This window comes from Lissotriton helveticus, chromosome 4_1 (genome assembly GCF_964261635.1).
Source record: "Lissotriton helveticus chromosome 4_1, aLisHel1.1, whole genome shotgun sequence".
NCBI classification, from domain to species: Eukaryota; Metazoa; Chordata; class Amphibia; order Caudata; family Salamandridae; genus Lissotriton; species Lissotriton helveticus.
In genome coordinates this window covers 341,480,470-341,624,648 of record NC_136063.1, presented here as the reverse complement: position 1 = coordinate 341,624,648, position 144,179 = coordinate 341,480,470, and positions in this window count along the sequence as shown.

Sequence of the window (144,179 nt, the reverse complement as noted above, 5' to 3'; positions counted from 1 at the left end):
ACACCAGTGTGTCCGCTACTATATGATCTAGGTAGAAGGCCTTTGGCAGAGGTGGCTAAACTGCACCCTCTACTATATTGGCGCAGGCTCTGGACTACTCCAGAACGTAGCCACTATGCCATGGGTTTTCTGGACATAATTCGGGCTGACGCATTCCACGAAATAAGATGGTTGAGAGGAATTAGAGATGCCCTAGTAACTATAGGCATGAGACCACTATGAGAAGAACCTGACAGAGCTAGCTTCCCCCCCAAAAAAATCCTGAAAGAAAAATACTGGGAGATGACTATACAAAAAATTCTGAGTAAAAGTGTGTCTTCCACCCTAACAGGAATCTTTTTGGATGTTAAAATGTCACCGAACTTCCAAGCCTTCTAGGATATAATAGCAAAACCCCATGATAGAAACTGTATTTCCAGTTCAGGGTGGGCACATTGCCCATCAAAGCTTTCACTGCTAGATGGTCAAAGTCCAATGTCAACTTGTGTTCTCTATGTCAGACTAGAGTGGAGTCAGTAGCACATTTGTTATTTGTCTACCCAGCATATGACGCTCCTTGTCGAGTATGGCTTGCTCCAATCTGTAAATTACTTGGAACTAGAAGGAGCAAAGAAGCAGAAAGGATTTTACACACAAATGCTTCTAATCTAATCTCTACAGCTGCAGCGAAATTTCTAGGCTGGGCTTGGTCGATAAGGTCACAGCTTCCTCTTACATAATATTTTGTCTGTGTCCTTTATTCTTGCCTTTTTGTAAATGTATTGGCCCCTCAATGCTTGCTCCATAAGCTAGGACTAATAAGTTTTAATCCCCCCCTTAGATGCCTGTTATAACGCTGACTAAAATGTTTTAAAATGTCCCTCCTACTGAGAACCTTAACAGTGTCTGTTTTCCAATGGTCGTTTTATGTAAATTGTAATTTATTGTCTGATGGTTTTTAAAGATAACGGCTTGAAGCTATTTTGTATTTTAATACAGTTTTACAATCATGCTTTATTCATTTGTTGGCTGGCACTGAAATATTTGACAACTAATGTGTTTTTGTACTTGGCTTTTATGACAAAATGTCAAATAAAGCATGTTTGACTGACTGACTAATTACATGTAAACCTACAAATGCTGTATAAAATAAAATAATAAATACATTTACAATTTTTTTTTTAAACTAGAAAATATTTACAAACAAATATTTAGTTAAAACATATCTGTATTTATTATATTTCCTACCCTATAACACCACACCAATAACAAAACACTTCAACATTTGTATTTACATTTATTTACATAATTAACATAATTAATAATGAATATTTTTTTTAATAAAAATAAATATTAAGCATTAATTGACCACACTCTTTAACACTATAATATCCACAACACACACTTAAATTAAACTATAAAATAATAAAACACAATTAAAACTTATTTTAAAAATGAAAACTATTACTTTTAACAACTAATAATTAAATATTTACAATTTATTTAATACCCACCCTTTACACCTTTAAAAGTAAAAACAACACACCAAAAAAACAATTATCAAAAATAAATATAAAATAATTAACATTAACCCCTTGTATGTGTAGGATGGCCAGGGGCCGTTCGACTTCACCGTGGGCATGTGCGGAGTACGGCCAGTCCACTCATTAATTCCCCGCCGCCCACTCATTAATTCCCCAGCACTGCGGCGGAATTTGCGCCACAGTCAAGGGGTTAATTAACAACTATATATAATTAATTAAACACAAATTACTTCCCGGTCTTTACTCCTACAAACACCACAACACAAACCTAAAATTAATTATAAAATTGCCAAAATTAATAACCAATTAATTAATTAACAACCAATTATTGATTCATAAATTAAAAACAAATTTCTTCGAACCCTTTACACCTATGAAAACACCATAACACACACCTAAAATTAATTACACAATTACCAAAATTAATTACCAATTAGTTAATTAAAATTAATTAACAACCAATTATTAATTAATTAATTAACAATAATTTACTTTACACATTTAACACTATAACATCCCTATTAAACAAATATTAATACATACAAATTAATCAATACATTTAATATAATTACATTTCTTCCTACCCTATACCCCTATAAACCCGCTACGGAAATAAAAGAACAAAAGTCACATGTATATATATGTATATATTAATACATCACATACATATAAATTAGTTCCTAAAATACATAACAAAAATAAAAAACGATATTTTAAACAACTATATTTTTAAAAAAGGTATTAAACACTACAATATTTTTAAAATCGATATTACTTACCTTAAGTTGATATTCTTGACCACAGTATTCTTGAAATCGATATTTTGCCCGCAAGCTCCGCTCCGCTGACCTCGCCACAGTCCCCCGCATCCGAATAGTGACCTCAGGTGGCAAGTCATTCTCCCACCTCGCCGCCAAGACCTGGAACACCCTCCCCACCTACCTACGGCAGACCCAAGACCTGCTGACCTTCAGAAGACTCCTCAAGACCTGACTTTTCGAGCAGTAGCAGCAATCCCCACCCCCAGTGCCTTAAGACCCTCACAGGTAAGTAGTGCGCTTTACAAATGCCATGATTGATTGATTGATTTGAGACCCATTATATTAACAACTTGATATTTGTGCAACTCGATATTTTGTACTCGATATTCTGTCTCTGCACCTATAAACCTGGTACTGTGTTTGGGCTGCAGGTCCTCCGGAAGCTCCAGCACTTTTTTGCTGAAACCATCAAAATTATATAGAAAGAACACAGGAAGGGTAGGTGTAACAGAGAACTCATCTGCATTAATCGACATTCTGATAGCTCTTCCTGAGCTGGAAAAGAGAGGGGAACTGACACATACCCCTGAATAGGCAGTGTCCTGACTGGGCCCATCTCACTGAACCCAGAGTGATTCCAATGACTTCCTTTCTTTCGTTCTGAAGTCTCAGGGCCATAAAATACTTCTTTCAACCCAGCAAGATCACCTAAACTCTGCCATCTGTGAGCACTACCCTGACAATTGGTGCCAAACCCCTACCGAGTGCTCCCCATCACCACTAGAGAGGCTGTAACACATGCTCTCGCAACAAGCTGACTGGATTACGACAACTCACTCTATGTAGACACCAGCACCGAGCACATGCAAAGACTCCAGATGATTCAGAACACAGACGCCAGACAGATCCTCAACCTACCCAAGAGATCCCCCATCACACAGTACTGAAATGACTGCCACTGGCTACTGGTCAGGAACAGATACCATTTCAAGCTCCTTACTCACACCTACAAAACCCTCAAATACCAAGCATCCGCGTACTTGAAGCATCAGCTGTACGTTTACCCTCTCCACAGGAACCTCCGCTCCACAAACCTCATTCTCACACAGAACCCTTGAATACACCACTGCCACTTCTTTCTCACCGCCAAAGCTTGTAACATCCTCCCCATCCACCTCTTCACTTCGCCCTCCCTGACTGACTTCAGAAAGGGGCTAAGGTTACAAGCTGTGCTTTAGAATTTATGATTGATTTATTGAATCCAGTCCTGGGCCCTTGAACCTTGAAATCTGCTCTACAGAACCATCAAAATCAATGCAGTGACAACTTTGCGCTGATCAGAATCAATGAGTTGCCCTTCAATGCTGAAACCGGATTTGATCAACAAGATTGCTATGATGGACTGCACTGCTCGATGATGATGGACAGCATGGATTGACGATGACGCGGTGAATGCATCATAAAGGGGTTTGGCAGAGAAAGTCTCAATCACCTGCTTAGATTGGAACTGATACATCAAGTGTTCGACGTGAACGCTTGCTCCATCCAATGTACTTTTTGAGCGGGATCTGCATGAGTCCTGTAGCCGGCTTGCCCTTCATTGTATTTGAACAGAACTTTGGATTTCTACCGGTCCAGCGTGATTTCAAGTAACCCCTAAGCACTATTTGAATCTAAGCACTACATTTTTAGTTATTCTTTACAAATTCATAACTCAAGTCTAAGTTTTGGATTTTGGTCATTTTGGAATTTTTTACTCATACTAATATCTATTTTTCTAACTCTGTGAGGAGTATTTTTGTGCTGATTGTATTGTGTTACTGTGTGTGTGTATATGTTGCACACATTCTTTGCACCTTGCCTCTTTAGCTTAGCCTGACTGATCTGTGCCAAGCTATCAGAGGATGAGCACAGGTTATCTTTTAGTGTGTATCTAGCTTACAGTGACTAAAGTGGTAGTTCCTGCTTAGACAGGGTGCATATATTCTGACAACCACATACCCAAATTCTAACAACGTAGTTATGTACTTAAAACCCATGAAAGCATCATGAGGACCAATTCCCATAGTGCACCTATCCGCTCATTACCACTGGCCCAGATAATGGGCTGGACTTCCCCCAGCCCTGGAGTTACCAATACTAGTTACCAGAATCTCCAGGGATGTGGAAAAAAACAGCTTTTTGTGAGGTGGACCCTAAGGGTCACTAAGAAATGTGGAATGACCACAGTAATCATAATTTCCAGGTATGGTTTGCATAGTAAATGCACATATTTTACCAGACTTTCACACAGAAATTTCTGCAGTTTTTAGCCCTCAAAGTCTCCATGTAAAAGTAAAATAATGTATCATTCTGATGGGGCTGGTAACTGCTTATTGAAAATATGAGCCCACTCGTAATGAGGACTTTGGTCCTTAAGCAGATTACTTGACTTGTTCAGCCTGACTTCAGCAACAATAGGAGGACCAATCTGTCCAATATATTGTTATTTGACCACACAGACCTCATACATACACCAGCTGGAATACATCCATGATCATGTACAAAACCATAAATTTTGATAAAGAAACTGTGCCTGAAATGTGCCAAAGGTTACCATTGAGTATATTTTTGTAACCAAATTACAAATTGAGGGGGATATTTACAAGAAATGCCGGAACGCAGTTTTACATTTAATTAAGTAATGCCACGCTCTGACATTTTCAAAACACAGGGATGGCCGATATATACAAACATACGGCACACCCCTGCATTTACCCTAGCACTGCCACTAAAAAAGACCATGTGGCTAGGGTGCCTATGCTGCAGGGGCAATTTTTTTTGTGTAGGAAGGGACCCGTTCCTGCACATAAACAATTAATAATGGCGATTTGCTTTCTATGTCTTCTGCACAATGCAGCACACATGGAAAGAGAAAAAAACAAGAAGAAATTGATAATTTCTCCTTGTATCACCACCCTAAGACCGGGTATTACCCGGCCTTAGTTTTTGGTGCTGCCCCAGCCTTGTACAACTTGGGCAGCATCAAAAAGCAATGGATGTTGCCATGGAATACCCACAGCAACACCCATTGCCCACCCCTCTGCAGCAGCTGATTGCTGTGGAAAGAAGCATATTTACAAGGTGGCATCAAGCCACGTTAAGTGGCTTAGCTCCACATTGTAAATATGGGGAATGTTGCAATGCTACTGGAGCATCAAACTAAGTGACAGTGGCGTTATGGGCTTAGAACTATGATCCTGAGTCTCTAGTTGGCAGAGGTTTGTACCCTGTTCAAGTAGGGACCACAATCCTAGACAGGGTAAGTCAGATACACAACCTAAATTAACCACTGCTCACCCTCTGGTAGCTTGGCAGAGAGCAGCCAGGCTTAACGTAAGATGTGTAAAGTATTTGTGTAACCCTTAAATTACAGTCATTAATTCAAAACACCACAAAAAGACTCAACACCAGTTTAGAAATGTAAAGAACATTTCAATGGGGAAAACAAGGCCATAACAACAAAACCCCATTAAGTAGAACCAGAGATATATATTTTTAAAGAACAAACTGCAATACAGGGCTTAAAAGCAAATAGTGCTTGGAGTTAAGTGAGGTCCCCCCCAGACGGGTGAATCCAAAGGTTACTGCGTTGGAAGGCAGGCTGGTTACATGACCAACGCAGGTCCCTCTGAAAAAGTACCTTGCTGGAGCAAGTGTCAAGTACTCAATGTGTCGGTTCTGATCCACGCAGTCGGGTAGATGTTTCATTGTCAAACCTCGCAGCCAGTTTCTACATCATTGTCGAACCCCTAATGATGCAGGCACTGCATCATTGTCAAGCCTGTCAGTTGGGTCCCGTATTGTCATTGAACCCCTTACAATGGAGTTGCTGCATCTTTGTCAAGCCTTGCAGTCAGGTCCTGTGCTGTTGTTGAGCCACACAGCGATGTCCTTAAAGTGGAGCTGCATTGGTGTTGAAGGGCACTGTGTCAGTTCTGATCATGCTCAGTTGTCACTGCATCAATTCCCAATAGAATGTCAGCTACAGAACCCCCTTTGAAGGCCCAGGACTGAATTGGATCCTCTTGGTAGGGCAGGACTCACAGTTGGCAGAGTCCTGCAGTTGAAGTAGTTTTACAGGAAGTATTTGATGACCTTGGAGATCTTAGGTTCAAGGATGTAGAGAGGAGGTACAGTCCTTCTCACTCCCAGGCAAGGTGTAGCAGGACAACACAGTAAAGCAGGTAATACATTGCAAGTCTCTCTTACGGCACAGCAATCAGCAGGCAGCAAGCCAGCACAGCGAATCAGTTAGCAGAATGGCAGCCCCTTCTACAGCACTGCAACTCTTATTCCTGGCAGGATTTCCTTAGTTCCAGCAGTGTACTGAGTTGGTGGTGTCCGATGTCCAGTACTTGTACCCAGTTGTGCCTTTGAAGTGGGAGTGACGTCAAAAAAGCCTTCAAAGAACACAAGGTCTTTGCCTATTGCTACCCTGGCTCCAGACTCACTACAGGGGGTATTTACCTCTTTGTGTGGGGCAGGCACAGGCCTATGCAGGTACAAATGTCAGCTCCTCCATCCCAGTCTAGCTAAGGGAGGCCCATTAGTCTGGTGAAAGGCCATCAGTAAGTGAGTGTCACTCCTCATTTCCCTTTGTATATGGATGTCTAGATGGAATGCACAAAGTCCAGCTGTCACCGACTCAGGAGGGGCATTCAGAGACAGGAAGAGGCACAGAATGATTAATGTAATAAAATTTCAACTTTCTAAAAGAGACATTTTTAGACTTACAATTTAAAATCTAACTTCACCACAAATTCAGAATTTCAAATTGTGAGTACAGAGACATCAAACGCTAAAGTTCTATCTGTTCCCAATCGGAAATGACACTTATAAAATGTAACAAGGACATCCTAATTTTAACCTTTGTCAGGAAAAGGCCTTTTTAGTAGTAAAAACAAATTCACTACCAGGACATGTAAAACTCAAAAGCACATGCCATACCTTTCAAATACCTTCCACTCTGCTCATAGCGTTGCCTAGGGCCTACCTTAGTGGTTTGTATATGTAATAAAAGGCAAGGTTAACTTGTCATGTCAAAATGCAGTCTAAAACAGTACCTAGGGGGTCTGCAGTGGCAGGTTTGAGACATGTTTAAAAGGCTACTGAAGTGGGTGACACAAGCAGTGTTGCAGTCCCACTAGTAGCATTTAATTTACAGGCCCTATACATGTTCAGTGCACTCTACTAGGGTCTTGTAAGTAAATTATATAGGCCAATAGTGGATAAGCCAATGTTACAATGTTTAGAGTACAGAGCACATGTACCTTAACAGTGTTTATCAATGGTAAAGTGCCCAGTAAACAGACAATAGTTTCAACCCAGAATAAGGTATGAAGAATCATCTGTTGGCTCCCAGCCACGGCCCGTGGAGGGAGTTCCAAGGGGCAGAAAGGCGGGGTGGGGGAGGGGAGGGTGGGAGGTCGCTAAACACCGGAATATGAATAATGTGAGGTAAGTAAACAATTTAATAGATAAAATGAATTTTGCAGTATGCCCTGCATCTCAAAATGCGACGCAGGGCGCGCTACGAGATTCGTTTTATTTATTAAATTGTTTACTTACCTCACATTATCCATATTCCAGTGTTTAGCACCCCCCCACCCTGCCCCTACCCCGCCCCGCCTTTCTGCCCCACGGTACTTTCTCCACGGGCTGCGGCTGGTGGCTCCTCTCTCTTCAATATCTCATCAATATTATCTACAAACCCTGTTGAGGGCAGAAGTTTGGGGCGCAAGTTCATTGCCACAATGTCCTGCTGAAGCTCCAGAGATCCTGGAAGTAACCATCCAAATGTTCTGAAGAAATTCCTCTTAGTCACTTCTAAAGTTCTTGGTACCTCAGAGGCTGCACTTAAGGGCTAACAAACACTCCAGAAGATGCCATCAATTATTTGCTACTTGACAAATGGTCATTCCAAGAGATAGGTCTATTGTAGCTGTTTATGTCCATGTATCCACACAAGAGGTCATACAACTAACCATTCAAGCCCACTTAATAGCCTTGTGAGCGCAGGTCCAATCCTTAAGGTCTCCACACAGGTTATAGATAAATATACAGCTCTCTTCTGTTCTTCCACATGTCCCAAGAGTGTTCTAATGAGTTGGGGGCGAGATCCTACTTTTGTTCAATTCACTAGCCAATATGTAGGGTGTCTCCTGGAGACTCGCTGAACTATTAGCAAAATGTTCCCAAGGGCAAACCTTCCCACATTTGTAGCACATATATTTCCATCACTGCCACAGTGCACCATTCTTAGTAAAGTCCATTGTGGCATAGGGAGCTTGTGGCACACCTATGGGTGAGGCTAAGGTAAAGATCAGTTTACCCCACACAAGTACTCCAAACTGGTTGTGGGCCAGGTCCCTCCTCCAGAGAGACTGAAGCCTAGAGGATAAAGGGTATTTTGGGATCCCAAACTGATCTGGTGGGACGTTTCATGGGATCAAGTATCTCTCCTGATCTAAAATCATTGGTCATCGTCCTGTTCTAGATCAGCCCTCACCCGACCCGGCTCCTGCTCACCCTCCATGACACTTGACTTGGAGATCTTTCCATCGGCAGCTGAGACCTAAACCTTTTGACTGATGCCCGGTAGAGCTACCTCGCGAACTAAAGGGGAGATGGGCTATGGATTTCCCACCTTGACCATCCCCTACCCAGCCAGTCTTTGGGCAAACTTTCCTGTGTCTCTCTACTGGACTTTTCTCCCTTCTCCTCTTCACAATACCGCCAACCCCCCTCCTCTCTACTCTTCTCTTCTTTCCTGCTATTGACTTTTGCCCTCACCCGTCCTTGCTCATAGTTCCCACCCTGTCTATCCACTGGACTTTCTTCTGTGCACATACACCGCAGGCTGGACAGTAGTGTCCCAGTGCATAAAGTTCAGGAAATCAGCAGCATCAGTTTATAAAAATGTGGGATGAACACTAAAAAAGAGGCACTTTCTCAGAGTCAAAAAGTGTGATTGAAGAATGCTTACATCTCATTTGTCTGTCCTCCATCAACAAAGATATTCCAGTTTCAGGTGAATTGTCTAGGTCAACCTTGGGTGGAGCTATTTGCTTCCAAAGAAGATCCTTTTCTTCTATTTTTTTGCTGAAGATACCCATCAGGTAGGGTGATGGATGTTCTATGATTACACAGGCCAGCATGTATTCTTTTTTGCATTCTTCCTATTCCTGTCCTTCAGAAGGTACTCAGGAAGAGGGTGAAGGCTCCGATTCGCCTTGGGGCTAGTTTTTAGCCGTGAAGACTGTGGTTTTGCTGCTAAATTGCCCATGTAATATTACTCTAGTTCTCATTCTAGGATTTCTAAATCCTTTGCTCTGGTCAGCAATCACACATCCTGCATTGGCTCACTCCCTTGATGGCAGCCTAGAGATGTAAATGTAAATGTCAAGGTATTTGTAGAGCGCACTGTCACCAAGCGGTTTCCTGGCGCTATTACTCATACCGCTGTGGAACCCTTCCTGGCTTTCCCTGTGAAGTGTCCACTCCTGGGCACCCCCAGGGTGAAGCCAGGCATCCTAGCGCTGTTGGGGCCGGTGTGGAGGTTAAGCAAGCTATTGCCCAGAATTGCAGCGTAGGGCCCATGATTAGAATAGGCACCAAGGCGAGAATTGTCAGGTCCGAGGAAATTGAGCCCAAGACCCACCGAGGCAGGAATTGAACCATGGTCTCGGGCCAGAATTCTGCATCAGGGTCTGCCGCTCTAACCATTGAGCTGCACTCCACCACATTAAGCTATTCCTGGAGCTATTACTTTTCTACCTGTGCTTCCTATGCCACTTACTGGTTGCATTTCTTGAGTTGTGTCAACCAACAATTTATCTTGTGAACCGGCTTACGTACTAATAGATTGGTACACAAAATGAGAAATTGGATGGGTTGCAGAATGGCTTGCCTATTTAACCTTCATTAAGCAGGTCACACATTTTCACTTCATCTAATTATATACCTTTGGAGAGGAGGTGGTTTGCAGTGGAAAACATTCAACTATCCGCACAAGTATTTCAACGTTGATTTTTCATAAAGCATCCCAAATGTATTAAAGGAAATGCGGATGTTCAAAAAACGCTTTTCTATTTTGAAAAATATTAGTGAGAATTGACAATATTACCATGTAACTACTCCATTTTCAAAGCCAATAACTATTCCACCACCCTAGTTCTTAATATAGCATATTAAGGGGAAGAGCATAATATTGTGAATGAACAATTGATCTACATCAATATAGAGTCAAAACAGTGTCCACTATGTTGATTTCCATCATATAGTCAAGGTAAGCATATGTAGGAAAGGAAATTATTGTTACTCTTTGCCTTGACAATATGATCAGATTTGTTTCGTGGAATAACGCTTTCATTGGTGATAGGTAAAACATGTATCCTGACTTCAAGTGTCACATGCATGTAATACAGTGCATCCATAGGCATTGGCATTATTCTGATCTACCTTATCCTATGCTGCCGGAGTTCAAAATTATAGTAATCCTGGTAGTAGCGGCTATCTTAAAAAAGTAGTCTAAGGGGTTGTGTTGGTACAGAGTGTACTTCTGTCAATAAGTTTCAGTTATGACAGGTAGAAATGTGAGCAAACCTGTAGGTTCTATTTTGTTAACTGGAAAAACCACCGCCTGATAAAATATTTTGTGTGCATGCAACAGGCACAACCCTATATGTCCATGGGAACTATGATATTCATACCCGGCAACACAATTGTCCTGTGGAACTCACTGAAGTACTTACCTATTGTAGAGCTCTAAGGTGATGGGATCAATCATGTGCGTGTTTTACTAACTTGAATCCATCATTAATTATACTAAATAATGATTAACAAATCAATAGGGTGAAAATGAATGACGCATTGTTTGTGAGAGGGAGAGAGGGAAAACATAAACAAACACTGTACCAAAACACAACACAAGGTTGAAAATTAATTAAACAAATATCATAGAGAGACCATTTCATAATTGTATACATATGCCCGACATAAATTGAATATTAAAAACAATCAAGGGAGCGGGTGTCAACGTTGTGACCCAGTGATACTTGGCAGCTCTTATCAGGACCTAGTTATCTGTCTAATACACTGAGGAGTAAAAAGAGAGACAAGGGGGTTCAGTCAAGATTAGCCTTCATAGTCAGGTCCAGTCCTGTTACCGACATCAGGCTAGGGATTCACAAGTTCCAGTGTACCAATATAATTTCACCGTTCAAGATATCAAGTCCTTCTACAATAATTAATAATAAAAGTGGATCATTTGTAGATAATGACTCAATCACTGAGTGCACTGTTGAACACGTGTAACCCACAATTGGACCATGAATACCAGTTAGTGAAGCTCTACACGTGTGAGAGAGGCCAATCCTTCATTATGTATGAGTTGCCGCACTGTATTTGACTGTGGCATGGAAGTCTACCAGTGTCACTAAATCTCACAACAGTAGAGCTCAGAGCATGCTCTCAATTTAAGATGTAGGGAATAATTATACCACTAACTTTGTGTATTTGGTCAAAACTGAGTGCAGACAAAGTTATGCAATGAATATATAGTGATAATGATCCCTCGCACATGACAGCAAGCTGTCAAAGTTTTTTATTTTTTATTAAAAGACTTGGAAGTGAATTTGAAATATACCTTTTTAGGTCTCATCTAGCCGGTGCTTGTGTTGTCTCTTTGAGACATGCTGTATTCAGGCATGGATGTTAAGCTTCACCCATTTTCCCACCCATGTTTACCATTGGCTTCTCTTCCTGTCCTTTGTAAATGGTGGTTTGTGATTCGTGAATAGGCTTAGTATTCCCTCCATAGTACCTCCCTGTCTGATGTTGTTACCTCCCATGAGGACAGCCCCTTTTACATGTGTCCTTACGCTGAAGCTTTCATTAGCAGTTAGGGAGTACTATTTGCTTAATGCCTTATTTTTACCTGTCTAAGAGCAGTTCACACACGGGAGCCTCTGTGTTTTCACTCCTCTGAGCATTTGTGTAAACAGGGCCATGATTCTTGTCTCGTTGCATTTGCTATTCATGCAAAACCGTAATCAAATGTCAGACGTGGTTTCCCCCAGCTTTCCCCAGCAGCACTGTGTTTATCTCAGAGTGCATCTTTTATAGCTGTCTATGTTGCGTGCTCCCTCCTTCTGGCTGTGTTTCCTTGTTCAGTCTGTGTTGACCCCCCATCCAGCACTATAAGAGGCCAGGTGCCTTTGTGCTAATGAAAGTCTATGGCTTTTGCTGAAGTTTTTATATAGCACCACATCTTCCCTGTGCCCTACTGCTGTTTCTCTGAGCACGAGTGATCTCGGACAGGGGTGACTAATTGCTGCTTTGATAGCTGCTTGCGCCCCACCCCCTCAGTACAAAACGCCCCATTAGCTCCTCATTTCTGCTTCCCTCTCAGGAAAAACATAACAAAACAAATCTGACTCGGCACAGTGAATTTTACAAAGTGTGGCAGGCTGGCTCGGAAGGGCTGGCAGGGCTGGGTCTGGGTCACTCTCTGGCCTAAGATCGGATGGCACTGACCTAATTCACTGGCTGAGAACACGTATAGTGCATGCAGCATGGCAGCGCCCAAAGACTGATGCATGCAGAGCATCTCGGTGCCCTCTTCTCTTACCACACAGAGTGCACGTCCGTCCCTTCCTCTGGTAGAGGGATAACAGTCTGAGTCAGGCAGAGAACAAATATACAGGTTTGCAGTAGAACTAGGAACAGTGAGGGGCCCCATTGCAGGCCGTTTTGCAGTTGTTCTTTGTAGCGCTCAAATGCCAGCTGGTCATGTCCCGGAGCCTCATTTAAAAGAGTGAGGCTCCATAGCTCTTTTAGAAAGTGTAGATGTTTAGAAGACAGTCACCGCCGTCACCGAACGTGTAATACATTCGCTCCAGTGTGATCACCAGTGGTCGTCAGTGCCAAAGAAATTAAGTGGCATGCCTCAACAGAGGCTCTCAATGGAGGTTTTCTTTTCCTAGCGCTATGAAGCCCTCAGCATCTTTAGGGCTCCTCGTTTTATTGGTTTTGTTCTGCAAAACGGGGGTAACGAACAAAGGGATTTGCAAGAGATTAACAGACATACATATGCGCTGAATTTTGAAACTTTTTTCTGGTTTGTGTAAATGGTTTCAACCAGAAGTTGCCAGATTACATTACCGTGCTATGCAGTGCGTTCTTGGCCATGTAGCATTCCTTTGCATCGAATAATTATTGAGGGCTTTTCTGCATGCATCCAAAAAACATGTAACTTGTATTTACTTAATTTTCAGTAGAGTTTTCGTTGAAAGCTGGGTGTTCGAAATCTTTGAAATCTTTTCAGATGTGAGCTGTGTTTGTGATTTTTAATGAAATGTGCATGTTTACTTATTCACGGATATTTTAACCATGGGCGTAGTTCGCAGAGTTGCACTATGCGCAGTGCATAGAAAACTCTGTCGCACTATGCTGAGCTCCGCGAGCGGCGGTGTACAGTAGAGAAATGGCGTTCACGGAGATTGCACAGTGCCAGATGCTTGTCCGCACTGTGCAATCATTACGAACAGCACCATGCACCGCGCAAGCTTACCTTTTCTGCCGTTCGCGTAGATTTTTAGTCGAGCAGCAGCTTTCTCAACGCGAACGGGCAGTTTCTCAATGCGAGCGGTCGCGAGCATACGCGACCACTCACAATGAAAAACCGGACCCTTCCGTGTTAAGAAATCTCACAGGGAGGTTTATTTTCCACGCTTGCGCTCCTCAACTTGATGTTGGCAATAGCGAACAATGAAAAATCTCACTGGGAGGTGGCTTTTCCTTGCGTGCGCTCGCCAAATTGACATTGTTGAATGCAAGCGAGCAAAAAAACTACGCTCCCCTGCCTGAAGTGGAGTTTTTCGTAACTCCGCGAGCTCCGCGTAATCCGTAGTGCGGGAAACACTGCAGACTCCGCGAGTGGAGCGGAGTACACTGCCCAGGGTTAGGCTATTTCATGTTGCATTTCTTTTGGATTGGTACATAGGTGCCCAGCTGCTCTTACTTTTGTCTGTCAGTTCCAGGATGGTTCGACCACAGGGTATGGCAGGGTTTTCATCATCATCATCAAGAAGCTTTATTCGAAATGTAAAAACAATTCATAAAAGCATGAGCAATGCAATCACAGAAACAGAGAATAATACATTTCAATTTGAGAATTATAAAAACAAATCATAAAAACAATAACAGTACATAAGTATACACAAATACATCAGTACATTTCATTTCATAAAAAGTAGCGTGTGTTAAAATAAGATTAAATCAATAGGATAAATCAGCTAATCAATGAAGAGCGAGAGAGTAGATCAGATTAATTGAACGTGGAGATATAACGACCACTCGATACAAGACCAGTTGTGCCCATCCAGTGCTTGTTCTGTTCTTTTTGGCAGTGCAACAAGACATATAATGTTCTAGGGTAAAATTCACTTAGACTCCAGGTAGATATAGTCCCATCTCCTATTTGTGGCTGCCAAGATTGAAGATATGGGATGACATGTTTATTCTTAAATTTTTCAAGTACCAAATCGCCCGCGATCTGTTTTGGGAGAGGTCCTAGCCAACCCACCCTTCTAACGCTTAGTATGATGCCATCAATATTGGGTGGGAGAGGTCTATTTTTGGTTAGCCAGAACACTAGCTTGTTTCTTAGGTCCTGATGGCTTTCGTGTTTCCCCTTTGGGAATTCTGGTACACCTGAGTGGACGCACACAATAGGAGCGGCCTCTGGTGGCAAATGAAGATGATTGGTTTTGTGTGACATATTGTCATAATTAACCGCTAATCCCTTTTGAAATGACATTTCTTTGTTTGGCCCAACTCTAGGGTAGGAACTTCGTAAAGTTGTGGCGGCCTTCGAGAGTTTTGAGTTTTTACTATGCGGGGTTACTGATTGATTACGGGTGGTCTTACTTAGTATGGTGGTATTGGGCATTTCTGTGGGGGCTGGACGCTGTGGTTGAGAGGGTCCTGGCATAGTTTTTAGAAATTGCGAATTAGCCTTAATTGCTTCCTCGACCCCCGTGAGCCTATCCCCTAGTTAGTCATTTTATCAATCAACGGGGAAGTTATTGACCTCATCATATTTTCAAGCGAGGCCAGTAAGGAGGCCTGGGTAGATACTTTCGATGTTGCAGTGCTGGGAATGTTGGTCAGTGGGGAATTTGAATGTAGTTTTTGTTGCTTGGCCCGCCTCCCCGTTTGTTTGACCCCATCTCTCTTCCTTTTAACAGAGGACACCTGGGTGGCAACTGCGGATTGTGAGTTTACTATTGGTCGTGTTGCGAGGGGAGTACCCAGTAGGATTTGGGTAAGTTGAAGTGAACAACTCAAACTGGCACTAGTCGTTTCTATAGGGAAAATAGGAGCACTAGTTTGGAGGTCTCCTGATTCCACAGGAGCGTACGTGGATTTACAAATTTTATTTAGTTCTTCCAGTAATGATATAGCTGGGGCTGCATCGACAGCCTGTGGAGGAGAACACATACTGGAGGTGCTATCCATGGCTGGGGATAATAAATTACTTCCCACCCTATTCCCCTATAAACCCAGAACCAACTACTGAAAATAAATAAGTAAAATTAACATAATTAGCAATTAATCAATTAAATAAAAATAATTGCCAATTAAAATTTAATTAATTACCCATAAATGTTTAATTAACAATTAATTCTAAAAAAACAATACATTTTTTAACATATTTAATTAATTTTAATTAAATTACTTCCCACCCAATTCCCTTATAAACCCACAACCCGCTACGAAAAATAGATTAGTAAAATTAACATAATTAGCAAATATTCAATTAATTAAAATTAATTGCCAATTAAAATTTAATTATTTACCAAATATAAATTAATTAATAATTAATTAAAATATAATACCAATAAATACATTTACATATTTAATTAATTGTAATTAAATTACTTCCCACCCTACTCCCCTATAAACCCACAACCCGCTACAGAATTTAATTACGCAATACATAGAAAAACAAATTTCCATTTTTTAAAATTAATTATAACATAAATACACAATTTTCACACATATAATAACATAAAAAACATTATAAATAATAAGATACTATTACAAATTAGATATTTTTTATTACCTATAATATATACTTCGATATTTTAACAATCTATATTTTTAACATTCGATATTAAATTACTTACCTTAAAAACGATATTTTTGATGTCTATATTCTGTCCAGTCGATATTTTGTCCAGTCTGTATTTTGAACTCGATATTATGTCCAGTCGATATTTTGGAGTCGATATTATGTCTGTTTACCGTTTTATTTAACTCTCTTAATCTCCCATTCTGTTGATGTTCCCTTTCAAATGTTCTTGAGAAGTTTCAAAGAACTCCAAATCTAACTACTCTAATAATGCACTTGAATAGCTCTGCATTCCCTAGCATACAGTCATGGTATTTGTTTATATTTTTTAATACAAATCCCTACTATGCATATTTCGGTTTCAATTAATTCAAGTCAAAACCTTCAGGATTCTCTACCTAAAACCAGCTAGATGTAGTGTGAGCAATGTGAAACAATTCTGATATACAATAAAAAAACAATTCATAGTCCATTCAGTGTGGTAACCAACACCGTAGATCTGGTGTGATTTTTAAACATTAGATAGTGGGTTGGGGTTACATATTTTCTTTTGCTGTGAATATTCCAAGGGATAAAGTCTTAGTCATACTTCAAAAGATGAGCACTTGAAATACTTCTGATGTGTAGCCATAGGCATGACCAGGTTAGACAAAGATTAAAAGGGCTCTTTGTACTGTTGCCAATACATTAAACGTCCAAGTAATGTACTAGCTGCTTTGAATAAACATTAACTTCACTGAAGCTTAGAGCTCCATTACTAATATTACATCTCAAACTTTCTGGATACCTCGTGCAAAAAGAGCTTTCTGACATTAGCAAAACAGAATCACTCCGACTCCTGACAGCTGGTCAATACCATTGACATAATCTCCAACCAAAGCAAAATCCCTTCTAATCAATGTTGATACTTTTATATTTGTGTTCACTCAGGTTGAAAACAGAGTAGAAATCCATAGCACTTCATACATTTGACGAATTAAAACTCTGATCACTACTGGAAGCAGCAACTTATTTCAGAATTGTATGTACAGTTACTGTATCATTCACTTATATACTTCTATTTATATTAAAACTGGAAGTAAAAATCCTAAGAATGTAGGTGGAAACTGTAATTTCATAGGGCCTTATTTTTTAGACCCTCCTTGGTGTGCAATGTGGCGTGCAAATGAATTACAGTGTACTGCAAAGATGCTGTTAATTTATTTAATTACCTAGTGTTTGACTTTTTAAGGATTCGCCAAACCCTTTACGGCCCACAGATACAAGTAAATCTACCTGCAATAGTTAAAAGATCTTTTCTTCATTTCCCTTAACCATAAAGTTAATTTTTATCCACTTAGGCTTGTCGCTTTTTTTAAGGCTTTGTAAGTCAATAAATGAACGTGTTGCTCTGTTATAATCTGAATTTGTTTTTTTGGAGAAGCACAAACAGAATGACATTGTTACGGGAAGACCTACTTTTTTTAGCATCTTGCTTCAGTCTTGTAAATACAATAGTATTTGAGGATTTTTCAGTTTGCTTTCACATCTCCATAGAAAGAATATATTTATGTCCTAATTGATCGGACGGCAACTGGCTAAGCGCTAACAGAAGGAATACATAAATGTAAGGTCTATAGAGGCATATGTACAAAGAGTTAACACCGCTTTAGCTGCACTTTTCTAACGGTGTTGCTGCGAGATTATTATCGCCTTCTGTAAGCTCTGTAAGACGCAGTTTTGTGGTGGTCATGCATTGCTGCAGTCGTGTCACAACCATGACACAACTCTAGCAATGCTTGGGGCCAACCTATCCCTGTGGCACTGCGTCACCCTTACGCCTGCCATCATGCAGGCGTAATATACTGAGGCAGTGCTGAGGGGTGCCCGGGTGTCGGCGCAGTTGGATATCCATCGTTTGCGGTTGCGCGCTGCGGTGTCATCGTCTGTTAGCCTTGGCGTAGTGGTGGTGCGGAGGGGGTTGACGAGGCGTACTTCGATGGCCTTGATCTTGCTGCAAGGGAGGCACTGATCTCGTTGAATACAGTGGGCATGGTGAAGACGTGATGTATACAATGATGTTAGGTCCAGGAGAGTCCGGTGGTGTGGCTGTATTTGAAGGTCCCGCTGGCGGAGCAGACATGCTCAACCGTATGTCCCGCTATGTGGCTTGCTGCAGTGACTAGCTGCTCGAGTCTGATGTTAGGGAGCTACACCAGGAGGGGGTGGTGTTCTGAGACTGGGGTTGTCCTAGTGTGCAATGAGGTCTACAATGGCTTTGTATGATGTTACAATGCAATCTTTTAGATCGCGGTACATCACAACGCATCTCTTACAACGCAAGTCGTTACCAAGACTTGCGCTGTAGGGTGCTGGACTTAGCAATAGTAAGAATTACTAATCCAACTCCAGCCTATGTCCAGTAGGGAAGGTGTTGGAATAGCAAATCTACTATTCCTTAGTCTAGAGCACCCTCCAGCGCAGGTCATGGTAACGACTTGCATTGTAAAAGATGCGTGGTAATGGCAGCGCAGTGTTTTGACCGCGTTGTCATGGATGTTCCCACTACAACAGTATCGGAGAATGGGTGTCCATGGCCCAGGGGGCCTGCAGATGAGGGTGCTGCAGAGGATGGTGTTGGGGTTGGTCCGGATCTGGAAGTTGGGGTCTTCCATGGTCACCGTTGTGTCATTAGAGTGTGTGGTCAGACAGAGTGTGCTTCTGTAGGTGATGGCAATGCCTCCTCCTGGACGGTCGGGCTGGTCCTTGCGGGTGATTTAGTAGCTGTCACTGATGGTGATGTCCTGTCCAGGGCAGATGTTGGTTCTGGCAGGCGATGTGACATCCAAGGTTGATAACAAGGAGGGTGCTGGTGCCATAGGGGTAGAGTGTCTGAGAGGAAGGGTCCTTGGTGCTGAGCGTGGTCCAGGGGCAGGTGGACGCAGACAGGCTTGCAAATCCAACAACACAGGTGCCTTTACATTGCATTCCATTACAACGCATTGTGAGGTCAGTAATGGGGTACTTTTAATTTTTAGGGTGGGTATGGGTTTCGGGTGTCGGAGATTAAATGTGGGGTGGATTATGGGGTAAAAATTGAGATTTGGGGTGTGCTTTGGGGTCAATCATGAAAATTAGGGTGTGAATTTAGGGTAAATATGAACATGGGGTGTGCATTTGGGTCAAATATGATTTGTAGGGTGTGTTTTGGGGCTCAAATAGGAATTTTAGGGTTCAGGGTTTGCTTTGGGGTGCAAGGGTTAGTTTTAGGGTTGCACTCACTGAAGTGGGAATAGTAATGTTTACATCTCAGCAATCCAACACTTTCTCTCCTGTTGCAATATGGCTAGTATTAGTATGCATTGTAATGGAATGCAATGTAATGGTATGCATCATAACTTCATATATACCTTTGGCACACCAGTGGTACACCCGCTGCGCATGGCCGCCATTGAGAAGTGATGCAGGGGAGACTGGACAGCTGGGAGGTGGGAAACGCCGGAAGGAACACTGGATGGGGCCTGGACACGGGGGAGGGGGTGTTGTAAATATTTAAATGAGAGAAATCTTACCTCGAGGCGGGTCCCGTGTCTTGGTTCCTCCTGCTCTTCTGAGTCTGCTTCCAGGAATAGGAAGGAGGCAGCCAGGCTCCCTCCCCTAAGCCACTCACAATGCTGCAATGCTGTGTTGGGATTGGTCATTGACACCCGGATGAGGCGTTCAGCCAGGGGCTGGAGGAGTGGGGTATGTAACGTTTACAACGAAATTTTTACAACGCACTACCATTACAACGCAGGCATTACCACGCATACCATTACAACGCATTGCGCTGGGGGGGGGCGCTCTAGGATAGGGAATAAGTTTAATTTTCTATCCAACACCTTCCTTAGTGTCCACGGGGACTGGAGTTGGAATAGAAAATTATACTTACCACTATCCAGTACCTCTAAGCGCTATGCGTTGTAATGGTATGCGTGGTAAAAACCGCGTTGTAAAGGTATGCGTGGTAAAAGTATGCGTTGTAACGTCATACATCCGAGGAGTGGGCATGTTCTACATGCAGGCTGTAATGCAGTCTGCATTGCAAACAGGACAGTATGCATAACTGCTATGGGCGGCCTGAATGTGAAGAAAGTGGTCCTTAGGGGCCACCCGGGTTACTTACAACACCTGCTATGCCTTTCCAAGAATGAAGAGTCGGTCAGACAGTAGAGAATGCAAACTTACATCTTTTATTAGTAATGCACTGCAGAGGAGTCCATCATGACCTGCACCCTAAGATGTCTGCCAAGTAACTGGTCCTTGTTGGACTAGGTCCTTTTGGCAGGTTCATCCCTAAACTTTTTGCCTTTCTCATTGCCTTATTTCCGACATGGTGTTGGTGGTTGTAGGCCTCTGGGCACTTTAGCACTGCTGTCCAGTGTAAAGTGCGTGCGCTTTCTGTGTGCATTTGGTAAGGTTGGCCTGCCTCCCATAGGAATGCATTGGGTATTCCCTGATCAGTGTGTCAGTGGTAATTACTGATATGGGAGGAACATCGTGGTTGAGTTTAGTATATATGGAATTGTAATAATAAATGCTGCACAATGGTGGGTGCAGATTTCTTATGACTATTTGAGAAATGCACCTTTTAGAAGTTGGCATTTCTGTGTGCTATGTGTCTGCCTGCCTGATGTGAATTGCATGTCTGGCTTATGAGTGACAGGGGCTGGGAGGTGTATGTGTGGCTCCAGGAGGGGCAGGGTGAGTCAGCACTAGACTGAATAGGACATCTACCTTTGGAGTAGTGGGAAGAGTAATCCCCTGACCCTGAATAGGAGTGTGCCTGCCCTGTACAATGCTGGCTCTGCCCCCTTTGGTGTGTCTGATCACCTAACCCCCATCTGACAAAGGGGAAGAGGAGCTTGGAAAACGAAGTGCACCAAATCCCCCCTGAAAGAGTAGCATCTGGTTCCCCCAAACCCTGCACTGCAGACAAAGGAAGGCCTGGTATAAATATAGGGGCCATGAAGTTGTTCAGTTCTGTGCTGGGGGTTGCTGCTGCTGGGGCCCAGGAGGAACCCCCGCAGGGGCCTACCTCCCTGCTGGAGGGCCCTGTGTGCTGGCCTTCCTGGGCCCAGATAGGCCCCATGGACCGAAAGGCTGTCTGCTGCATCTAGCGCCTGAAAGTGCTTTTATTTTTAATTTGCCTAACAGGAGAGGAGAGTGTGGGCTGAGCAGTGCTGAGCTGCTGTCTGTGTCTTGGGAATCCCTATCGTAGGATTCCCCCGGGTTGCCGTGGAGCGGGTGCCCACCCTGTAGTCTTTTCGTGCGAGCGGGAGCCTTCCCCACTTTATGAGTATTTTTGGGGCGGGTGCCCACCCCGCTTGTGTGCTGGTTGTGGCTGGTGCCCACCCCACCATTGTCTTTGTCTAAAACGGGAGCCTACTCCGTATTGCCAGTGAGAGCCACTGCGGCCCGAGTCAAGCCGAAAGCCAAGCGGGACGCCTGTATGTTGGCGGGGCCTCACGTATGGAAGCAGAGGAGGCGCAAAGGAACGAGTTAGCGCCTGCCCGAGCAGGGCCCCCGTGTGCCGGTGGGAGCCCTGCATGCCTGCTAAGTCCTGAAGTTAGGGTCTCCCTGAGCGGGTCCCCCATGAGCTGTGGGAGCCCCACATGCCACCAAGAGAGGAGAGAGCCCTGCACATTGTAGACCGGAGGTGTCTACAAACAGAGCCCGGTGGCTTTCCTTCAGGCGAAGAGAGAAAACGAGAGGTGTCCCCGAGGAGTGGGGGCTCCCCTGTTGCCTGCCACCTGGACCGGAGGAGTCCTGCCCTGAAGCCCGGTGAGTGGGGCCGATCAGGAAGCAGCATTTGGCTAAGTTAGATGTCCCCGGGGGATGCTGCATGTGAGCATCGTGGTGCCTGAGCGGTCCCACTGTTGCGGGCCTCTCCAACCATGGGGGCATGTTTTTGGAGCCACATCGAGGTCCATAGGGCACCCTGTTGTCGGGTCCCTTTAGAGATATGATCACAGCTGGGCCGACGTATTAGGCAGCTGCAATATTATGGGCATTTTGATGTGGAGTTCCAGAGGGGGGATCCAGGTGGTGCCCGAAGCGATTGGCAATCCCAGCTGCCCTGCGAGAGTGCAGGCAGCTGCAACGTGGGGCACATTTGCTTAAAGGGCACAGTGAGTGCCAGTGTCCCCGGTACTTTCACAGCTGCACGGCAATTAGTGGCAACTGCAACGTTTAGGCCATCATTTCTTTGGGGACTTTTGTGATTGAGACACGAGTGAGATACACTCTTCTGCCCCAGTGCAGTTGTGCACTTCTGATGTTGCTGCATTGGCAGCCGCCCTGACATTTTTGGACATAGGGCATTTGAGCCCTCTGAGAAGGCAGTTGGTCAGGGGAACTGTTAGGTCGATAGGGCGCGAGCCCTAATGTGATTTATGGGGTGCGCAAGAAATGTGATTCATATACTGTGAGTTATGCACCCTGATTTATGCCTCTAATGTGGTTTATGTTTATGAGGTTATTTGCATACTGTGGTTTATGCTTGCGAGGTTATTCTTCACTGTAATTTATGCATAATGTGAATTATGATTAGGAGGTTATGGTCTAATATGTTTAGGCTCATGAGGTTGGTGCATAATGTATTTTGCGCCTTATGTGATACTATGCATAATATGATTTATGTTGCAGGATAATGCTGAGTACAGTGTTTGCTAGTAATTACTGGTTGTGCTCTACGTTTATTCTTTGGTTCTACATTTACTATCATTACTTTGTGATGGCTCTGACAGTGGCCCAATTGGCCCTCACATGTGTATATAATTCCCTGTAAATACTGCGTAGTTCAAGGTGGCACAGTGTATATTGTGTGGCTACTATCCTAACGTGTTTATGATAATACAAAGTCTACTTTTATATATAACCTTGTGTGGAGTTCCTTTTGTGATGTGCCTAGTGTATTGCTGCTATGTGTGTGTGGCGCAAACGCTTTACACATTGCCTCTGGGATAAGCCTGACTGCTCGTGCCAAGCTACCAAGGGGGTGAGCAAGGGTTATCTTCAGCGTGTAACTCCCTTGCCCTGACTAGAGTGCTGGTTTCCGCCTGGCTTAGGCGCAAGCCCTAGCCTACCAGAAATCCCATTTCTAACAGCCCCCCAACAGTCTAGAGTGGATATTCATTCCTCCAGATAAGCCTCCAACCACGCCCACCATGGAAAACTTCCAGCCTGGGCCGAACATGAACAAAGAATCACAGTAGGATGAGCTAACACCTGCCAGATGGGTACATACTATCAGGAATCCAAGGCCACAGTGCTGGGTCTCAGCTTCTCCTAAAGTGAGAGCAGAAACTACACATTCAGATAGGTATGCAAGGGCAGAATAGCCAATTCATTAGCAAGTCGAGAAACAGCCTTGAACAGAAGAGAAAATAATAACGAAATACAGTATTCTGCTGAGGCAAGCAATATGAGCAGTGAGGCCTAACTCAAGCACAGTCTAAGCATCCTGTTAGGGATTATGAAATGTAAAATGGATTCACACTCACTACCTGAGGCCTGAACGTTACAGGAATAACTCAGTGGGTTGCATAACGTGAATACAAACAGCATCTATTAGGCCACGCACTGCTAACCTAATATAGCATAAAACAAGTGCATTGCAGGAATGGGAATTTCAAACCTAACAAGCGGGCCGACCAAACAGTCACTGCGCACTTGAGTGGGCATGCCACTCCACCCCTGCCCTTTTCCGTTACTGGAGCAGCCCTACCCACCCTCCCGCCCACAAAGGAAACATGGAACGATTACATCAGGAAGTTCTCATCATGTGATGATTTTTCCTCTTCTTGCACTGCTTGAAAGCAGTGGGGCGACACTCTTCTGACATAGCGGATGAGCCGACACTGGGGGTGAGCCATCTACAGGTGCTAGGCCTGGGCAACTTGACCCCCGGGCCTCCTCCGCTACGTGTCCCACCTTCTCCTTACCGGTACATTGACACCATGACGCAATCAGCTGCACTCTCTCTTAATCAGTGACACAGCCAGCAGGAGCCTCAGCCAGGTGGGATTTCACAAGCCTGGGTACTGCAGTTGAAGTCAAGTCCGCTGGTGAACCTCCCAATGTAGTTGATGCAGCAGGGCCCCCTTCTGTGTGAAGTTGCAGCCCTCCTGCCACACAAGTTTGATGCAGTTCAGGAGCCACACTCTCAACAGCGTCCGGCCAGCGCAACATCATCCGGCCTGTGATGCAGAGAGGTGCCGCCCACCATTGGTAATCCCCAATGTGCACCCTGGTGTAGTGGTGGATCATAGTATGCGATGCAGACCTCCCTACGTTGGTGCACAGAAGCGCCTCTACCATTCACAGCTCCAAGGGGTTCAAGGCGGTCTTCTCACACAGGTCAGCAACGTGTCACAATGCAACCTGCCAGACTTCACCACCAGATACGGGCGATTGCCGCGCCTCAATGTCTACCGCCACGGGTCATCAACTCCACAGCTCCTCTGCATCCCACTCCATGCTCCAGATGCAGTCCAGCGAGGCATCCAGGCTCCAGACACAGGTACAGGCAGCATCCAGGTTCCAGGCGCTGGTCCTGCGAGGCATCCAGGCTCTCATCCTGGTCGTCCTGAATGTTGGGTGGCTTGAGGGGGTTGATGTGTGCTGCACTTGGCCCTGGCTGCTCCATTCTGCGTTTCATTGTTTTTTTTGCCTATTTTCTATTGGAAGACGACTGATAGGCAATGTTTTCCAATAGAGGCAAAAAATGTTGGGCTGACTAACGTGCGTTGTTTTGCTGCTTATGGCCTTTTGTTGGTTTTCACTCGCAAAGGCCGGAATTCCTATCGCAATCACGCTAATGTAGGCAGCAGTTTTTGCCGGTGATCCCTGAAGCTATCGCCATGTACCGATGCCTTGTACATAGGTCGCTAACATGGCGACAGCTTTCATCGGTACACGGTCCTTGTACATATGGACCATAGTCTTTTGGCTCCTTTTAAGCATGCATGTACCAAATGAAATGTTTACTGTACTAAATACACTACAGGTCATGTATTATTATAATGCATACATTGTGCCCAATTGAACAAAATGTGTCATCAGGGCCAAAGAAATGCAAAACTGAGGACCACATGTTCTGAAATCAGTGTTTGTGATTAACAAATAGAGAAATATTGCTGTTCGCTATTTGGTAATCGCAAACACTAATGAACTATAATGTGTTCAACACTATTTGAGATTCCCAGTAGGTCACAACTAGATCTAACTCATGAATAATAATGAGGTAGGTCCCAGTTTCCGGCCCATTGAGAGTCACAAAAATCACAGTATTTGTGCCTTGCTGGGAGTCACCAGACCACCATGTCTGTAATTGCTTTTAAATAAAGCAACCTTTTTTTTTTAAAGCAGCCCATTTTTTTTAAAAGGAAAAAAGAAAGAAAAGTTTTCTTTTCATTGTTTTTAAGAGAAGGCTGTGGCCTATGGTGGTGTTGGTGGTAAAATGCAACTATTTTGCGACCGCATTGGATTGTAAAACATTTGCACATACCAATGCGAATCGGTATTAGGAAGGGACACCCTTTTCAAATACCGATTACCAATCCCAAATTGCGATTCAGTGACAGGTTATTGTAATTTGGGTTTGGTACATACAAGAATCTGCCATTTTGCGACAACAAAAAGATTTGTACATTTGGCCCTGAGAGCCCTACATAATTTATTCAGAAATACAAATTTCCTCATGGACTACCTTCTGCCAAATTTGGAAATTATCACTAGCCTAGCGATCATCTCTGTAAAATGAAAGTATCCACCATCAATGAAAAAAGGTTTGGTGGACAAACACTGTAGGTTGTTACTCAGAAATAAACTCCTAAAGAGGGTGTTTGTTTCAGAAAAACAAAAAACTAATGACCTCCCACAACCTGAGAGTTTTCTCTGCTGGTGTATGGGCTCATTATTATTTTTTTCTGTTGCTCACAAACAGGTTTGTCCTGGTGTTGACGGGCAGGATAACAAGACTTTACATAGTCCACCCCAAATAGTCCTTCCTCCCACAGCCCCTCTCCATGAGTTGTGAAAGGAAGATTTCTGTTGGACAGCTTAAGGTCCACCCTTCGCTAAGTAAGAATGTCGGATTGAGGGTTTACCACGAAGGTCACTCCATCATGCTTGTGTGTACCCTGTTCACCAACTTGTAAATTGCACTCTAAATCTATGCAGAGTATAAGGGAAGGTTTAAACTTTAAATTATGGTGCAAAACCTAACCCCAAAAACACCTCCATGAACATGTGAAAACTCAACCCTTACATTTATACGCAAACAGATATAGCATAATTGCTTTACAATGCTGACATTCGGTCCTGAACAGAAGCAAAAGGCATGACGAATTATTCAAGTTTGCTCTTTAGTTTATTCTATGTAAAGCAAAAGCAGTGAAACAGAAATACAGCTAATATAAAAAATTGTACAACACAATTAAAAAATTCCCCAAGCTACATATTCACGACTATTCTAGAAAATGGATTGAAACCAAATTAATTGTCAATATAAATTAATATTCAATCTGATTTTTACATGTATAGGCCATACGTATCTGAGATGATGAAAACAACACTTAGCCATCCTATTAATTCTGTAGCTATACAAACAGAGAGCGAGACAAACACACACACACACACACACAAAATACATAGGGAAGTACACTGGAGAGTGCAAAAAGTATTGCCATTCTACATATGGAAACTCTTTACAAAGCCAGGATACTCAGCATGCACACATACAATGATTGAACCCATTATGTCATGCAAGTGAGGACATGATCCAATCTAATCACCAGGAATCACTGGTCTGGATCATAACCATTAAGAACAATAGCCCCTTTGACTAACACAAAAAGTTAAACACAATGCATTCAAATGGGAAATCAAAGTCATGTAAATTCAGAAAAGTTATGTCAGAGAAAATAACTAGGCCCCTCATGGTTTCACTAAAGGTGTCTGTGGTGAAGAAGAGAAATAAATTAATTTGAGATCTTGCTAATGAACTCCTGGAGCTCAATTGTTTGGCATCTTCCAGGGGTACCACTGCCCATGGGACTCTTTATGTTTTGATTAGAATATAAATGATTACATTTATATTTTACCAATTGCGCAGAGTTCAGGGTAATTGCTCTTCCGCTGTTTGCTCATGTGGCTGCTGGAGCTGGTCCCTCTCTCCTCATGACCTGGGTGTGCCAAGCATAGTAAGATAGATGTGTGGGAACTCGGGATAGGAGGGGCCCATCCCCAACAGCTACCAGGTTGAACAGTTTTTAGACAATTCAAACAGAGAAAGAAAATATTTTAGATTTTATGCATTTACTGTTTTGTGTATTTTATGCCAAAGCAGAGTTAGAAATTGACCTTAAGGAAAGGTACTGAGATAGTAAGGTTAAGAGGGGTTCGTAAGGGCTTGGAAGAAGTGTGGATGCTATTCACAGATATGACCTTTCAACCCCAGGCAGACATCCTAATGTATCAGAGAGGGTCAGAAATGTGAAATGGATCTTAACTTTGCAACGGCACTCTGGGAGTCCCTCCATACAGTGACTGGAACTGCCAGAATGCAAGTCTCTGACTGAAAGTGTGTTTTCAAGAACCTCCAATTTTTGGAGGGTGGAATACCTAGTTATATATCTTTAACCCGGGTGGGGATAATGTGCATATCACCTTCTTCAGAAATGACATGGTCAGGTGTCCTCCACTCTTCTCTATGAGGTTCATCTATATACAGGGGCATATTAGCAATGAAGCGGCGGAGAGGGGCGTTAACCATCTTGGCTTAATGCCTCTTTTCGCCACTTCGGAAAAGTGAGGCTGCACCATATTATCAAGGATATGGTGCAGCCTCCCGTTTCCCCCTGCAATGGTGCTATGATTTACAACTTAGCGCCAACGCAGGCACCCTTGCACCAGAGTGCAAGGGTGTCTGCGAGCAGGGAGGCTTGTTTATGTTTGTTTAAGGTTTGTTTAAGGTGTCCCTTCCTGCACATAAAAAAACCTAAAATGCCAATTTGTATCTTACTTGTCTGCTGCTTCACGCAGCACACATGTAAGTTACAAAATGGCATTTTTTAAAAAGGTTTGTTTATGGGACACCTTCCTGTACATAAACAAACCATGGCATTTTGCGTTTTCCATGTGTGCTGCACAAGGCAGCACACATGGAAAAAACAAAAAAGAGGAGAAATAAAGCATTTATCCTCTGTTCACCACTCTGTTCGCATCAAATTCAATGGGTGTTGAGGTGGAACGCCCACCACAACACCCACTGCTCGCCCGGGCACTATTATCAAGGCAGCGTTAAGCCACTTAATGTGGCTTTAAGCCACGTTAAGTTGTATAACGCTGCCTTGACAATAGGGAGGTGACCCTATTGCCACGCTTATAGGGCTGCAGATTAATGTGGCCAGTGTTGATGCTCCAATTTAAATAATTAAGAGTGTTGATAGATAGGATCAGCACTATCTGAGTCTTCATAAGACTTGAGTGCAAGCCAATCAAATTATTTTGTATCAGATAGAGCTCTAAGTTAAACTTTTTAGGTTAATTCAAAATTATATCATTAATGCAAGCAAAAAGTGGTTAATCAATAGCCATCAATGACTTAACAGTAAATCAAAATCAAGTAATGTAATAGGATAAAATTTAGGAAACTCCAAAGAATGCAATCAGCCAGAACTAAAAGTATGGTTTAGGAAGAAGACCTATATAGAATGTGCAAAGAAAAGCCACAAAGGACTGAGGGCATGAATCTGAGGTGGTTTAGAAGGCCTTGTAACAGCATCTGCTCCATCCCAATCGGATCTGTAACGTGTCTTTCCGACTGAATCGGAAAGGTTTCCGACCAACCGATTATGATGCAAGTTAGGCATTAGCAATATCCTAATTCAATTCCAACGGCATTCGGAATGACGGAGCCGTACGGAGTGGGCTCGTACGTCTCTACAGGCCACGTTTCCGAACGACCGATTACGGTGCTGGATTCGAACAGCCTTTCCAAATTGTGCCGTCCAACTTGCATGGGCAGTTGGAATCTGACTTTGGGGGTCTGTAGTGGGCCCCTCTGCACCCAGAGCCTTCCCACTGGGGCCCATGGTAGTACCCATGGGTCACCTCTTTCCAGTCATGCACAGTGTGGGAGGCACCAGGCGGTTTCCGCCAGAGGGTGCCCGATCTTCCCAAGCCACCCCTTTCTTTTATGGGAGCCTATGCATTCAGTCGGAACATAGGCTCCCATTAAAGTCAATGGGAGTCCAACCGAATCGCATCTGAAAGCATCCAGATGCATCGTACTCGCTCTATCAGACTCTCCCATTTCGAGTCGGTCGGAAACCATTCCCAAGTCAATTTAGTCATAATGATTTCCGAACCGCATCAGAATCTGTCCCTAAGTATAAATTAAATGACAGACGTGCACAGAATGTCAAAGAGAGTAAAAGAAGTCTAAATAAGTCTGTCATAAATCCCCAAAATGACATATTTGATAGGGTTTAAGACAGAAAAGGTGCAACAATATGTGGTGAGATATGACATAATAGGAGCATGGCCTCCTCTAGAGAACACAAATTAATACAATTTATTAGTACAATGAGCATTGATTAGGCGTCTAATTAGCTGTTTTTCCAAAATGGAAAAGCACACAGAGAAGCACATACACAAGGAAAAGCTTGTTCACATAAAATAAAAGTGAACATTTATTTCTGTTAATATATATAAAGGCCCATTCAAGCTGGCTCCAATATAGTCCTGCTACCTTAAGCTTAATTAAATTAGCATTATTTTTCTAATGAATAAAGATCTCTAGCATTTCCCCCCTGATGATTCCTAAAATCATCAAACTAAACAATACTACACTATAGTTCTACATTCATCATTGTTAGCTTCTTCCATGTCTTCTTCTCTGAGGCTTCAAACTATTGTAAACTCGGGATTTAAACTCATCAAATGTGACCTTCTCTTTCTACCTTTGGTTATTTTCTTCATCTTTTCACTACCACATTCAAGACCTCCTTCAAATTAAAACTTTCCAAAAGCTTAAACATAAATGCTATGCCCATAATTGAAATTATTATAATTAATATAGTTAATAGTTTTTTTAGTAAATCAAAACCAACCTCGTTGAGACATTTATCAAACTTACTGAATCATTTAACAATGTCACTGAACTTTCACCAACTGTTTCCCACACCACTTCCTCCCGAAGAATGAATTTCACTCGAAATATTAGTTATATATAACAATGCTGGACCTTAATTAAACAACACATACTACATTATTTTGCCAATGTACAACTATTCCGAATCAGCATTGCAAAAATGGCAGACATTTCTTCATTTAGATAATTCCCTCACAGTATTACTAGCCAAACGTTGTACCAAAAAAGACAACTTTCTAATCTTAATATCAACCAAAGCCACACGATTAAAGGGACTCAACACATCAAACACATTCAAAATAACCTCACACCATTCACCCTTTACTCTTTGAAAAATAAATATAATTCATCCTATTTGCATTGTATATCTTAGAGAATGCCAAGGCTAAATAACAGGAACTTACCCAATTACTTGAAATGTTAAAATAAGCTGTTTTGTTGCAAATTTGATACAAGCTTCTAAAGATAGGGTCTTGACTCACAATAAAATGTTAACAATTATATAATTATAACTACACACAGATATTCCAATCCTAGCAGACAAATCCCATCACTCCTTGTTCACATAATACACAAAATGCTTTTCTTCACTTTTGAAATCCTAAATCTAAGATGTATTAGTTAATTATTATTCATGATCTGATCTTTCAAATGAAACTCCATTCCTTCAATCCCACTCATACTAAATTGCACTCATCTTTTATTATATTCTTAAATACAATTATGTTCTACATCAGCCAGTTTAACACATTCTTCTCATGTAATCCATTAGTAATTAAAGTGAAAAACATAAGGAGTGCATTAAACTTAATACAGGCATATTATCTATAGAAACAATATAATCTACTTTATAGTCTTCAAGATACTAAAATAAACATAAGTTAGTAGATGAGTGCATATATAGCAATCAGAAACCTTCATAATATCCTTATAAGCACAAAGAAAATGAACATAAGTATGTTCTCCATACCTTCAATTAAAACCATCTCAATGATCTAACCTATCATACTTAGTGATGTTATCAAGTTGTGTATCATTTGTATGACTTGAAATGTATCCAGCAGGAAAACATAGACTCAATAAAATCCCAATTAATCTTTTCTACATAAAAACCATAACAATTATTTTAAGAGCAGAGAAAAACTCTTCTTTAAATAAAACCACCTTTTTCCTGGTAAAAAAAAACAAAATCCCCCAACATATAGAACTTATTGGCAAGCTTTAACAAAAATAGTGCTTGTCCAAATGTGGATAAATCTTGAAATGATGCAAAACAAATCTTCTTCTTTAACAGTCTGTTAAAATTTCAAAGAACAGATGTGGGCAGAAACGTTCTTCAAACACACATAAATCGAAAATCTCTCAGATCTCTCAGTCTCTCTTCCTTTTGGCACAAATGTTGCCAGATATGCTCATTCAGGGAGCGGTGCACTCCTTGTTTGGTTCTCTTACACTTTTTCAGGCAAATCTGTTACAGGTTCAGTTGATTTTTCGTAATTTCTCTTCAGACTGTCAAACTTTCCCTCACACCTTCAGACTATTCAGCTTCAAATGAGCTTATATCTTATGGTTTATTTTCTATACCTTTCCCATTTTTATCTTCATTTGTGTCTTGATTTGCTACTTCTACAACTGGAATGCCTTGGTTTGCTCCTGGGTTCTTCAAAGTTCAGTGTTTGTTTGATTTTGCTGTTGTTCTTGAATTCTTTGTTTCCCCCACTCTGGATCCACATAGTGAAATCGAGCTTGTGTCAGCAAATGAGCAGCTTGTATCACTGCTTCTTTATTTGTAGTCCAAACTTTTTTGTGGGAGATGCATTGAGCCAATACACCAAACCTGCATACTTCACATCAGCGATCATCACCAATATGACTTTGAGAAGCCCATTCCACATAGGTGAAAAAAGCCGCACTTCCAAACATATTTCTTCAACAGAACCCAATCCTTTTTTTCTAGGTTGTGGGAGGATTCATTTCTTGCTGATTGTGTAACAAGCTTCACCTGGTGAGAGTTCAATATCAACCAACCCTTTGTATTAAACCAGAAACAGATCATCGGTAATATTCAGAAGCAATATCATGAATCCTCATTGCTCTACCATCAATATTTCAATCTCGGTAAAGGCTAACAATTAAAGAAGATTTGTAAATTTACTGATGACTGCGGCCAACCATTCCTGGAACAATCCTCATTTCTCTGTGTGTAGTTTGTGGGTTCATTCTCAGAATCACAGCAACACATCCTTTGGACACCTTCTTCATTCCCTTCTCAATTTGGTGTCCCAAATAAAAAACTTCTATTTGGCAGTACTGCATTCTTGGAGGGGGCCTTTATGCCCATTTTCAGCCAGATTATTTAATAAAGAAGCCCCCTTTTGTTTTAGCTGCAATCATCAAATCATCAATGTAGTGAACGAGTTCTGAACCACAGGGCAATTTTAAACTTTCCAAATTTTCTTGAGCATATATGAAAATTTTGAGGGAATTTTTTGTATTCCCCTGTGCAATCTTACACCAAACAAGAAATGTATTTTGTAATCTCAATGTAAAATTATACTGACTATCCTGATGATGAGGAATGAAGGAAAATACTGAACACGACCCTAATCAACAACCTCTCCAACCACAGACTCAGACAATTCATCACCACACCCACCCACTCAGCCGGCCACACGCTTGACCCCATCTTCTCCGCAAGCTCCCACGTCTCCTTTAACCACACCACCGAACTCCACTGGACCAACCATCACTGCATCCACTGCACCTATCCAAAACCCACCATGCAACACTGCACCCAAAAGATCCCCCACCGCTGCTCGAGCAAAGTCACCGAAGACCAGCTAACCACCACCTTCGCCTGAATCCCACCCACCAACCCCACCGACCCTGACACTGCAGCCCGCAACCTCAGAAAATGGATCGACGACTGCTCCAACACCCTCGCCCGATCAAGAAACCCTTTAACAGACACACCAGCAAGAAATCCAACTGGTACTCTGAAGACCTCCAGGCCTCCAAGCAAACCTGCCGTAAGCTAGAAAAGAAATGGCACCGGAAACAGACACCGGACAGCTATGCAGCCCACAAGAACGCCACTCGCAGACACCGTCACCTCATCAGATCCGCCAAATGAGCCTCCTTCAAAGAACGCCTAGACAACAATGCACACAACAGCAAAGAGCTCTTCAACATCGCGAAGGAACTCTCCAACCTCAGCTCCAACACCAATGACATCCCACCTTTGCAAGACCTGTGCGACTCCCTTGCCACCTTCTTCCATCGCAAGATCGCAGACATCCACGTCAGCTTCACTGGCATGACCGCCCCGACAACCACTGAGACCTATGACCCACGACCACCATCCGCACCGACCCCTGCTCTCCTGGACCAACATAAACGACGACGACACCATCAAAATCATGAACACCATCCACTCCAGATCTCCGTCAGACTCATGCCCACACCCCATATTCAAAAAAGCCAGCACCACCATCGCACCCCATCTCCAGAAAGCCATCAACATTTCCTTCGAGACAGCAACCTTCCCGGAGAGCTGGAAGCATGCCAAGATCAACACATCACTCAATAAACACAAGGCTGACCCCAAGGACCTCAAGAACTTTGGGCCCATCTCCCTGCTCCCGTTCTCTGCGAAGGTCATCGAGAAAACCGTCAACAGACAACTGACCTGCTACCTCGAGGTGAACAGCATCCTGGACCCATGCCAGTCTGGGTTCCGCAGCAACCACAGCACCAAAACTGCCCTCATCGCCGCCACTGATGACATCAGGGCCCTGCTGGACAACGGAGAAACCATGGCCCTAATCCTCCTGGAACTATCAGCCGCCTTCGACACTGTCTGCCACCACACCCTACGGACACGCCTCTACAATGCTGGGGTCCGAGACAAGCCTCTGGACTGGATGACCTCCTTCCTCTCCGGCAGAACCCAGAGCGTCCACCTCCCCCCTTTCCGCTCTAAAGCCACGGAGATCATCTGCGGTGTACCCCAGGGCTCATCCCTCAGCCCAACATTGTTCAACATCTACATGGCACCGCTCACCCATGTCGCCCGACTGCGTGACCTCAACATCATCTCCTACGCCAACGACACCCAGCTGATCCTCTCCCTCACCAAGGAGCCTCTCACCACCAAAACCAACCTCCACAAAGGAATGAAAGCCATCGCTGAGTGGATGAAGAACAGCTATCTGAAGCTAGACAAGACGGAAGTCCTCATCCTTGGCTCCACCCCCTCGACCTGGGATGACTCCTAGGAACAGTTCCAACACCCACCGACCACGCACGCAACCTAAGGTTCATCCTCTTCTCTATTCTCTCCATAACAGAGCAGGTCAACGCCGTCTCGTCCTTCTGCTTCAACACCCTCCGCATGCTTCGCAACATCTACAGGTGGATTCCCACTGAAACAAGATGAACGGTCACCCAGGCCTTCGTCAGCAGCAGGGCTGGACTACGGAAATGCCCTCTACACAGGAGCCTCTGCCAAAATCCTGAAATTACTTCAAAACACCCAAAAGGCCTCTGCACGCCTGATCCTCAACATCCCTTGCCACAGCCACATCACACCCCACCTGAGAGACCTGCACTGGCTTCCCGTCAACAAGAGGATCACCTTCAAGCTCCTCACCCAAGCACACAAGGCACTCCACAACACCGAACAAGCATACCTCAACAGACGACTCAGCGTCTACACCCCCAACCACCAGCTCTGCTGATCTCGCTCTCGCCACAGTCCCCCGCATCCGAAGAACAACCTCCGGTGGCAGATCGTTGTCCCACCTTGCCGCCAAAACCTGGAACCCCCTCCCCATCCTCCTACGGCAGACTCAGTACCTGCTAACCTTCAGAAGACTCCTCAAGACCTGGCTATTCAAGCAGTGGCAGCACCCTCCCTTCCCCCCCACAGCGCCTTGAGACCCTCACAGGTAAGTAGTGCGCTTTACAAGTGTTCTGATTGATTGATTGTTTGATTGAACACAAATCAATCATTATAAACCATTCTGCATCTCCTGTAGTTAAAAACATCACTGCTGGATTCGGCACCATTGAAGACCATGGAATCATTATATCATTTCTTTTACACTGGTCTTAAACTGGATAGATCTGGAAAGTTCACGGATAGGCCTGGGCAAAACTTTAATTATGCCAGCGTAATTGGCATACTTTTCCATAACAACATTTACAAAAAATTGCAGAGATTACAACTGTACACTGTATTGTGTACTTTTGGGGATACATTTTAACACAAGATGAACAAAATGTTTTACTAGAGCACACCATTCCGGTTATAATTGAGTGCAAAAGTACAAATCAGAATATGAGCTGCAGTTCCTCTAATGTGGGCAGTCAACAAACATTTCAAGTAGAATTTTCAATCAAGTGGACTGTTTGAGCACTTTTTTAGCACAATACTGCACATCTGAAAGCAAGTGGCATTCCTTTGAACTCGAGACCAGTAATAAAAAAAAATGAGTTTAATTTGTATCCATACTTTTTCAGTGCTAGATGAATTTTGTGTAATTCAGCATAATTTCACATAAAGTTGTGGTACATGTGCATAGTTACTACAAATTATGTATGTTTTGTGTATCAGGTAGCACACACAGCAATCAAAAATGATACTAGATAGACATTAGCCACACTTTCTACCAAAGTCACTCAGCCTGGATTGGTCCTATAGGAACTCTGACTGTACCTGCAAATTTCAGAAAATGTTGATTAAGTACTTTAATATTGTTGACACAAATGCAATTTTGGCTGAAATCACCATGTATTATTCTACATAATGTGTTGTAGAACTGGAGACGCAGGCATATTCCTATTAACCACTTCCCCGCTCATGACGAGCTCAGCTCGTCATGAGTTGTGCCGCTCGCACGCTGATGACGAGCTGAGCTCGTCATGTAACGCGGCTTTTTAAAAAAAGCCGCGCAGCGCGAAAAAAGCCGCCGCACGCATGCGGTTAAACTGCCTTAATTCTGCATGCTCTCTACAGAACTCGATAGGACTGGAACCGTTGACTGTATTATCCCAATCTGTGACATTTGACTCATACTAGGCATGGTAACCGTTTGCAACTCATCCTGAAATCTATTATCATTAAATCTACACGTTTGTTTCAAACGTAATTCTTTACCACCTATATAACATGCACCAGTTCTCATTTGTGCGTTATTTTTGGTATTAAAAGCATAGTTAGTAAAACTTCTACCTCCAACTCGAGGACCACCATTTCCAACTTGCAAAAATTGCACACCATCACCAGGTGCTAGAAAAGCTCCTTGAACACCTTTTTAAAATAACTTTGCCTGTACTTTGCATAGGCAAGGATCTCATATAATTATTTAAATGCCAGCACAGCACACTCTGTTGAATATGTGTACTGATATCTGGAAACAGTCCCAACATGATGCTGAAACAAATACTGTCACACCTTTTTTTGCCAGATCACCAACTCCACTATGCTGTCCATAAATCTGCATCAATCAGTCATTATACATATGTATTGATTTGTAGGAAGTTGATTTGTTGGTTGAGTGAGGTGTGTACCCTTTTCAAGCAACATACACAATCCCTCTTCCAGTGAACCACTAAAGTCACTAAATTAACCTGTGCTTAACCCTCTGGTAGCTTGTCACAAAAAAAGTCAGGCTCCACATAAAGGCAATGTTCGAAGTATTTATACAGTACACAAGCAGTAATGCAGATAAAACACAGAACAAGAATAATCCAACACCAATTTAGAAAAGTAGAGTAAATGTTAAACTATTTGACAGCAAAATGACAAAACTCCAATCAATAGAAACAAAGTTATGAATTTTTAAAGTTTAAGGTAAAACATAGCGCCTAAAACATCAAAACTCTAAATGGAAGCTTCTAGTCATGCAAGAACGGGCCAAAGTTGAAAAATATGGCCAACCTCCCATATAGATTAGGCCCAGTTGGCACTTACCTTTAGAGGTACAATTAATTTGAAGCAAATGTCTCTGGGAAGGTAGAAGTTCAGTGGGGCAAGGCTGCAGGTGGTGTCCGAGGAGAAGGTGTCATCATTGGAGAGTCGTTGATGGCATCACAGTGAAAATTTCTACTTTCGGATTTAGTCTCTTTTTTGGAAGCTAAAATCTCCAGCGGGAAGAGGCTGGAGGGTGTAACCGACAAGAGTTCCATGAGGCCAGATAACCATTTTTAGGAAGACCACTGAACAAGATTTGCAGCTGCACAGAATAATGTAGAGGGAGCTGAGGCAAAGTCAGGCTGCATTGCGATGCACCTTGGGCTTCAAACAAACAAGTTGGTCCCATTCTCCCCTTGGTTCTCAGAGCAGTTTCTACCCAAAAATCTTATGTCTAAAGTTTTAGATTTTGTATCTGGACACCTTTAAAGCCAATGGGCAATGACTAGAGGGCCAAACTTTGGGAGGCAGGACTCACTCAGCATATATCCAGGTGTGGGTCTGAGATGGTTGAAGACTTTTCTGTCCCTGAAGCTCTGACCAGGGGGCCAGTCAACCAGCCCTTGGAGTCACTCTGGTAGTCCTGGGTTCATGAAGTGGAAAAGGGCTGAAGCAGCAAGTTAGGCCTCTGTGAGTGCAAGGCAGGCTCCAGGCAAAAAAACAGTCCTTCGAGGTGCAGCAAAGCAGTCTTATGAACTACACAGCAGACCACAGCAGAAGGCAGTCTTCTGAGAGTCCTTCAGCAGGTCCGGAAAGTGAACTGTAGGACAGGTCCTAGGGTGCTACTTTTGTACCTGGTCCCTTCTTTGATGTAGAAGAAGTTTCTAGAAAATTTCCTTTGAAGTGCACACAGTTTCTTGCCTCCCCTGCCTGGCTCCAAGCTGGCGGTATGAACAATGTATTGGTGGCAATTTGTTTGTATGAAGGCAGAGCACAGCCTATTGATTAACAAGTGGGGAGTTGTTCAGTGCCACCCCTCATCCTGCCAGCGATGACCTATTCAGGTGCACCTAATCCCTCTATTGTGTGGCTGTCCGTGAGGAATAAACAAAGTCCAACTAGTAACTACACACAACATTGTTACCCAAGAGTGAAGGCACCAAATAAGTATGGCAGGAAAATTCTTACGTTCTTAAAGAACCATTTTCTAAATTGCAACTTAAAATCCCACTTTACCACTAAAAAGGGTTTTAAATTACAATTTCTCATACACCACATTTGAAAAGTTTACATGTTCCTAATTAAAGCTTGGACAGTGTAATAAGGCAATCCAATGTTATCCTATGGGAGAGATAGGACTCACAGTAGTGAAAGACAAATGTATGAGTTTTTCACTACCAGGACATGTAAAACGTGCCCAATCTTTTAATTACAATGCACCCTGTCCTTGTGGCTACACTGGGCCTACCTTACTTAATAATAATAATAATAATAATAATAATAATAATAATAATAATAATCATAATCTTTATTCAGCAGTAATCACAGCTATAAAAGAGACCACTTTTAAAATGAACATCAAATACATTTTTAGCAACAAGTCACCCAAATGTGCAAAGTCGCAGAATATCCTTGTTTAGTTACATATAACAAAAGGGGGGAGAGAGAGAGAGACAAGTGGATTCGGTCTCCCTTAGTAATATGTTTAAACAGATTAGAATCCACTCAGAACGTGGTTGTGATCCCTAAAGTGATGGGGAGCACACAGTGTTGTTTAAATGCCCCTCACACACCAACAGGCCCCTTGGTGTCATGCTTCATCATCGGGGCCTTCGCACCCCTCTACGGGATGCGGCGTGCTACGACTCACGACTACGTTGGAGCACTTGATAGTGAACTATGTGTAGGTGTGTGATTAGGGAAGAAGTGTGAGTGGTGAGGTGAGGTGAAAAAAGTGAAGTCTTTAAAAAATACCTAGCTCCTAGGAAAAAATTATTTATTATGTCCTTGACTGGTATTATTAAAAAGTGCAAAGTGAGGTTGACAATATACGTATTAGGGTATATCAACCATTAAGAGCGTCGACATGTTTCGGAGTACAACGACTCCTTCTTCAGGACGAGGATATGCACGTTATCCCCACCTTACTCACATGGAATGTAGAATGTTAAAGTGTATTCTACCAAAAACAAAAACTAGGTGAAATGTACCTGTTAATGTTAATTATGGGTAAGCTCCGTTGCGCCCAATTGGCGTTAGAGGAACTTATAGTTCAAGGTTTGATGACCTCATGAGCCTAAGCGTGGTATTGGGGGATTCCTTCCTCACTGCTCAGTAAAGCAAAGGTTACTGCATGGTCTAATAGCCTGCCTTCCCCTCAACGCTGCTCCGACGAAGTTTAGTCACATCAAAAAATTTCTTGGCCTCAGTGCAATTCTTTGACAGTGAGTCACAATACAGAACAGAGAAACCATGCAAACATTAGCCAGAAACAACAGATACAATAGAACTACACAGACCTACAGTACCACAGTTAAAATTAATATCCTCAATGTAAAATCGCAAATATCCTTGTGAGTCACATCTAGAGTTTCTTGACTTTAGTGCCCCTCTTAAAAATGTAATAACACAAAATAGAGTACAAACGTTAGCTAGAAGCTGCAGATACAATAGTGCTTTGTGTGAGTGCCTAAATCTCCATTCTTGTAAAAGCAATTTAAGAAACAATTGCCTGGGATATGTAAAATAGTTACACAGAAAAACAAAATGTAGTGTATCCTGTGGAGACCTATTGTCGCAACCACATGGATCTCTATCTTCTATATGTGGAACAAAACCAGAGGGGCATGCCAGTAAATGGCGGAGCAAGTTCAATCTAAAATGAAAAATTAACAATCTGTGCTGATATTACTTGTAATAAATGAGAAGTTTAAGGCTTGGCTAGGGTTTTTTGGCAAGTCAAATTTGCAGTTTAAAACTGCATTCAGGCTGCAATGGCAGGCCTGGGACTTGTTTTAAGAGGCTACTAAAGTGGGTGGCACAATAAGTAGTGTAGGCCCACCAGTAGTATTACATTTGCAGGCCCTGGGTATATGGTATCTCACTTTCCTAGGGACTTATAAGTAAATTAAGTAGGCCAGTCAGCTATAAACAAATGTTACCACATTTTAGGGCGTGAGCACAAACTCTTTTGCACTGGTTAGCAGCAGTAAAGTGCACGGAGTCCTAAAGGCACCAACAACAAATTTAGCAAAAATTGGAGGGGTTGCAGCAAAAAGATTAAGGGTGACACTGCAGAGAGGGCCAGGCGCAACACGCCTCATCTGCATTTTGTATTTCTCTTAGCATTTTCAACCAACTAACTTGGAACCTTTCCTTTCGAATGCTCAGTTACTTGAGTATACTTCAGCATGACAATCTGAGACAGCTTAAAAAGTGGGCGTCTCTTTGTGGTTCTTGATCTGGGCACTATTCTACTGTCTTACACCCGCTCCACAAGTCTTTAGCTACCACAATCAATAGCAATGGAGCGTGATTGTCCCAAAGTACCTTTGAAATAGTCTCAATCTTTTCTAGCTCTGGATGCAAGTTTTCTGGCTCCTTTATACGCTTTGGAAAAATTTATGAAAAATGTATGAAACTCATTTTCAACAACCTTTCAAATCACATTATATATCGGTCTTGTTGGAAATGGTCTTTTTTGCAGGGTCACCCCGAAATGTTTTTTCTTCATTCTGCTTTTTGCTGCATTCATTTATGTTGGCCCTAAGACTCTGGACACAGACTCTGAACACTTTACCTCTGCTAACCAGTGCTGAGGGGCATCTGTTCTCTGCACTAAACATGATAATATTGTCTTATCCACAATTGGCATATTTAATTTCCTTATAAGTCCCTAGTAAAGTGCACTGCATGTGCCAGGGCCTGTAAGGTAAATGCTACTGGCAGGCCTGCAGCACTGATTGTGCCACCCACTTAATTAGCCCTTTAAGCATATCTCAGGCTTGCCATTAATGAGCCTGTGTGTGCAGTTTACAATGCCATTTCAACCTGCAAAATATAAACCTTTTGCCATGCCGAAACCTTTTGTTTTTTGTAAATACACGTCACCTAAAGTAGGGCATGGACAACCCAGAAGGCAGAGTGCACTTTATTTAAAAGGCAAGACATGTACGTTTTAGTTGTCTTTGTCTACCCTTCCAATTGGTGCCACCCCAGACATAGACCCTTAGAAGAGGACCTAAGGTGCTTGCCAGCAGAACTGATAAATCTTCTCTGCTGAGTGACGCATCCCTAAGCAGAACTAATGCATCTCCTCGGCTGAGCGGTGTATCCCCGAGCAGAAACTAGGTATCGCTGGTGCTTCATGGATTGGACTAGTTGCAAAAGAGTTGCATTGCTACCTCGTGCATCTTGATCCCCGAAGAATCGCCTTTGGAACCCCCACTGTGCTGAGCTTATCACGATGCAAGCACCTTGCATCCCTCATCGACATCAGCCTTTGCTAATGACGCTGAAACACAGCATTGCAGCTTCACTGCTCATTGAACCAACACATCACCTCAGCTGCGCCTTTTATCCTCGACACTAGACTTTATATTGCAAGCCCTGTCGACAGGACCATGCATTGCAGCCTCGCTGCATCTTGTAACTGACACATCAGCTCGGCTGGCAACATGTCTTTGATACAGATCCATGCAATGCTCTGCAACCAGGATTTAAGGCACTCTTTTCAGCAGGCCTAACTGGGTCCCTGTAGCCAGCATGTGGCCCATCACGATCTGCATGAACTTGTGACTTTGTCCTGGGCCGGCACAAGCAGAAGTCCCCAATAGCACAATCATGCCTCGATAATTTTGTATTTTGCGAACCGAGATGAAAGAACATTTAGATATATAATAATTTGATTATCTGGGGCTGAAGGACTGTTTGCAGTGTGTTTATTAGAGCTGTCATTTCCTGATTTTCTTCCATACCAGATTTGATGATGATGATGTGCTGCTCATCTACCTGATGAATATTGTTGTTGTGTAGTGTTTGTCTTTGTCACACCTTTTCCCAACACCCATTCCAATCCATTCACCAAACCCCTAACTCTCTTCCCCCAGGCTGTTTGATATATTGAGGTGTGACTTTTGAATTTAATCAATCAATCAATCAGAGCATTTATATAGCGTTCTACTCACCCGGAGGGTCTCAAGGCGCACATTTGGATCACACATTTGGTGGGGAGATGTGGTGAAAGAAACAACAACTCACTTCAGGATGCAATAAGGTTTTGAAAGATTGAGAAAGGTAACAGCCATCACTTCATCTATTCAGGTAACTGACCTAAGAAGTGAAGTGAACTAGTTTAGTTAGTAAATTCTACTGAAGATGAAGACTTTTGAAGACTTGTTCAATCCAGCCACATCATGTTCTAAAAGTGCATGGGGCACACTGCTGGATATAAAGGCTTGAAAGAGAGAGAGCACAAGATATCGCTGGCAATCCCCTTAGTGGTCAATATAGATACAGAGGGTAGTAGGACAAGTGTATGACTAACTTACTTATCTAAATATACACTTAGATAAGAGACTGAGTGCTGCATAAGTGGCAAAAGTTAACATCCTCAAGTTATAAGACAGACCAAGTGTGTTGTTCTTACTCTGGCAGCGGGGTAATGTTTGGTTATAAGTAAAGTAAGCAACCTAGCAAATAAATAATTATATTGCAAGGGACTTCAGAATCAGCTAGGATATGTCTAGGGGGAAAAGTTGATATACAGTATGTCACTGTTCAGTGGGCAGCTTTTTGTCATTTAATAAAAACAGGATACGCTAAAAGCAGTGTATAGACAAAAGACAGATTGCGCCACCACTTTCCCCTAACAAAATATTTGCCCAAACTAATGTCTAAATAAAGGCCAACAAGGTCTTTCTTGGCTCATCTGCCCATTCCCACCCTCTCTACCCACAACAAAAGTCCCTCTCAACAAAGAAATTATGTTAAATAAGGGGCTTAGAGTGGGTCTAGTCTGGTGTGAACGCGTGCCACCTCTGGGTAAAGCAGCACCAGCTCCCTTACGTTGCAGTGGAGGAGGTAGTCTTTGTATAATGAGGGGTGCTAGCAGTGGTGGATCCTGACTGCTGGTGCCCCTGTGATTTTGTGGCCGGGATGGAGGTGCTAGCGGCTGGCCAGAGGGACTGGAGGCAGTGGCACACGCCTCTGTCTACTCTTTCTCCAAAGCCACCAGTTAACAATATTTGGCCTGGATGGGCTCCATCCACCAGCAATGTAGCTGGATGGATATCTCCTGCCATGATGGTGAACCTGTTATCAAAAAAAATGTCCTGGCCCCCATTTTCTGTGCTGCTAATTTATTCAGCAGATGCAACATACAACACATTTAGTCATTGTATTATACTTCAACAATTGTATTTGAATCAAATCATTTTAAAACTCCAATTGTTCGTTTTTGATGCATTGAAGGAATACACATATCATTCTGCATTGTGTACCTTAGTGAACTCATAACAAACATGTATTCATAAACTCATAACAAAAAATAAAGACAATAACATCAAATCATTGAATTACACCAGTCAATACTGTAGATTGCCTGCCAACGCTAAGGCTAATTTCATTGTACATGAGGCGCAAAGACAGACAGGCTACGGAGATAAACCTATTTTAGGGGGGCCTCTCTCGGGGTACATTTCATGTAGCACCCTCACTAGAGTCCCAATTGATGTGGATCCCTCGTAGGCGGATATGGCGAGCCGACGCATTTCCAATCCCCTCTGCCTTAGGGGACTATCATCAGGGCTTAGACCACGGTGTAATCTTGTATTCTTCAACGGGACTCAATCATTCTTGCAACAGATATTTCTTCTTCTGTGGTGGGTGTGTACTCGGTATCTTCAAACGTATGTATTGAAAAATGCCGAATTGTTTCCTTGTTCCCGATCAAAATAAGCTGAGGCTTTCATTTGGAGGGTTTATATCTCCGCCTTGAGCAAACAGTTCCTCTTTCAAATTATAAATCATAAATCTCATCAACCTGTCTTTCTCTTCATCTAACAATTAGTTTGGCGTTTACTATTTTGGTACCTTGTATTCTTCAACGTGACTCAATCATTCTTGCAACAGATATTTCTTCTTCTGTGGTGGGTGTACCTAAACATATCCAAATTAGTATCAGTGTACAAGTCTAAAAGTTGCTGGCAATTATTATCACAGTTACGTCTTTGTTTCTAGACTTACTCGGTATCTTCAAACGTATGTATCGAAAAATGCCAAATTGTTTCCTTTGTCCCGGTAAAATAAGCTGAGGCTTTCATTTGGAGGGTTTATATCTCCGCCCTGTAACAGATGCATTATATTTAATTAGCAAATGTATATACCCCTCTGTTTTTGGCATTGAACGAGCTTGTTACGGCGTTTCTCTTACTTGAGCAAACAGTTCCTCTTTCATCAATGGCTTCCTACATCCGTTGTTTCGAAGTTCCTCTTACTTGAGTGAACAGTTCCTCTTTCATCAATGGCTTCCTACATCCGTTGTTTCGAAGTGTATTCTGGATGGCCTGACAAGATCAATAATGCCTTTTTCACTTGAATGTTTCTCATAGTCTTAATTCTGTGTTACATCTATTGCTGGTAATCATGCACGCCTGTACTGTTGTGTGGGCCCCCTTTCCTACTTTTGCGGTGTGCGCGTTGCTGCACGTCTCTATCTGCAAAATATAGCTTTGGAGGAAATATTCATGCAGTTTGTTTCTTCAATGCTCAGATGTCAATTACGAAGTGCATACAGTCTTGCCGCTTTTCCTCATGTACAATCGCTTCTCTGATTTAAAAGCTACTAAAGAATATTTACACAATCATTTCGCTTAGCTGCTAATTCCACGTACTCAAGTTGGATCACTTACGTTATAGAAGCTTCCTTTAGGTCGCAGTTTATCCGTAGAGTCTCTGAGTTGACACGCATCAATCGGTGCTTGTGCTGGCTCTTCTTTTACGTGTCACCCTTCCTGTCACTAGCCCTAGGGGATTCTGGGACTTGTAGTGACATTGAGTGTAGATGTTATTCTATGATCGATTTTAGGTTCCATTTCCCAGGTTGGTGAATGCTTTTTTTGATTTTGGGTCTTCTCCCTCCATCATATTAGCACTTGATTCAACTCAGTTAAATCATTTAACCCATTTGTTGTACAATGAAACTTTAAAATTAGGTAAGCTTCTTTTTTTGCTAGCAGAATTTCTAAGTTTCCTCCACGTGGGGGCGACTTGACTCGGAATAGAACGGTCCATTCAAAGTCTCTTTCCGAATGGTTGTGTTGTACGAAATGTTGGACCATCGGGGCAGTCAGGACTCGAGTTTTGACGCGTGATCTGTGCTGCACAATTCGTTGGTTAACTCGTTGTGTTGTTTTCCCAATGTATAACTTAGAGCAGGGACATTTGATTGCATAGATGATGTTTCTCTTTTTACAATTAGTAAATTCAGTGTGGGTCCACTTAGTGGAATCATGTGCAAACTCATGGCCTTCAATTGTCGTGCTTCAGACTGAGCAATTCCCGCACTTGCGGTGACCTTGGATTGGAGGTAAATTCCATTCTGTCCGTAAGTCATTAACTTTGGGAGATGCTGTGACCATATCTGCTTGAATTAGCTTTTGTCCAATGCTTTTTTTCTTGTGCATGGCAAATAAGGGTTTTTCCATTGGGCATTCCAACTCCATTAGGAGGTGCCAATTTGATAGAATTATTTTCTTGTATTTATTAGTGTGAGGGCCAAACGTGGATACACATACTAATTTCTCCATAGGTGTTTTTTCTCTTTTAGATAACAGTGTTTCCTGTGGGGTATACCTCGATCTTTTGATGGCATGTTTCAACAACTTGTGGGAGTAACCTCATTCTCTTAGTTGGTCGCAGAAGATGGTAGCATTTGCCATAAAGTCTTCTTTGCGGGCGCAATTGCGTCTGATTCTCAATAGCTGTCCGTATGGTAAGTTGTTTTTTAAGTTGCTGGGGTGAAAACGCTGATAATGTAATATAATATTTCTGTCTGTCGGTTTGCTGTGTAATGTTGTTGCCAATTTTTGGTCATCTTCAAAAACTTCTACATCAAGGAATGTGAGTATTGATCAACGTTTCGTCATGGTGAACTTGATGTCTGGGTGTCTTGTGTTTAACCATTCGTGGAACTGTACTAATCGGTTTTCAAACCCACTCCATACACACCAGATATTGTCAATGGATCTATACCACTGTATGAAACATTCGCTGAAAGGATTGTCATTATCAATAAATCTTTTCTCGAATAGTGCCATGAACAAAATGGCCATTTCAGGTGCAAAAGGACACCCCATAGCTGAGCCTTTGACCTGCTTGTAGAATGTATTTTCAAATCTGAAATAGTTCAGTTTCAGTGCAATCCGAGCCATATCTAAAATAAATTCAGTTGGCACTCTTTGTGGTCTTATGCGAGTCTCAAGGTAGACCTCCATGGCTTCCAAGGCTTCGTCTTGAGGACTTTGTGTGTAAAATGATGTTACATTAAAGGACACTAACCACTGTGTGCTTGCATCAAATGACTGTCCTTCTATTTTATTAAGGAAGTCAGTAGTGTCACGTAAATACGATGGTACTTGATCAATGAATGGCTTTAGAAAAATGTCAACATATTTGGCGAACGGCTCTAGCACTGATGCACAACCGTAGATGATCGGTCTCCTCGGTGGATCTCGCATATTTGTATGAATCTTCGGTAGAAAATAAATCACTGGGGTCCTGGGATTTGACTTGTTCAAAAAAGCATATTCTTTGGGTCCCAGGATTCCTTCCTCTAGTCCCCATTGGAGTTTTTCTTTTATTTCCTGTTCGATTTGAGGCGTGGGACCTTCGCTCAATTGTCGGTACCATTCCTTATTCAAAATTTGTTTATTTGCTTCAGCTACATACAGGTGTCTGGCCCACACTACCATGGCTCCACCCTTATCGGCAGGTTTTATTATGATGGAGTCTTCTTTCTGTAGACTCTTTATTGCTTCATGTTGTTGTTTCGTGATGTTCATTTTGGAAAATTGTTTCTGTTTCTCAAGATGGCAAATTGAGGACAAAACTGCTTGTTCGAAAGCAATAACTTGTTTAGGCATCATGTGCGATGGAGGGGTGAAAGTCGATTTGTTAGTTAGACCAGAGGCTTCACTATTTCCTTGGTATTCTTTTCCTGCGAAAAACACTTTCAGTCTGATCTTGCGAAAAAGATCAAGAGTCTCTATTTTTAGATTTGCAAAGTCAGTTTGAATGGAAGGAACACATTTTATACCCAGCTCGAGCACAGATTTCTCAACTTGTGTCAATACTCTTGATGATAAATTCTCGATAGTTATGGTATTCAACTCTTGTAATAATTCTTGTGAGTTCTCATCTCCCATTGTGGTTGTGGTGGTTTGAAGCGCACTCTCGGGTTTCTCGGGTCGCCTTGTTATAAAAAAGCACCCTGTCTTTTTGATGGCCCTTCTAGGGGATTTGTGTCTCCAGCTTATTTTGACCGGGAACAAGGAAACAATTTGGCATTTTTTGATACATACGCTTGAAGATACCGAGTAAGTCTAGAAACAAAGACGTAACTGTGATAATAATTGCCAGCAACTTTTAGACTCGGACACTGATACAACTAATTTGGATATGTTTAGGTACACACCCACCACAGAAGAAGAAATATCTGTTGCAAGAATGATTGAGTCACGTTGAAGAATACAAGGTACCCAAGTAGTAATCCCCAAACTAATCGTTAGATGAAGAGAAAGAAGGGTTGATGAGATTTATCATTTATAATTTGAAAGAGGAACTGTTTGCTCAAGGCGGAGATATAAATCCTCCTCAGCTTATTTTGACCGGGAACAAGAAAACAATTCGGCATTTTTCAATACATACGTTTGAAGATACCGAGTACACACCCACCACAGAAGAAGAAATATCTGTTGCAAGAACGGTTGAGTCACGTTGAAGAATACAAGATTACACCGTGGTCTAAGCCCTGATGATAGCCCCTTAAGGCAGAGGAGATTAGAAACGCGTTGGCTCGTCCATATCCGCCTACGAGGGATCCACATCAATTCGGACTCCAGTGAGGGTGCTGCATGAAATATACCCCGAGAGATGCTCCCCTAAAATAGGTTTATCCCGTAGCCTGTCTGTCTTTGCGCCCCATGTGCAATGAAAATAGCCTTAGCGCTGGCAGGCAATCTACAGTATTGACTGGTGTAATTCAATGATTTGATGTTATTGACTATATTTTTTGTTATGAGTTTATGAATACATGTTTGTTATGAGTTCACAAAGGTACACAATGCAGAATGATATGTGCATTCCTTCAATGCATCAAAAACGAACAATTGGAGTTTTAAAATGATTTGAATCAAATACAATTGTTGACGTATAATACAATGTCTAAATGTGTTGTATGTTGCATCTGCTGAATAAATTAGCAGCACAGACACGGGGGCCAGGTAAATCTTTTTGATAACAGTTTTAAATGTCCTACCAGGCCCCCATAATGGACGTACCCCTATAATTTAAAACATGATGGTGAACCAGCAGGAGTAGTTGTATCAAGAAAGTAAAGAAAAGAATAAAGACAAATTGTAACTAATGCTCAGTGCAAAGACTTGTTTATATAGTGGCACAGTAGCAGAACATTGCTGTTCCCCTAGGGACATTGGAAGTTTTGATGTGATTAAACACAGGGCCAAGTGTTCCCTGCACATTCATCACAAAAAGCACTGAATGAAAGGAATTAAACCAGAGTAACACTAGAATGTTATGTTATGTTAAAAAATATTTGTAGATCGCACATACACCAAACGGTTTCGTGGCGCTAGATATAGGAAGTAGACTGCTGCTCGTTGAGTCATTTGTATGCCTGGGAAAACAACCAGGTTTTTAATTCTCCTGACTAGAGGGTAAGCTGTAGAGGATCTGATGTTAAAGGCAAGATAGTTCCAAAAATGAGCGGCCAAGACCACAGATCTAGAGCCACCTACTCTCTTCCGTTTGAAGGTAGGGTCAGGTGGGATGACCTCAAGTTCCGAGCGGGGATATAACTCTAGATAAGGGTAGAAATAAATTATGGGCCAGTCTTGTGAAGAAATAAACGGATGAGACATCCAATTTTAAATGCACAGCGCTATGTTACTGGGAAACAATGTAGCGTCCTCATTAGAGTGGCATCTTGCCATCTTGGCTGAGGATTAATCAGTCTGTCTGCCTGATTTCACACCAACTAATCTTTTTGTTAAACACGTCAGAAGGCCGAAGTAGAGTGAATTCGCATAATCAATATGAGAGTGTAGTGTAGTTCCTATATTCCCAATAGGCTCTGCGCATTGGAATAACATAAACAATAGTTTAGACGTAGGACTTATGTCGACTAGGTCTCTATTGAATATGTTAGACTTAATTATGAATGCCAGCTAGCTCAGAGGTCACTAGAAACTTTCTTGAGTACACAAGAAGGGATTAGTTTCTGACAACCGCATAAACATCACAACTTTGCTCCCTCCAGAATAAGGAGTATACCTCCAGAGTCGCGGAAACAATAGATAGATATTTTACTCAGTCAATCGTGCATGCTTAGTTTCACCAGAAGTGTAGAGAAACAGAGAGACGGGGGTTTTCAATAAAAGAGGTTATTTATTGAACAGTCTTCTTCCTCATGCAAGAGAAGTAAATTGCTACAATCGCAATACTTGTCATAAAGTAAAGTGCGTACAGTAAAAGGAGTATTATAAAATAATACTGTAAAAGCATGTTAAGGTTTCTAAGCCATACGGTGTTTAAAATGGATAAAATATAAATCATGACTAAACGTACTCAACTGGTGCTTCAAAGATACGCCTACCCTGGTGTACCTAACCTAAGCCTAGTACATGGGAAGGAGTAAGTAAGCTGTGGTTTGAGTTAAGATAGTTTCTGCCAAGAATCTAAAACAAGAATTCTCTAAGGGTCTAATCAGCTCCGTACCTTGGTTATAGAATGAAGGAGGTCTTGTATCTCTCTCTCAGGACTCGATCTCCCAGCAACCCACAAGGGTGACAGGGAAACACTGGAGCTGGATTTCTCGGCAGGAGAAAAGACAGCGTCTCTCTCAGTGCGTCAACGGGTGGGTCGGCTTCCTTCGGCACTTGCTACAGTAGGGGGTCGGGCAAGTAGATAGTTGATCTGCTCCAAACCACCGTGTCTTTTGCTAGGGCAGAGGCTGGTATATTTATACCTGGAAGGTGCCGAGTTTGACATAAGGTTGGACAGAAGACGTCACTAAGAACTCGCAGTTCTTTCAGGACTCCGGGAGTTCTAGGACAAATCAATACAGAAGCAGGGGGAATTCCCGGGCTGCTGGAGGCTTGGTTTGTTTAAGAACACGTTGTGCTTTCTAGGAGTCTATGGGAGTAGCCTTGCTGTATTTGGACTGCATTGGCTATGTCTTAATATGGGTATGATTCCTATGCCTATATAAGGATACAATTTGATATAACCACATAAGGGCATGAATCGGGAATATTTCACTAGAGTCCTAGATTCGTCTACAACACCCACTCCACGTAAAATGTCCATCATTACTAAATACTAAGCAATTTTAAACATATCTATTCATGTGTTTTCCATTGAAGTACTGGGTTTTTCAGAACCGGTAACCCAGCGGTGCCAGGGACAACACCCTATGACTTTGCGTCCTTCCTGTTTCAGACTACAGAAACACAGAGTCTTCTAGGTGAAGTCAAAGATCGAATTTATTGGCTGCAACCAAGTAACAGGTATCCTAGAAGTACAACACGGTGTATATTCTCAGGAGACTGCTCAATCTTACAAAGCCAGCCTTCTCTTTTTATACAAAATATTATGCTTCAGGCAAACATTCCTATTTTTACAGTTGACCATTCACATATTTTCACTACAAAGAAAAAACAGCGTCATGATGACAATCCCACATTTCAGTTTGTTCAGCCCACAATCAATTACCCGGCAAGGCCCAGTATTTTCATCAGATATCGATGGACCCCCAATAAAAACGGGCACCTCCTCCTCGTAAAGCAAGTCATAAAGAAAGAAACAGAGGCAGGTGTGTGTAAGATTAGGAAAGGTTTGTGTGCGATGAAAGGTTTATGGCATGTTGTGCCTTGATGCTATCTCGACCGGCCACTGGGAGAAGAACTGCCCAAACAGGTTCTGCCTTGGGCAGTGGAATCAGCTTGTCCAGGTCGCAGAGAAGTCAGCAAAGGTGTACGTGTCCTTCAGAGTCATGATTGGCCTTTATCATTGACCTATGTGAGGGCAACTCACAAAATGGCTGCCGTACGCAAAATGGAACCCATTGGTTCAGGACGAAAATGACGATTTCAGGGTGAAATCGTCACTCGAATATGACGAAAATGCTTGTGCATAGTATACTGGCCATTTTCGGTCTGCTGGTATCAAAATCGTCATGACACGACAATGTTTATGACACAGGTCCAAAATTTTCAGTACCACAGACCCTCCTTTTGCCCTTACATAGGCAATAACCTATACCACATGCTAATCTGTGTCCAGGTCTATATTCCTAAAGTCATTGAGATGTTGCTGTAGCATCATCCTATTGCTTAGCTCGTCCCTCGATACAGGTTTCCTTACACATGATGTAGCACAAAGGCCACATATTGCAGGTGCACACTGTACGCACAGACAGAACAGGAAAAGAATGGCTAAGACCATCCCAATGACCATTAGAATTTTCCATCCCCAGCCGGATACCAGTTCCCAGAACCATCCCATTAACGACCAATCTCCTTTGTCTACATGAATAGATTTGGAAATCTTATGTAGTTTGGAGATGGCCTGGTACACTGTTGGAGTGTTATCTGGAATGAAAACACAGCAACTCGATTGGATCAATTTACATACCCCACCTCGGTCTGCAAGTATGACGTCTAACGCGACCCTGTTCTGAAGGGTCATAAGACGATCCGACTGGAGCTCAGCAGTCAAGTTACTAAGGGCACTGGCAGTTTCAACCACGGTGGATTCAACCACCCTTGTCAATTGCCTCATGTTCTTGCTGTTAACCATGGGTCCCCAGAACGGCAGAAAACCCCTCACGAAGTCTCCAAATTCTTGTTCTGCAGTGTCCTCTTCACTGAAGACACCTCTAACTATCCTTGTCTTATGGTAATCTGCCGCCGCTGTGTAGGTGGGAGGCAACAGGAACGAATAAAAGCATGTGCCCGAAAAGTCATGGGGCAACCATGTATAGGCTCTATCATGGCAGATGAAATAGGTACCCTTAGCTGCTAAGAACGGAGGGGAAGTCTGAGACGCAAAAACATATGTCTCAGTGCAGATACTCTTCCCTAACTGAGCTCTGGGATTCTTGCCAATACCTTGCAGACATAAGTGACCCTGATGGGGTACTATCCAAATCGGGGAAGATCTCTTAGCTTGCTGTTTCTCACTCAGAGTAACTCCATATCCGGTCACGTTCCATCCTATATATACTAGTGTCTCTTCCCTCGGGATAGTCTCATAGGAAATATCTTCCTTAATCATGTCTACTATACCCTTAACTAGAGCACTATTATCTTCCACAGAAAGTAGGGGGTAGGTTTCATGTGCGTAGATGAACATTGTTCTGTATGCCCACACAGAACCATTATGGCTGAAAGGCAGGACCAGATAAGGGATACCTTTATCCGTTGTGTGAGGCATAAGACCACACACCCAACAGTTAGTCGTGTTCATTACTAGTTGGTGTTGGTGTAAAAGCTGAACGAAGGAGTTATTAATAAACTCTAATCTCCTAGCGGATTCATGTTCAGGAAGAGATTGGAAAGAATGCGAGGAAACAGTAGGAGGAGGTATGGGCGATGTAGTGGATGCAAATGTCACTCGAAAAGAGAATAAAACATATCCTATTAAAAACATCATAATACTGAACAACATGAAAATGTATAATATCAAAAAACGTTTCTTGGTCATCATTCTGCAAATTGTAGTCTTAAAGTTCATTTGTTTGGCAGGTCTCTCCATCTCGAAAAACTCCATCCTCTCTAAAATGCTGCTCGCGATGGTAGGGTGTTCTATGCTAAAGGATGCTTCTGTCAGTTCAGGGCAATTCCCTTAGACCAACCAGAACCGTCGACCTAACGTCTTCGGCTGCACCCCAAAGACTTTGGGCAACCGCGACCCTACAGCTGAACCCAGATGGTGGTTCGAAAAACAAAAATAAAAAAGTTTCTCAGATGAGAGAGCTGCACTTTCAAAAATAGCAAAGAAAAAGGAATATTTATTTGTCCATAGTTCTTCGGCTATTTGTCCATAGTTCTCGGCCTCAGATTATATCTTTTCTTTCCAGGTACTGTCTGGTCTTGAAAAAGGAGTTCAGGCTCTGTAGTGTCCAATCGAATTGACGGTGGCACAGCTTCTTGCAAGAGATTGTCACTTTCTTGTTCAGAGTTTGTTCCTTTTATGCGTGCATCACTGAAAGGCAGAAATCGAGGCACAGTCTCAGGGTCAGCAACACCCTCCCGGACCCACCGGTCGTACGGTAGAGGCAAAGGCAATGTACGCCGTGGATCCAGTTTTTCTTCCCCTCCACTCGAACAGCTGATCTTGTTGATAGCAGGACTAGGTAGGGGCCTGTCCAGCGGGGCTGATCATTCTTTGTCCGCTGGAAATTTTTCACCAAAACCCAGGATCCAGGAGTAATCGGATGTCCTGGAGCTTCAGAGACCTGAGGCAGAGTATCGTGAACCTGTTGGTGTAAAACACGCAATTTAGCCGTCAATTCGCACAAATAGTCAAGCAGTACAGGGTGTTCGATCTCACTGAATTTTTTCGGCCTTGGCACTCCCCATATGTTGGCCGGACGGCCGAACACAATCTCATAGAGTCCCACTCGCGAATGCACAGACATTCTGGTTGATAGGAGTGCCAAAGGCAGAGCGTCAAGCCATTTAAGACCAGAGCTTGCTTGAATTTTGGCCAATTTTAGTTTTAACGTGCCATTGTAGCACTCTACTAGTCCAGCTGATTGGGGTGATTTGCAGCGTGGAATTTCTGTTGGATGCCTAGCCCTTCACATACTTTCTTCATCACTCGACCCACAAATTCACTCCCATTGTCACTCCAGACCATTCTCGGCATTCCAAACCTAGGGAAGAACTGTTTGGCAAGGGCTTTAGCTGTGGACAAGGCAGTGTTGTCCTTTAAGGGATATGCTTCTATCCATCTTGAAAAGGCACAAACAACAACGAGTACGTATTTCAGATTGTTGCACCTTTCCATGTGGATGAAATCTAGCTGCAAAACCTCGAACGGATACGTTGGAGGTGCAAAATGACCAGCTGGAGTTGGGGTTCCCCTACCAGGATTGTATTTCAGACACACCATACAATTTTTGACCAGGTTCTCTGCACACTTGGGAATTCCAGCGTTTTGCCATACTGGAGCCAACAACTTACAGATCCCTTTCACACTGATGTGAGCCATTCCATGAGCCATTGTAACAACTGCAGGCACATACGCATCAGGTAACAACCATCTCTGATGCTCTGAAAATTCAACCCAAGAACCATGCGCATTCAATGTACCCGTACTTTCTCTCCACACACTCAACTCTTTCTCTGTAGCTTCAGCTTGAATAGATTTCACACTTTCTATCGTGTCTTCACACATTCCCACGTCACCAATCCATCTTGCAGGGCCTGCAACATACATTCGACTCATCACATCCCTTGCTGTTTCGTTTGCGACTTCATCAGCAAATGCATTTCCACGACCAACATCTTCAGTCACCTTCTTGTGTGCACTACATTTTACAATCGCGACTTGCAAGGGCAAAGTAAGTGATTCAAGAAGCTCATTCACCAACTGACCATGCTGAATCTTAGTTCCATGCGAAGTCAGGAACCCACGTTCTTTCCACAATCGTCCAAAACTGTGAGCCACACCGAATGCATACTGGCTGTCAGTATATATAGTCACTTTCATTCCTTTCGACAACACACACGCTCTCGTAAGTGCAATCAATTCTGCTGTTTGAGCTGAATTATGTGGGATACGTGCAGCTTCAACAATCGTATGCAAAGTCATAACAGCATATGCTGCAGTCGTATCACCATTCGGGAGCTTGAAGCATGAACCATCCACCCATAAGGTACCATCACACTTCACAAGAGGGGTGTCCTGGAGATCTATTCTCCCTTTCGTTTCTTCTTCTGTTCTGAGGAAACAATCATGCTGTTCAGAAGTATCTAACTCAGTTTCAATCGGCAACAACGTAGCTGGGTTAAGCGTGTTGCATCTTTTTATGTGCACATGACTCGCTAACAGTGTTAACTCGTAACCTGACAACCGAGCACTAGTTAAGTGCTGTGTCTTAGTCCTGTTTAACAACGTGTCTACTGTATGTGGAACCATCATAATCAATGTATTATTCATGACTAAAACAGCAGACTGTCAAATAGAAACAGCTGCTGCTGCTGTCGCTCTCAAGCAACTAGGCAACGCTTTAGCTACCGGGTCCAAGGTTGACGAAAAATACGCACATGGACGCTGCCTGTTCCCAAACAACTGTGTTAACACTGATAATGCACAACCTTCTTTCTCATGGACATACAATGTAAAGGGCTTACTGTAGTCGGGAGCCGAACATAATGCATTGCGCAATTCGGAAAACTTTTCTGACACTCTTCAGACCATGGGAGGGGATTCGGTGTATCTTTGCAAGTTAATGCCACCAAAGGTTTGGCCAACAACGAAAAATTTGATATCCATTGTCTACAATATGATGTAATACCCAAGAAAGCACGCACTTCTCTTTGTGTCTTAGGCACACTTAGTGTCGCTATTGCCTGAATTCTCTCTGGGGTCAGTTTCCTTCCCTCCTTCGATAAGAGATGACCTAAGTAGGTCACTTCTTGTCGACAATATTGCAATTTCGAAAGGGACACTTTGTGATGCAAATCAGACAAATAATGCAACAATGACAATGTTGCTTCTTTGCATATTTCCCCAGTATCTGCAGGGATGAGCAGATCATCAACGTACTGAATAAGGGTAGCGCCATCAGGTAAAACAAATGTGTCAAGCTGTGCTTTTAAAGCTTGACTGTATATCGATGGACTTTCACAGTAGCCCTGGGGAGCGCGTTTGAAGCGGAAGCTTTGACCTCCTAAAATAAAGCCGAAAATATCCCTACTTTCCTCAGCAATAGGGGTGCTGAAGAAAGCATTCTTCAAGTCAATCACAGAGAACCAAGTAGCGGAAGCTGGAATCCTAGTCAATAGGGCAGTGATATCAGGAACAACTGGAAATTGTGGCACAACTATTTTATTCACCTCTCTAAAATCAATCACAAATCTGTAAACAGGTGGCTGAGAAGGATCGGTACGCTTCAAAACAAGCAGAACAGGACTATTGCAAATGTTGCCTCTTGTCTCTTCAATGACATCTTTTTCAATCAAATCATAAATGATCGCTAGCAACGCTTTCTCACCTTCACTAGATATTTTATATTGAGGAATTTGTGGCATTTTAACTAGGCATGGGCGGATCTAGCGGATCTCGCGTACGCGAATTTGCGGATTTACGGATTCGCAATCCGCAAAATCCGCGAACTCTCGCGGATTAGCGGATTTTTCCGTTTTTTTTGTTGGCGAGCGTTCGCGAGGATTTGTGGACCATTTCGCAATTGCGAACTTACTTTTCGGCTCGCAACGGCCGCGACTATGTTGTTTCTACGTCTGGTTTATCATCACAGGTTCACAGCACCCTCTGTTTCACCACTGCCTCCCTCTGGTACACCCATGCCACCCTCTGGTACATCCTGACTGCCACCCATTAGGTTTGTTTATCACTGTAGATTATGGGGGTGAAAAAAAGCAAGCACACCGCCCTGCTTCAACTGCCATGAATTAATTTGGGGTTGATTAATGTGTCACTTATTTTTAAACTTCCAGTCTGGCTGGCACCTGCTTCCTTCCTTATCTGTAATTTGCTTTCTGTTGCAGTGAAAGCAAGCACACCTGCCCTTCTTCAACTGCCATGAATTAATTAGGGGGGGGATTAATGTGTCAGTAATTTTGAAACTTCCAGTCTGGCTGGCACCTGCTTCCTTCCTTATCTGTAATTTGCTTTCTGTTGCAGTGCAATGTTTTTTCACAGGACCTTTATGGTCTACTTGTAGCTATTCTATGAGCCTGCTGTTTGGGTCATAGCAGGGTCATGGAATAGTTGCAAATAGGCAACTGAACTCTGGAGGGGCCCCTCAGGAAGCACTAGAGTGAATGGTTACTAATGTTAAGTTTGAACTTTTGCACCTGCTGATTGCTTTCAGTTTAGCAAAAATCGTTTTTCTGCAATTTCGCGTCATTTGCGGGGCGCAAATCTGTGCGAGATCGATTTCGGAAGCCGCGAATGCGAGCGAATACACTTTTTTTTTTTGCGGCGTGTATGTTCGCGTGATTTTTTTCGTGTTCGCAAGGCGCTTGTAGCTATACGTTTGCGAAGTTACCCTAGCGGTCGTACACGGGCGCAGCCATCTTGTTTGCGTGACGTAATTCCGTTTCCGGACGCTATGTGTAATCTCGCAAAGTGTGCTGCTCGCTAGTACAATTTCGCACGTGCTCGCGAGGAAAATCTCGCGCGAACTTACCCACGCGGTCGTGAATGGGCGCGGCCATCTTGTTTCTCATTCATTGCTATGGTTCTGGGCATGCTTTCTGTATCCTCTCTGAATCTCTGCCATCCTTTGCTTTTTTTGAAGTTTATTTGATCTATTTTACTTATTATCTATCCCTCTATTTTTCTAGCTCTATATTTTTGTGTTTTCTGCTACTTTTTGTTAATTTTAAACTACTTTTTTAAACTCTTTTATTTTCTTCTTCCCTATTCTATTTCTTCTTTATTATTTAACTGATTTCTGCCCAGACCATGGTAAAGGGAGCCGGGAAGCACCCTGAGAAGGGGAAGGGTCCCGCACCCCGTGCCCGGCTCCCGTGCGGGCGTTTGAGGGGGGAGCAAGTGATGCCACGGGAGATCTTTAGCGCGGAGGAGGTGGCCGCACTCATCTTCCACGTCCAGCGCCGCCTCCCCAAGACGATCCTGGGAGGCGGCAAGATCGCAACCGGCTATGGCATCCGGGAGCGCCGGAAGCGGTGGGAGAAGGTGTGCCGGGCCATGTTTAAGCTCTCTGGGGTTCGGCGCACCTATAACCAGGCCACCCACCACTGGACAGATGTCATGGACCGGGAACGGGACTTGCTGGACGCGCTCGGCGTAGAGGTCCCCGGGCTTGGTGAGTAGTAGTAGCCATTTCTAGCTATTTCATCACTAATCTGTTTTATCCGGCTCTGTTATTTGCAAATCTTTGTTTTTTACCAAGAGCAATAATGCTGCCGATTACATTAGGTAAATTATATTTCAAAATCTTCTATGCATTTCAGGTGCACTGCTCTCCTTCTCAGTAGCCTTGCTTGCTACTATGCCTATTTGTTTTGTATTTTGTGTTCATTTCATTGGCCTGAGAAATTATGTATGAGTGTAGTGTAAAGAACTGCGTAATGCTAGACACTAAGGGTCATATTTTCAATTACCGGCGCATCCCTGCAAAGTAGCAGGGATGCGGCAGTAATTGTGCGCCATGCCACCACCACCCATTGGCCCAAAACGTCACAGAAGCCTTACGCATCTGTGGCGTAAAGGCGGTGCATTGCTGGAGTTGCGTGCCAACGATGGCGCAGCTCCAGCAATGCTCTGGGGTGCCCTATCTCCCCAATGCTGCATCAAGCCGTACGTCGGCTTCAAGCAGGCGCAGGGTTTGAGTCACGCATCATTGTCCTAAAAGTGACTGATTGACATCTTGTAGATTTCCCTCAGCTACTTTTAGGATTCGTTCCTGCGCAGGAACGCCCTCCCTTGCGCCGGAACGCCCCCTGATGGTGCAGGGCTTTACAACGTGATGCATCTCCCATATGCGTTTTTTTTAATATATACGTCGCACCATGGCGACTCTTTTGTTCTGCCGCTGCGTCACAAAAGTCACGCATCAATAGAGGAAAATGAGCCGCAAGGGACTTCTAAATCAGCCCCAACAGACTGAAGTCCAGTCCTTCCTTTAGACACATGGCTATAAGAAGAAATAGTGGTGGTGGTCGGTGGATTGATAGTTTGAGTATTCACTGATCTGCAAGCAGGGTGGACTTTGTCTGTCACTTTGCGTGCTGCGGACTTCTGCCTGCCAGGCCTAGGCAAACCTTTTTAGTAGTCTGTTTATTGAGTTACATAGGAACTTTGAAAGTCAACGGTCCGCAAATCAGGCAATACGAATAACGTAGTATACCATATGAGATAGGTCAATATATCCCGTGGAATAGTTGTCTATCTATTTGCTATTTCTCCAAAATATTTTGTTATAGTTCTTTTGAAATGTTTGATTTGGTTGACAAATCTCATCCATGTTTTCTGGTCTTTCTTTCTTTCATGTTGTACATCAGCTCCCCCCAAGGGCAAGAGGACACAGGAGGAGGGTGCTGTTCAGGAGGATGCAGGCCAGGATCGGGCAGGCGAGGGCTCCTTTGCTGGCCCCAGTAAGTTTTAATTTTACCTATTTTTCCCTAGCGTTCCTCATTCGATTTTTTCTAAATCGTCTTTGATCTTCTTGTAGACTGGATCTAAATTCTTATCCTGCCTCGACTATGACTCCCTGTGGTATTACTAGATTATTCTTATTAGTCTGTTTGTGTAGCTAACTAAGATTGCACATTTGGCAATTCCATTGGACTCCCATTCTAGTCAGCAATAGCTCTATGCACTGAGTGCAGTCCTCTGGGATTGTCCATAATGTCTTTTCAAGTCTTCTAAATGTTTATGCTTTGACAATTGCCAACAATAAAAAGGTGAATGACCACCAAGAAAGAATAAGATACTACTTTACTTTTGTTTTGGATAGGGGGACAATCCATTCTACTACTGTTGAAGGGACAAATCTGCACAAACCGAACTATGAACACTAAATAGTGCATTGTTTATCAATTATAATAGGCGCAGGTAGACTTTCTTTCCACATACCTCAGTGATATCAGACTTTGAAGAACCCCCAATCTCCTTACTGACTAGATAGTGTGGCAGAGTCATTTAGCTCCCCAAGTCACCGATGATTGATCCCCAATGATCATTAGATTATCCTACGCAGGGCAAGAGTACGGAGTCACAGTCAAGAAGTGTCAGAGGCACTCATGCTTGCAAAAATTCCAAAACCTTTAGCTCATCCACTCTAGTCTGGAGGACCAAAAACCACAGAGTCTATTTAAGTTTAAAAGCTTTATTAAAACTAAACACATTTATTAAAATCAACTTTGTCATAAAAGTAAACGTTTAACTGAAAATGGAAAAGTGCTTAGTGCTAATGATTAATTGGACACATTTCTTGTGGTCGAGCTGAGCTCTCACCTGGTTTGAACTTGAGCTTGACCCTGATCGTGTTCTTAGAAGTCAAGCTTCTGTTAGGAGAAAAAGTGTTGTGTGTTAAAAATAAAAAGCAAGCATTCATCAGTTGTGCCAAAAAGTGCAGCAAGACAACAGCCTTCCCTGGAAAAAGGGACATTTTTACTGTAGAGTATACAGTTACAAATTATTACATTGTATTTCGTATTTTTTAACTTTCTTTATTCCTCCTAGACCAAATATTATACAGTAGTGAGTGGTGTATTCTAACATTCAAAAAATTTACTTTGTAGGTGGAACATCTGGTGGCGGGGCCAGTGCGGAGGTGGTGGATGAGGAGGACAACTCTTCTGGGGAGGAGGCGGTGCGAGTGGCGGACGACACCAATGTGCCTGTGAGGGTTGACACGGTGGTGGCGGGCACAGGTAAGCTATATATTCGAAAAGCGAAAGAAGGGTGTAAGTAAGTGTGGAAGGACGAGAAATTTTATGATGGCTGGCAAAGAAGAATGATATGTGTTTGCTTGGCCCCCGAGGTGGCTGGGAAGGAAAGAATATGGTATGGTGCATGGCTGGGTCAATGATGAAGCAAGGATGGGTGGAAGGACAACATCCTGGGTGGGTGAAACATAAACTGTATGTGTGCATATACTTTGAATGGATGGATGCCTGGAGCATGGTATTATCTGACTCTTAGATAGCACATGTGTATCTAGAGAGAGTAGATGGTCACTGGATGAACTAAGTGTTACCTTGAAGAGCATGTAACACCGCGCCCGCACGTCCGTTCCAGTGTAGGGAAGGCAAGGAAAAGAAATTGTAAATGTGTCCAATACTACCATGAATAGTAGCAATAGTTTGTATTGCAACTGCAAGCACAGCATATATCCGGTTATTACGGTGGACACTCCGTACCTCTCTTAATAACTTTAGTTTAGTAGTAGTACGTCATTCATGTGTGGGTGTATCACTGTTCACTCGATAATAAGCAAAGCACCTAAAGTCATCCCATATGTCATCAAATACATCCCATGTGAAGTGATAGATAATCTAATTATTTAGCTTCTTCATTTTCCTTTTCTAGTACTTATTTGCACTGTAGGGTGAAAGGTAAATTAATTAAGCAGTAGCCCTTGTAACAGAGTATTCTCAGTGCCACCCGTAATAGAAAAGTAATAGCTTCACCACCTGCATGTACTGGACCGGTACAGTAACGCAAGTCTGTCTCACTCATCATGGTGTGCGTCTGTTTTTCTCGGGTGCAAGTTCACTGCGCTGGCATTCTGCCGGCTTGCATAAGATAACGTACCAATTTTCCGAAACAAGAGAGAAGAATAAGACTGGTGTACTGTCATAGTCGACTGTAATGGAAGTCCATAGTGGTCGTAGAATTTGTTCATTAAACTACCACTAATGTTAGAGCAAGGATGCAGAAGTGGGAGGTTAGATAGATACTGTCCTCAATAGTTATGTACTGTGCTTTCAATTTGCTACTTGTACTGTGACACAACTTTCGGCTCAATCACTTTGTGTTATTAATGTTAAGGAGCATTGGTTACAGACTATGTCTTTCTTTCTTCATATAGTTGCTCCTTCCAAATCGACATCACGGAGGGAGCAGGCTCGAATGGCCCGGCAACGGAGGCTGGATGCCACTGTCACGGAATATCGGCGGCTGGTGGCCCTGGAGGAGTCGGAGAACACGCAGTCAACCGGTGCAACCACAATATCCTCGACTGGGACAGCTGCATCCTCCTCCGTGACCCCACGGGCTGCCAGCCAGCGCAGTGCTCCAGCGGTACGGAGCCAGGCTAACAAAGCCAACCGCCACCGTCAAGCAGCAAAAAGACCAGCTGCCCCCCACAGGAGCTGCAAGGCACGCCAGCGCCGCCTAGGAGTGAGAATGTCCTACCTGGAGCAGGAGGTCCATAGGTACAAGAACTTGGTGGAGGGCCTCCGCTTCGAGCATGCCACCCTCCGCAAGGAGTATGATGCCCTGGCCGCAAAATTCACCAGCACCCTCCAGTAGTGGAGTGTCCCTTGCCCTTTTTTTAGAGACTTTTGGGGGGTGGGATTTGGGAGTTGGGTGCTTTTTGGGACTTTTCAAAGACAATCGTTGGGGTTAGGGAGGGTCTTGAGGGAGATTATTTTGTTAGGGCTGCATAAATATACTTTTTTAAACTTTATCTGACCATACCTGTTTTTTACTGCTTTTCAGTCTGGTGGGTGGGGGTGTAACAGTAAGTTTGTTTTCCTGAAGAGTCCTAGGACTTTAGTAGTACTACCGTCAATCTCTCGTCTAGTCCTAATACTCCATTATACTACCTCCCACCAAACGCTTATCTTACCTGTAATTTGTGTTAGAAATTAGGGCTAGGCCCAGGGCTGGCTCCACGTGAAATGGGGATTAAGGTTGGCAATCCTGGGCGGATGAAATTTCCTCATTGCGGTGGTACTAGTGGTGTGACACAGTGGCAGTTGCATGCCTATGGAAAAAAAGAAACGAAACCTGGTTTGTCCTTACTGTAGCATTACAACGGTTACGGTACGCTCGAGAATTCTGTATTCTGTATGTTGTTGGAGTTGTCCTGTTGAATTTGGTAAGTAAGTTGCATGCAGCAAACAATTCCTCTTATTAGCGGCACTCCTCCATTCCAGCTGACGCTTTGTCCATCAATGTTGGTGACCACTGACAGAAGACACCCTGTCCACTGCCTGCCTGGCGGATGTTGACTGAAACCCGGCCTGTAATTATTGAACGGAAAACAGGAAGTGCTATTACAATACCACTGATAAATAAATATAAGGTATGTACGCTGTGTGGTGCAAAAAGTCACACTTTGATTTCCCTAATAGACAGTACAATATTTTTGAAATTGCGTACTCTGTCAGAGTCACCTTTTTAAGGATAAATAAGTATGGCCAAAATATTATAGCGGATCTTTCCCCTCAAGGTAGGTGTACTGTAAACTGTGTTTTAGAACAAAATTTGGCCTTCCCAGCAATGCTCCCACCAAGACCCTTACTAAAGCCAGTCGCAAATGTAGAAGACCCCCAATCAGATCTCAAAAAACAAGGCCTAGCAGAAAAATGGTGACAAAACGTACTTTAAAAGTAAAAGTAGGCCCAAATACACCCTTACCCACCGTGGATTGTATTCAAACCACTTGCAAGCAAGCAAAAGTATCCATAGCCAGCATCGCTCCAAGAGTGCTCTAAAACCCCAGAACTGAGTTGCAATAGAACACCCCGAAACACATGCAATCCTGCTGCTAACGCTAACCCTAACGAACCCTAAGTTACAAAAAGTGCCAAAAGGTTTTGCCTTATGGATTTTGTCCAAAACACTTCTATCCGGTATTAGACCTTCCCAGGAATGCCCCAAGACCCGCCAACCCACCCGCAAAAAAGCACGCGACAACACCCCCAAACAGCCAAAAAGCAAAATCTCATACTTACAATATCTCTCGGCCTTCGGTCCAAACGCGCTGTGCAGCTAGGTCATCATCATCATAACTCCTGTTTTCCACCACGGACTTCCTGAAAAGGAAATGCAATCAAGATTAGACTGTCGCAGCAGTGCTTTGACAGAGACCCCGCAACCCACCCACAAACACCAGGAAGCCCCCCAAAACGCTACATTGAGCAAGATGTCAGAAGAAATAGCAAAAAAAAGGCTTTTCCTTATGGATTTTATCCAAAACACTTCTATCCGGTATTAGAACTTCCCAGGAATGCCCCAAGACCCGTCAACCCACCCGCAAAAAAGCACGCGACAACACCCCCAAACAGCCAAAAAGCAAAATCTCATACTTACAATATCTCTCGGCCTTCGGTCCAAACGCGCTGTGCAGCTAGGTCATCATCATGATAACTCCTGTTTTCCACCACGGACTTCCTGAAAAGGAAATGCAATCAAGATTAGACTGTCGCAGCAGTGCTCCCAGACCCCAAAACTCACCCACAAACACCCGGAACCCCGCCAAAGAGCACCTCAAAGGCAAGCAAGTCAGCAAAAACGGCAAGAAATTTCAGCCTCATATTTGGTCCTAAACACTTCTATCCGGTATTAGACCTTCCCAGGAATGCCCCAAGACCCGCCAACCCACCCGCAAAAAAGCACGCGACAACACCCCCAAACAGCCAAAAAGCAAAATCTCATACTTACAATATCTCTCGGCCTTCGGTCCAAACGCGCTGTGCAGCTAGGTCATCATCATCATAAGTCCTGTTTTCCACCACGGATTTCCTGAAAAGGAAATGCAATCAAGATTAGACTGTCACAGCAGTGCTCCCAGACCCCAAAACTCACCCACAAACACCCGGAACCCCGCCAAAGAGCACCTCAAAGGCAAGCAAGTCAGCAAAAAAGGCAAGAAATTTCAGCCTCATATTTGGTCCTAAACGCTTTTATCCGTTATTAGAGCTTCACAGCAATGGGCCCAGAGCCGCCAACTCACCCGCAAAGAAGTAGAACACCCCCACAAGTGCTGAGTCTTTCTTCATTGGGCGTAATCCAGCCCTCTGCTTTGAGGGAAATAGGAGGAGGAGGATAGAGGAGCATGTTCTTCTGAACTTGTGAACCTGAGGAATGTAGACTGCGGCACCTTCAAATCAATAAGCAAACAAGTGAAGACAGTTCTGCTGATGGGCTTGTTTTTGGGATTAGGTGATTAAAGTTTGAATTAAATTAACTGTGGAAAACAAAGAAAGACAGACACACAGGAATAAAAGTGAATAAGGACGAAAAAGAAAGTTATTGATTCATTGTCTCATTTTCAGGGCTCGGTGTCAGGGAATAAGAAGAAGATTTCGTCATCATACTCTGCGAATTCAGGCAGGATGAGGTCAGTGTCACCGAACAGAGAACAAATCCCCTCATCTACATTGCCGTCCTCCTCGTCTTCATGTGGCGTGCTTTCTCGTACTTTGTAATCTGGTGGTATGAGGTGCTGATTCATCTTGATCATTGTCAGCCGCTCCACATTTTTGGGCAAGAGGCGGCTCCGTTTGGGAGTTACAATGCCACCAGCAGCACTGAAAACACGTTCAGAAGACACACTTGCAAGTGGGCAAGACAAATAGTTTATAGCCAGGTTGGAGAGCTGTGGCCACAATTGTTTTTTCCCATGCCAATACTGCAATGGCTCATCATTAAGAAAGACCTCTGTTGAGTCATTCAGATAGTCCTGCACCATCGACTCAAGGTCCTCAACGGTTCCTCCACTTTGCTTACTTTTTGCTGTGCCTGTGACATTTTTTCGAGAACCATACCCAAGCAAAGTTAGCCAATCCTCTACAGCAGCCACTGTTACTGTTGTGTGTGGTGCAGATGATCCGGTTGCCGGTGTCTTTAACAGCTGAGAGGTCACTTGTGCCACAGCCACAGGTGCAGAAGTGGATTCTTTTGACTGGGGATGGCCTGCTGATGCTGATGCTGATGTACTGCCTTCTCCTTCAATATCCTGCCGTTCTTTTTCAAACCTCTTGGCTGACCAGGCTAGCCAGCGTTTGTACTTTTTAACATCTTCATCAGCAAAAGGAAAGAATGCTTGGCCTGCCAGCGCCTTTTTGTAGCGTGGATCCAGAATAGTAGCACAAATGTAATGCTGTTCTGAGTTGATCTTTTTAAGACGTTCATCACCACGTAGGCGGTCTAATAATTTCTCCGACAAAATAAAAGGGTCTTTTTTTTTCATCTTTTTCTAACTCAGAAGACACCGCCTTCAGTTGGTGCTCCAGCATGCACAACAATGGGATAGCTTGTCCCAAATTACAGTCCTCCTGGCTGACTGCACGCGTGAAGAACTCAAAAGGACGAAGCATGTCTGTCAGGCTTTTAACTATGTCCCATTGCGCCGCACCCATCCGCAGGTCCTTCTGAGCTGTACCCTCTGTTAAGAAATAGTGATCGAGTACCGTATACTGCTCATACAGACGCTCAAGCATGTAGAAGGTTGAGTTCCAACGTGTTGCCACCTCCTGGATGAGTGCTTTCACTGGCATTCGACGTTCAAGTAGCAGCCTCCTCAGATGCTTCCGGGCCTTAAAAGAATGGCTGAAATGGTTGCACATTTTGCGGCAGGTGGCCATTACCTCGAACGCTGTACTGTCTCTATCACTCAAGAATTTTTGAACTACCAGGTTGATACAGTGCGCCAAACACGGCACTCTGAAATATGCACCCATCGCCATGGCCTTAACTACATTGGCACCATTATCCGTGGAAACATAACCAATCTGGCGTTTTTTTGGGGACAGCCAGTGAAAGACCTTTTTGTTAAACTCGTCCAAAATGTTTTCTGCTGTGTGACTTTTCTCCAAGCCAAACATGGCTAGTGTTGCATGTTTCCGAGCAGCTTTAAAAACTTGGTCCGGGTCAACACCTGCGTTTAGCTTTGCTTTAACACCTGAAAAAGAGACCCAGTGTGCAGTGATGCACATGTAATCAGCGCCTGCGCCACTGGTCAACATGTCTGCTGTCAGATGTATAGTGTGAACAGCACTCTTCTGCAAAGCTGCCCCAATCGCCTCCAGCACATCTTCATGTAGTGCTGCAACCGCAACTCTGGCAAAATAGAACCGGCTAGGAACCTTCCATTTAGGGCAGAGCGTTGCCACTAATTCTAGAAAACCTACCGCTTCTACAAAAGAAAAAGGGAGAAGGTCCACAGCTAGCATTTTAGCCAGCTTAGTGTTATACAGACGCGTCAGTGGGTGGTTGCGTTCATATGGCGCGTCTGAAGAAAACATGGTTCTAATGTTGCCCTGGACCAAGCATTTACGGGATGATAATGACTTCGTTGACGCAATTATGCTCGCTGGTGAACTTTTGCGCGTTGGTGTCTCACTCGCTCCAACACTCTTAGTGTGCCTCTCATGGGGTGTGCTGCTGACAGGGGTACTGGGTGTAAGTGAAGTGTTTGACACGTCTTCTTCCTCCTCGTCATCATCAGATGAAACATCAACGTTTTCTTGACTTCCAATTCGGGCTTCCTTGATCGCCTTTAGGTGCGCAAACCATTGGACAGTATGCTGTCTCTTAAGATGACCTGTCTGGCCTCCGGTACCATAGTTGGTACCTGACTTACCACGACTAACTGCAACCTTACAAAGGGTACAAATGGCGAACTTTTCCCTTTTTGGGCAAACAGTAAAGAAGTCCCAAACTGGTGACTTGAAGTGTCTGTGGGGCCTGGAGGAGGCGGCGATACTGGTGGTGGTGGTCATGCTGCTAATGCCAGATGAAGTGGAGGATCTGGATTGCCCAACTTTTGGACGTTGTGCACTTTCACCGCCACTAATTAAGGTCGAGGTGGATGGAGGTCCCTTCTTGCCAGAAAGAAATATGGAAGCGGTACGAGTTGGTGTACTACTTAACTCCAATGATTGTGGTGGTGTTTCCACTGCCTCCTCGTCGACAACATCATCATCATCACGCTCAGCAGCTTTTCGGGCTAGGGTCAAAATGTCTGTTTGCTGCATGCCCGCTGGGGCTGCAGTTACCTTTATGATGACTGGGTCGTCGTTGTCAGAGTCTTCATCAGCAGCAGTATCCGCCACTTCTTGCTGAGCCTCATCATCACACTCCATAACTCTGAGACTTTGGACGAGCTTCCTTTTACGCTTAACTACCTTTTCAGATCATGGTGTGCCTCACTCTCAGACGGCAGTGGTGCTGGTTCCCAATTTTGATCCGTATCATCAGAAGGAGGTGTGCTTGAAGAAGATGTAGACACCACCCTTGATCTCTTCCTTGCTAGGGGTGTGGAAGACAATGAATGATCATCAGGAGGAGTGTCTTCCTCAAATGATACCTCGCCTTGATTGTCGATTTCCTGATGTGCCCCTACTTCGGGAGGAACAACTATTGTGGGCAATTGTGACCCTCCATGCACCTCTGGTTGCGCATCTCCTTGCGCTGCCTCTCCTTCCACATGTACTTGGGCTTGTACTTGCACATGTGATAGTTGTTGCGGCTGTGGTTGTTCAACACTCGTCAGATGAGCTACAACAACCTGTGTTGATTGAGGGACATTGCTGCTGCTTTCTTGCGATGAGCCAACATCACTGGTCGATGGTGATTGAACAACTATACTGGCTGCCTCTGCAGCACTCAAGGGCTTGGACTTAAGTTGGCGTGGTGGTGGTGGTGGCACTGAGCCCAATGGAGCGGGGGTGCTGCTCCCAGCTTGGTCCCCAGCAGATCCCGCTGCTGCTGCAGGCATACTTTTTTTTTTACTCCCAAAAAAAGGGGCGGCCGGCACACCAGTCTCCTTGGTAACTTGCTTCTTCTGCTCCTTACTGGCACCTTTCTTGCTAGAGGAGCTACGGGTAACTTTTTTGGGGCCATCTTCTTCAGAGCAGGTCAGAACAGCAGGCAGCAGTTGCACGAGTTGCAGAGTTGTCTGTGTCCAGACGTGACATCGCGTGACGTTATGCTGCACACACACACCGCTGCAGGACTTCTTCCTGGCACCGGTGGTTCTCTTGAGTCTTGTGCACCTAAAAGCAATGGAAGACAGAGGAACATCAGTTCAGTTATACACCCCAAAAAATCGACAAAACACAGAAAAATCAGCACAATCCCATGCCATCCATGATGTTTACATTGAAGACACCCCACAGAAAGACTAGGGCCATGCAAGTATGCAACACTCACTACCCCTGGGCATAATGGATGAAAAGTAGGCAAAATAAGTGCAGGCCTCAGACACTGCCTCTCTTCAAAATGGCCCCTTACACCCCAAGCCAGTCCACATCAACAGTACACCCCAAAAAAACAGAAAAACAGCCAAAAATCACCACAATCCAATGCCATCCAGGATGTTTACATTAAAGAGAGTGAGACCCCACAGGCACACTCAGTCCATGCACCACTACCCCTAGGCAAAAGGCCACACCAGCATCCCCAAAAAAACGACAAAAAACACAAAAAACAGCACAATCCCAGCCCATCCATGGCCTCAATGGTGTTTAACTTCAAGAGGACACCCCACAGAAAGACTAGGCCCATGCAACACTCACCACCCCTGGTCAAAGGGCCCCACCAGCAGCCCCAAAAAATGACAAAAACGACAAAATTCAGCACAATCCCAGCCCATCCATGGCCTCAATGGTGTTTAAATTCAAGAAGACACCCCACAGAAAGACTAGGCCCATGCAACACTCACTACCCCTGGGCATAATGGATGAAAAGTAGGCAAAATAAGTGCAGGCCTCAGACACTGCCTCTCTTCAAAATGGCCCCTTACACCCCAAGCCAGTCCACATCAACAGTATACCCCAAAAAAACAGAAAAACATCCAAAAATCTCCACAATCCAATGCCATCCAGGATGTTTACATTAAAGAGAGTGAGACCACACTACAGGCACACTCAGTCCATGCACCACTACCCCTAGGCAAAAGGCCACACCAGCAGCCCAAAAAAAAAGACAAAAACAACAAAAAACAGCACAATCCCAGCCCATCCATGGCCTCAATGGTGTTTAAATTCAATAGGACACCCCGCAGAAAGACTAGGCCCATGCAACACTCACCACCCCTGGGCAAAGGGCCCCACCAGCAGCCCCAAAAAAACGACAAAAAACAATAAAATCAGCACAATCCCAGCCCATCCATGGCCTTAATGGTGTTTAAATTCAAGAAGACACCCCTCAGAAACACTAGGCCCATGCAACACTCACTACCCCTGGGCATAATGGATGAAAAGTAGGCAAAATAAGTGCAGGCCTCAGACACTGCCTCTCTTCAAAATGGCCCCTTGCACCCCAAGCACATGTTGCCTGTACCAGCCAGCACTCAAGATGGCCACCACCACCACCCACATGGCCAGTCCACATCAACAGTACACCCCCAAAAAACAGAAAAAAAGCCAGAAATCACCACAATCCAATGCCATCCATGATGTTTACATTAAAGAGAGTGAGACCACACCACAGGCACACTCAGTCCATGCACCACCACCCCTGGGCAAAAGGCCACACCAGCAGCCCCCAAAAAACGACAAAAAACAATAAAATAAGCACAATCCCAGCCCATCCATGGCCTCAATGATGTTTAAATTCAAGAAGACACCCCACAGAAAGACTAGGCCCATGCAACACTCACCACCCCTGGGCAAAGGGCCCCACCAGCAGCCCCAAAAAAACGACAAAAACAACAAAAATCAGCACAATCCCAGCCCATCCATGGCCTCAATGGTGTTTAAATTCAACAAAACAGTTGTATCATGCACCCATAACCAACCCTGGTCCTACTGAATACTGTGGCTACCCACAATATAATTTATTTAATGTTCTGAAAAAGTTCAAAAATTGTAGTTGCAGCAACTGTAATGCCCCAAACAAACTTACTTGTGAAAGTTGATTTCTAATCCAAAAGTGATCCAAAGAAAGTCAAAAAGGCCTCAAATCCAAATATCCAGCAGCACCCACAAAAAGTAATCCTTCCAGCTCCAGATCCAAATGAAAGTGACCAGGAGATGGACAAAGCACTGGGAGGAGCCTGCTGGACAGGAACAGGAAGTTGGAGACTGTGGGGCACTTCCTTCCCTCCCCCCCCCCAAAAATGGACTCCTTGCAAAAAAAAGGCCATGCAAATGTCAACCTGAGGAGTGATTCTGATAAAAATCATCATTTTCTGAAGGTTTAACCTGTTTGCTGGTGGATTTCTTGTGCAGAATTGCAAAATCTCTATTTCCCGAGTGCGAGATTGTTCCTTTCCGCCGTAACTACGTGTTCGCAATTGCGAACTCTCGCGAGGTGTGCTGTGCAAGGTGGCAAGCCGCGATTACGTATTCGCGGGCGCCAAACTCCCGCGGAATCACGCAGCAAGATCCAAAATGGCGCGGCACTCGCAAAATATGATTGAGAAAAACAATTTGGCAAACGCTTAATGACGGAAAGTGAACGCCGTGCACCACGCCGCGCGCCGCAACCAAGCAAAAAATCCGCCGCGAGCGGATTCACGGATTTTACGCCCATGCTTAATTTTAACATTGGCTTTCAATGTCACAACATATGGCGGTATTTCCGAAAGACCCACATCATTAGGACCAGTAGCCCAAAGAATATCAGGAAGAAGCAACAATTCTGTCAGAAGTTTATCCGTTGACAAATACATTGGGGAAACCACTTTCTTACCTAGTGTAAGTTGTACTCCCGAAGGAGAACAATACAATGTCGCATACAATCTTTTCAACAGATCCAATGCTAACAAATTTTCACCACAACCTGTCGTTAGAATGAGGGGTGCCTCTAATTCACAGGGTCCAACAGAAAGGGACATAGGACTAGAAATCGGGTTCCTAACTGGGGCGCCAGAAAAACCTACTGAAACATTCATTTCGCCAGACAAAGGTGCGCCAGGGAGTTTAGAGTGCATAATAGAACTCTTTGTAGCACCAATATCCAACAGAAAAGGTTCTGACACACCTGATGTAATCACCTCAACGTAAGGTCCACTCTGATCTACTGGAACTGAAACAACTCCCTCTCTTTGTCTATGGCTGTCCTAGCAATCATTACCTTCCATATTCTCATCTTCTGCATAGTAGTCATCAGCATAGTACTGAGCTGTCCTATTAGACGCGTTATTCTGCTGATCAAACCTATTCATTGAATTTTGAGGTGGAAATGAGCGTGCGTTCTGGGGGAAATTTCCACGTCCTCTACCTCTAGGTGCTTGTGAAATACCTCGACCTCTTGCGTTAGAAGCACCATTCATACGCTGTAATAAAGCAGGGCAGCTACTTTTAAAATGGCCCTCTTCCTTACAATATGCACACTGATTAGGGCCCACAGGAAAACGTTGTTGAGGATATTTGGTCCTTTGCATGTTTCTCTGAAACTGCTGAGGCTGCTGATAGTTACTTTGGCCACCACGAGGCGGGTACGCCTGTTGTAATAGGACCTTTGTTTTTAACGCTTTTGTTTTCTTTTCTACTCTATCTTTCTCGTCCTAGTCTCTATTTTCGTAATACTGCGCAGTAGCCAATATCTGTGCTGAAGAAGAAACGGCCCACAAACTTTCTGAATCTTTTAATTTCTTACACAACTCGGGAAGCAAATTATGCACGAACTTGTCAACGAACAACCGTTGACCACCTTCTGTACTCATATCTTGACCACTGTGGTCGACAAACGTCTCTTCAAACCTAGTGAAGAAATCAGACACGGTCTCATCTTTCTTCTGCTTACACGCAGACAACTTGTCCCAATTCACCCTCATAGCAGGCATCAAAGTCTTCATGTAAGTAATTATCCTACCAGGGAGCTCTGCCACTAAAGGTTCGGGTTTAGCACCACCAACTTGTCGGTCGTCTGCAGCACTAATATTAGCCCATGTGTCACCTAACTCCTGATCATGATCTGCATGACGAATCTTTCCCCATAAAGGCTGTGGAACAACATTTCCAAACAACATGTCTATATCCGCTAAATTCATAATGCAAGAGCCTGCAGTCTGTGACAATTCCTTGTAATACCCTGCAGGATTTTTACGGGGATCAGGTAATGTCTGCTTAAGGGCCAATACTTCAGCGCGCTTCCACGGAACATGTACCCAAACACGCTGAAAGTGTGCTGGAACGGCTGGGGGAACATTATTCAGACCAGCCACCACTGCTTCCTTCCATACTGGGGGAACCTCCCTCATGGGGTATTGTCTCACCTTCCTTTTAACAGAGGAATCAGACTCAAACAACGACCGAGAAACACCTTCACTCCTAAACGACAACAATGTCGCAACTGCTTTCTTAACATCTGAACCCACAATTGCGCCTTTCCCAAACTCGAACCGTATATGACATAACTCAGGTGGATTGGGCTCCAAATCATTCTCCTCTAAATCCTCACTCAGGAAAGTACACATTTTCTCAAAAACGTATCTCTGTTTTGGTGCTTCCCACTGATGGAAGACATCCATAACAGACTCTAGCTCATATTTCGTCGGTTCAGTAACCCATTTATGTGCCAAATAATTCAATGTGTCCTTCTCCCTAGAATCAGGCAGTTGGCTACGTAACTGTTTACGCTCTGAGACAGGAGATACACCTGTTGCTCCAAAGAGAGGATATAGAAGGCTAGCAACAGTGCTAGTCATTCTCTGGTGAACAGAGGGAGAAGTTGATGAAAGGACAGGCGGAGAAGCAAAGTGAGGCAAGGCAGATGCAGAGGCAGTGTCAGGAGGAATACCAGGAGTGGTAGTCGATATAGTGGTCAAAGTTGTAGGAAGTAAAGGCAGAGCAGATGTCAAAGTCGGTGGCCCTTGAGGAGGCTGCACCGGAAGAGTAGGAGCCAACTGAAGAGCAGCTAGTTGCTGTGGAAGAACTTGAGGAACAACAATCGGGGGTTGCACAACTAAAGGTTGTGGTGGTGCTGTAGCACTCTATGCATAGGGGGGTGGCGAACTCAATAAGTGAGACATTAGGGGATCTTTTTCAAGCTCTTTTGCTGCATCTTGCTGAAGAGGCGGCAAAACAGGGTAACATTTATCGATAACCATTTGACGTTGCCTGTGCAACTGCTCATTCATCTGTTCTTCTTCGTTATCTTTAAACTGCATGGCAGCTTGCATTACCGAGATACCCTTTTCTCTTTTATTTTTCTTCTCTAATTTAATTTCTTTCTGTTTGGCTTCCTTACGCCATAGGCGGAAAGAGTCAAACATCGCCGGCCGGGCTTTCTTCTTAAAAAGTCTAACTTCTAGATTATCTAGGATTTCCGTATCAAAGCTACCATATTGGGGCCATTTTAAAACACCATCCTTCCTGGTGTATTTGATCCACACTTCATTGTATGTGATGGGGCCTAGTCCATGCTTCACATAAAGTTCATAAGTTGGAGTTCCAATCGGAGGAACCGGACACGAGTCCTCCAATCGGGAATCCCTATTACAACCAAGATAAAACAAATTTCCAAGTCTGCTAAGACCAGGCATCTTCGCTCACTAGTCTAGCTTCAAACTTCAAAGGATTATCGATTACGATAGTCTCGTGAATACACAAGCCCCTTGCTTTGGTACTTGCAAGTTCCAAATCAAAGATCCCAAGGGGATACCCAAACTAAGAACCAAACTAAGGACTGGGAGACGCTCCACTTATACTTAACTGAGGTATCGATGACTGCACCAGAAGACTCATCTATCGTTTCGCTCTACCAATCATCAAGGGTCCAAAACAGGGCGATAGTCAGGGCAGCAGTCCTTCGTAGCCGTCGGGAAGCGGGGAACCTCGCAGCAAAGACTTTCGGACCACGTCGACATGCAGGGGTCGATGAAGTGGTGGCCTTCCTCCAGAATTTTCACAGGAAGCTCCTCACGAACCTCTGGCTTGGACCGGTACCGCTGATATCGCCCCACGTTGGGCGCCAACTGAAGTACTGGGTTTTTCAGAACCGGTATGAACTGGTAACCCAGCGGTGCCAGGGACAACACCCTATGACTTCGGGTCCTTCCTGTTTCAGACTACAGAAACACAGAGTCTTCTAGGCGAAGTCAAAGATCGAATTTATTGGCTGCAACCAAGTAACAGGTATCCTAGAAGTACAACACGGTGTATATTCTCAGGAGACTGCTCAATCTTACAAAGCCAGCCTTCTCTTTTTATACAAAATATTATGCTTCAGGCAAACATTCCTATTTTTACAGTTGACCATTCACATATTTTCACTACAAAGAAAAAGCAGAGTCATGATGACAATCCCACATTTCAGTTTGTTCAGCCCACAATCAATTACCCGGCAAGGCCCAGTATTTTCATCAGATATCGATGGACCCCCAATAAAAACAGGCACCTCCTCCTCGTAAAGCAAGTCATAAAGAAAAAAACAGAGGCAGGTGTGTGTAATATTAGGAAAGGTTTGTGTGCTATGAAAGGTTTATGGCATGCTGTCCCTTGATGCTATCTCAACCGGCCACTGGGAGAGGAACTGCCCAAACAGGTTCTGCCTTGGGCAGTGGAATCAGCTTGCCCAGGTCGCAGAGAAGTCAGCAAAGGTGTACGTGTCCTTCAGAATCATGTTTGGCCTTTATCATTGACCTATGTGAGGGCAACTCACAAAATGGCTGCTGTACGCAAAATGGAACCCAAGGGTTCAGGACGAAAATGACGATTCCAGGGTGAAATCGTCACTCGAATATGACGAAAATGCTTGTGCATAGTATACTGGCCATTTTCGGTCTGCTGGTATCAAAATCGTCATGACACGACGATGTTTATGACACAGGTCCAAAATTTTCAGTACCACACCATCCCACCCCAAAACACATAAAATGCATTTGAAATGGTATATACACGAAAAATGAGTATTATACTGTACGTTTTCAAGCAGTGATATCATTCAGATAATGCATATATTGTACATTGGAATGTTGACTGAATGAATCACAAAATTTACATTTATGAAATGGCTCTTAATACAGAAGAGAGGGTCGGGACCATTTCATCACATATTTATACAAGACTGTAAACGTGCTAGAGGCTGAGTCAAAATATTGTCTCTAGAGTTTTCAAAAAATAGAAATCTTGTTCTCTAAGAATAGTTCTACTTTAAGCAGAGTATCATGTGCCAAAAAAGTAAATATTTTGGGAACGGGGAAAAATAATTTTGCTTTCAGGGAAAAAATAGTTCCAGAGTTTTTAAAAGTTCTGTTTATCAAAACTGAAGGTCGAATTCAGAGTTCAGGGAACGCTGTGTGCTCGTGTTTTCAAAAGCTATTCTCGTTGTTAGGAGAGAACATTAACTCAGATAGGCAGGCAAAGAATTCGTCTACAACAGTAGGTGAAAGTTGGACCATGTCCGAAAAAGTAGAAATAGTGCATATGTGAGATGCATTGCCGTCATCGGTGTCTAGATCAGCAATGGTCACAGAAGGTTGTACCTGTGTGCCGCTTTCATCTCGTACCTCACTGCCACCTAATCGTAATGGTGAGGTCTCAATGAATGCCGTCATCAGAATAGGTAGCCGCTGGGGACAACACGGTGCATGAGCCGTTACCGAACCAAGCAAAGTATCGATATCCATAGGTACTGCTGATGGGAGTCTGAGACAGACATCTAACACGCATTCTTCTCCACAGAGCAGGCATCGTAGAACAGGTAGGATGCAATCTTGCCATATTGGTCTGAACGAAAGAAACCAGGTAGTATTCAGATCTCTTAGCCGAGCCAAGCCGAGGACTTTAGTAATCCGATCTCGGTATCTCATTGCTAGGAGCGTTTCTTCCATTGTAGCCTGAGTTTTGTCTGTGGCTGGACTTGCCATATCGGAGCAGAAGGAACAAAAATAAGATTCCTGCTAGGAGTCCCAATATGAGAGGCAGGCCGCCGAACACAGAGTGCACTAAATTTGGGAAGATGCTCAGGACTGCTTCAAAGGGTGTCAACAGTCCCGAAAAAATTGTCTTAAATACATATTCAATGCCACTGGTATCAGACATGTTTAAGATTTGACTTAACATTTCTACGAAATGTATGGGACAATTTGTTGATAATAATGCATGTATCTCTGCTGCTGTCCTTGCGACTTGCAGATCATACGTTTCTCTAGACGAGGTTAAAGGCACAGTTGTTTGTAAAAGAATAGACTTCATTCAGCTTAAAGTATCAATTTGATAGAAGAGATATTCAGAGAAGGCCATATTGTTGCCTCCTTGTCTGGTTTACTGTTTGGATACAATACTTGCATACAGCAAGTGACCCTGGATGTAACACTGACGAGATAGGCCGTTCCTGGCACCATGCAACAACAGCTGCGGTCACTTAACATAACGTAACTGCCATTGGAAAGTTGTCTGAAAAAGGCTCTATTTGTGTAGCAGGGGTGCCGTGCAGGTGGCATGAAAGGTTATTTGATGAACCTTCGCAGGCTCCATGCAAGTTAATTCCGTTACACAGAAGTGTACCACTCAGTGAGTTTTTACAGTTGTTACCACTAAGAAATACCTGTTTTTTCTCCCCACTTCAACATTTATGTGTGTAAGGTAAATTACAGGTTGACTTGATGTACCCTTTACCCAACCTTTCATACAGGCCCGCTGGTATGTGCTTTGGCAATATTGAAACTGAAAAGTCTTATCGGAATTGTAATGGTGCCATGTATTATCCATTCAATGACAGGTCTTTCGGAGATTGTCAATGGTAATCTTTCTAGTTTTTCAATGCTCATCACCGTATAGTCTGCTCCTCTTTGTGCCAAAGAGATTTGTTTATCTGTAAGGTTAAAGACAGAAAATAATGACGTTGTGTTGATTAGACGCCATGGCACGTAGCCTGAACGGATATTTTGTAACGTCCAGCCTAACTGTACAATAGAACGTAATAAGGACTGGCCATGTTGTAACATTAGCATATCCTCTTCTATTATATCAATAGCAGATGATAGAATGCTGTCCAGTGAATACATTCTGGAGGACAGAGTCATTAACCCAGTGTCCACTACAGACAGTGATTTTTCCAAATTAATACGATCAATTTCATTTTTTTTTCAGCAGTTTCAATTTACATTATTTTCCAAGCTTCGTTGTAAGCAGCATAGATACTGGCATATATGAAACGTTTTTGACGCTGTTTACTTGGTCCCAATAAGAAATCTCGCAAGTCAGCACCGTCTTTAAGTAAGGTCAAGTGTTGCTTAATTTCAGGTAGTGTGGATTTCTGTAGCCATTCGAGGCATAGTTTTCCTACACTGTATGTTGTTATTATCCCTGGATGTTATCTCTGGGAATATCTTGGGTCTGGCCTGTTCTGTTTGAACCCCAGTGTTTTGTTCAGGAATCTATCTTGACAGTTATTAGTGTCTGTGGGCCAGATCAACCATTTTCTCCAATCAGGATTAGTTCTATTTTGCTGTAAAATATGGGATACGTCTATCTCCACATCTGTAGTGCTATTACTATCAGGTATGGGTTTTGGTATAGACGGTTTGTTTAAGTCCTTTATCCTGGCTAGGGCAAGACAGGTTGTTTGTTGAATGGTGTCATTCAGGAATATTATCTATTCTGGGATCATGCAGGCTCTAATGATTCTAAACCTTGTACCTGCCAGTCTTTTGTACCCCAGACAGTTTTTGTCTCAATGTTGTTTTTCCAAAATTTAAAACCAAATGTAGACAATTTTTCATAACATTTTGCAGAATAAATCAGTTTAGTATTTGTCAACATGTTTTTCATTCCTGTCTTATTTATAATCTGAAAATAAAACATTTCTGGATCAGTGTTATTAAACCCTGAGAAGTATGGGAATTTCTCATAAAATGTTTTCGAGCTGCCTTTTATAATCAATGTTCCCATTGATTATAAGTGAAAACATTTCTAGGATTAGCAGATTTATGCAAATAGTGGTGCCCATAATGATTAAAGCAATACATTTCTTCATAATCTGATGAACCTTCTAAATAATCATGTTCTGTAAATTTTGCTGACATTTCTAAATCTGACATAATATTATTATTATTTTCAAAGTCCCAATCATCAGAGAAAGTGCTAGGTGATACAAAGTCACTTAAAGAAACCTTGAACTGATGCGGATATTTCAAGAGTTCAACGGGGCCATAGATGTCGTAATCAGTAGCGTCCCATGCTACACCACCAGGTATAGGAATGACTGTGATGTTTACTGATGATAGTTCTCTTTTTTCAATGTGAGAAGATCTGTGAGGCTTTAGAACCAAGTTGATGTTCTGACTTGCTGTGTCCATTGTACTGTATTTTCCATCAATCGTTCTTCCCAAGCTTAAAACCAAAATGAGCCAGAGTAGGAGGAAAAGTATACCTAACACAATCCACAATTCAATCCATGGTGAAATCAGATATGTTTCTCCAAGTTGATGAAAGAGTTCAGTTGTTTTTTCTTTGACATTTTTCTTTGCTTGCTTTTCTTCATGTTCACTTGGATCTTCAGAAAAGTCATTGAAATTGATTAAGTAACCAGATGCAGTTCTATCAATTGTTGGAATTGCTTCAGGATTTTTATTAATCTTTGTAGTTGCTTCTTCTTTTTTCATATTACTATAGTCAGAGGCTACATCATTGTAGATTGGTGTTTCCTGACAAGCTGTTGCGATTTGGGTTTCAAGAGGCACACGTTCCATGGCTTTGTTGCATAGTCCTTCTTTTTTACTGCAGGTTCATCAAATGTGATTAGTCTCTCAGTTTGAACCTCTTGAATTGTAGCAAAGTTTGATCTTCTGCCTACTACCTATTATTGGCCACATGATTGTGGTTTTACCAGGTCGATTGATACAACTCTGTTCTCCTTTTTACCAGCAAGGGGCGGTAGTACTACTGATCTTGTTCCGCTGATAGCTAAGACAGGTACTGCTTATCTGTAAGAAGGCCCAAATTCCTTCTTCACCGCGATCTTTTCTCTGACCAGACACCCAGTCTTTGGAATCCAGACAGGTCTTGCTGGGACAGGTGTTTTTTCTTCAGTGGTCATTGGTTTTAGCATAGTGTTACTTAGACTTCTTATTGTTTCATTTAAGTCCTGTAAAACAGCCAAACGATCTTTGATATCAAAGGTTTTTTGTTCCACCACTGAAGTCTGACTATCGAGGTCTTCGATTATCATTCTTGTACCAAACAAAAGTTCATACGGAGTGATTCCACCCAGAGAATGTCTTGGCAGATTATTAAGACTACGTTGGACACTTATTAGATGTTTGATCCACCCATCACCCGAACCTAATACCCTCGCTGTTATAGATTGCTTTATGTCACGGTTTTTTCTCTCCACTATCGTATTTCCCTCAGGATGGAATGGACTAGAGTACCGCAATGCAATGTCCAAGCTGGCCATGGCCTCCTTGTAAGCTCGAGAGCTAAACGCAGGACCCTGGTCAGAATGTAGCATGCCAATTGTGTATGTGCCGAAAAAGACTCGCAAATTTTTTATAACAGTTCTGGCGTCAGCGCAGCGCTGGGGCCACATCCAAATGAATCGCGTCTTAACATTTATGGGATCACTTCTTTCCGTGCGGACGTCTGCATGTAGATAGCCTAATGCTGTCTAATAGAGGTATCTGGGCTGGTATCTGGTCCGGTTCACAACTGCGATCTCTGTTGCAGTCCTGACAATCTAATGCAAAGTTATAAACATGCACGCTCATCCCCGCCCACCAGTATTTTGATTGCAATTCTATTAGTAATTTCAAGATCTCTTGGTGCCTCAGACCCATTCCCATGTGTGCTTCTTGAATCAAGTAAGGCCTCCGGTTCGTGAATCTAGAGGAGGGGTAATTTTAGTTTATCAGAATGTTACAGGGCGCTCTACCAGAGATGGACGCTAAAGTAGTCGAAAGAATTGAGTAGGTCAGGTGCAAAAAGACGAGTGGAGAAAACCCCTTAACCACTCAACCGTATGTCAACAGAAGTCAACACACAAAACCAATTACTGCAGTATTGCCTATGCACACAATAACATAATATATTTCAGTCGAATATGGTTATAACACGCAATTTTTATAGAAAGCCAAAGTCAACAAACAACAAGCCCAGTGTTTGATTCAGAGGTGCTTTTGGGAAGGTTTAATGATTCCACACCAGCCGACACGTGTTTCATCGCGTGGGAACAATATCACAGCGACACATCAGGGCTGTGTTAAAGGTAATATGGCCAATAGATCGCTCTACCGGTTATATTTCCGACCCGGCAGGGCCCTTGATCTTGTAGCTGATTATCTTGAATGTGCGTTATTCCGAATAGTGAAAGAAAGGTCTTTAGAAGGTCCCAGTCACTCTTCAATACCAAAGGACGTCTAGTTTTCTGAACGTGGAGTGGTCCTCTACTTGGAACACGGTGACCCGGGAGTACTGGCTATATAATTTATGGGGTACACTAACTCTGGTGTCTGCAGTTTCCACCTGAATGTATTCATTCGTGTCCACTGTCTCCAGAAGATTCATCAGGATCTTGCGAGCTATGGTCACTTCTGCTGCTCTGTCTAGCATTGTCTGGGCCTATTCTCTGTTCTTGAGTTGTGTCCTCAAAATCCTCGGCATGTTTTATTTTAATACCATCTACCTTCTTTTTGGGAAATTGTAATTTTTTACTTTGATGAGCAGGTACCTTGTCTTTGGACTTGGCGCGCTCTTCTTTATGTTCTGACCATCCTCTTCTTTCATATTTCTGTGAGGAAGTCTGAAAAGATCGAGAGGGACGTGTATCATTATCTTGATAACTGTCAGGTTTTCTTATATTTTCCCTATTTCTAAGGTTGTATCTTTTTTCAGAGGGCTCCCGTTGTGGAGACCTGTCCCCTCGTTTTGCGGGTAATTTGCCAATGACTGATTGTATAGTCCATGGTGTTATTTTATTTGTGTTCCCCTGGTGAGGGGTGTGCTGTGGAATTTTTATTGGTGGCTGAACTGTTAAAGTCCGCATGACATATTGGACCAATTGTCTATGTATATTAATTAATTGTTTTAGCTGAACTAAAAGTTCTCGGTCTGACATTCCTTCAATGTCAGGATGTGGTGTATAGCTGGATAGAACCAGCCATGTGGCTCCTGGTCTACCTAGTGGACCGAGCCTGGTAATGTGATTTTGATGTTTTAGGGCGCCATTAAACCAGAGCTGATGCTCTTGGTAAGTTAGTGGAATTTCAACGTCCTCGAAGGGGACGTATTCCTCTGGAGGTTCCTCTGCTTTGTAGTAGTGGAACTCGTGTGTCACAGCATGTGCTGCTGGAAAAGTTATCCATGAATAGAATACCTCTGTGTGCCGATCTTCATGTGCCTCTACCACAAATATGACTGTACCACCTCTCGATGATACTCCATTTTCTATAAGTTTTAAAGTTATGGTTTTCCTTAGATTTACCGGGATGAATATAGCATCCGGGTCATTTTGTTGGAGAGCTGTGTCATCTAAGACTGCTTGAGCTGCTATTCTAGCTCTCTCCCTTTCTTCTTCACTTTCCGACATTTTTGCTGAAAGAAAGTTTGAAGAGCAAGTTTCAAGGAAACAAAGATTAGGTGCACAATATTTTGGAATACTGTATACCTTCAACGTTGACTAAACCAAAAACGAATTCATAGGATTCTCATCCTACTTAGTTTTGGCGGATATTAACCTTTCACCCACTCCAGACGTCTATTGGAGTTTTTACGGGAAAAAGGGGTCTAAAGCACGACTGAGTTACTCTAGTATCTAGCGTTAAATTATCGCCTTACCAAACGTTGGGCGCCATTTAGTGTAGTTCCTATATTCACAATAGGCTCTGAGCATTGGAATAACATAAACAATAGTTTAGGCGAAGGAATTAGGTCGACTAGGTCTCTATTGAATATGTTAGACTTAATTATGAATGCCAGCTAGCTCAGAGGTCACTAGAAACGTTCTCGAGTACACAAGAAGGGATTAGTTTCTGACAACCGCATAAACATGACAACTTTGCGTCCTCCAGAATAAGGAGTATACCTCCAGAGTCACGGAAACAATGGATAGCTATTTTACTCAGTCAATCGCGCATGCTTAGTTTCACCAGAAGTGCAGAGAAACAGAGAGACGGGCGTTTTCAATAAAAGAGGTTATTTATTGAACAGTCTTCTTTCTCATGCAAGAGAAGTGAATTGCAACAATCGCAATACTTGTCACAAAGTAAAGTGCGTACAGTAAAAGGAGTATTATAAAATAATACTGTAAAAGCATGGTATGGTTTCTAAGCCATATGGTGTTTAAAATGGATAAAATATATACATTGATAAAATCATGACTAAACATACTCAACTGGTGCTTCAAAGATACGCCTACCCCGGTGTACCTAACCTAAGCCTAGTACATGGGAAGGAGTAAGTAAGCTGTGGTTTGAGTTAAGATAGTTTCTGCCAAGAATCTAAATCAAGAATTCTCTAAGGGTCTAATCAGCTCCGTACCTTGGTTATAGAATGAAGGAGGTCTTGTATCTCTCTCTCAGGACTCGATCTCCCTGCAACCCGCAAGGGTGACAGGGAAACACTGGAGCTGGATTTCTCGGCAGGAGAAAAGACAGCGTCTCTCTCAGTGCGTCAACGGGAAGGTCGGCTTCCTTCGGCACTTGCTACAGAAGGGTGTCGGGCAAGTAGATAGTCGATTTGCTCCAAACCACCGTGTCTTTTGCTAGGGCAGATGCTGGTATGTTTATACCTGGAAGGTGCCGAGTTTGACTTAAGGTTGGACATAAGACGTCACTAAGAACTCGCAGTTCTTACAGGACTCCGGGAGTTCTAGGACAAATCAATACAGAACAGGGGGAATTCCTGGGCTGCTGGAGGTTTGGTTTGTTTAAGAACATGTTGTGCTTTCTAGGAGTCTATGGGAGTAGCCTTGCCGTATTTGGACTGCATTGGCTATGTCTTAATATGGGTATGATTCTTATGCCTATATAAGGATACGATTTGATATAACCACATAAGGTCATGAATCGGGAATATTTCACTAGAGTCCTAAATTTGTCTACAACAAGAGATGACGAAAGATAGGACGACCTGAATAAGGTCTTCCTTGACAAGGAATCTACAAATTTTCCTAATTTTCTGAAGCTGGAAGAAGCAGGTGGAGACTAACTTCCTGGTCTGGGACTTAAAAGAAAGGTTGCTATTGATTGTGACACCAAGGCTCATGGTTGAGAAGGATGGCAATGGTGGTGTTCCCAAATCAGCAGGCCAGAGTTCCAAGGATTTCGAGAGCCACTGACTAAGATCAGATCTGTTTTGTCTGGATTCAATTTTAAGTGATTACTGTTCATCCAGTTATGTATATGTAACATTGTTGTCTGGAAATTCAGGATGGAATCAGGGGTGTTGCTGAAGTTGAAGATCAGCTGCAAGCCATAATTAAAGATGCACACATTCTTTCCCCTAGAGACTGAATCAGTGGGAGAAGTTACAAATTGAACAAGTACAGGGAAAACAAAAAATCCCTGCGGCACACCGTAGGTAAATTTAACATTGGGAGCCGTGAATTGGGAGAGGTGAACTGATTGGGAGCGACCATCTAAAAAAGGATGTGAGTCATTTGAGGGCAGATCCCTGCATTCCTGCATCCCTGACACGGTCCATCAGAATTTCATGGACAACCGTGTCAAAAGCCACAGATAGATCAAAGAGCACTAGAGCTTAGGTGGTGCCCTCGTCTGCTTCTTTCCTCATTTCGTCTAAAACTGTCAGGATTATTGCCTCAGTTGAGTGAAAAGGGCGCAAGCCCGCTTGGTGAGAATCAAGGAATTGAGAGTGTTCAATAAAAGAGCAGAGACAGTTGGCAATACAGGCTTCAAACACCTAGGCCAAAAAGAGGAGCAGCGAGATGACATGATGGTTCAATGGGACCAAAGGGTCTGCACCTGTTTTCTTGACAAGAGGAACTATTACTGCTTCTTTAAAAGCTATTGGGAACAGAGCCCTGAGTTAATGAATCTTTCAGAAGAGAGAGAGCGGGATCAGGGCATGCATAGAAAGCTTCCCTCAAAATATGAGGAGAGCAGCTGTGGGCAGGAGATCCAGGTTTGACTTTGGTCATCAGGTCCAGGAACATTTCTCTGCTAATTACGGGGAATTGATGGAGAGAGTGAGGATTCCTGGAGACACTGGCTGGGCATCAAGGGGAAGGTTAAGGGGTATGCTGGCTTTAATAGTAATGATTTTATCAATAAAAAAAGCATTCTGAGAATTACATAGGGGCATATTATCAAGGGATTTATCTCAGCTTTTTTGGCTTTAAAAGCCAAGAAAGCGGAGATAAAATTATCTCCCTATTACCTAGCTGTCGCTAACACTAGTAAGCGACAGCTAGTAGGAGATAGCGACCATCTTGGGCCCCGCTTTGCATGTCAGAGATATTTATCAATAATGACATGCAAAGTGGGCGTGCCAAGATGTTAGCGACTGGAAACAGTCGCTAACATCGCTATCTCATATTACCAACATTTGGAGATATTCGCGCTAAGCGCAAATATCTCCAAAAGCTAACACCTGCCCTGAGCAGTTCTTAGCCATGTTATCCAATGGGAGTTGAATAAGATGGCTAAGAGCATTAGCTCAGTAATGCATGAATATCGCGGACTTTACAGCGATATTCATGCATTTCGGCCGATTTTTATCGCTTAGGAGATAAACGTTGATAATAGCAAGGCTCCTTAGCGATAAAAATCGCCGCAACACGGCGATAAAATTATTGCCGCTAAGCCAACATAGCGATAATTATCGCTAGTTGTTGGTAATATGCCCCATAGTTACTGAGTAGGGACTAATTTAGCTGTAACTCTATCTGGACTGGATAGCTCAGTAATAATCACAAATATGTCTTTAGATTTATTTGTAGAGTTCAAGATCTTGTTAAAGAAGTAAGTGGCCTTAGATTTAAGTTGAGCTTGGTAAATGTCTTTTTTGTCTGGAGAGTAGTTCCGTCTCCAGATATATTCAGTGCGGTGCAGGGCTAGTTTCTGAGAACTATCTCTAGGCATCACGTCACCTGGAATCAAAGTATTTTGATTTTTTGTTTGAAGGATTTCTTAATAAAAACTAAACAGACACTTTGGGCCAGATTATGAGTCGGACGGACCTCGGACCACCATACTCGTGGTGGTTTGGCGCATCCAGCCACTGCTGTACCCACGGTTCAACTGCCCGATTATGACTCGGGCAGTGGGACTGCACTAGGACCCCCGGTTCTGCTAGGGAACTGCCATTCCCTGGCATTGGAATGGCAGTTAGAGGCTGCAAAATGCTTAGTGGGACTGCTGCTGTCCAGCCAAACATATTATGAGTTTCCTCTCTTCTAGGCTTTTCATGGCGGTTCCACCACCATAAATAGCCTGCCAGAAAGGAGACAAAGAGGGCCCTACAGGGACCCCCTGTGCCTCAGACGTATGAGGATGCACACAGAGGGGCATATTATGTGTCCCCCTGTGTGCATACACATGGGTTCCTGCACACTATTAACTTACGAGGCCATGCTGTACAGAAAACTTTTGAGGTGCTCCCTTTTCGGTGCCTTTTTAAAAGGCTTTTTCGCCTTTTATAGGACAGTTCAATAGAAACCGCTACACCCCCAGCCTGCCAGACTACGAATAAGTCATAATCTGACGGGTGAGCAATGCAAGCTATGGCAGAGAAGTGGCGCAGCGGTTTGCTCTGCTGTGCCACCGCTCCACCAAATTCTCAAAATTTGACCCTTTGTGTGTATAAAGAAAAACCACCTCTCAATAATGAGTAAGGTGTATATGCAGCACAATTAATAGTATTATTTTATGTAAAATATTAATAGAGGCATGCTAGGTCTGTCCTGGTCACTCCCCCACGCCGCTCGGCTACCCCTGTGCACCCGTGACACTGCTGTCTCCGCCGGAAGTTCGACGCGGGTGACTGCCGCTGTATTTCTGCCTTATTTTGTTTTTGTATTGGTTTTCTCGCCTTGACTGCTGCTTGTGATCCCTATATTCTGCAGTTTGCCTTTTCTTCATCTGTTTTCGCTCCTTGCGCCCCTCGCCCCCTGTACCCCCCGGCCCACGCTTCCCGCCTCTGTTCCCCACACCCCCGCCCCATTTTGCCTTCTGTGACCCTTCCCTTGCCCATTGGCCGCCCCGCTCCCGCCTCCCAGCTGCTCCTTCCTCCCACTTCGCCTCTTATGAAGGCGCGCCAAAGGCAAGCCCGTCTGCGCCCGTCCGCGCCTGGACCGCGCCCAGCGCCAGACCCTCAGGCCCTCAAGCAACTGGTGAACACCCAATATCCACTGCGCAGGCCACACGCTAGACCCCATCTTCTACGCCAGCAAACACGTCTCCTTCAGCCTCTCCACCGGACTACACTGGACCGACCACAGCTGCCTCCATTTCACCTACAAGAAGACCTCAACACACCACCGCACGCTACAGATCCCCAGCAGATGCTGGAGCAAAATCACAACAGACCAGCTCACCACAGCTCTGAGCCAGAACCCACCAGCCAACTCCCCCGACACCAACGAGGCAGCTCACAACCTCACACAGTGGAACACCAACTGAGCCGACAACCTCGCGCCGCTGAAGAACCCCCCAGGCAAGAACACCAACAGAAAAACCACATGGTTCACCTACAAACTGAAAGGCTCAAAGAAAGCATGCCGCACGCTCGAAAAAACCTGGCGCCAAGAACCAACGACAGAAAACATGACAGCCCTCAAGAACGCCACTCGCGTACACCACCAGCTGATCCGCACCACCAAAAGGACATAATTCAAAGAGCGCCTGGACAACAACACCCACAATAGCAAGGAACTCTTCAGCATCGTAAAAGAGCTCTCCAACCCCAACGCCAGCAACAACGGCATCACACCATCACAAGACCTCTGCAGCTCCCTCGCCACGCTCTTCTACCGCAAGATCGCAGACATACACAACATCTTTGACACCCAGGCTCCACCTCCAGTCTCCACACCAACGATCCCCACCACCACCCTCAGCAACTGGACCCCCATCAGCACAGAAGACACCACCCACGTCATGAACACCATCCACTCCGGCTCTCCCTCCGACCCATGCCCCCATCACATCTACAACAAAGCAGATGCCATCATTGCACCCCACCTCCGGAATGTCATAAACAGCTCCTTCGCATCAGCCAACTTCCCAGAGAGCTGAAAGCACACAGAGATCAACACCCTTCTGAAAAAACCCAGAGCGGACCCTAAGGACCTCAAGAACTTCCGCCCCATCTCTCTCCTTCCCTTCTCAGCTAAAGTCATCGAGAAGACTGTCAACAAACAGCTGACTGCATTCCTCGAGGCAAACAACTCACTCGACCCATCCCAGTCTGGATTTTGAGCCAACCGCAGCACCGAGACAGCCCTCATCGCAGCCACCGACGACATCAGGACCCTGATGGACAATGGTGAGACAACCGCCCTCATCCTCCTAGACCTCTCAGCTGCCTTTGATACCGTCTGCCACCGCACCCTAACATCCCACCTCTACAACACTGGGATCCAAGGAAAAGCACTGGACTGGATCACCTTGTTCCTCCCCAACAGAACCCAGAGAGTCCGCCTCCCACCATTCCGCTCCAAGGCCGCCAAGATCATCTGCGGTGTACCCCAAGGTTCCTCGCTCAGCCCAACCCTCTTCAATATCTACATGAGCCCCCTCGCTGCCATCGCATGCAAACACAACCTTAACATCATCTCCTACGCCGATGACACCCTGCTGATACTCTCCCTCACCAAAGACCCAACCACCACCAAAACCAACCTCCAGGAAGGAATGAAAGAAGTCACGGAATGGATGAAGCTCAGCCGATTGAAACTGAACTCAGACAAAATGGAGGTCCTCATCCTAGGACAATCCCCATCCGCCTGGGATGACTCATGGTGGCCCACTGCACTGGGCACCGCACCGGCACCCACGGACTGCGCACGCAACCTGGGATTCATCCTGGACTCCTCACTCACGATGACCAAACAAGTCAACGCCATCTCATCCTACTGCTTCAACACCCTGCGCATGCTCCGAAAGATCTTCCGGTGGATCCCCACAGAAACCAGAAAGAAGGTCACGCAGGCCCTCGTCACCAGCAGACTGGACTACGGGAACGCCTTATACGCAGGAACCACAGCCAAACTTCTGAAAAGACTGCAGCGAATACAGAACGCCTCCACACGACTCATCCTCGACATCCCTCGCCGCAGCCACATATCGGCCCACCGGAGAGATCTGCACTGGCTCCCCGTTAGCAAGAGTATCACATTCAGGCTCCTCACCCACGTACAGAAAGCACTCCACGACATGGGTCCCGAATACCTCAACAACCGCCTCTCATTCTACTCTCCCACCCGCCAACTCCGCTCCGCCAGCCTCGCCCTCGCAGCCGTCCCACGGATCCGCAGAGCCACCGCCGGAGGACGATCATTCTCCTACCTAGCTGCCAAGACATGGAACTCCCTCGGCGGTCACCTACGACTGACCCAGGACCATCTCACCTTCAGAAAACTCCTCAAGACCTGGCTATTCGAGCAGTAGCGCCCCCCCCCCCCACTCTCCCTCAGCGCCTTGAGACCCTCGCGGGTGAGTAGCGCGCTCTATACATTTACTGATTGATTGATTGATTGATTGATTGGGTTGGCTACTCTTTGTAGTCTGAAGCTGGGGAAGATGTAATTGTCAATGTATTATCTTACATTAATTCCAAAGGCCATGCCCTCCTCCAAATGCCTTAAATTCTACCCTTACTCCAAAGAGGCACATGAATAATAATAATAGTACCCCACATACATTGCGTATAATGCTGATGTCCTGTCTGCTGTAAGTAGGCAGTGGAAAATATATGCACTGAAGTACAGAGAAGGGAATCGAATATGTATTTTATTTGACAGATTCATCACAGTGTATCCCATCCACCAAATTCAAAATCAGGCACTTAGTTCCACTTTAGTCTCTAGCCTCGCCCTCCACCACAAATTATTTTCAACAAACACCTTCACTAGGCAGGAAGGAACTTTACTCTACTGCAAGGTAAGTTAGAGGGATTATGAGAGGTAGAGGTTTCGCCATAGACTAGTGGGGTGTCACTGATCATCATGTGCTAAGATTTTGCTTAGTCAGTCACTGTAGTTGATGAATGACATAAGGGAAAGCTTGGAACAGGTGTAAATGTGTCATAGAAGCCATTAAATATATACTTGGCCAGAAAATGAGGCACACGCCAAGAATGGATTTTTCCTTTTTTTGATAGGCTGGAATAGAACTTAGGAAAGAATAATGGATTTAAGTAGAAGTAGGAGGTGAATGAGTGGAGACTGGGAAACAACCCATGTTTTCAGTTTGAAATGTATTAAAAACATTGTCATGCTGCTTTAACTGAAGCAGACACACATTACATAGCCAACACTACAGTGCCAAATTTAGCCATGCTGAAGTTAGGTCACCAGTAGCGAAATGCATGGGCTGGGAGGAGATGATGATGGGTGAGATACCTGCCTCATTTAACATATACAGTATATTTAATTTGTCAATAAGCAAGCAATGTTACATACCATCACTTGTCCCTGCCGCCGCTGGGACCCCTCCCTCTCCAACCCCTTGGGGCTTTTCCGTAGCACTGGCGCTGCTGCTGGTCCCATCACTGGTGGTCTGTGTGGGTAGAAAACAAAAAGTGCTATTTTAAATGCCAGATTCAATTTCTAAGTAATAATTATTATTTGTGAACAACGTACTATAGCAATGCCTCACTATAATTTGGTTAGCCGTATCTCCTATTGAAACTATCACTTTGGGAGGTTTGTTGATTGACATGTTAGAAAAAGTGAAAGTCAAGGCAACCAAAACCTTTTTTTCTCATAATGGATGGACTGAGAGTATGATGAGTCATTGAAGTGCAACAATAAAGGGGTGGGATGGTCAATGAAGGACATATGGACTTGGGTGGCTATTGAAATGGGATCTCATTACTTTCCTGCCATGGAGCACTGTCATAGAAACTGCTGATATACTGTATAAACGACTGATTACACACCACTGGGTGGGTTTATGACCATGGCCACTCTCTTGTTTTGACAGTTTGAGCATGTGCAAGAAAGCCTTCTGAGCATGCATGTGTGATGAATAATAGCTTACTTGAAATCTTCATAGTACCAAAAATGAGTTCTCTTAATCTTACAGCACCACTAAAGTGGGAAAACTAACTAGCAGAAGACAGCCGTAGACAGGAGAAAGAAAGTAACAGAAACATGAAATGTGGAAAAAAGGATAATGTAGGGATAAAAAGAACTTAACAAACATGAGATAGAGGAGTTGAAAAAAGAGACTATTAAAAAAGGAACAAGGTAAATTATTGTACTACATTGTAGATGTAAAAGTTAGGAAAATAGTGCAGTTTTAAAAGTGCACAAAACCCTTTCTGCTGCTCAGGGACTCAGCTCAGCTCCAACTGCCTCTCCAGGAGCTTCAAATTAGTTGCAGTTGCGTGTGTAGCCACTTCCTGGTAGGGAGGGGAGGGTGGTAGCACCTGATTGGCTGCCTACTTTAATTTCACTTTTGTTTGCTTTCCGCTTCGGTATTTACCGAATCGGTATTTACCGATTCGGTATTTGAAATGCATTCCTATGGGCCAAAAGGCCCATAGGAATGAATGGGAAATACCGAATCGGTAAATACCGATTCAGATAATACCGATTCGGTAAATACCGATTGTCCGTTTCTGATTTTTGCCGAATCGGTATTATTTACCGATTTTTTTATCTACATCCCATTTACCGATTCTAAGATACCGATTCGGTAAAATTCGGTATTTTAGAATCGGTAAATTGGGATTACCTACATCTGGCCCTAGATCTTTAATGCTGGCTCTCACTTTATCAGCCTGTACATTTTGCTCTTCACAGGTGTGCTGTCCCCAGTGTCACTATCATGGGAACACCATGTAGTGAGTCCTGGTATAAGGGAGAATAAAGAGGCAAACTGTCCTAACAATGTTTGGCAGTCTCAATATTAGTCTAGGGTGAGTGTACCGGGAAGGCTGACACCCTCCACTGACCCATTCTGCTCCTTGAAAGAAAGTAGGCCAGGGAGAGGTTTACTCTCCTCTTCCTCCTCATCATCTGTGACCAGAGGCATGGTCAACTCACACCTCTCGAAATGGCATTTGAGGTGATTGACATGCAGGACCCTTGAAGGCCCAGACCAGTAGTCCTGCAGGGACCTGGTCTACACAGGCTTCTTTACCCACTATTTTCAGCTAAGCTGAAACTCAGCCAGAGTGACCTATGACCATACCACTATTTCATGACCTCCTAGCTGAGTTCTAGAATGGCCTTGGCTTGCTTCCAGAAAATTTTCATCTGGGTCCAAAGTTCCGGCATGTATCTGGCCCCACTCTGGGTGCACCTTCTTGGGAGCCTGCTCCAACCCCTCCTTTACCAGACTAAGAGGTCCTCTCTAGGAGTGGGAGGAACTCACAGAATTTGACTCAGCCGAAATCTGCAGTTACAAAAATATCCAACAAGCAAAAATAGCCATGCTGCGCAATAATTTAGCGCCAGGAGTTCGCTTCCTGCTGACAAATCAGCGCAAACGGCACACCGCAGCACACCAGCACACCAGCCACGCAGCTACTCAAATTGATGTTGCTTCTGCTCGATTATATTTTCTACTTGAGCAACAGCCTTCTGATCAGGATTGATTGCGACCGCTCATGGCTGCATGTAATGGAAAAATCCTTCCAAATGTCCTCCTAGTCGCCACAAATGACAGTAGGGTATGCCAAATCTCTCACAAACTGCCAACGTAGCATTTTGGTGCAGGTGAGAGAAAATGTTCCTCTATGCGGCGATAGGCAGAATTTGTTACAAGAGTAACATGTAGAATATGTCACACACCCCTAGTCCTCTCACATGGTGCCCTTACAGAAGCTCAAAGGGTCTAAAGTCAACCCCTTTCTGTGGTACCTCCCTGTAGGCAACTAAAAGGCATGACAGGAGGATGTCTCACTTCCACGTCAAGGGCTTCGACAGGCCCATGATCTTGCCCTTCAGGGTCTTTGTTAAACCTCTCAACAGACCCATTGGTTTTAGAGTGTTAAAGAGTGGAGAACTTATAAGTTACCCCACACTCCTTCCACATGGCCTTCATGTACCACAACATGAAGTTGGTACCACGGTCTGACGCCAGCTTTTTGAGGAATCGCACATGGGTAAAGATCCCCATCAGTGCAGTCACTCTTCTCTGAAGGATAGCCTCCGGGTCCCAGGTGAAATGATCCCTGAAGACCAAAATAAACCTGTTCTTCATGGCTGTCTTGGGGCTTGAGGCCCAACAATGTTTATGTCCCCCCTTTCAAAGGGGGTGCCAATGAAAGGAAAATGTTGCAGGGAAGCCTTGCACTACTCTCCTACTTGCCACTTGCCTGGCAAGTAGGGCAGGACCTATAGAATGCATTTGAGGCCCTCCTCATTTCAGGCCAATAAAATACGGTGACAAGCCTGTCAAAGGTGTTGTCCTTCCCCAATGACATACAAGGGGTACATCATGAGCCAGCTCTAGTAGGAAGGTCCTGTAGCACTGGGGGACCACCAACACATGTTTTGTCCCATGATTAGGAACCCTAGGCTTGCTATACATGAGACTATTCTCTCAGTAGATCAGGTGATGGCCAGAGGTATCACCAGAGGTATCACCAGCTGCCTGGGCCTCCACCTGCTGCCATAGGCCCACAGGAGTAGAGCATTCTAGCTGTGCTTTGCAGAACTTCTCCCTGGTGGAACCCCCTTCCTGCTGTCTATTGGCCAGCTCAGGTAGTTTCTCCAGGGTGACAACATCCTTCCCTGTAGTCTCTGAAACATCCCCCTCAGCTCCGCCTCCTATTGGAGTGTGAGAGTTGCAGGAGTGGGTCTCTCACGCCCAAAGCCCCACGCCCCACGTTCTTCCTCTTTATGGCAGGCACCTGGGTCATTTTAAAGCATTCAAGTCTCTTGATCACCCTTGCGGGAAGAGAATGGACTGTGTTGTCAGGCACACTCACTCAGGCAACATTAATATCTCCAAGTGGGACTTGAGCACCAACTCTTTCCAGACGGTGTGTTCTAGTACATTGCCAAGTGGATAATCCACTGACATGGACAGACTCACAGCTGCCCTCAAGGAACCTGAGACCCCCTACCTAAAGGGAACCAGAACCACTGGGTAGTGACTCTCATGTTTTTCAGCTGCAACAACTTGGTGATATACATTAGGGACTGCCTGCTCTGTGGTAACCAGATGACATTTGATGGTTGCCATGCTGGCTCTGAGTCTCTCAGAGCCTCTACCCTCTGCCCACTGATGGTGACCCACTGCCTGTATTTTCTAGCATTACTAGGTATGTGAGTTCTCTGCACCATCACTCTGTCACCAAGAGACACCAGGGTAACCTCTATGCTGTCCTCCCCACTTACTGTGACAATTTAACCTCCAAGGGCTTCACAAGCCAACCCCAGTGACTGCACCCCTGATCGGTGCCAGTTTGAGACACTTGGCACCCCCCTTGAAGTGCCCTTACTGCTGGAACTCCTAGCACTTAGCGGGTGCCTTCCTTGATGCCTTATTGTCAGGGAACCATTTCTTCCTCTGCTGCTCAAGTGGGGCTTCAGAGTCTTGGCCCTTGGAACTATTTCAGGGCCCTCTTGATAAATCCTTGTTTTTATGTTTATTTCCCACTCCTTCTTCTGATGGGTCGGTGCCTACCCTTGTGGTGATTTCCCCAGATATATTTATGTGGACCCTGGTGCTGACCCAGTGATCTGCCTCCTTAATAAACTCCTTGGAGTCAGAGGCCTTACTGTCAATGAAGTGTTGGTGTAGATCTGCAAAACAGAAACTAAACCTGTGATCCTTTGCATTAAACTTGTACTGTCCCTGATAATCCTTTACTTCACTGCCCTTCACCCAACCACCCAGTGACTTACAAAAGGAATCCACACAATCCACCCACGTCTTTTGGCCAGCTTCTGACTGTACCTACTCTTCTTTCTGTAATTCTCTGGTACACTTCCTGAAAAGGGCTTTCTTAATGAGGGGATACCTCATCCTGGTCTTCCTTCTCTATGGTCAGTAGGGTGTCCCTCCCTTCACCCGTCACTAGGAATATGTCTCCACAGACAAGCCTCCAGTCCTCTTAAGGGATCATGTGCATCTGTAAGGCAATATCATAAGCCTCAAACCACTTTTCAATATTGTCTCCCACAACAAAGTCAGACACAAATCCTTTAGATAAATGAACCCCCCAGAAAGTATACTGCCACCATTACTGCAGGATTAGACCTGCTTTGCACTAATATGCAGCTCTCTGAGACATAGCTCATGGGCCATTCCCCTGTACTCCCTAGCCAGTCTACTCTCTTGCAAAGTCCTTTCAGCCTCAGCCTTTCCTTTACCAAGGCCCTCTCAGCTTTAGCCTTCTTTGCCTCCATGGCCAGCTTCTTTTCCTCCATCCGGAGTTTGGCCATCTCCAGCCTGAATCCCCTGTCTTTCCTCTTCACCACCAGCTCCTCTGGGCACCAGCTGTAGGAATAGATACAGCTCCCTGCCCAGGTTGGGGGCTCCACTCTTGGAGCCTCAACTGCGAACCGGAGCTCAGGGTTGCCCTCTCCTTGTTTATCAATCACATCATCTCCTTCTGTGGTTTCAACCACTGACTGATGGGCTTCTGCACAGACATTCAGAACAATTTGCATCTCCACTGTCCTGGTGGTGCTATTAGCGAGAATTCCACTTTTTGTGCAGAACTCCTTGAGCTGGGCCACAGTGAAAGCATCCATGTTGTCCAGCACAAATTCCATTGTTGCAAAAAACTAAAAAAAGCGAATCAAGGAGAATTTAAACTGGTAGTCTACATCAAAACACGGTATTTAAGCTACCTATTTTCTATATATATTTAAATGATGGTGAAAGACCTACAAAACTTACAAAATATTTTGGGGCTGATTTATGAGAGGCTTGCTCCACCAGAGTGTCACTTTCTTTGAAGCTCTGGTGGCCCAAGTGTCTTAATCATATCTTTGAGGCGACGCAAAGTAACACTGTGTGACTTTGCATGGCCTCACTGATATGGAGTAAGACGAAGCAGCGCAAGTTGCTGTGTTGCCTTACTCTATGTCAAGTAGGCTTTCCATTAGCATTGCGGCATAATAAGCCCTTCCTACACAAAAACAATCCTTCCTACATTGGCGCTAGGCAGCAATTTGTGCGGCCAATGCAGGGTAAAAGGACACGAATGCCCTATATTCCATAAATAAGCTGATTTCCTGCCCTTTCACATTGGCGTAGGGCAGCACAGCAAGAGGACTTGCAGCACTGATCTATGCCAATTCCTCATAAATGAGGCCCTTTTATTTTAGCCACACTTTGATCATGCCTCACTCTCACTGACCTTTGGTTTGCTAAACACTGTTTAATAATATTTCCCCACTGTAAAAATGATTTGCTGCAGGATTGGGGCGTTTATGGTTGTCGATAGTTGCCAGTGATGAGGAGTACCAAGTTCTGGAAATTGTTGTCAGGAGGGGTCATTACGCCTAAACATTTTGACAGGGATCAAAACATTTGAAGAACTCTGACCTAGAATATCTGTAGTGCTTCATGTATTCAGACTTTTGACTTCCGCTTTATCTCTATTACATTTGTAATCAGAAACTGAGGCATAAATATCAATCATGTTTATAAGGGTTGTGATAGATGTTCTGGCATTTTAGGTAACAATAAAAATGTCATCTACATACACATTTGCTGACACTTTTACAATGGTGGTACTGAAATCAATACCATAAATCTGGTCACTGGATTAAATATTTTTAATTAGAAGCTAAAGAGGCATGATTAAAAGGGAAGGTGAGACATCCTGGACGTGTGCCTTTCTGGAGTTTAAATGGAGATAAAATGACCCCACCTGTTCTTACCCTTGCACTCAGATTACTGTATACAGTAATTATCCATTTTTTTAAAAACAAAAATCTCCTAAATTATATTTTTTTAAATATTCTTCAAGGAAGCGACGTGATACTTTATCAAAGGCCATTTTGACATCTAAAGTTCTAGCTATAGTTTCTGCGTTGGTTACTTTCGCTCTCTCCAGCACATGGCACAACAGACAAGTGTTATCATTAGAAGTGATTTTTCATGAAGTCTGCCTGTGATCGGACAATTAGGCAGGGTGAGAATGGTTTAAGTCTTTTGGCTAGTATTTTAGCATAAATTATCCCATTAAGATTAATTAGTGAATTGGCCTATATATATTTTTTGTCAATAGTGGGCCTTTGGTAGAGCTATTATTATGAGTGAAGGCAACGTAGGAGTGTCTTCCCTGTCAGAATAAATCAAAGAAGCATCCATTTCTTGTTGACATTCACTTCATTATTCAAAGGTGAATGAAAGCGCCCTGATTATTCGCTTTGACATAGTAGAGGATATTATAAGTAAAGAGGCAAAATGGCATTACTGGCTCTAAATAAACCAGACATCATTTACCAAGCAATTCTGACATATGCCTGAATCTGCAATTAACCACCAAATGGAACCATACTTATAATAGTTCAATGTTGAGCCACTATCTGATACTCAAGAACAAACCGGGAGAAACAATGACTCCTATGTGAAATTAATAATGTTTTTCTTTTTAGCCTTTTCGCAAGCACACAGCTTGTATTGTCTATACAAAAACCATCAGTACTGAATATGGCTCCCTAAGCATCCCTTAACCTTCACTTAGGGGAATATATAAAACTCACATCCACATATCTTTTCCCTAGGGGTAACGATATTCCAATTACCCCTATAAGAACCATAGGATATATTTCCTGAACCCATCAAGAAAGGACAGGCTTAGTCTGCCTACCCCTAATCAGCCATAAAGTCTCTTCCAATTCACAAAAAAAACTGCCTGCTCTTCCCATGATTTTTCTTTAGGATACTTAGGTTCATGAGTTAGAAATTGCTCCGACCTACACAGGGCAAGAATACATCCTTCCCTGATTATAATCATGAATTTTCAATTTTTCCTATTACTCAACGTCTTTATTCTAAATTTTCTAAACGGTTGGATACAATTGATAATTAATAAAAAATTTACTAATTACTTACCCTCACTTTCTAACAAGTGATCCCCAATGTTTTCTCAAGAGTACGATGATGAGCACTACACACTTCATAATATTGGCCCATATGGCGGAACAGCTTACCCATGCATCGTAATTTAAAATGTTTCTTTAATCACACTTTAGCATTGGCGCTTCAGTATTACGACTATATACCTTGTAAATATCATGTAATATAAGTGAGGACGAATGTATACTGAGACCAATCCCAAAGGTCAGTCGAATACTCACAATCTCTAAGCAAGTCATAGATGGCTAAAACAGTCAATTATGGTGAATAGGATACATTTCAAGATTGTGGCATGTTAATGCTGAAGAGTGCCCCTTCGCTTGAGTAGAAGTGATATAAAAGACAGAGGCCCAGATGTAGGTAATAGCAATTTACCGAATGGTAAATACCGAATTTTACCGATTCGGTATTTACAATTCGGTAATTGCTATGTAGGTAAATAATTCGGTAAAAATACCGAATCTGTAAGATTCGGTAATTACCGATTCGGTAATTACCGAATCGGTATTTGCCATTGATTCCTATGGGCCTTGAAGCCCATAGGATTCAATAGCAAATACCAAATCGGTAAAATTACCGATTTTACAAGGGGAACAGGGTGTCACTTTGACACCCTGTTGCACCCATGTTTCGAGCTTGTGTGCCATGTGACACACAGACATGCCCTTAGGGCATGTCTGTGTGCCACGTACACTGGAATTCGTTATTTACCATGGAATAGTATTCCATGGTAAATAACGATTCGGTAAGGGCCTGTGGCACTGATTACAGTGCCACCTACATATTGATTTACAGAATCGGTAAATTTACCGATTCGGTATTTTACCGATTCTGTAAATTTACCGAATCGGTAAATATACTGATTCTGTAAATAACATGCCCCCTACATGTCAATTCCCAAATACCAGTCGGTAACGGCCCGACCAGTAATTGGAGAGCTACATCTGGCCCAAAATCTCTTAACTATTCCAGTCATAGCACCTTAATACCCTGCCAAAACATTGCTTCAGAGGGATTCAACCCATGGACTGAGGAAAGATTTCATCCATCCTTAACGACATATTTGAAGCCTGACTTCATATTAGCGTTATGTTGTGCAATCAAGTCATCTTATTTTCACCTGCGTACACTCCGATACCATAAATCACACGTTTTCTTCTTAAATGTTTAGCATAGAACTAACAGGTCCGGGTGCTCGTGAGCTGTATGAGCCTCATATAAACACGGGTTTTGAGTGTTTTAAAATCTACAGAAGCATCTTTGACAATCAATCTGATCTGGACTTAACAGTGGCGGCTCCTCCTCTATGACGGCGGAGCGTTGCCTCACTGCTTTCTCACAGTGCGAGAAGCAAAAACATAAAATGGTAATAACATTTTGTTATTACAATTGTATGTCTCCTTTGCCGGGGGGCATGTGGGCAGGCTGCTCTGTTTATGGAGCAGAGGCAGGGGATGAGGGGTTTGCCCACTCCTGAGTGTGCAATGATTGTTTAGTCGGCCCTCTCGGGCCACCCAAACCAGTCATACACACTTTCTGCTTCTCCATGCAGGCTGCATTGCAGCCTGCATGGAGAACATGTCCACCTCTCCATCCCTGGCTTAGCGCTGTGTCACGGCACTGAGACCAATCCCAAAGCTGCATTGCAGCATTGTGATTGGCTTAGGGGATGGAGCCTGGCAGCCTGCTTCCTGTTCCTGTCAGAGGCAGGAGGCAGGAGCAAAGAAGATACAGGACCCAGCCTCTCGGTAAGTTGTATAAAAAAGAAAAGTGCATTATGACCCCCACATGCAACTCCCACACAAACCTCCCATGTGCCCCCCACACCCCCGAGCCATGCCGGCTGCAACTGGGACTTAACATTCTTCGGATACCATCCAGTCTGTGTGCACTACATCATTTTGATACATTTTTGTACCTCCAAATATCCCAACTATGTTTAGAATATCAATATGCTGCATTAGTCGTAACGTACCCTTCCAGTCACAGCACTAATAAAATACTCCAATAATGCTTCACTGACATCATCCGATAAAAAACAACTGCACAATTTGTTCTGCATATTCTGATCAAGACAAGTCTCCCTTAAAGCAATGGTTTTGATGCATGAACTGAAAATAGGTTGGTTTTTTTTTTGTAATATGCAACTGATGCTATATACACAAAATATCTGCTGCTTTTAAGAATTTATTTTACCCAAGGTTTCCTGCATATGTGAACATGTGAACAAACTTATCCGGTACTATTGTCACAAACGTATGCTTAACATTTTGAGCTGATTATGAATCTGAATTTTGGAAGGAACAGAATCTGACTGATGATCTGATGAATGTAAAAAGGATTTTTTTTGAGGTACATAGAATCAAAACCAGTTTTTAATAAAAACGTGAATGAATTAGCTATATATCTGAGTACGTCAGCTCGACTAAAGCTGACTGTTAGCCTGAAATAAAGTCTTTGTCCTGAACAGAATAATCACTGACTCCATTACTAAAACACGCCATTGTGAAAACCTTATTAAAGTATGAGATCCAATTATTCTTTCCTCTCGATTTTGTCTTTCTGAAATTCCACACTGAGCCCTGCCAGCACTTATAGACTGAATTTCTTGCCATCTTATTGCTGCTTTTTCACACTTTCTTCCCCAAGGCGATAACTCATAATAGTCACATATTCCCAATGAGGACTTTTGGAGCCATGAATTGATTAATTCACTCCACTTGTTAGACAGAGAGGAATGGGTGCCCATTCACTTCCAATATATGGTGATGGTCACTTTGGAACAGTGGATCCCAATCTTAACTATCTTATTCTCTTTTTTGTCCTTTCGTTCTTTACAGCTTTGAAAAAGACTAAGGCATATTAGCTTCAGAGGACGAAACATGTTTTGGCTGTTCTCACATTCTACACTATACATCAAATGGCACACTCTATTTTCTGAACATGGAATTATTCACCTTTAAATAAAGAAGTGCATGTCAATCAACAAATGGATGCTACTTTGATATATTCTGAAAGGAAAGACACTCCTAGTTTGTCTTTAAATTACTTATGACTGGGATAATAAGGGTCTAAACTCCATTGGAGTGCTCACCCACAACAAATCAGGTATTTGAGGATGATGGGCCCTATGCATTATTAGTAAATACTATATTGGCTGAGCCTGTGGGGCTGGAAATCAAATCAGAATCTGCAAATCAGTGAAATAATACCACCACATTAGGAGTGAGTGTGTCATAGTAAGCTTTACAAAAAGTTGCAGTAAAGCCATGCGGGCCTTAAGCTTTATTCAATTTTAGAGATGTTATTGCCTTGGATATCTCCTCTTCGTTAAATGGACAGATTGAGTGCTGTTTTATTATCCTAGTGTATCTGTGGCAGGTTAATGTGATCTAAATAGGCTTTACAATCATCAAGGTAGGCTTGTGAGTCATTCCTGTAAAGAGGTTCACAAAATTCTTTAAAAGTCTCCAAACTTTTTTGATGATTTGTTTGTGTTTTCTTTGACTTACCTTTAAGCGGGGTGAAACCATTCTAGTTTTTTTGTGTTTTAAGGAGGACTCAAGCATGTTACCTCCTTTGTTCACATCAGAGTTTTAGGCTTTTGGATCTGTTGACCCAGACCTCACCAATCACACCTAGTATTCTAATACATTCGTATTTTTTAAAAAGTAAGTGTAGGGTAGAGTTGTCTCGTTTCGCTATGTGGGACATCTCAAGCTTTTTAATTTCATCTACCAATTCTGTTATTTTACTGATATTGCTTTTATTTAACTTTGCTTGTAGGTTTATTAGGATTCCCTTTTAGTGTTGCTTAGAGTGCATCAGAAAATATAGGGGGAGTTGAATTTCAGACAACGTATTATCATTCACATAACCAATCATAGCTTTTTCTATTGAGTCTTTGTTCTCTTCACATATAAGAATGTCACCATTAACAGTAAGAATTGACAGGGTAGTTTACAGCTAAACAACAACAAATTTCCATGTGTGCTTGCTATTCTTTAAAAACCCAGATTCACCATATAAGAAATCAATACTAGGGTCACAATTTGAGCAAGAATTAGCAACATTATTAATTAATATCAGTAGTCTCTGTCTCACTACATGTACTAAGAACATTCATTTATTGTTGTACAAAATCTTTTTTTTAATACATGTGGTCATCAAGTACATAAATCATTTCCCTCAATTACATTACGTTAAAAATGTTTTTATACAAAAAAGTAATTGTCGACAGAGCGTTTCTGTGGAAATCGAAATGGTTCCCACAATCTTCTTCAGAACCTACATTTAAAAAGAAAAACGCTTGTAGCTCTTTACCAAACATCACTTCAATCAGTGATAATAATACCAATGATGCAGAAGACTGCAGTCATCGCTGCCCGAAGGCAGAAACAAACAGAATTAAATTAAAAAAGAAAGCTGATAATGTAAAAAAGATATTAAGAATCTTTCCAAGGATAACCCTTACCCCTTGAGAGACAATTATTACAATATCAACTCACCACAGGACAGATAATACATGTGGGGTAGGTACAAAAACAAACAATCAGTCACTTTTCAGACTCCTTAGCAGAATCCGCCGACTCTGACCCCCAGGAGGGTCCTAGCAATGTCAGCACACACCCAGGCCAGACTTTTATTTAGCTCGAGCCCACAAGGGCATTGGAAGAAGCAGACCATGGCACCAATACCCAGTGATTGCCATACAACATTACAGGTGGGACCCCCAGGGACCATATCTCCGCTCATACAGTAAGGGCTAATAACACACAGCAAATTCACATTTTTGGTGTATCAAACTATACTCTGTCTTCTGCAGAAATTCCACTTCTAAGCAAAGGGATTTCCTATATTATAACAAAATGAATTTGCTTTTTTGCATTAGAAACTAAACTATTATAGTTCTTCTGTAAAACAGGACTCAGACTAACCTTTCTAGAAAGGAATGAACCTGTAAATGACTCTGTAACTGGCTTGAAGTCAACCTTTTACCCTCCCAGTACATTTATGCCACCGGGACTACTTACCATAAAAAAACTTGTGTGCAAAGGGCTCTGTAGCACGAAGGAAACAAGGAATTACATTCCTTGCAATATTTCTCTAGCAGAAAGGAAAGCTCTCTTAGACCTGAAACATCGTTCCACTATAACAGTGAAACCAGCTGACAAAGGGGGAGGAATAGTCCAAAAGGAACACACAGACTATGACTCCAAAATGTGAAGGCAAATCTCTAACTCCAACTAATTTCACTATAAAAGACTTTCCATCTGTCCATTTAGGAAAATCAAGTGTGAAATACTTAAGGTCACAAGTGAAGGTAAAGAACTTTTTATCTGAAAAGGAGCTCACATTTTTAACACAGATAATCCGCACATTCCTGTTCTATACACTTCACCCAAAGTCTTATCTAGAAACTGTACCTACAAGGAGGATTGCTTCAGAGGAGCAAACATTCTACAGGGCAAATTACTCACCAGGGGCTACCCCAAGAGGATAGTCAAATTTGCTCTTAAACAAGCCTGGTAATGTCCTAGGAAGGAGCTGCTATAAACAAAGAGCAAAACACCCCTCAACAAACTGGTATGTCTGACCACGTTTTGTCCACACACTGACAAAGTTTAACATTTGATCACCAAACACTGGTACATTGTTGGGAGCATTGATCCCTTTATCCAGCTTCTAATGTTTGCCTTCAAAAGAGGTAAACAAATTAAGGACCATTTGGTCCACTCTACTACCTGCGGCCCCGCCCCCCCTTTTGCCTTCTGTACCCCGCGCAACCCCGCTCCCGCCTCCCAGCTGCTCCTCCCTCCCTCCGGATACTTAGGGTGTTCTAGCGCGACGGGGAGCTGTGACCTGACCTGACCCTGGTCGGTGACGGTCACTCCACGCGGCTCTCCGTGAGTGTGCCTGGTCTCCCTACCTGCCTCTACCTGCTCGCTACCAGTGCTTGTTTTTTGTTTCGTTCTCGCCGTCTTTTTCTCGCCCTCCCTACCTGCCTCTACCTGCTCGCTACCAGTGCTTGTTTTTTGTTTCGTTCTTGCTGTCTTTTTCTCGCCCTCCCTGCTCCTTGCGGCTGCTCCCCTGTGGCCCCGCCCCCCCTTTTGCCTTCTGTACCCTGCGCCACCCCGCTCCCGCCTCCCAGCTGCTCCTCCCTCCCTCCAGATACTTAAGGTGTTCCAGCGTGACGGGGGAGCTGTGACTTGACCTGACCCTGGTCGGTGACGGTCGCTCCACCCGCCGCGCGGCTCTCCGGGAGTGTGCCCGGTCTCCCTACCTGCCTCTACCTGCTCGCTACCAGTGCTTGTTTTTTGTTTCATTCTCGCCGTCTTTTTCTCGCCCTCCCTACCTGCCTCTACCTGCTCGCTACCAGTGCTTGTTTTTTGTTTCATTCTCGCCGTCTTTTTCTTGCCCTCCCCGCTCCCTGCCGCTGCTCCCCTGCGGCCCCGCACCCCCTTTTGCCTTCTGTACCCCGTGCCACCCCGCTCCCGCCTCCCAGCTGCTCCTCCCTCCCTCCAGATATTTAAGGTGTTCCAGCGCGACAGGGAGCTGTGACCTGACCTGACCCTGGTCGGTGACGGTCACTCCACCCACCGCGCGGCTCTCCGTGAGTGTGCCCGGTCTCCCTACCTGCCTCTACCTGCTCGCTACCAGTGCTTGTTTTTTGTTTCGTTCTCGCCATCTTTTTCTCGCCCTCCCTACCTGCCTCTACCTGCTCGCTACCAGTGCTTGTTTTTTGTTTCGTTCTTGAAGTCTTTTTCTCGCCCTCCCCGCTCCCTGCCGCTGCTCCCCTGCAGCACCGCCTCCCCTTTTGCCTTCTGTACCCCGCGCCACCCCGCTCCCGCCTCCCAGATGCTCCTCCCTCCCTCCGGATACTTAAGGTGTTCCAGCGCGACGGGGAGCTGTGACCTGACCTGACCCTGGTCGGTGACGGTCGCTCCACCCGCAGCACGGCTCTCCGTGAGTGTGCCCGGTCTCCCTACCTGCCTCTACCTGCTCGCTACCAGTGCTTGTTTTTGTTTCGTTCTCGCCGTCTTTTTCTCGCCCTCCCTATCTGCCTCTACCTGCTCGCTACCAGTGCTTGTTTTTTGTTTCGTTCTCGCCGTCTTTTTCTCGCCCTCCCCGCTCCCTGCAGCTGCTCCCCTGCGGCCCGCCCCACCTTTTGCCTTCTGTACCCCGCGCCACCCCGCTCCCGCCTCCCAGCTGCTCCTCCCTCTGGATACTTAAGGTGTTCCAGCGCAACAGGGAGCTGTGACCTGACCTGACCCTGGTCGGTGACGGTCGCTCCACCCGCCACGTGGCTCTCCGTGAGTGTGCCCGGTCTCCCTACCTGCCTCTACCTGCTCGCTACCTGTGCTTGTTTTTTGTTTCGTTCTCGACGTCTTTTTCTCACCCTCCCTACCTGCCTCTACCTGCTCGCTACCAGTGCTTGTTTTTTGTTTCGTTCTCGCCGTCTTTTTCTCACCCTCCCAGCTCTCTGCCGCTGCTCCCCTGCGGCCCCGCCCCCCCTTTTGCCTTCTGTACCCCGCACCACCCCGCTCCCGCCTCCCAGCTGCTCCTCCCTCCCTCCGGATACTTAAGGTGTTCCAGCGCGACGGGGAGCTGTGACCTGAACTGACCCTGGTCGGTGACGGTCGCTCCACCCGCCGCGCGGCTCTCCGTGAGTGTGCCTGGTCTCCCTACCTGCCTCTACCTACTCGCTACCAGTGCTTGTTTTTTGTTTCGCTCGCCGTCTTTTTCTCGCCCTCCGTACCTGCCTCTACCTGCTCTCTACCAGTGCTTGTTTTTGTTTCGTTCTCGCGGTCTTTTTCTCGCCCTCCCCGCTCCCTGCTGCTGCTCCCCTGCGGCCCCGCCCCCCCTTTTGCCTTCTGTACCCCGCACCACCCCGCTCCCGCCTCCCAGCTGCTCCTCCCTCCCTCCCACTCCACCCCTCCCACTACGCCATTTATGGCGGAGTCCACGCGCACGCACAGCGTTCACGCGCAGCGGGTGCGTCAATGGCGCGCCAAAGGCAAGCCCGTCTGTGCCTGTCCGCGCCTGGACCTCGCGCAGCGCCAGGACCCCTGGTTCCTGAAGATGCCAGCCCACACAACGGATTTACGACGCCACCACCCTCCACACACTCAATGCCGGCCTGAACCCCGCCTGCTACCGAGCCACCCCGAAACGCACCCACGGACCCTTCACCTGCAAAGCCTGCAAGTTCACCTGCCTCCGGACCTGAACCGCTCCCGCCAAGCTGAGCCCCAGCAGCAACCACCTCAAGTGCATCCTGCTCAAAACCCGCTCCATCCACAAGCACGCCGTCGAACTCTGGAACCTCCTCGACACAACAGCACCAGACGTCACCTCCGTCACAGAAACTTGGATGAACGCCTCCTCAGCGTCTGACATCGCCATAGCCATCCCGGACGGATACAAGATCACCCGGAGGGACCGTGTCAACCAGACGGGAGGAGGCATCGCCATCGTACACAAGAACACCATCCGCATCTCGACCAACTCCGACGACACCTTCACCGCCGCCGAACACATCCACTTCCAGATACACACCGACCCCAAGACGACCCTCAGAGGCACCGTCATCTACAGACCCCCGGGACCACGCACACAATTCAGCGAAGACATCGCAGACTTCATCAGCCCGCACGCCCTCCCCTCCGCAGACTACATCCTCCTAGGGGACCTGAACTTCCACCTGGAGAACAACAATGACAGCAACACCACCACCCTGCTGGACAACCTCGCCAACCTCGGACTACGCCGGCCACACGCTTGACCCCGTCTTCTCATCCAGCAAGCACATCTCCTTCAGCCACTCCACCGGACTTCATTGGACTGACCACAGCTGCGTCCACTTCAGCTTCAGAAGAACCACGACCCACCACCATCCGCAACAGGTTCCTCACCGGAGCTGGAGCAAGATCACCGCCGAACAGCTCACCACCTCCCTCAGCCAGAACCCTCCCACCAGCACAACGGACCCCAACGAAGCTGCCAGCAACCTCACACAGTGGCTGACCGCCTGCGCCGACGACCTCGCACCACTAAAGAACCCTCCCAGCAGGCCCGAAAGCAAGAAAACCCCGTGGTTCACTGACGAACTCAAGGACTCCAAGAAGAACTGCCGCACCCTCGAGAAAGCCTTGCGCCACGACCAGACCTCAGACAACAGGACCGCCCTCAAGCACACCACCCGCAAGCACCACCAGCTGATCCGCGCCACCAAGAAGACAGCACTCAAAGAACGACTGGACAACAACGCCCACGACAGCAAGGAACTCTTCAGCATCGTCAAAGAGTTCTCCAACCCCAGCGCCAGAAACAACGACATCACCCGCTCGCAAGACCTCTGCGACTCACTCGCCTCGTTCTTCCACCGCAAGATCGCTGACATACACAACAGTTTCAGCGCACAGACCACGCACCCAACCACCGAACCAACGACTGCCACCTCCACCCTCTGCAACTGGACCCCAGTCAACACCGAAGACACCACCCGCACGAGTTACACCATCCACTCCGGATCCCCAACCGACCCCTGCCCCCACCACGTCTTCAACAAGGCCGACGCCATCATTGCACCCCTGCTTCGGGACATCATCAACACCTCCTTCCGCACTGCCACCTTCCCGGAGAGCTGGAAGCACGCCGAGCTCAGCGCCCTCCTGAAAAAGCCAACAGCGGACCCCACCGACCTCAATAACTCCTCCCTTTTCCTGCCAAAGTCATTGAGAAAACGTCAACAAACAGCTCGCCGCCTTCCTCCAGGCGAACGGATCCCTCGACCCCTCGCTGTCCGGTTTCCGAGCCAACCACAGCACCGAGACCGCCCTGATCGCAGCCACCGATGACATCAGATCCCTGCTCGACAACGGGGAAACAACGGCCCTCATCCTCCTGGACCTCTCTGCAGCGTTCGACACTGTCTGCCACTGCACCCTAGTGCAGCGCCTCAGCAACATCGGAGTCCAAGAGAAGGCACTGGAGTGGATCATCATCTCTTTCCTCACCGGAAGAACGCAGAGAGTTCGCCTCCCCCCGTTCAGATCCGAGGCCACCAAAGTCATCTGCGGCGTACCACAAGGATCATCACTCAGCCCAACCCTCTTCAACGTCTACATGAGCCCCCTCGCAGCCATCGCACGCCAGCACAACCTCAACATCATCTCCTACGCTGATGATACCCAGCTGATCCTCTCCCTCACCAGCGACCCCGCCACCGCCAGAGCCAGCCTACACGAAGGGATGAAAGACGTCGCCGAGTGGATGATGAACAGCCGCCTGAAACTGAACTCAGACAAGACGGAAGTCCTCATCCTGGGATCATCGCTCACCGGGACGACTCCTGGTGGCCCCCTGCCCTGGGCACCACTCCCAAGCCAACGGATCACGCACGCAACCTGGGCTTCATCCTGGACTCCTCCCTCTCGATGACCAGACAAGTCAACGCCGTCTCCTCATCGTGCTTCAACACCCTGCGCATGCTCCGCAAGATCTTCCGATGGATCCCCACCGAAACCAGGAAGACCGTCACCCAGGCAATCGTCATCAGCCGACTTGACTACGGGAACACCCTCTACGCCGGAACCACAGCCAAACTTCAAAAAAGACTCCAACACATCCAGAACGCCTCCGCACGACTCATCCTGGACATCCCCCTACACAACCACATCTCCGGCCACCTAGGAGACCTGCACTGGCTCCCCGACAGCAAGAGAATCACGTTCAGGCTCCTCACCCACCCACACAAGGCTCTCCACGACCTGAGCCCCAAGTACCTCAACGACCGCTTGACCTTCTATACGCCCACTCGCCAGCTACGATTGACCAGCCACGCCCTCGCTGCCGTACCACGCATCCGTCGAGCCACCGCCGGAGGAAGATCCTTCTCCTACCTGGCAGCCAAGACTTGGAACTCCCTCCCCATCCACCTTCGGCTGACCCACGACCATCTCTCCTTCAGGAACCAGCTCAAGACCTGGCTGTTCGAGCAGTGACGCACCCCTCCCCCCCAGCGCCTTGAGACCCTTCCGGGTGAGTAGCGCGCTATACAAATGCCTTGATTGATTGATTGATTGAAAGTAGACTAGTTTCAACACCAAGAGAACCCTAGAAGATACCTGGGGTCTCCAACCAATGAAAGAACATTATCACTGTGGGAGTTGTGCAGCCTGTAAACGCAAACACATTAGGAGCATGGCACTATGAAGGTTGACCTCTAGCTGTAATTTCAAAAATGTAATTTATTGTATGTGGTGTCCATGCAATTTGCTGTACATAGGACAAACGTCACAACCAGTGAAGACAAGAATTGGCCAGCTTCGGAGAAAAATAAGATGCGGGTTAACCAACCCCCATTTGTTGCTCATTTTCTGGAACATAACCATACTGCTGAAGACTTTGGAACATATTTACAATGAATTGGAATGGTGCTGCATGCAATTTAGCTATACTGCACTGCGTTATTTAAAAGAACACAGGGATGTGCTGTATTTAAAAGAATAACGTGCACCCCATGGGGTTTACCTTGTGCTTGCGCTAAAAAAGCTACCCAGTGTCAGCACATGCGCTATTGCACCATTGTGCAAGGGTGGCTACATCGCGTTTGTGCAGACAGGGCTCCCTTCCTGCACAAAACCAAATATTAATGCTGTTTTGCTCCTTCTATGTGTGCTACAGAATGCATTTCACATAGAAAGAGCAAAATATGTGGAGAAATAAAAGTATTTCTCCTCGTTACACCACTCTAATGACTCCTTCTAAAAGGCCATTGTAAATCTGGGGCAGTGTCAGAAAGCAATGGGTGTTGCATGGTAATGCCTGCAGCAATACCCATTGCACGCCCTTTGCCACAGAAAACTGTGGTGAGGAGGGCCATATTTACAAGGCAGTGCTAAGTTACGCAAAGTGGCTTAGCGCCGCCTTGTAAATATGGGGGTCACAAATAAATTGAACAACCTGTAATCAATATAAATCAAAAAAATATATCCAGTGAAGGATATATAAGGAGACTGATACTGACCAAAATGGTTCTCAAGGTAAATCATTGAGTGTAAACCTTGTAGTGAGTTAATTGACAATTTTATGAATAGCATTCCAAAACAAACGAACACATGGACTATGCACATCTCCTCCCTCAGCTTTTGAGTCAAGCTTAGCCCAGAGTTATTTGGGAAGAGTTGTTCATAATTAGTGAAAATAGGTAGCATTGAAAAATCCAAACAATTAAGCACATCACCCCCACCTAAAGTTTCAGGAGGATCTGTATGCCCTTTAGCTGTAGGTAAAGTTTTACTCACTCACAGGTCCCATTCAGTCTCAGCATCCGAGGTTTTCTCCCCTTTTCTCCCTCGTTTCGAATTCTAGTTTGGGCTCCCTTATTCAGTGCCTTATGCAGTGCCTTGTGTTCCGGATCTTTTATCAAGTGGTGACCAGTCTGCTGACGTGTGTCAGGTCCGGGTCAAACCCGCCTCCATAACGCCGCTAGGTCTTTTTCAAATCCACTGAATAGCCCAAGCGTCCAGGTGCCGGGTGTTAGCAAAAAGAATGCCCGCTAGCCTGAGCCTGAGTCTTCTCACTGCTTCACCGCAGTTAGTCGCAGTACCCACATGACAGTGTAACCATAACAGTGTAGCAGTATAGCAGTGTAGCGGTGTGGCAGCAGAGTAGCCCAAGTATCCAGGTACCAGGTGCCAGGTTTTAGCAAAGAAAGTAGACACCTGTGTCTTTTGTCAAATGTTGAACAGTCTACTGACGTGTGTCAGGTAGGAGTCCCAAACCCACCACCAGACCACCTCTGGATCGTTTCAAATCCGATAAGTAGCTGAAGTGGCCAAAGAAAGAAGCAAAGTTTTTCAGCTATGCCCGCATGAAACTTCTCACCACTTCACTGCCGTTCCCCTGCAATCCAATGTAGCCATACAGTGCAACAGTGTATCGGTGTATCGGTGTGGAAGCGGAGTCGACTTTCATATGGTCTCGTTCTCAGCTGGGCATCTCAGCCGCGGGTCTCGACATGCAGCTCCTGCTGAGGCTCTCAGTGATTTCACTGCGCCCCGTTTCAGCTGCGTTTCCCACAACGGCACTCCCCGTGTCCTGCCTCAACTGGGGGTCTCAAGCCGCAAGTCTCGGCCTGCGGCTCCCGCCGCGGCTCTCAGCGGCTCTCCCCGTGCTCAGCTGCGGGTCTCACGCCGCAAGTTTTTTGCCACTCTACTCATTTGCCGTGGCTCTCTGCTCTCAGCGCGGCAGGCAGCGGGGGCGCTCTGCTGCTCTCGAGTTCGTGTCTATGTCCCGGGTGGCAGCTCGGGTCAGCTCTTGGTTCCTTGTCTGTGTCCTGGGCAGCAGCTTGAGTCGGGTTGTGTCGGCGGCTCTGATGCTTGTACTTCTTCGTGCTCTGAGCAGTTTAATTACGTTTTCAAAGGTAAGTATCCTTAATGTTTTTTAGGGGCCTTGTGTTCCATACTCCAGATTCAGTGGAAGAGAGGGATCCTTGCTGCAATTCTGTGGCGGCTTCAGTCCGTCATCTTGCTCCTCCTCCCCCTAGAGCTCAGAGACTCCAAGCTCCCTCTGGACTGTACTGTTAGTTGGTGTCTTGGATATATCTATGGTATTTGTGGCCTTATGTTTTTCGGGTTGATATAAGATGGTCTTTGTTAGCTTATGTATCCCAGTATGCTAGGTAACTAGCCTTAATCTTATTGTCCAGGTAGCGAGGGCTTAACACCCACAAAGGCATTTTCCAGCTGTGTACATCAAAAATATATTAAGTAACGAAGCCAAGTCCCCCAAAATTGTTCAGAGAGCTCGCAAAAATCTAACCCTGGTGACAATTTCATATGACGTTTTCGGTACTGTAATGTATACATGCCACTAGAAAAGAATGGAAAATGTTAACTATAATTAATAATAAAAAACTAAAATCAATAGACACAGTTTATAGTTACCAAATGACACCATACGCATGCTCCAATTAAGTCTCCGTTTAAAACCTGAATGTATTTTGGGAGTTGGAGTCACTAACCACCACCAGTGGCGGCTGATGACATTTGAAAGTGGTAGGGCAGAAACTGCTAATCATACTGCACCGTAGTGAGCGAGCGTAGCGAGCGAGCATAGAGAGCGAGCCTGAATCCCCTAAGGAGGGTTTGGGGGGATCTCCCCCCGAGAAAATTTTGAAAAAATTGTGGAAAAATGGTGCATTTCCAAGCAAATTTGAGAAAGCAGGAAGGTTAATAAAGCAATTGTCAAAGTGCAGGTATTACATTATTAAAGAACTGTCATATAATATACTAGGTAGCTGCTTATTCAGTATAACAACAGAGCTTCATAACAGACTTCAAGATACAATGATGAGAACCTCACAGATTGTTTTTATTTAAACTGCAAACAACAAAACAAACCACTTTTTTGATTTAAACTGCAAACAACAAAAGAACCAACTAAACAGGTCACAAATTATCACCATTCAACATATTTACTTTTTGTATCTAAATTCAGCACGTCTGTCTTTAAGCGCAGCAAATTTTTCAATTACTTGAACGTTAAAGTCAGCAATATTTTGAACAAGCTTGCTCTCTATAGAGAGCATTGCCAACGCATTGAGTCTTTCCTGAAGCATGGTGTTCCTCAGGAATGTCTAATCCTCTTTAAGGCGGAAAAAGATCGTTCTGCCTCTGAGGTTGTCATAGGAGTTTTCAGTAAAGCTACAGTCTCTGTAAATGTCTTTTCCATATTAAGTTCATGAATTAAAGACAGCAAAGACCTGGCATCTTTGGCATTTTGGTACACAAGCATTGAGTACATTACTGTCAACTCACTTTTCAGGTCCTCTTGGTTGAGCATCGGATAAGCTTCCCCAGCCTCATGCAGAGCATGCTCAGGGAAGGATTCATTATATTTTTCAAAGTATTTACTTTCCAATAATGCGGCACTCCCAAAATGTTTTGTGAAAGCAAAACGCTCTTATGCCTGCACAATTACAATGTCACAGATCTCTTTTGCACTTCGGACCAGAGTGGTGATGTTTTTCCTGCGGTTTGAAAAAGTTGAAGCCGCTGGCAATTGGCTGTCTAAGTTGTCAACCTCATCTCTCACTATGTTTATGCTTGCGACAAACTCCGTGGTATATCTTTTCACAGACACATTATCTACGTCTCGTCCTTGCAACTGATTGTATAAATTCTCGACCTTTGTCATTATCTTTTCAAATAAAAAAAGAAAGAACTGAGACTTTCTATCTTTTAGTGTTCTAGCAAAGCCACGGGCTTCACTGTGACTATTGAAATCAAAGGTTTCATTGGCTTCTATGGCTTCAAAACATTGCACAAGGTCCTCCCTATATTGAAATATTAGTTGGACTGTACGTATGTTATAGTTCCAACGATTTAAGGCTCCCCTCGGAACCTTTTTGTCCACAATCTCCAGAAGTGCTTCCAATCTTTTTGGGGAACGTGAGAAGAATGCTGCCATGCCTCCTACATCCTGAAAGAAAATTTGTGTCTCGGAGATCTTTGATACTGCCTGTTGCATAATAAGATTAAGTTGGTGGGCGTGACAGTGCACATAATGAGCATTCGGGTAGACATCTCTAATTCTTTTCTGAACGCCACCATGGCTTCCACTCATTACGGATGCACCATCATAGCTTTGTGCAATAAGTTTTTTTCTTTGCTGCAGCTCTGGAAAAATGAAGTTGAGTTGACGCAGTATAGATGCAGTAATGGTTTCTGCAGTAGCAATATTTTTTTTTCTCTTTCCTGCCCCAAGAGAATTTTTGTGATTGAGGTCTTTTATCGATGGTGATTTTGGAGAAGAAGGTCCTAGCGGGATTAACCTCAAGTTAACAGGAGCAGCTTGTTAAGACTGCAGCTGGGTGGTAGGTTCATCAGCGCTCAGCCAGGGATCTGGGTGTTAACAGCTCATTGGCTGCCTCAGCACGAGGCAAGGCAGACCCTGGAAACTGCTGCTTCTGGCTACAGCATCTGCTAAACTCCAGCCATGTCTGCTAAAACTAACTGCGTGCAAAATTAAGCTTGTAGTTTCATGCAATAGCAGTTCAGTGTGCAACTCCTCACTATGTTTGTGATATACGCAATCTCCACTGTGAATTTAGGCTCTGACTGCTAAAGAATGTGTAGAATGTGCAAAAGATAAATTTTACTTAGTTTCCCCGTGTATGCGGATCTCTAATATAGTTTAGAAAAACAAGTTGGACGGACCTGTCTAGCAGAATGTCCGACACTGCAGCGTCCGGCACCGCAGGGGTTTGTTAGAATAACCATCACACACCAACCTGGTTGGTGTCATGCTTCATCATCGGGTTCCAAGCTGAGGAGCCGAATGCTACTCAGCTGTGTAGCATTCGGCTCCTCAGCTGTGCTGCGGCACCTGATTACAGTAGAGCAGTTATTTTCTGAAATTGTGATGAAGTGGTGTATTAAAAATATCTATGGGACTTTAACTGATCAAAAATTCTTTATTCCCAGTGGCCCAGGACATAAGAAAAACTAGTGGATAACTATAAGAGACTTATTTAGTTGGGTCTAAGTTATCTGTTAGGTCGACATGTTTCAGCCCATATACAAATTGTGTTGGGCTTTCTTCAGGAACTTTCTCACAGTGAATTAAAATGTGGTGTGGGTGAGAAATCGGAATGCGGAATCGAGAATAGGTTTTGAGCCGGGTGAGCCCTTTTACACAAGTAGTGAAGCTAAGGGTCTCTCGCCCCGGGTCCCGATTTACTTTGTATATGCGTAACCAATGTAAAATACCGCAGGTGGACACGAAAGACGGTCAGTCCACATGGCATAAGCCAGCACACCATAGCGTGTGTGCTGTTTAAAATGCATATACATGTGGCGTAATTACTATTTTGCCACTCACTTTCACTTTTCTCACCCACACCACATTTTAATTCACTGTGAGCAAGGTCCTGAAGAAAGCCCAACACAACGCAAGGCAGTTGTCAGGCAGATGTTCTCCAAAGTTGGTTGGTTATTCATAAGGTTTTCCTCAGGAAAGACTTGGGTAAACTTATACCTCTATAACAAAACAGAGTGTTGAATTAGCACTTTGGACCCGCTTTACAAAGAAATTTCCATGACTAGCTTCAATTTGGGTGTGCAAAATATGCCGTCATGAGTTTAAATGCCAATCTTGATTCACAGAATCAGGATTGGCTGAATCTTACATTGTAAGGTGCACTTTCGAATATGTCTGTTCCCCCAACATAATGTAATTTCCATATTCACAAGTTTGGTGCTGGATATGGGATTCTGGTTGTTCCGGGGCAGAGTAACCTGAAACAATAGGGAATTATTTGGCAGTCCTCTTGCATAATGTTTCCCATCAAAGGCTTGCAAATATGCTCCTGTCAGAGGCAGGAATAAATGTATTTCCCAGGGTGTGGTCCGGAGGGAACTGGGGATCTCTAGAAATAAAATATTTTCTCTAGAGAGCTAAAAAGTACATGCAAAGTAGCACATTTCACATTTACATACACATTTTTCACCTAGTGAAATTCTGCTTGAGTCAAAAAGCAACTCTAAATGTGCTGTAGATTTCCTGAAATATTCCTCTTCTAGGATCCGATTTGAGTGTCTGTAAGTGTGGAAGTGTCCTCCAGATATAAATGGAATCCTTCAGGTGCAGAGTACTGACTACTGTCAGGGTTATGTGAAACCAGTCAGTGGTACCTCGGTGAGAAAATTCAGTAGTAAGATAGGTTACTATCACCCAATGTAATGGTACTCATTTCATCAGTCTGGTCAAAATAAGAGCTTAGTGAAGCCTCACACACATGTGACCTTCTTCTTACACACTGATATTTGCAGTTGAACCCTAATCCATTGAGATATTTTACTGGCACTATGTTTGCTTCTTCATTACTAAGTCTGGCAGCCGCCTCCATTTGTGGTCTTGGTGAGAGTATGCTCAACAGTGCACATGGACATTGTTGCAAATAAACGACAAGACCTACTTGCACTTGCAATGCTAAGCCTAGCAGTCATCCAAGGAAGTATCTTTGTCATAGACACATCGCTTGATAATGTTAAGTGTCAACGGAAAGTACAGTAAGCAGCCATGTTGTGCGACACTCGAGCCGATTGTTAATGGGCAACGGACCAGGCTGTTGATGGACAACCACATCATTAAGCAGTTGGGTGATGATACTGCATCAGGTGTCAGAAAGCTGTATATTAGCTCTAGTTGCTAGGCGAGTAGATGATATTCTGCAGGGGGCGCCTATTTATAATGGCCACACATACCCAGACTTAGGTGTCCTGTTGAAAAAAATGCCCAGTCAGCACCTTTGCAAATCCGAAAACCCGCATGTGCTGGCGGAAAAGGACGGGGTCCATCCTCCAGTAAATTCTTACGGCTGCCACTTAAGTTGTGTCCTCTGTGTCTGATCTCTGGTACAGGCGCAGCCTTACTCATGGCAGGAGGAGCTAGGGTCTGGGTGCGGGACAGTGAAATCTCCTTGTATTTCTGTAGCCTAATAATACAGTTGCTGAGTATCTCCGCTTTAAAAAAAAAAAAAAGGGTAAAAAGAGGCACTGCTTTCACTTCTCTGCCGGCCCGGGGTGCAATACTTTTAATGTGGGAGTGCACAGAACGAATCAGCAGCAAACAGTGGGGTGGTGGGGGTGAAGGAGGGAGTGAGTACCTTCACTTTCATTTCTAACATGGATTACAAATATCGTAAATAAAAGTGACGATGGCGAGTTAGACTTCCTGCGCCTATCACGGGACATTTGGACTAACTTTCTTCTTTGGGCCTCGTTAGGAGGAGATGGGAAGTAATCGACCCGGTGCCACTTTGTAGTCTGAAGCCATGAAATTGGGCTGACCATTCTCCTTGCGGTAGAAACTTCATGGTCCGGTAAAAAAACACATCAGAATTAGATCCACTCAAGAGAATGGAAGTTTACGGAAGGAGTGAGGGGATGTTTTCTCTCTCCTTGGAGAGGAAGATGTGAATATTTTCACTGAGGTCTGATGTCATTCTGAAAACATGGCAGCAGCTGGAAGTGAAACACCGCACTGAATATGTTATTCCATAAATCAATCAAAGGCAGAGAGAGCACGCTTTAGGAAGGGAATCAAGGCGTCCAGTTGCGACACCAAACAACTTTATGTGAGACGCCGGGACCCTTTGCTTCACATCGGGACCACTGAAGCCCGTGCTAATTAAAAAGGCTTTGTTAAAAAATGCAGAATTGTTACATGATCGGACATTATTTATTGGCTTCCTAAACCCTATGCATGAGCTAATTCAGGAAACATATGTTGCTGCCTTTATTAATACCCCTGCCAAAGATTCCCTTTCAACTATAGAAAATTACATACATTTATCCATCTGAAGGCACTGCACAGGCTTGCATTGCAGCTCAGAAATACGTGTTATCTGATGTGGTGGTCTGAGATAGTCGCCTCTAGGCCTAGTTATTACCGACCCCTGGTGAGAACCTGATGAACCGGGAAGGCCCTTCCTGGTTCATGAGGTTCTCACCAGGGGTCGACTCGGTAATACAGCGCCCAGGATCACACACTGTGTCCAGATTCGCAGGCGCTGCATTACAGCACTGGGTGCTAATAGTCAAGCTTTTTGACAATACCGTGAAAACAACATTACGAACGTCAATGATGCCTCCCAAAACAATGATCAGACTAGCCAGTTCTAATCACGGGCCTCCACTTCTAGCGCAGTGCGCGCACACATTATGGGTGATTCTGATCAAGTCACGACACTAACTTATTCAGTTATTCGTCCCATCCCCACTCCCGTCGTGCTTAATTATAAATTAAAATAGTATAGAGTATAGACACACACTTAAAATCATCACTCACTCTCAACATAAACTCAAGGTAGTAAATTCATTGGTTGGTGGTGGCATGAGTAACTAACTTACGTGGGTGGGGGGACGCGGTCTCGTCTCGATGTCAGTCAGTCACACTAGTTGGTGAGGTTCCTCCAGGCAGGCGGTCCAGTGGCAGACACCAGTCAGTGACATACACTACACACACGTCTGGTCACGAGTCGAGTTGAGTTGACGAGTCCGACAACAACAGTCACGCGCCCCACTGACTAGAGACGTATGACTCATCATGAACATCATCACTTAGTTCCACTTTCACTTTGACTTACTGTTGTTGTTGTCGTGGGCCTCGGCTCGTGGCATGAATCCAGCACGCGCAGTGTGGCCAATCACCAACGTCAATGCCTTAGAGCAGCTAACACCCACGCGCGGCACCATCCTGCTGGAGTAGCCAATCATGGCGCGGCGTTAGCAGCGCCACTGCGCCAGGATTGGCTAAGAGCAGACTGATATCTGCCCATTTTGAGACCCGGGCCCTAGGTCCATGCCTATGTCGGACACTACTGGTAGGGGGCGGGGGTGGAGGTCTCAAATGTGCGCATGCGTAGGCCAGTCGAAATCTCGACTACTCCGGCCTTTTACATAAGCACCCCTCTGCCTGTGCGGCTGTGCGCTGCCTACTGGCCTGCCTGGCTGTCACTCTGACGCAGCCCCGTCCCCCATGCCGCCGGCCCACTTCCCTATGCAGTTCCGACCCTGTCGGGCTTTTCCCGGGCCTTAGTGAGCTCAGTTTTAAATTAATTATAAATAATACTGACTGTGATACTGCAAATACTTTTGTTCAGTGCAGTCGGCGGTAGTCTCGTCCAGGCTAGTGGGGCAACGCCCGAACGCCCCCAATGGACGCACCGCCACTGTGCTGTGGTCAACATAGCTACTTTAATCCCACCAGCTACTTACCATTGGGTCACAACTTCATCGCTCTTCTTTGCTGCCTCCTAAATCGTTCACTCAGCCTGGTGAGAACCTCATGAACCGGGAAGGGCCTTCCCGGTTCATCAGGTTCTCACCAGGGGTCGGTAATAACTAGGCCTAGGGGCGACTATCTCAGACCACCACATCAGATAGCACGTATTTCTGAGCTGCAATGCAAGCCTGTGCCCTCAGATGGATAAATGTATGTAATTTTCTATAGTTGAAAGGGAATCTTTGGCAGGGGTATTCATAAAGGCAGCAACATATGTTTCCTGAATTAGCTCATGCATAGGGTTTAGGAAGCCAATAAATAATGTCCGATCATGTAACAATTCTGCATTTTTTAACAAAGCCTTTTTAATTAGCACGGGTTTCAGTGGTCCCGATGTGAAGCAAAGGGTCCCGGCACATGTGCATCGGCGTCTCACATAAAGTTGTTTGGCGTCGCATATGGACGCCTTGATTCCCTTCCTAAAGCGTGCTCTCTCTGCCTTTGATTGATTCATGGAATAACATATTCAGTGCGGTTTTTCCCTTCCAGCTGCTGCCATGTTTTCAGACATCAGACCTCAGTGAAAATATTCACATCTTCCTCTCCAAGGAGAGAGAAAACATCCTCTCACTCCTTCCGTAAACTTCCATTCTCTTGAGTGGATCTAATTCTGATGTGTTTTTTTACCGGACCATGAAGTTTCTACCGCAAGGAGACTGGTCAGCCTAATTTCATGGCTTCAGACTGCAAAGTGGCACCGGGTCGATTACTTCCCATCTCCTCCTAACGAGGCCCAAAGAAGAAAGTTAGTCCAAATGTCCCGTGATAGGCGCGCGAAGTCTTACTCGTCATCGTCACTTTTATTTACGATATTTGTAATCTGTGCTAGAAATGAAAGTGAAGGTACTCACTCCCTCCTTCACCCCCACCACCCCACTGTTTGCTGCTGATTCGTTCTGTGCACTCCCACATTAAAAGTATTGCGCCCCAGGCCGGCAGAGAAGTGAAAGCAGTGCCTCTTTTTACACATTTTTTTTTAAAGCGCAGATACTCAGCAACTGTATTATTAGGCTACAGAATTACAAGGAGATTTCACTGTCCTGGACCCAGACCCTAGCTCCTCCTGCCATGAGTAAGGCTGCGCCTGCACCAGAGATCAGACACAGAGGACACAACTTAAGTGGCAGCCGTAAGAGTTTACTGGAGGATGGACCTCGTCCTTTTCCTCCAGCACATGCGGACTTTCGGATTTGCAAAGGTGCTGACTGGGCATTTTTTTCAACAGGACACTTAAGTCTGGGTATGTGTGGCAGTTATAAATAGGCGCCCCCTGCAGAATATCATCTCCTCGCCTAGCTACTAGAGCAAATATACAGCTTTCTGACACCTGATGCAGTATCATCACTAACCCTGGGCGTAGCACTTCGCTACGCCCTCGGAGTGGACGTAGTGTTGCCTACTTCACCATTTGCGAAGTAGGCGTAGCAGGCAACACTACGCCCACTCCGTGGGCGTAGCGAAGTTGCCCACCACCCGCTTCCCTCCCGCCCTCCCTAAATACTTAAATAATGATTTTAAAAACAATAAACACAACTTACCTTGTCGGCTGCGTCTCCGGGGCTTCCTCTGGTAACCGCACCGCCATCTTGGATACTAATGCGCATGCGCGGCCGCCCTTAGTATCCAAGATGGCGGCGTGGTTACCAGAGGGAGCCCCGGAGACACAGCCTAAAAGGTAAGCGGTGTTTATTGTTTTTTAAATCATTATTCAAGTATTTAGGGAGGGCGATAGGGAGGCGGTGGTATTTAGCGAGGGCGGGAGGGAGGTGGGTGGTGTGTAGTGGGGCTACGCGAAGTGCGCAGGTGGATGTAGTTTCTGGTCCACTTCGCGTAGCTTAGCGTAGCCCCACTACGCCTACTACACCCAGGGTTAATCATCACCCAACTGCTTAATGATGTGGTTGTCCATCAACGGCCTGGTCCGCTGCCCATTAACAATCGGCTCGAGTGTCGCACAACATGGCTGCTCACTGTACTTTCCGTTGACACTTAACATTATCAAGCGATGTGTCTATGACAAAGATACTTCCTTGAATGACTGCTTGGCTTAGCATTGCAAGTGCAAGTAGGTCTTGTCGTTTATTTGCAACAATGTCCATGTGCACTGTTGAGCATACTCTCACCAAGACCACAAATGGAGGCGGCTGCCAGACTTAGTAATGAAGAAGCAAACATAGTGCCAGTAAAATATCTCAATGGATTAGGGTTCAACTGCAAATATCAGTGTGTAAGAAGAAGGTCACATGTGTGTGAGGCTTCTCTAAGCTCTTATTTTGACCAGACTGATGAAATGAGTACCATTACATTGGGTGATAGTAACCTATCTTACTACAGAATTTTCTCACCGAGGTACCACTGATTGGTTTCACATAACCCAGACAGTAGTCAGTACTTTGCACCTGAAGGATTCCACTTACATCTGGAGGACTCTTCCACACTTACAGACACTCAAATCGGATCCTAGAAGAGGAATATTTCAGGAAATCTACAGCACATTTAGAGTTGCTTTTTGACTCAAGCAGAATTTCCACTAGGTGAAAAATGTGTATGTAAATGTGACATGTGCTACTGTGCATGTACTTTTTAGCTTTCTAGAGAAAATATTTTATTTCTAGAGATCCCCAGTTCCCTCCGGACCACACCCTGGGAAATACATTTATTCCTGCCACTGACAGGAGCATATTTGCAAACATTTTATGGGAAACATTATGCAAGAGGACTGCCAATGAATTCCCTTTTGTTTCAGGTTACTCTGCCCCGGAGCAACCAGAATCCCATATCCAGCACCAAACTTGTGAATATGGCAATTTCATTATGTTGGGGGAACAGACATATTCGAAAGTGCACCTTACAATGTAAGATTCAGCCAATCCTGATTCTGTGCATCAAGATTGGCATTTAAACTCGTGAAGTGCATATTTTGCACACACAAATTGAAACTAGTCATGGAAATTTCTTTGTAAAGCGGGTCCAAAGTGCTAATTCAACACTCTGTTTCGTTATAGAGGTATAAGTTTACCCAATTCTTTCCTGAGAAAACCTTATGAATAACCAACCAACTTTGGAGAACATCTGCCTGACAACTGCCATGCGTTGTGTTGGGCTTTCTTCAGTACCTTGCTCACAGTGAATTAAAATGTGGTGTGGGTGAGAAAAGTGAAAGTGAGTGGCAAAATAGTAATTACGCCACATGTATATGCATTTTAAACAGCACACACGCTAAGGTGTGCTGGCCTTTGCCATGTTGACTGACCGTATTTCGTGTCCACCTGCGGTATTTTACATTGGTTACGGAAATAAAAAGTAAATCGGGACCCGGGGCGGGAGACCCTTAGCTTCACTACTTGTGTAAAAGGGCTCACCCGGCTCAAAACCTATTCTCGATTCCGCATTCCGATTTCTCACCCACACCACATTTTAATTCACTGTAAGCAAGGTCCTGAAGAAAGCCCAATACAATTTGCATATGGACTGAAACATGTCGACCTAACATATAACTTAGACCCAACTAAATGAGTCTCTTATAGTTAGCCACTAGTTTTTATTATATCCTGGGCCACTGGGAATAAAGAATTTTTGATCAGTTAAAGTCCCATAGATATTTTTAATACACCACTTCATCAAAATTTAAGAACAAAACTGCTCTACTGTGATCAGGTGTCGCAGCACAGCTGAGGAGCCGAATGCTACACAGCTGAGTAGCATTCGGCTCCTCAGCTGGGAACCCGATGATGAAGCATGACACCAACCAGGTTGGTGTGTGAGGGTTATTTCAACAAACCCCTGCGGTGCGGGACGCTGCAGTGTCGGACATTCTGCTAGACAGGTCCGTCCAACTTGTTTTTCTAAACTATATTAGAGATCCGCATACACGGGGAAACTAGGTAAAATTAATCTTTTGCACATTCTACACATTCTTTAGCAGTCAGAGCCAAAAGTCACAAACATAGTGAGGAGTATGTCACAAACATAGTGAGGAGTTGCACACTGAACTGCTATTGCATGAAACTACAAGCTTAATTTTGCACGCAGTTAGTTTTAGCAGACATGGCTGGAGTTTAGCAGATGCTGTAGCCAGAAGCAGCAGTTTCCAGGGTCTGCCTTGCCTCGTGCTGAGGCAGCCAATGAGCTGTTAACACCCAGATCCCAGGCTGAGCGCTGATGAACCTACCACCCAGCTGCAGTCTTAACAAGCTGCTCCTGTTAACTTGAGGTTAATCCCGCTAGGACCTTCTTCTCCAAAATCACCATCGGTAAAAGACCTCAATCACAAAAATTCGCTTGGGGCGGGAAAGAGAAAAAAAAAATATCACCAGGCAAAGGGGCAGGGTTAAAGAGGGGTCTTTCCCTCTAATTTACCTCGCATCGAGCCACTTCAGCGAACTGCGATGTTTGCAAAATGAAACCTCACATTGGCATAGCCAGCCTACAGGTCGCGCCTTTGGGGCTTTATAAATGTTTAGCCATGCAACACTTGCAGTTGCACCAAGGATATTGTTAATGTTTTTCCGAGAGAGAGATCAGAGTTTTGTCTAATGGAAGTTTTGACTCATGGAAAGGTAGCACAGAAGGTTAATGGGCCTGCTGCAAAGAACATGTACCTGATGCAGATCACAAAATGCTGTAAATAGGTCAGTGGTTCACTGCATTTGTCAGAGAAATCATTTTGTCACTTGCTGTTCGTAAGTACACAAATGCTAACATACAACTGTGAGCTATTGCAAACTGCAAGGTAAAAATTGTACCGTTATGATTCCCCCCCCAGTCTTTGTTTGATGACCCCAATGTCTGAAAAATAAATTGTTATATTTTTATTTCCAGCACCTGGTAAAGCCTGACAAGTCACAACCTCAACCTTTACCTAAATTTTTGGGCAATTTTTGGAGAAAGAACAAGAGGCCTCAACCTCCTTGCTGCTCTTTCATCACGGCTACGACCCAGCAAACAACCGTGTTCAAGGTAAGGAAACTGATGATATTTTTTGTAGCTTAGAGTTAGGGCTCTGTTTGTGGTCACTCACTCTACATGGTGGTTGGGGTGGGTGCACATTCTGAACATTGTACTGTGACTGGATGGAATTTACTAATACTTAGCCTGCCCTTAGCCCTGTGCTTTGGCAATAACGGTTATTAAAGGCACTATCTATCCTTGCCTTGTTAAAGGCCCTCAAACAGTGTCTGTTTCAGTGCCACTATGGCACACAGAGTAAGCAGCCAGTCAGGCTGTATTTTTTACCTATCATGTTGTCCAAAGGGGAGCATTATGTAGGAGAGTAGGGTCTGCTTTCCTATGGTCACCCCATTTTTTTGCTTTTTGCTTTACTGGTTTACAACTTAGAAAGGCTGTGGTCCTGCTAATCAGACCCACCGCCCAGCTGTTCTCTCTCTAACTTCACACAATGTACTTTAGGTGCATTGCCAATTGGGTATTGGGTCACTCTTGTGAGTCCCTGTATAGTGTACCATAGGTAGGGCATAGGTGCACCCAAGGCCTACCAGGGGCTACAGCATGTATTATGTGCCACCCCTGGCTGGCCATTCAAATGAGCTGTTGCAGCTACATTGCTGTCATGCACAAGATATATGTATTTGTACTGAAATTTGAAATTATTGCACCAAATCTTATATGTTGTACTTTGACTATTGACAGGCTTCTTTCATATTGGTAAGGACAGCATCGGCAACATGAATACGGTACAAGAATTAATTACACGGTCATTCCATGCACGCCCACTGGAAGATAAACTACAGATAAAGAGGTTAGGACCTGATCGACCTGACCTACAATTCCAACAAGTTACCCAGGACACAGGAAAATCTTACAACCGTACATTCTCAAACACCTGGTACACAAAAGCAGATTGGCTTACAGAGTGCCCTTCAAAAAACAAACTGTACTGCTTCCCCTGCTTGCTGTTTAATGGTGACTTTCCTTGGACAAGAGAAGGAGTAATAGACTTGAAGCATCTGTCTGAAAAAATAAAAAAGCATGCACACACAAGAAAGCATATGGAAAACGTGATAAGACTGGGAATGTTGGGAGACGCACCGATTGAGCAGCACATAAGCGATGCATATCGCCAAACAATACAGAAACACAATGAAACAGTTGATAGGAATAGACACATACTATCAAAATAATAGATTGCATTCATTTCTGTGGTGCTTTCGAACTGGCATTGCGAGGCCATGATGAATCGGAAGGTTCCACAAATCCTGGAATATTCATGGGTCTTGTAGATTTAGTAGCAAGCATAGACAAGGAAATGGAAGCACATTTAGAAAGTGCTACAGTCTTTAAGGGCACCTCTAAAACAATACAAAATGAACTCCAGGAGTGTATGCTAGAAATTATAAGAAGCCATATTGTGCAAGAGTTGCAAAACACAGACTTTGTGACTATTGAGGCTGATGACACCACTGATGTGGCCACACAAACGCAGTCCGTATTAGTCTTTCGGGACCTGGACAATGGCTATAATGTTGTGGAGAGGTTCTATGGTTTCACTCATTTAAAAAACTCCACTGCAGAAACCATTACTACAGCTATACTGCGTCAACTCAACTTTATTTTTCCAGAGCTGCAGCAAAGAAAAAAACTTATTGCACAAAGCTATGATGGTGCGTCCGTAATGAGTGGAAGCCATGGTGGCGTTCAGAAAAGAATTAGAGATGTCTACCCGAATGCTCATTATGTGCACTGTCACACCAACCAACTTAATCTTATTATGCAACAGGCAGTATCAAAGATCTCCGAGACACAAATTTTCTTTCAGGATGTAGGAGGCATGGCAGCATTCTTCTCACGTTCCCCAAAAAGAATGGAAGCACTTCAGGAGATCGTGGACAAAAGGGTTCTGAGGGGAGCATCAACTCGTTGGAACTATAACATACGTACAGTCCAACTAATATTTCAATATAGGGAGGACCTTGTGCAATGTTTTGAAGCCATAGAAGCCAATGAAACCTTTGATTTCAAAAGTCACAGTGAAGCCCGTGGCTTTGCTAGAACACTAAAAGATATGGGCCAGATGTAGGTAGGACTTATTTACCGATTCTTAATTACCGAATTTTACTGATTCGGTAATTAAGAATCGGTAAATAAGAAGGGGGGACATGTAGGAGCATCCAGATGTTTCATTTACCGAATCGGTAAAAATCTGTATTTACCGATTCGGTAAATACCGACCGGTAATGCCCATTCATTCCTATGGGCTTTGAAGCCCATAGGAATGAATGGGCATTACCGATTCGGTATTTACCGAATCGGTAAATACCGAATTACACAAGGGTGCAGGGGGTGTCACTTTGACACCCTCTGGCACCCCCAAAAGAGGCTCGGGTGCCATGTGGCAGGCATACCTGCCCTAAGGGCAGATCTCCCTGTCATATGGCATAGGTGTGCATGCACACATGTGCATGCACACCGGAATCGGTATTTTACCATCAAATTGATTTGATGGTAAAATACCGATTCTGTAAGGCTTGTGGGACTCAGAAGAGTCCCACCTACATCTCAAATTTACCGATTCAGTAGAAATACCGATCGGTAAATTTACCGATCGGTAATTTTACAGAATCAGTTACACATGCCCCTACATCTCATTTCTGTAATACCGGTCGGTAACGGCCGAAAATACCGATTTTCGGCCGTTACCGACCGACCTACATCGGGCCCATAGAGTTTCAGTTCTTTCTGTTTTTATTTGAAAAGATAATGACAAAGGTCGAGAATTTATACAATCAGTTGCAAGGACGAAATGTAGATACTGTGTCTGTGAAAAGATATACCACGGAGTTTGTCGCAAGCATAAACATAGTGAGAGATGAGGTTGACAACTTAGACAGCCGATTGCCAGCGGCTTCAACTTTTTCAAACCACAGGAAAAACATCACCACTCTGGTCCGAAGTGCAAAAGAGATCTGTGACATTGTAATTGTGCAGGCACAAGAGCGTTTTACTTTCACAAAACATTTGAGGAGTGCCACATTATTGGAAAGTAAATACTTTGAAAAATATAATGAATCCTTCCTTGAGCATGCTCTGCATGAGGCTGTGGAAGCTTATCCGATGCTCAACCAAGAGGACCTGAAAAGTGAGTTGACAGTAATGTACTCAATTGCTGTGTACCAGAAGGCCAAAGATGGCAGGTCTTTGCTGTCTTTAATTCATGAACTTAATATGGAAAAGACATTTACAGAGACTGTAGCTTTACTAAAAATCGTCATTACAACTCCTATGACAACCTCAGAGGCAGAACGATCTTTTTCCGCCTTAAAGAGGATTAAGACATTCCGGAGGAACACCATGCTTCAAGAAAGACTCAATGCGTTGGCAATGCTCTCTATAGAGAGCAAGCTTGTTCAAAATATTGCTGACTTTAACGTTCAAGTAATTGAAAAATTTGCTGCGCTTAAAGACAGACGTGCTGAATTTAGATACAAAAAGTAAATATGTTGAATGGTGATAGTTTGTGACCTGTTTAGTTGGTTCTTTTGTTGTTTGCAGTTTAAATCAAAAAAGTGGTTTGTTTTGTTGTTTGCAGTTTAAATAAAAACAATCTGTGTGGTTCTCATCATTGCATCTTGAAGTCTGTTATGAAGCTCTGTTGTTATACTGAATAAGCAGCTACCTAGTATGTTATATGGCAGTTCTTTAATAATGTTATACCTGCACTTTGACAATTGCTTTTTTAACCTTCCTGCTTTCTCAAATTTGCTTGGAAATGCACCATTTTTCCACTATTTTTTCAAAATTTTCTCGGGGGGCAATCCCCCCGAACCCTCCTTAGGGGATTCAGGCTCGCTCGCTCACTACGGTGCAGTATGATTAGCAGTTTCTGCCCTACCACTTTCAAATGTCACCAGCCACCACTGGTGGTGGTTAGTGACTCCAACTCCCAAAATACATTCAGGTTTTAAACGGAGACTTAATTGGAGCATGCGTATGGTGTCATTTGGTAACTATAAACTGTGTATTGATTTTAGTTTTTTATTATTAATTATAGTTAACATTTTCCATTCTTTTCTAGTGGCATGTATACATTACAGTGCCGAAAACGTCATATGAAATTGTCAACAGGGTTAGGTTTTTGCGTGCTCTCTGAACAATTTTGGGGGACTTGGCTTTGTTACTTAATATATTTTTGATACACACAGCTGGAAAATAGCATGCAACCCTTTTGGCCTTTGTGGGTGTTAAGCCCTCGCTACCTGGACAATAAGATTAAGGCTAGTTACCTAGCATACTGGGATACATAAGCTAACAAAGACCATCTTATATCAACCAGAAAAACATAAGGCCACAAATACCATAGATATATCCAAGACACCAACTAACAGTACAGTCCAGAGGGAGCTGGGAGTCTCTGAGCTCTAGGGGGAGGAGGAGCAAGATGACGGACTGAAGCGGCAAATGAGTAGAGTGGCAAAAAACCTGCGGCGTGAGACCCGCAGCTGAGCACGGGGAGAGCCGCTGAGAGCCGTGGCGGAAGCCGCAGGCCGAAACTTGCGGCTTGAGACCCCCAGTTGAGGCAGGACACGGGGAGTGCCGTTGTGGGAAACGCAGCTGAAACGGGGCGCAGTGAAGTCGCTGAGAACCTCAGCAGGAGCTGCATGTCGAGACCCACGGCTGAGATGCCCAGCTGAGAACGAGACCATATGAAAGCCGACTCCGCTTCCACACCAATACACCGATACACTGTTGCACTGTATGGCTACATTGCTTGCAGAGGAACGGCTGTGAAGTGGTGAGAAGATTCATGCGGGCATAGCTGAAAAACTTTGCTTCTTTCTTTGGCCACTTCAGCTACTTTTCGGATTTGAAACGATCCAGAGGTGGTCTTGTGGTGGGTTTGGGACTCCTACCTGACACACGTCAGTAGACTGTTCGACATTTGACAAAAGACACAGGTGTCTACTTTCTTTGCTAAAACCTGGCACCTGGTACCTGGATACTTGGGCTACTCTGCTGCCACACTGCTACACTGCTATACTGCTACACTGTTATGGTTACACTGTCATGTGGGTACTGCGACTAACTGCGGTCAAGCAGTGAGAAGACTCAGGCTCAGGCTAGCGGGCATTCTTTTTGCTAACACCCGGCACCTGGACACTTGGGCTATTTAGTGGATTTGAAAAAGACCTAGCGGCGGTATGGAGGCGGGTTTGACCCGGACCTGACACACGTCAGCAGACTGGTCACCACTTGATAAAAGATCCGGAAGACAAGGCACTGCATAAGGCACTGAATAAGGGAGCCCAAACTAGAATTCGAAACGAGGGAGAAAAGGGGAGAAAACCTTGGATGCTGAGACTGAATGGGACCCGTGTGTGAGTAAAACTTCAACTACAGCTAAAGGGCATACAGATCCTCCTGCAACTTTAGGTGGGGGTGATGTGCTTAATTGTTTGGATTTTTCAATGCTACCTTTTTTCACTAATTATGAACAACTCTTCCCAAATAACTCTGGGCTAAGCTTGACTCAAAAGCTGGGGGAGGAGATGTGCATAGCTATAGACAGAGCTACGGTAGGGAATGACTCACAAATTAACTCTGAATTTAACGACGAGTTTGAAATCAAAACCGGGAAAATCCATAATATGAATAAAGGCTCTGCTGCAAAAAAAGCTAAAGTAAAATCAAGAAACAAATCATAAAAACCTACGCACATGCCAAGTGGGGTAAAAGCTAAAACTATCGCCGACAATAGCCCTCTACGAAAATGGGTGCAAGCCAAAGGTGGGGTAAAGACGATGGTACTACGGCTATCAGGGAACAGCCCGGGGGAGGGAGCACCCAAAGAAAACCAGCCCAACAGTATAAACACACTCGACAACTGTATATCAAACACGTCTGGTCAAAATCTGCCCGAGGCTATACTCGACACTAATGATACAACCTATAATATGGATAGCCTGAACACAGGCCCAAATAAAACAGCTGTCCAGTCACAGATCGAGATTGAAACTGTGGGAAACCAAGGAGGATGCATCACACAACATGATTGTCCAACTCCTCAATGAACAGAGACACGAATCTCAGCAGCATTATATGCAAATGCGTGCAGACAATGATAAAATGCAACGGTCTTTAAACAATTTGGAAAATAAACTAGGTGGTCTCACGCTAGAGGTGACAGAGCTACAACAAAGGGTTGCAGACATTGAGGAACACTCCAGTCGCACAGAGGCATGCGCTAACAAACATGAGACCCAGATCGCAAATTTGCAAAATGAAATTGAGGATATGGAAAATCGACAAAGAAGACAAAATCTTCGAGTCTTTGGCATACCAGAAGGGGCTGAAGGTGGAGATCCGTGAGCATTTATGGTTCAGCTTTTTCAAAAAGCATTCCCGGACTTATCAGACTGGGACTGGGACTCGCAGCTGCAAAGGGTCCATAGACTACCCTTAGTCCAACGGAACAAGGATAATCAGTATCCACGGCCCTTTCTGATTTATATGGGTAACTTTCTTTTAAGGCAGGAGGTGTCGCTGAAAGCTCGACCTAATAAGCCAGTCACTATAGAGTCAATAACTTTTTTTGTCAGATCAGATTTAAATAAAGCTACCATGGAGAAGCGCTGGAAGTTACGACAATATATTGATCCAATTAAGGACCTGGGTGGTCAAGCTTTCTTACAAGAACCAGCGCGTCTAAAAGTATTTAAGAATGGTCACACATTTTTCTTTTCTCATGACCTAGAAGCGGAAAAAATGGTGGAAAAAGGGCGGAGAGAATCTACTGAAAAATCAGCAGAATAATAATACAGGGACTGACTATATATAATGATTTAAAAATGTTATAGAGCTAAAATGGCGCAGGTAGCGGTTTAAGAATTACACCAAGTAGACTCTAAGTACACCAGATACCAGCACTGCCCCACCACATCTGCCAGCACACCAGACACAAAACTGCCTTGGCATGTCTCCAGCGCATCACACAACAGCACTGCCTCACCATGTTATCAAGTACCCTAGACACAGCACATGCCTCACAGAACAATATATGCCATAAACAAGTAGTGTCTTTTTCGTATCTGCTAATTTACCAGACAGCAGCATAGTGTTGTTCTGGTCTTCCAGTGCATCAGGCTGCAACATTACCTCACCATGTCTCCCATTGCATCCAACAGCTGCACTGCCTCGCCATGTCTCCTATTGCATGAAACAGCAGCACAGTCTCACTATGTGTTCCAGACCACTAGACTGCAGCACTGTCTCACTGTTTCTTTATAATGTTGCATTCTTGCCCTCACTGGGAATGAATTGCATTTCCATTGTTCAGTAAATAGCACAAAAGCCCAACCTTTGGCGTGTGTGGCTGTTCTCCAGTGGCACATGAAGTAACAGTTGATGTTGTAGCAGCCAGGATAATGTGCTATATGGCTAAACACTTATAAGGTCCCAAAAGTTAGACCTATTGGCTATGCCAATGATTGTTCTTTCTTGGTGATACATAACTTTGTAGTGCTCCATTGTTTTTCTCCCACCACACCGTTATGTACTGCATAAGGTTGAACACTAATTCCTTGAACTTGACATAGTGTTGTGAATTGCTACCGTTACGGCATAACTGCTGAACTGTAGACCTTTCTGGCTCATCTGTGAGCCCTTAGGTCTGGAACACATTCCAGGCCTCGTGCTGGTATTCAGTGTCTTTGGGAAGACTACTCAGAATCCTCCTTCTAACACTGACGAGTATGGGAGACTGATGCTCGCAACCACACTTTGTATCTGCATCGTGTGGAGATGACTTCAGTCTCTAGCATTCACCATTGATCATTGGGGCAATTGTTCTTATATAGATACCTGCTTCAAACTAATTTGGAGAGCTCATTTTCACCATTGTGGGACTGCTTTCATGGCAAAAATTGACCATAGACTGGTTATTGTGCGCAATTCCCGGTGGCACATATGTTTGTGCTTCATTCATTTTCTCGGGGGTAAGGGAAAATGCAATTTTTATGTAAGGTTTTAAACACAATTCCTATACAAAATATTTTTTATTCTAATTTTGCTTTTTTGTGCTCTGTTTAAGTTTCTCATTCTGGGTTCCCCGAGAAAGTAATTCCTTCTTTTAAAACACTTTGGGTGTTGCTTGTTCTTATCCTTTGCAAGCACTGAAGGAGCCGATTAAGGTACGAGTGTCTATTATTTATTAGTTTGACACATATCCTTTGGGTTATGCAGAGTAGTGATTACTTTTCCCATTCATATTTTAGGGTCTGTTTATTTTTTGTTCCTGATGCAACTCTATATCTGAAACAAGCTCAACCGTTGTTCACACTAAGCAACACAAACAACTTTCAAATTCCCTTAAATTCCTCAGGACACAAGAGAACCTCATCACCGCACCAGCAGTGCAACAGAAGCCGCGTTTGCAGAGTGGTGTAAAAAGGGGCGTAGCCTCGGACCACCTCTCTGCAATGCAGCTCTGTGGCGCTTACTGGAGGTTCCTGGTGGGCTAGTTGGCCCCCAGGGACCCTCAGGATTGAAGAGGACTTAATCCCCCATTTTACAAGGCGCCAGGGGGCGCATTTGCGCACTTGTTATATCAGGCCCCACCCCCTCCCTGCACCACTGTGCAAACGCGCCTCCTGGTGCATGGTAATTTGAGGGATAAAGTCCCCTTGACTCTTTAGGGTCCCTGCGGACCTACTTGCCCACAAGGTACCTCAAGTAAGCGCCACAGAGCTGCCTTGCAGAGAGGTTATCTGAGGCCTCGCCCCTTTTTACCCCGCGCTGCAAACATGGATTCTGGCACACTGCTGCTTGGAGGATAAAGTCCACTTGTGTCCTGAGGTCCTCAGGACACAAGTGGACCTCTTCGCCCCACGAGCAGTGCACCAGAAGCCGCGTTTACAGAGTGGTACAAAAAGGGGCCCACTTGTTATATCAGGCCCCACCCCCTCCCTGCACCACTGTGCAAACGCGCCTCCTGGTGCATGGTAATTTGAGGGATAAAGTCCCCTTGACTCTTTAGGGTCCCTGCGGACCTACTTGCCCACAAGGTACCTCAAGTAAGCGCCACAGAGCTGCCTTGCAGAGAGGTTATCTGAGGCCTCGCCCCTTTTTACCCCGCGCTGCAAACATGGATTCTGGCACACTGCTGCTTGGAGGATAAAGTCCACTTGTGTCCTGAGGTCCTCAGGACACAAGTGGACCTCTTCGCCCCACGAGCAGTGCACCAGAAGCCGCGTTTACAGAGTGGTACAAAAAGGGGCCTGGCCCTGCTGCCAGATTGAGTCGTATGCAGCAAGTTGTGACTTTCTGTGTGGTCCGAAATCGCTCTGTTGACAAGTTTCTCTAGAACGTTAGAGAGAGCAGGGAGGAAGGCGATTGTCCTGTAGTTTGCAGGATCATTTGAGTTGGCGATCATTTTTTTATTGAGCGGTACACATTTTGCCTACTTCCAAACCGACAGTACCGTGCCAGTGGAAAGAGATGAGTTTAACACTTGATTAAGAGTGGGGTTAATAGTAGGGGCTAGAGGTCCTAGTAGTTTAGATGGGCATGCATCTATTGGAGTGTCCTACTTGAGGCCCTTGAGGTATGTAAGCGATTCGCCCAGTTGTGTAGCAGGGGATTTTAATAACGCTGGGAGTTGCAGGGAGCCAGGCTTTTCGATCACAGTCTGATATAGGGCCCGGTCCTCCCCTGTATCCCTGGAAAAAGACTGTTGGATTGTGACAGTCTTGTTGTGGAGGGATAAGGCCACCAAACTAGTCCAATCAGCTGAGTGCGGGGATTCCTTCTTAACCACCTTGAGGGAGGTGAACGATTTTACACTGTTAAAGATTTCCTGGCCCTTTTGGGCAGTCTCAATCTTAGTCTGCAGATAGCTCTTTTTAGCCTGTTTCACCTGTAGGTAGTAGGATTTTAAGTGAGCCTTATAGGTCATCTTATCCTCAGGTGTGAAATGTTTGCAGCATTTATTTTCTATGCCTTTAAGTACACTTTCACTAGCTCCCAGGGATTAATTGAACCAAGGGGTAGAGAGAGATTTCCTCCCGGAGGTGCTGGAGGTCAAAGGGGCTACTGCATCAATATTTGACCTGAGCCACGATTCAGGTGCAGAGGCATCTACTTCGGGGATACCCTGTAGAGCAGGGGCAGAAGATTCTAGGGCCTCCACCAAAACATGAAACGGTATTTTGTGGAGGGATCTGTAATTATGTTCTCCCCTTATCGGTTTGGGCGAAATATCTGTCCCTGAGCTAGGTGTCGATAAATTAATAAGGAGGTGGTCAGACCAGGTAATGGGGGTAGGAGAATCCGACTCCAATTCCATATTTCAGAAAATCTGGTCAAGAATATGGCCAAAGTTATGCATGGGAGAGTAGATATAAGGGGAGAGGCTGCATGCAGACATTGTTTCGGACAGAGAAATTACATAGAGATCCTGGGGTTTATCCATATGTAGATTGAATTCCCAAAGAGGAGAAAATGATTGTATCTGAGGGCAATGGGGGTGATGACTTTATTGCGGGAGTTAGTGAAATTGCTGGACGTCCCCAGGGGCCTGTAAATCAAGATCCCTGCTATGCATTGGCAAGGAGATAGGGTACAATGAAAACCTAAGCATTCCGCATCCTAAATAAGGTCTACCGTAATAGAAGAAGTACAATCTGACTCTTATTTAAAGATGATTGCAGCGCCGCCTCCTTTCCCTATTGGCGGATCTTTTCTCCGAATTGTATATCCTGAGGGTATAGCAGAGGCGAAAGTGGGGTTAGCGGAAATGGACAACCATGTTTCTGTGAGGAATAGAAGGTCTGGGTGAGTTTCTGACAGGAGGTAATGGATTTGTAACAACTAAAAAAGAGAGATTCCTTTCTGTGTATTCGAATTTTCAGATAGACAATATCGTTCAGTCTAGTCAATTATACCAACAGCCCACCACATACAAACTTTAAATCAAAAGCATAACATTTTAAATGTATCTAATTTATTGTTTTTTTCAGTAAAAACTATTAGTTCATATATACAGTACACACAATTTGTTTCAATATATAAACGTTTCAGTGCAACATAATTTGTCCTAACAAAACATATAAAAAACACAAAATTATACAATTAAATTTTTTTTTTTAATTTTAAAACTCTTTTCATCAAGGTTTGTCGACGCGTTTCGGTGCTTTGTCGTTTGGAACACCTTCCTCAGGACTATTAAAACATCTTCTTTCTAAAATAGATACAACATTTATTAGTAGTGCAATTTTACGTGGTGGTATAGAGCTGTATGGTTATAAAAGCAATGGGATTAAATTATATCTTACGTGTAAAGCAAATTTTTATTTTTGCTATACCAAATTCAATCCAGGAGCGATTGTGACATTAGTGGCTCCTCCTCCCTGTTGTATCATCAGAGACTCTGTATGTAAATTAACAGACGTTTTAGTTTTACATCCAGCAAAGTTAAGGTTGATATTCTAACAAGTGGAATAATTTTGAAAAATAAAGCGCTTACATTTACTTTGCGCTGTGACTGTCCAAAACAATTGCTGCACTCATATACAGCTGTTTATCCATATCTTTCGTGTGTCAGTCTGGTCATACGTGATCCAAATTACTGCACAGTTTCAGGGACATCTCCTTGCTCTTATTCAATTGAGGTAGATCAGCAGTGTCTAAATAAACGTATTATTTTAACAATATTAGAGATGCGTTCATTAAGTTTGCATATGTGATATTTCGTACTACTATTTATGACTGTCAAGTTCAGAGGGGCATTCCCTTCCCTTTTGTTGGATCGAAAAAGCGGCCACTTATGCTTTTTTGTGACGAAGGGCATTGTCTTTCCTATTATTGTACAGAGGTCATAACTTATTTTACATTATTCTAAATTACCCCTCAGAATAAATCAGGTGTCTAAATTTAAAACCGAAAGAACATTTGTTTTTCGCACATTTTCGGTAACCTGTGTAAGTGGATGTCTGTTGGAATTAGGAACATCCCCCAGTTTTTAGCCAGAAAAGACACTCATTACACAGTCCATTCTAGGTCCCAGGGCCATCTACTCGGGGTAACATTTCCTCGAATACTGCAGGGAAATAGTCTATAGAATGACCCCCCAGAACTCAGCATTCGTAGTTCACATACCTTCACTATCAGCGCGCGCTCCGCCCGTCCGGTCTCACTGGTCACGAACATGGACCGCCTTGTAAAAACTACAAATATGGCGACCGACATGCCCCGTACTTTTCGTCTTAAATGATCACAGCTGAGACCGATTATCCGGTAATTATAATCACGCTGGGTATATAAAGCACGGACGCAGCACTGTTAATCAAACCGATACCGACGACCAGTGAGACCGGACGGGCGGAGCGCGCGCTGATAGTGAAGGTATGTGAACTACGAATGCTGAGTTCTGGGGGGTCATTCTATAGACTATTTCCCTGCAGTATTCGAGGAAATGTTACCCCGAGTAGATGGCCCTGGGACCTAGAATGGACTGTGTAATGAGTGTCTTTTCTGGCTAAAAACTGGGGGATGTTCCTAATTCCAACAGACATCCACTTACACAGGTTACCGAAAATGTGCGAAAAACAAATGTTCTTTCGGTTTTAAATTTAGACACCTGATTTATTCTGAGGGGTAATTTAGAATAATGTAAAATAAGTTACGACCTCTGTACAATAATAGGAAAGACAATGCCCTTCGTCACAAAAAAGCATAAGCGGCCGCTTTTTCGATCCAACAAAAGGGAAGGGAATGCCCCTCTGAACTTGACAGTCATAAATAGTAGTACGAAATATCACATATGCAAACTTATTGAACGCATCTCTAATATTGTTAAAATAATACGTTTATTTAGACACTGCTGATCTACCTCAATTGAATAAGAGCAAGGAGATGTCCCTGAAACTGTGCAGTAATTTGGATCACGTATGACCAGACTGACACACGAAAGATACGGATAAACAGCTGTATATGAGTGCAGCAATTGTTTTGGACAGTCACAGCGCAAAGTAAATGTAAGCGCTTTATTTTTCAAAATTATTCCACTTGTTAGAATATCAACCTTAACTTTGCTGGATGTAAAACTAAAACGTCTGTTAATTTACATACAGAGTCTCTGATGATACAACAGGGAGGAGGAGCCACTAATGTCACAATCGCTCCTGGATTGAATTTGGTATAGCAAAAATAAAAATTAGCTTTACACGTAAGATATAATTTAATCCCATTGCTTTTATAACCATACAGCTCTATACCACCACGTAAAATTGCACTACTAATAAATGTTGTATCTATTTTAGAAAGAAGATGTTTTAATAGTCCTGAGGAAGGTGTTCCAAACGACAAAGCACCGAAACGCGTCGACAAACCTTGATGAAAAGAGTTTTAAAATTAAAAAAAAAAAATGTATTGTATAATTTTGTGTTTTTTATATGTTTTGTTAGGACAAATTATGTTGCACTGAAACGTTTATATATTGAAACAAATTGTGTGTACTGTATATATGAACTAATCGTTTTTACTGAAAAAAACAATAAATTAGATACATTTAAAATGTTATGCTTTTGATTTAAAGTTTGTATGTGGTGGGCTGTTGGTATAATTGACTAGACTGAACGATATTGTCTATCTGAAAATTCGAATACACAGAAAGGAATCTCTCTTTTTTAGTTGTTATATGTCCCGGTCCTTTCTGGGTTTAAAAGGGAAAACTCTCTCCTTTTTAGGTAATGGATTTGTGCCTCATGTTTTTGCATGGAGCATGTGTCGAGCAGCATTGCTCTATAAGGATGTATAATACCTATGATGGGCAATTAAAGTTCGCCCAATTGTAAACACAAGCCATTGCACCAGGCAAGGATTGAAAGCTGCCTAGGTTAAGCAGTTTATCCCGTTCATATTGAAAACTGCGAATTGTACCTGGGGGCAGATGGGCAGCGTGTCTGGGGTTGGCCGCCTCCGGGACGCTGACAGGCACAGACAGGCTTGTCTTTGGTGTACCTTTACTGCGCCAGCGGCATGGCCATGGAGAATCTTCACTTTTTTTTATGTGGGACTAGAGCGCCCACTTCCCCAAAACAGTGGCACTCGATGTCCCAACTGAGAGGCGATGTCAGCCACCAACTTCGTTAGTGTGCAAAGTGCAACGTGCTCAAGGTAAAAGCAAATTCCAATGACATTTTACAGTTTTCAAAACAACTTTAAAAAGGGAAATCAGGAGAGTGAAGAAACAGCTTGACCCACGGTGTTGCGGTCTACTGTCAGTGTGAGACTAACTGCGGCCGTGCAGTGTCTCCGCTTTTATTCATGTAGGACTTGAGCCCGCACCTCCCCAAAATGGTCGTGCTCTATGTCCCAACTGAGAGGGAATACCCGCCCCCAACGTTCTTAATGTGCTAAGTGCAACGTGCTCAAGGTAAAAGTAAATTCAAAATCAATTTTACAGTTTAAATAACAACTTTAAAAAGGCAAATCAGGAGAGCAAAGAAACAGCTTGACCTGTGGCATTGTGGTCTACTGTCAGCGTGAGACTTTGTCCCGGTCAGGTGTGACCATATATCCACAGTTGGCTCTATGTGCCTTTTGGTGCTATTTTTACTGAAATGTTTAAAACTGCATATTTACGGTTCTACTGATTGGATTTTTGGCATTTTGGTCTTCTTTTAGTTTTTTACTCGATTTTTCTAAACTTGTGTGGGATCCTTTTGTGCTGTGTTTTCACTCAATTACTGTTTGTAATGTTGCACAAATACTTTCACGTTGCCTCTGAGGTAAACCTGACTGCTCTGTGCCAAGCTACTTGAGGGTTGAGCCCAGGGCATTTTAGAGTTTGCAGTGACTTCACCCTCACAAGGGTTGTGACTCCTGCTTGAATAGGGTTTCAGCCTCCTCAACTAATAAAACAGTTTTCTACAGTTATTCTATTACATATAATAAGTGATACCTTTTGATTGGGGGCAGGGAGGAAAGTCATGTTGCATGTCTGAGGAATTGGAATTGTAAAATACTCTTTAATGTAACAGTCAGATTTTAAGTCACAATTCTGAAAATACCACTTTCAGAAAGTTGAAATTTTTCTTGTCTAACCATTTGATGCCTGCAGCCTGTTTACTGGGTCACATGACAAGGGGTGAGTGTAACTCAAGTAATTCAGTGTAGCGTAATCACGAGGAATTACCAAAAAATTACACAAGAAATGCATAATTATGTGAGAAGAGTAATTATCCTTTCATCTCTATTTCTTACCACAAAAATATCCCTTTGCATCCAAAATCAGCACAAGAATGCATTTTGCACTAAGAAATAGTGCTAGATGCAACAGAACACAGATAGCAAGCGTGAACAGCTGCTCATTTTCGCTAACTGTTCTCTTGTGGTAGGATTTTCACCCATATTACCCCTGGCATTTAAAGATGTTTTGTTATCGCGAAATGCCTCCCTTGTGTCTAAAATGGGCATGAGAAGGCATTTTGATCTGAGAAATAGTGCTAAATGATCTCTTGGGGTCGAATTTTCCTCCCAACTTAATCACAGCATCTAGCTCTATTATCTTAGAGCAAAATGTACACTTGCATCTAAAATGGATGTGAGGAATCATTCTGCCGTAAGATATAGTGCTAAATGCCGCAGAACTATAGAAATAGTAGGAAGTAGGAACAGGAAGCTACTAGTAGTTGCTAAACATGCTTTCCCGATTGGATTTTTCTAACCCAAATTACTCCTAGTTGCGTTAGCAGGCAAAATTACATTATTATTGGTAATTCCACATCAAAGGGTAATGAGGAATTACCAATATTAATCTGATTACACCAATGTAAAAAAAAGTATGCCTCAGCCTACACATGAGTACATGTAGCTGGCAGCTGGCCTTGGTGTATTCCTCCCAGATAGCATCACAGTAAATCGTCAGGAAGTTGGCAGGATTGACCATCTCTGGCAGGATGGGGTAGGTGGAGCTGTCACCTACCACATGTGCACTTCAAAGGCACTGGCCCAGCTCACACATAATGGACTTCACTCTAGCCTATTGTGGTCCCATACAGAATGGCCTAGAGCAGGAAAGTAAAAACATTACAGACAACTCTGTTAGGGGAAAACTAAAGAAGCTTATGCCAGTTCAATGTGAGGACCAGGTATATAAAGTTGACTTTCAGACCCATTCTTCAGTATACTCCAAGATCTGTGGATCCTATAGAAGAAGTATGCCCTGCAGCCCTGCTTGAGGCTTGCCCAGGTCATTGTGAAGAAAGAATGGACCTGCTCCTTTCATCTCCAACTGAAGTGACTCTAAGAATCAACTGACTTTTTCTGAGGCACAGGGACACAACAAACTCCAGAGCCATTCTGTAACTGCTATAGCCATTTTGCAACCAGCCTGGACATGCCTGAGCCCTGCTGGCCTCTGCTGGAGTCGGTACCGTATCCCTAAGAAGTGCCTACCAGGTCTTGGAACCTTGGTGTAAGATCATTTGAACTCCTCCACAAAGTAAATGAGAAATCCTGAGGTTATGGGATCTTTGTGTTGTGAATACAAATAGGCCATTTAGCACCAAGATCCTGCTCCCGCACTGACCACCAACACGAAGCCTCGGTCAACATGACCCTTCATGCTATGGTGACACCCAGCATTCACAGGTAATGTGAGATACACATTTCAAGCTACATTATCAACTGCCAGCTGTGTCCACCGGCGCAAAGCTCTAGCATTGACTGCTAACAATACCAGAAAAGGATCTTAAGGCTACATGTCTACCGTCCATGAAGTCCAATATGCTTTTTGCACTAAAGCGATGAACATCCACAACGCTTTCCTTGTTCCACACGGCCTCAACCATGAATGGAACTCTTTGCACTGGACTTAAGAAGATTACTTTTTCAGCTGGACTTACCTGGAACCACGCTCAACCAAAGTTGACCTGAACTTGTGACTTGCACCCGATTCCACATACCGAGATAGCCGTGAGTGGTTCTTTGTGCTTTAAGGTGCCATACTTACCTGGAATCTGCAAAATTGCATATATCAGATTCTGCTTATTGGATTTTTGTAATTATGGTTTCAAATTACTTACTACATTTTACTCAATTGCTCTAAATTGGATTGAGATTTTTCTTGTGTTGTGCTTTCAATTTTTTGCTGTTTAAGCAGTGCATAAATATTTTGCACATTGCCTCTAAGACAAGCCTGCCTGCTTTTGTGTCTAGCAACCATAGGGTTAAGCTGATGTGAATTTTGTGACTTTTTGTGGTTCATCCTGACTAGGATTGTGGCTGTTGCTAACCCAATTTTTCACTCTGAGTATGACGACAAAAGTGAGGCCAATGATTCATGTGCAGAGAGGGCTGGCACAAAGAAGCATTGGGGTGAGACAACCATTAGGGGAGATCATTACAGCACTTGAAAGATAGACCATGGTTGCATCAGATATCAAAGAGATGCAGCAAAAGATGATAAGGATAACCATGGATACAAAAATATGACAAAGGTATATACAATGCTTTTTAAGCCTTTGGGCACTTTGGCCATTGCCAGTCTCCTTTATGGTGTAGTGTTACATTATTTTTGTAGATGCGCCTAATATAATACTACACCATAAAGGCTTCCAATGAATGCTCCTACACCAACCAAATACAATTTTTATTTGTGATCTACTGTGCCTTACACCCATCAGTTATGGGTATAACTTTCTACTAGATGTTTTAAGACAAGCATGTACTGTTAATCAACATGCTTCCTATTCCCTACTTAATTGGCCTGGCCAATGAACTTCCTTCCGGCCACTGAAGGTGGCGTGTACAAATTTATAATGGGTGTACTTGGGCATAAAGATGTGTGAACTTTTATGAATGCTATGAATAGTTAGGTGAACCTGATAGTGACACTTTCTATCTACTTGACTCATATGATTCAAACTTTGAGTACAATTTGGCTGACATTGAGGCTGAAATCTTAGTTCTACTTTCAAATGTAAATATTTTAGTTAATAATTATTCACGGCTGGAACACCATCCTCTATCATTCTAAAAGTGGACCTGGGCAATTCAAACCTTCACCAAATGGTTGAAGAGGCCACATAATAAATACCACATAATTTAGATTGTGTTTCTGATCATAGCATGAATATCAGCTGTTTGTTCCCAATAATTTGTTTTAACAACTAACAATTACTTTGGCACTTCTTCCAAAGGGCTACAGAGTCAATCATGTTAGTTAAAAACAATGTACAAAAAAGAGTGAGCTTGACAAAATCCTAATCTACAGGTTTTGGCTAATCATTCTAAAACTGATATTTTAGATATAAGTACTCAGTTGCGTACCCCACTAATCAAACTAATTATCATGCATATAGCACAACTACTAGATGCATTCAAATAAAAAAAGGAAGAGACTCTCCTTTGTTTAAATTTCCGATTTGGGCAGAATTTAAATCCTTTTCTAATTCAGGAATCTTTAGTAGTGCAGTAATTAGGGGTGGGTGAGGAATTCCACTCCACCGGCAGAGTTCGGAGAGTTTTGCCCATTCTGTGGCTGTTAAATTTAGTAAAGTTAAAATCAAAGACATATCTAATAATGTTGGCTAAATGTAAGTGAAAGTACATTGTTTTTCAGAATTCTTGGTTAAAACATGTTCTGTCAAACTACATTGCACTGTTTCATAAAAACATGTAAACACATGGGGTCAGATTAAAAGCTTGACAGACAAAGTAGAGTGTTATATTTCAATACGTATGAGCCAGGCATGCTAGTTATGGTTTGTTATTCATTCTAGTTCCATTGCAACCTTGCTTTAGAACTGTATGTATCTGAATAGCCAGTTGCACTTTGTTTCTCTGAAGATCTTACTGCTCTCTGTTGCTGTGCTGCAATTTGGTATGACATCATTTAAATTACTTTAGATTCCATATTTGTTTCATAGAGTTTGTCTGGGTGGAAGAGGACATTTTGTAAGCCAACCTGATAGTATAGTGTCCACCATAATTAGAGATTACCGCTTGCCCTACAGTGATCTCTGTACCTCGACAGGAATCATTGTCATGTTGATTCCTGTCAAGGTACAAAACGTTTGATGGACAGCCATAGTCAGTTTTTACAGGAGTTCAGCAAAGTTTTACAAGGTGTTTGTTTAACTAATAATTTCTACAGGAACTAGAAGATGGACAGTTAGTCCTGGGTGTAGGGGGTAATTATTCCAGTTTTTCTGTTCCTTGTCACCAGGTTTTACCTGGCAGTGATGGACAGAAAAAAGGACATCACACAGTCCACCTTCCATATGGCGGTGAGTGTAATATCCTTCCTTCCACAGAGCCAACCGGGACACCACCTGCTGAAAGCTGGCAGTATGCCCATCTCTACTGAGGGTTTGGTGGACAGGGTACTCTGTCACTTTTGTGAAAGAATATTCTGTCCACCAAACTCTTGATCTGGCCGAACGTCTATTTTTTTGTCTTTTTCACCAAGACAACACTGTCGTGGGTTTTTAAAAACACATTGTATTAGGGTGCAGGATGCTATGAGCCCAATTCAAAAAGATAAACTTACACTTTTGTGTAAGTTTAGAACTTTTCTGGAGTTCACAAGGGTAAACTTAGACCAAAAGTCTAACTTTACTACTTTTCGGTATTCACAAAGGTGAACTTAAAACAAACGTCTAACTTTACTACTTTTCTGAATTCAGAAAGGTAAACTAGACCAAAAGTCCAACTTTACTAGTAGTAACTTACCTTTCTGAATACCAAAAAGTAGTAAAGTTA